General features: G+C 44.4%; 1 protein-coding gene across 1 annotated transcript; it reads right to left on the bottom strand.

Moving 5' to 3' along the window:
- Positions 1-22862: 22862 nt before the first annotated feature.
- Positions 22863-112599, bottom strand: ISM1 (isthmin 1). The gene is made up of 6 exons (XM_032607197.1): positions 112391-112599; positions 52115-52354; positions 42852-43116; positions 34778-34921; positions 30851-30940; positions 22863-25077 (listed from the first exon to the last, which is right to left on the bottom strand). The coding sequence occupies exons 1-6, from the start codon at positions 112520-112522 to the stop codon at positions 24560-24562; spliced, it is 1389 nt and encodes a 462-aa protein (XP_032463088.1). The 5' UTR covers positions 112523-112599; the 3' UTR covers positions 22863-24559.
- Between the last annotated feature and the right edge of the window lie 304 nt (positions 112600-112903).

Here is a 112903-nt window from a genome sequence, read left to right as displayed (position 1 = left end):
GTTGCCTTATGTATTGAGGTGCTCCTATGTTGGGTGCATATATATTTATAATTATTATATCTTCTTCTTGGATTGATCCCTTGATCATTATGTATTCCTTGTCTTTTGTAACATTCTTTATTTTAAAGCTTATTTTATCTGATATGAGTATTGCTCCTCCAGCTTTCTTTTAATTTCCATTTGCATGGAATATCTTTTTCCATCCACTCACTTTCAGTCTGTATGTGTCCCTAGGTCTGAAGTGGGTCTTATGTAGACAGCATATATATGGGTCTTGTTTTTGTATCCATTCAGTGAGCTGTGTCTTTTGGTTGGAGCATTTAATCCATTCACATTTAAGGTAATTATCGATATGTATGTTCCTATGATCATTTTCTTAATTGTTTTGGGTTTGTTTTTGTAGGTCCTTTTCTTCTGTTGTGTTTCCCACTTAGAGAAGTTCCTTTAGCATTTGTTGTAGAGCAGGTTTGGTGGTGCTGAATTATCTTTGCTTTTGCTTGTCTGTAAAGTTTTTGATTTCTCCATTGAATCTGAATGAGATCCTTGCCAGTTAGAGTAATCTTTGTTTGTAGGTTCTTCCTTTTCATCACTTTAAATATATCATGCCACTCCCTTGTGGCTTGTAGCATTTCTGCTGAGAAATCAGCTGTTAACGTTATGGGAATTTCCTTGTATATTATTTGTTGTTTTTCCCTTGTTGGTTTCAATAATTTTTCTCTGTCTGTAATTTTTGCCATTTTGATTACTATGTGCCTCGTTACGTTTTTTCTTTGGTTTATCCTTTTTGGGACTCTCTGTGCTTCCTGGACTTGGATAGCTGTTTCCTTTCCCATGTTAGGGAAGTTTTCAACTATAATCTCTTCAAATATTTTCTCGGGTCCTTTCTCTCTCTCTTTTCCTTCTGGGACCGCTATAATACGAATGTTGTTGCGTTTCATGTTGTCCCAGAGGTCTCTTAGGCTGTCTTCATTTCTTTTCATTCTTTTTTCTTTATTGTGTACCGCAGCAGTGAATTCTACCATTCTGTCTTTCAGGTCACTTATCCCTTCTTCTGCCTCAGTTATTCTGCTATTGATTCTTTCTAGTGTAGTTTTCATTTCAGTTATTGTATTGTTCATGTCTGTTTGTTTCTTCTTTAATTCTTCTGTATCTTTGTTAAACATTTCTTGCACCTTCTCAATATTTGCCTACATTCTTTTTCTGAGGTCCTGGATCATCTTTGCTATCATTATTCTGAGTTCCTTTTCTGGAAGGTTGCCTATCTCCACTTCATTCAGTTGTTCTTCTGGGGTTTTATCTTGTTCCTCTTAGGCTGTCTTCATTTCTTTTCATTCTTTTTTCTTATTCTGTTCAGCAGCAGTGAATTCCACCATTCTGTCTTCCAGGTCACTTATCCATTCTTCTGGCTCAGTTATTCTGCTATTGATTCCTTCTAGTGTAGTTTTCATTTCAGTGATTGTATTGTTCATGTCTGTGTGTTTGTTCTTTAATTCTTCTAGGTCTTTGTTAAACATTTCTTGTATCTTCTCACTCTTTGCCTCCATTCTTTTTCTGCGGTCCTGGATCATCTTCACTATCATTATTCTGCATTCTTTTTCTGGAAGGTTGCCTATCTCCACTTCATTTAGTTGTTTTTCTGGGGTTTTATCTTGTTCCTTCATCTGGTACAGAGTCCTCTGCCTTTTCATTTTGTCTATCTTTCTGTGAATGTGGTTTTCCTTCCACAGGCTGCAGAATTGTAGTTCTTCTTGCTTCTGCTGTCTGCCTTCTGCTGGATTAGTTTATCTAAGAGGCTTGTGCAAGCTTCTTGATGGGAGGGACTGGTGGTGGGTAGAGCTGGCTGTTACTCTGGTGGGCATAGCTCAGTAAAACTTTAATCCACTTGTCTGGTCATTGGTGAGGCTGGTTTCCCTCCCTGCTGGTTGTTTGTCCCGAGGCGACCCAACACTGCATCCTACCTGGCTCTTTGGTGGGGCTAATGGTGGACCCTGAGAGTGCTCACCCCAAGGAGTACTTCCCAGAACTTCTGCCACTAGTGTCCTTGTCCCCATGGTGAGCCATAGCTGCCCCCTGCCTCTGCAGGAGACCCTCCAACACTAGCGGCTAAGTCTGCTTCAGTCTCCTATGGGGTCACTGCTCCTTCCCCTGGGTCCTGATGCTCACACCTCTTTGTGTGCCCTCCAGGAGTGGAGTCTCTCTTTCCCTTTGCCCTGTCAAAGTCCTGCAATCAAATCCCACTAGCTTTCAAAATCTGATTTTCTAGGAATTCCTACTCCCATTGCTGGACCCCCAGGTTGGGAAGCCTGATGTGGGGCTAAGAACCTTCACTCCAGTGGGCGGACTTCTGTGGTATACATGTTCTCCAGCTTGTGAGTCATCCACCCAGCAGTTATGGGAGTTGATTTTATTGTGATTGTGCCCCCGCATCGTCTCATTGTGGCTTCTCCTTTGTCTTTGGATGTGGGGTATCTTTTTTGGTGAGCTCCAGTGTCTTCCTGTCGATGATTGTCCAGCAGTTAGTTGTGGTTCTGGTGCTCTCACAAGAGGGTGTCGAAAAATGAAATCTTATGTGTCCACAAAAAACTTTACATAATTGTTTATAGCAGTTTTTTTCATAATTTCCAAAAACTGAAAATAACTTAAATGTTCTTTAGTGGGTGATGGATAAACTGTGACATATTCATGCAGTGGAATACTACTCAACAATAGAAAAGGATGACACACTCACACACACACATAACCACTTGGGGGAATCTCAAAGCATTATGCCCAATGAAAGAAGCCAGTTGCAAAAGGCAACATGCTTTGTGTTTCTATTTACAAGACACTTCAAAGAGCCAAAACTATAGTGATCAGTGTTTGCCAGGGGCTGGTAGTGTGGGGCTGGAGGAAGTGACCACAACAGGTGGTAAGAGAGTTTTTGTGGGGTTGATGAAACTTTTTTATCCATAAAGAAGCCTCCATTTCGGACTGCTGGGTTTTCTTTGAAGGTGAGTGTTAAATACTTGTCTTTTAAAAACTTCTTTTAATAAGCCACTATATGAATAGCTCATGGCAGGTAGGAGAAAAATCATGCCCAAATTCTCAGTTCATCTAATGAATTATGAATAAATACATATTCACCACATTTCAGTGTTTTGATGCAGATGGGATTCATTGAAGGGCTGATTATTTTGCATCTGGCTTCTGCTGGAGGGAGTTTTGTCCTCTGATGGCAGCAGAGGGGTTTTGACCACTGACATGTCTCTGGGGACAACAAGATGACTACTTCAGGAAACAGCTTGGGGAGCAGTGAGTTCCATTGGAGCCCTCCCACCCCATCCCTTTTCCCATAGCAGACCTGTGAGCCCTCTCATGGCATCTAATCACAGCTCTCTTCTGCCTTGTTTGGGAAACAAAGTGACAGGCTTCTCCCCATTTTATTTATGGAGACAGATATCAGAAGAGCAAGCAAGCAAACAAGAACTCTAAACCTCAAGCACAAGGTTTACATATGTTGCAGATTTGCGTTCTCAGTACAGATGTGCAACTTGCTTTTCAGAAGGGACCTGAGACCTCTAACCCCTCGCTAAGAACAAAAGATAATAGTCTCGGTTGTGGTATCACATGTGTTTCCCATGAGAAGGGAGACTCTCTAGGGTCACCCCCCAGTGGCCGGGCTGTCCTGTACGCACCCCCTGGTGGTCACTTGGATGGAGTGTCTCTCTCTTCCTCGCCTCTAGCCGGTCTCAGGCTGGAACCCTGGTATAAAACAAAGAGAAACATCCCGATTTATTTCTTTGGAGTAGCAAGAAAGAAATAGCTGACCACCAAGAGAAGAAGCAGTGGAAAAAAACAAAGTATCATCTGACCAAATGGTGTTAACTGTGATCATCAGAGCTAGGAGTCCTTGCATTTTCTTCAGCTCCATGAGCAGGACTCTTGGCCACCCCCTGCCCTTGTACTTTAGTTTTCTCATCTGGAAAATAGGAAATTTAAACTAGGTGATTTCTAAGGGTGCTTCTGGCTTTAAATTATCTATTATCTAACATATGTATATATGTGTTTAGGAGGTGTCTTCTGCAGAGGTGTTGGATGCCATTTCCGCCACCTGACTTGGCACCAGCCAAGAGATCAGTGCCTGGAAAATTGAAGAAAATGGAAAGACATCTTGTAGATATCTCTTTGACCTCCAACATCCAGCCCTTTCTACTTGTGGCAGCTCACACTTTCTGATGATTTGAAATAGATGATTGTGATTAGAGCATAACTAAAGCCAATTGAAACTTAGTTTACTTTCTTCCAAAAGGCTCTCATCCAGTCATGATGAAAACACACTAGTCTTCAGAGAGAACTGAGGATGTGAGTCTAAATCCTATGCTCCTGCAAAAAATGTAGACAAGACCCTCTTTTCACACCTTTGGGTCCTGCCCATCATTTTAAGTCTTCATAAGTCCTGAAGTTAGAAGTTATATTTTACAAACATACCTCACATTTACTTACATTTCACAGAGAGCGAGGCAATTGATCCCTACAATGCCCAGCATATTTTTAATCCAGTCAATTAATCGCTCTCACCTTTCATCTCCTTACCTGTGAGTTGGGGCCGTGGAAGTCAGAGATAGCCCATGGGGACATGCTTTGTAAAGTGTTACACAAGCTTTGGGAGTGATTTTAAAGCTGATTTCACAGCCAGATCTTAGAGATGGTGCCTGAAATTTGCACTGTTTTCCTGCAGAACATCAGTCAATTACTTCGCATGTTTCTTAGCTTAAAAGGATAATTCCTCTTCAGTGCAAATTGTTGTCCTTATTAGAAGGAAGAAGCAGAAGACATTGCTTAGAGAAAAACTCATCCTAAAAGTGATGAGCTGACCACATAGAAACCCAGAAAGGCTCACAAGAAATAATGCATTTCTCATCAAGTTGGCCATTAAAAAATAAATTTTGTCCAGAGGAGGGGACAGAAAAAGGTTTTTCCATTCTTTTATGTGGAAGCCTCCATTTCACGCTACTGTGGTTGAAGAACAAGGTTTTCTCTCAAGATGAATGTTAAATTCTCCTCTAAAATATTTATTTTAATAATCAACTTTAGGAGCAGTCCACAGCATGTATAAGAATAATAAGCTCTTTCTACCTTTGTAGTGTGATTCCAACTTTCCTGTCCTGTTTGAGCCACTGTATTTCTGGGAAGTGACCCCATTCCCTTTGGACCAGTCCCCAGTCTGCTCAGCACCTACCTTTTCAGCAGGCAAGTCTTAGTGTGTCTCCTGCTTTATGTGAATACACCTCCCCTCGACCATGCCCATCCCCTCCTCCTTTTGACCAAGGAAGGTTTGGGGACCATAGCTGTGCTTCCCATGTCACAGTTCGATTGCTCCCCCTTAGTGCCTGCTTTTCCTCAGAGTTGTCCTGACACAACACCTGGCAGGTTGGGGAAAATGCTTGTGACAAGTGGCCATGTACCTTTGAGGACTTTGATGGTGGGTGGCAGGGAATCTATGCAGAGAAATGAAATGGTGCTGCCTTTTCCCAGAGTGTACACCTAGTTGTTCCAAGGAGCCAGGAAGGACTGTGGCTTCGCTAAGCGTTTTCTGCCCTGGCTTTATCAAATGTTGTCTCTTCCTACAGTAATCCCTGGGACTCTTTTCATCCCAGGGTTTTATTCCAAATGGAATGTTAAGAGGGTTCAGATGTGGAGAGACAGGTCAGGGCGGTGGGGGTAGGGAGAGGTGTGAGCTTGTCCAGATCTGTGGCTTTGCCAGAACTGTTTTTAAGTTGACACAGGGCTAAATAAAAAGCCCCCTGGCTTTGATCTCAGGGACTTCCTGGGTAGACTGTCTGATTAGATAAAGATCACGTCTCCAGCCCCACCCCCATCATCTTTTAGGCAGTAATCTAAGCTCTGAAGCCATTCCTTGTCCTGGGCTCCTGTCTCTTTCTCAAAGTATGTCTCTCTCTGTCTCAGTGGGTTCCTTCCTGGGTCTTGGGTTTTTCTTTCTGTTTGAGCAGGAAAAGGAGGCTGAGAAAATAGAGCACTTCTTCTCCTTTAATTCCTCTTAAGTTGTCTAGAAACAAAGCAAAAGCTTTGTTCGAGAGCCTCATATGGACCTCGTCTGGTCCTGGGCATCAAAGGGAATTGGTCTCTGTGTGCAACATGGTCAGCTGCTGGGATGCTATGGAGAGAGTGAGTTGGCAGGTGGAGGGTTTGGAGAGAGAAATACCATCAGCCCCTGCACTGGGTTCATCAGCCAAGACAACAGGCTGTGAGGGGTGTGGAGGTGAGTGTCTTCTCTGTGACTGCTTTTTTTGTTGCGGTAAGCGGGCCTCTCACCGTTGCGGCCTCTCCCGTTGCGGCCTCTCCCGTTGCGGAGCACAGGCTCCGGACGCGCATGCTCAGCGGCCATGGGTCACGGGCCCAGCCGCTCCACGGCACGTGGGATCCTCCCGGACCAGGGCACGAACCCGCGTCCCCTGCATCGGCAGGCGGACTCCCAACCACTGTGCCACCAGGGAGGCCCATCTGTGACTCTTTAATCTAGAGCTGGTCACCCAGGAGATGCAACAGATCACCATCTTTGATGATGATGAAGTAAATTGCTCTTAGGAGTCGGGCATTTTAAGAAATGCTTGAACCTAAACCTACCAGGTTGAAAATCTCTAGGCTGGATCACAGCTTTTTAGCTTTGTTCAGAGGAGAATCTCTTTATGACATTAAAAAATGAGACTTTGCACAACGAGGATTTGCACTTTTAATATTTTATTTTACTTAACCATCCGTGCTGATCACTGTTTTAAGTGACACACATACACCACACAGTTTACATAATATAAATATTAACTCATTAAGCCTTCATGGCAACCCAATGAGCATTTGCTATTAGCATTTGCCAACAGTTCCATTTGCTAATCATATTTGATAAACTAGGAAACTAAGGCACAGAGAAGTTAATATCTTACTCAAAGTCAGACGAGAGTGGGGCAGCAGATTAAGGATTCAAACTCAGGCAGGTCAGGTCCAAGAATGGGACTTTGCTGCCTGCTCACAGCTCCCTCCCCCCAACACACACACACTTAGAATTCACTAAGAAAACACACATGGATAAAAAAGTTATGAATTTATGAATTCAAGAATATTTTAAATATTTACATACATATGAAAAATAGTCACATTTTTATGTGGGAGGCAGTTGAATGTAGCGATTATTCATCGGCTTCACAAACATTTCTTTGAGAGCCAACCAGGCCCTGGGCTCGGTGTTGGGGTTTGAATGGGGTTGGGGTTTGAAAGCCAGTGTACCACACACAACTCTGCTAGTGAAGTCTGAACTCTCTTGGGAATTTGGAAAGTAGTTTTGCTCTATCATCCTTTCCAAGGATTTGTCTCCGCTCCTAGAAAAAAGACAACTGTGCTTTCAAGGGCCCCTGAGCCCCTCAGCAGTGTTGTGGGTGAGTGGGGTGAGGGCTCTCACTGCAGGACCGGATTAGTGGGGCTAGTGGTCCAAGTATGGGTCACTTCCCACGGGAAGGGGAGCCCCGGGCCCTTTCCCTGCAGCACCACCTACTGCTACCCCACCAGTCTCTGACTCTGGGGACTTGGGTCACCTCCTCACAGCAGGCTGGGCAGATTTTCTAGCCCCCAATTCTTAGGTGGGGTTTTTAGAACAGCCAGTGCTTTCACTGGAAGAGCCCTGAACCACATCCATGTGAACAATGCTGGTCAGAGAGCCCCTTCTTCTCAGCCGACTCCAGCAAGGCCTGTGCCAGGTGCCCTGCTGGGGCCACAGGCCAGGGGACCACAGGCCTTGATGCCTTTGTGGGCCTCTCCCACATCTGTGTGTGTGTGTGCGCGTGTGCACACGTGCATGTGTGTGGTAGGGAGGGGCTTAACTTGTGGTGATCAGTTTCCTGTAGATAACACTTAACCCCTTCATATCTTCAGGCACTATGGCATGCTTAGAACTCTGAAAACCATCCCTCTTTTTTTTTTTTTCTTTGACAAATAGATGAGCTAGAATGTGGGATGTTTTTTTCAAGGCATGTTTCAACTTTTTTCCCCCTTTAGTTCTCTCTTCTCTACTCTGTGCCTTGTCCATTTCTCCTCTCCCACTCTCCGAGGGACTGTTCCCTGTTAGGATTAAGCGAGGCTCAGTCCTCAACCCTTGGCCTCTGGGAGACCCAGACATGATGTGGACCGGCAGTGCCTGGTATTCCTATAACTTCCAGTTTCTGACTAGAAACAGGAACACCTGCCGTGCGGGGCTCATGTCTGGTTCACCCAGCAGAAGCCAGAAGGTGTCCATAGTCTAGTTCTTACCCTGTTTGCCTTTCTGCAGTTTGATTTTCAGGGGAGCAGCCTGTGGGAGAAATCTGTGGGCAGATTTGAGTGCTGAGGCACGGTGACCTGTGGGATGGGCGGCAGGAAGGACCATGGGGGCCAGGGGCCTCTGCTTGAACTTGAAAGTTGCTCAAATGAGAATCAAATCTCACTGGCTCACACTCAGCCAGAGGTTTGTTCGGTTGCAGGCAGGATGGGGCAGAGATACCATCTCCAAGTTTGAAGCCCAAATGCTGAGAAGAAAGATGGATTTGGAGCCACACACCTAGGTTTAAATATGGATCTACGCGTGAGATTGAGGGTGCATCTCTCCAGGGTCCTCAGGATCCTCACCTGTGACATTTGTAAAAGGTGATGGAGGCGATTTCCCACTCCGGTATCCAACACAAAAGAGATGCTCAGTAACTGGGCGTTTCAGGCTCAGGTGGGAGCCCATGGCTCCAGCGTTGGCGATTTTATTGTCTCCAGGCTCCTCCTGGAGCAGGACAGCAGGGGGAGTGGAAACGGGGGTTTCCTCCCTCCATCCAGAAAATGCTGGATTTGGGACCAGGTTCCCAGTCCAGGGCTCTGTTTAACCCAGAATGCACGGGTGAGAGAGGAAGGGAAAAGTCGGCAGAGGAAGGAAAGTGAGAGCAGGTGAATGCAGCGTCCCAGCCTCAGCATCATTGCCGTCAACCCGCACAGCTGGCCATCTCCTTCTACGTGTGTACACCTACAGATGCCAAGGGATGTTAGAGTCATGAACTTGTAGGAAGTCTTCTAACCTCACCACTTCATTTAGTTTTCCTTCTGAGGTTTTTGCTCCTCTTTAGTAATTTTTTTTCTTTGAATTTTTGAAATTTATTTTATTATGTTTTTATACAGCAGGTTCTTATTAGTTATCCATTTTATACATATTAGTGTATATATGTCAATTCCAATCTCCCAATTCATCCCACCACCAGCACCACCCCGCCACTTTTCCCCCTTGGTGTCCATAGGTTTGTTCTCTACATCTGTGTCTCAATTTCTGCCCTGCAAACGGGTTCATCTGTACCATTTTTCTAGGTTCCACATATATGCATTAGTATACGATATTTGTTTTTCTCTTTCTGACTTACTTCACTCTGTATGACAGTCTCTACATCCATCCGCATCTCTGCAAATGACCCAATTAAGTTTCTTTTTATGGCTGAGTAATATTCCATTGTATATATGTGCCACATCTTCTTTATCCATTCATCTGTCAATGGGCATTTAGGTTTCTTCCATGACTTGGCTATTGTAAATAGCGCTGAAGTGAACATTGGGGTGCATGTGTCTTTTGGAACTATGGTTTTCTTTGGGTATATGCCCAGTAGTAGGATTGCTGGGTCATATGGTAATTCTATTTTTAGTTTTTTAAGAAACCTCCATACTGTTCTCCATAGTGGCTGTATCAATTTACATTCCCACCAACAGGGCAAGAGGGTTCCCTTTTCTCCACACCCTCTCCAGCATTCGTTGTTTGTAGATTTTCTGATGATGTCCATTCTAACTGGTGTGAGGTGATACCTCATTGTAGTTTTGATTTGCATTTCTCTAATAATTAGTGATGTTGAGCAGCTTTTCATGTGCTTCTTGGCCATCTGTATGTCTTCTTTTTTTTTTTTTTTTTTGCAGTACGCAGGCCTCTCACTGTTGTGGCCTCTCCCGTTGCAGAGCACAGGCTCTGGACGCACAGGCTCAGCGGCCATGGCTCACAGGCCCAGCCGCTCCGCGGCATGTGGGATCCTCCCGGACCGGGGCACGAACCCGCGTCCCCCGCATCGGCAGGCGGACTCTCAACCACTGCGCCACCAGGGAAGCCCCTGTATGTCTTCTTTAGAGAAATATCTATTTAAGTCTTCTGCCCATTTTTGGACTGGGTTGTTTGTTTCTTTAATATTGAGCTGCATGAGCTGTTTATATATTTTGGAGATTAATCCTTTGTCTGTTGATTCGTTTGCAAATATTTCCTCCCATTCTGAGGGTTGGCTTCTCAACTTGTTTGTAGTTTCCTTTGCTGTGCAAAAACTTTTAAGTTCATTAGGTCCCATTTGTTTATTTTTGTTTTTATTTGCATTACTCTAGGAGGTGGATCAAAAAAGATCTTGCTGTAATGTATGTCAAAGAGTGTGCTTCCTATGTTTCCTCTAAGACTTTTATAGTGTCTGGTCTTACATTAGGTATCTAATACATTTTGAGTTTATTTTTGTGTATAGTGTTTGGGAGTGTTCTAATTTCATTCTTTTACATGTAGCTGTCCAGTTTTCCCAGCACCACTTATTGAAGAGACTGTCTTTTCTCCATTGTATATCCTTGCCTCTTTCATCATAGATTAGTTGACCATAGGTGCGTGGGTTTATCTCTGGGCTTTCTATCTTGTTCCATTGATCTACATTTCTGTTTTTTGTGCCAGTTCCATATTGTCTTGATTACTGTAGCTTTATAGTATAGTCTGAAGTCAGGGAGTCTGATTCCTCCAGCTCTGGTTTTTCCCCTCAAGACTGCTTTGGCTCTCCGGGGTCTTTTGTGTCTCCATACAAATTTTAAGATTTTTTTGTTCTAGTTCTGTAAAAAATGCCATTGGTAATTTGATAGGGATTGCATTGAATCTGTAGATTCCTTTAGATAGTATAGTCATTTTCACAATATTGATTCTTCTAGTCCAGGTACATGGCATATCTCTCCATCTGTTTATGTCATCTTTAATTTCTTTCATTAGTGTCTTATAGCTTTCTGCATACAGGTCTTTTGTCTCCTTAGGTAGGTTTATTTCTAGGTATTTTATTCTTTTTGTTTCAATGGTAAATGGGAGTGTTTCCTTAATTGCTCTTTCAGATTTCTCATCATTAGTGCATAAGAATGCAAGAGATTTCTGTGCATTAATTTTGTATCTTGCAACTTTACCAAATTCATTGATTAGTTCTAGTAGTTTTCTAGTGGCATCTTTAGGATTCTCTATGTATAGTATCATGACATCTGTAAACAGTGACAGTTTTACTTCTTTTCCAGTTTGTATTCCTTTTATTTCTTTTTCTTCTCTGATTGCCATGGATAGGACTTCCAACACTAGGTTGAATAATAGTGGCAAGAGTGGACATCCTTGTCTTGGTCCTGATCTTAGAGGAAATGGTTCCAGTTTTTCACCATTGAGAATGATGTTTGCTCTGGGTGTATCATATATGGCCTTTGTTATGTTGAGGTAAGTACCCTCTATGCCCACTTTCTGAAGAATTTTTTATCATAAATGGGCGTTGAATTTTGTCATAATCTTTTTCTGCATCTATTGAGATGATCATATGGTTTTTCTTCTTCAACTTGTTAATATGGTGTATCACATTGATTGATTTGCATATATTGAAGAATCCTTGCATCCCTGGGATAAATCCCACTCGATCATGGTCTATGATCCTTTTAATGTGTTGCTGGATTCTGTTTGCTAGCATTTTGTTGAGGATTTTTCCATCTATATTCATCAGTGATATTGGTCAGTAGTTTTCTTTTTTTGTAGTAACTTTGTCTGGTTTTCGTGTCAGGGTGATGGTGGCCTCATTGAATGAGTTTGGGAGTGTTCCTTCCTCTGCAATTTTTGGAAGAGTTTGAGAAGGATGGGTGTTAGCTCTTCTCTAAATATTTGATAGAATTCGCCTGTGAAGCCATCTGGTCATGGACTTTTGTTTGTTGGAAGTTTTTAATCACAGTTTCAATTTCATTACTTGTGATTGGTCTTTTCATATTCACTATTTCTTCCTGGTTCAGTCTTGGAAGGTCATACCTTTCTAAGAATTTGTCCATTTCTTCCAGGTTGTTCATTTTATTGGCATAGAATTGCTTGTAGTAGTCTCTTATTATGCTTTGTGTTTCTGCGGTGTCCATTGTAACTTCTTTTTCATTTGTAATTTTATTGATTTGAGTCCTTTCCCTCTTTTTCTTTATGAGGCTGGCTAAAGGTTTATCCATTTTGTTTGTCTTCTCAGGGAACAAGCTTTTAGTTTTATTGACCTTTACAACTGTTTTCTTTGTTTCTATTTCATTTATTTCTGCTCTGATCTTTATGATTTGTTTCCTTCTACTAACTTTGGGTTTTGTTTGTTCTTCTTTCTCAGGTTCTGTTACATGTAAGGTTAGATTGTTTATTTGAGATTTGTCTTGTTTCTTGAGGTAGGCTTGTATTACTATAAACTTCCCCCTTATAACTGCTTTTGCTGCATCCCGTAGGTTTTGGATCGTCGTGTTTTCATTGTCATTAGTCTCTAGGTATTTTTTGATTTCCTCTTTGATTTCTTCAGTGATCTCTTGTTTATTTAGTAACGTATTGTTTAGCCTCCATCTATTTGTGTTTTTTATGTTTTTTTCCCTGTAATTCATTTCTGGTCTCATAGCGTTGTGGTCAGAAAAGATGTTTGATATGATTTCAATTTTTTAAAATATGCTGAGGTTTGATTTGTGACCCAAGATGTGATCTATCCTGGAGAATGTTCTGTGCGCACTTGAGAAGAAAGTGTAATCTGCTGTTTTTGGATTGAATGTCCTACAAATATCAAGTAAATGTATCTGGTCTATTGTGTCATTTAAAGCTTCTGTTTCCTTATTAATTTTCTGTTTGGATGTTGTGTCCATTGGTGTAAGTGAGGTGTGAAAGTCCCCCACTATGATTGTGTTGCTGTCGATTTCCTCTTTTATAGCTGTTAGCAGTTGCCATATGTATTGAGGTGCTCCTACGTTGGGTGCATATATATTTATAATTGTTATATCTTCTTATTGGGTTGATCCCTTGATCATTATATAGTTTCCTTCCTTGTCTCTTGTAACATTCTTTATTTTAAAGCTTTTTTATCTGATATGAGTATTGCTCCTCCAGCTTTCTTTTGATTTCCATTTGCATGGAATATCTTTTTCCATCCCCTCACTTTCAGTCTGTAGGTGTCCCTAGGTCTAAAGTGGGTCTCTTGTAGTCAGCATATATAGGGGTCTTATTTTTGTATCCATTCTGTGAGCCTGTATGGTTTTTTGGAACATTTAATCCATTCATGTTTAAGGTAATTATCTATATGTATGTTCCTATGACCATTTTCTTAATTGTTTTGGGTTTGTTTTTGTAAGTCCTTTTCTTCTCTTGTGTTTCCCACTTAGAGAAGTTCCCTTAGCATTTGTTGTAGAGCAGGTGCTTGTCTGTAAAGCTTTGGATTTCTCCATTGAATCTGAATGAGATCCTTGCCGGTTAGAGTAATCTTGGTTGTATGTTCTTCCCTTTCATCATTTTAAATATGTCATGCCAGTCCCTCCTGGCTTGTAGAGCTTTTTCTGATAAATCAGCTGTTAAAGTTATGGGAGTTTCATTGTATGTTATTTGTCGTTTTTCCCTTGTTGCTTTCAATAATTTTTCTTTGTCTGTAATTTTTGCCATTTTGATTACTATGTGCCTCATTATGTTTTTTCTTTGGTTTATCCTATATGGGACTCTCTGTGCTTCCTGGACTTGGATAGCTATTTCCTTTCCCATGTTAGGGAGGTTTTCAACTATAATCTCTTGAAATATTTTCTCGAGTCCTTTCTCTCTCCCTTCTCCTTCTGGGACCCCGATAATGCGAACATTGTTGCGTTTCATGTTGTCCCAGAGGTCTCTTAGGCTGTCTTCATTTCTTTTCATTCTTTTTCCTTTATTCTGTTTCGCAGCAGTGAATTCTACCATTCTGTCTTCCAGGTCACTTATCCGTTCTTCTGCCTCAGTTATTCTGCTATTGATTCCTTCTAATGTAGTTTTCATTTCAGTTATTGTATTGTTCATCTATGTTTGTTTGTTCTTTAATTCTTCTAGATCTTTGTTAAACATTTCTTGCATCTTCTCGATCTTTGCCTCCATTCTTTTTCTGAGGTCCTGGATCATCTTCAGTATCATTATTCTGAATTCTTTTTCTGGAAGGTTGCCTATCTCCACTTCATTCAGTTGTTTTTCTGGGGTTTTATCTTGTTCCTTCATCTGGTACAGAGTCCTCTGCCTTTTCATTTTGTCTGTCTTTCTGTGAATGTGTTTTTTGTTCCACAGGCTGCAGGATTGTAGTTCTTCTTGCTTCTGCTGTCTGCCCTCTGGTAGATGAGGCTATCTAAGAGGCTTGTGAAAGTTTTCTGATGGGAGAGACTGGTGGTGGGTAGAGCTGGCTGTTGCTCTTGTGGGCAGAGCTCAGTAAACTTTAATCCACTTGTCTGCTGATGGGTGTGGCTGGGTTCCCTTCCTGTTGGTGTTTGGCCTGAGGCAACCCAACGCTGGACCCTACACGGCTCTTTGGTGGGGCTAATGGCAGGTTCTGGGAGGGCTCACGCCAAGGAGTACTTCCCAGAACTTCTGATGCCCGTGTCCTTGTCTTCACCATGAGACACAGCCACCCCCCAGCTCTGCAGGATACCCTCCAACACTAGCAGGTATGTCTGCTTCAGTCTCCTATGGGGTCACTGCTCCTTCCCCTGGATCCCGAGGCACACACTACTTTGTGTGTGTCCTGCAGGAGTGGAGTCTCTGTTTCCCTCTGTCCTGTCAAAGTCCTGCAATCAAATCCCGCTAGTCTTCAAAGTCTGATTGTCTAGAAATTCCTCCTCCCATTGCCGGAGCCCCAGGTTGGGAAGCCTGATGTGGCTCTCAGAACCTTCACTCCAGTGGGTGGACTTCTGTGGTATAAGTTTTGTCCAATTTGTGAGTCACCTACACAGCAGTTATGGGATTTGATTTTATTGTGATTCTGCCCCCCCCATCATCTCATTGTGACTTCTCCTTTGTCTTTGGATGTGGGGTATCTGTTTTGGTGAGTTCCAGTGTCTTCCTGTCGATGATTGTTCAGCAGTTAGTTGTGATTCCGGTGCTCTCATAAGAGGGAGTGAGAGCACGTCCTTCTACTCCGCCGTCTTGAACCAATCTCAGTAATTAGTTTTAAATATGTCACATATACAGAAAATAATGTAACAGTTGAACTTTACCCAATACTCAGATTTAACCAATATTAACATTTTGCCATATGTACATATACAAGTTTTATGTTATATATATAGTTTTATATTAGGTCTCTTTTTTAAAAAAGAAATAAAATATTATCTGTAAAGTTTCTCTGCTTCCCCACCCACTCACTGTCAGCCATACCCAGAGGTAACTGTTATCTTGAGGTTGGCTGTTAATCCTCCCATGCATAATTAAAACTTTAATTCCCTATGTCAGTGTCCAGTCATAATACGGTATTGTTTTGTGAATTTTTAAATGGTTGAAGACTGTATAATACTTTCATATCCATTTGCAATTTTCTTTTATACACATTATATTTTTGTGACACATCTGTGAGCCTATGCCTAGCTCTAGATCATTTAACAGCTGGATGGTATTCTATCCTATGAATGTAACATGGTGTGTTTGTTCGTTCCTCTGTTGGTGAACAATTTTACTTATTCCTAATTTTTTAAAAAAAATTTATTATTATTTTTGGTTGCATTGGGTCTTCGTTGCTGTGTGAGGGCTTTCGCTAGTTATGGTGAGTGGAGGCTACTCTTCATCGCGGTGCATGGGCTTCTCATTGCTGTGGCTTCTCTTGTTGCAGAGCATGGGCTCTAGGCATGTGGGCTTCAGTAGTTGTGGCACGTGGGCTCAGTAGTTGTGGTTCCTGGGCCCTAGAGCGTAGGCTCAGTAGTTGTGGCACACGGGCTTAGTTGCACCACAGCATGTGGGATCTTCCTGGACCAGGGCTCGAACCCATGTCCCCTGCATTGGCAGGCGGATTCTTAACCACTGTGCCACCAGGGAAGTCCCTCTTATTTTTAATAATAGAAAAAAGACCCTCAGGAGGGAAATTAGTGAATTTTGCTACATTTCAGCTTCAACTCTACTAGGTATAGTCAAATTATTCTCCAGTTTACATCACCACAAGCAGAGGTGATAAAGAGTTTCTGTTTTCACACCCTCTTGCCAACACTTGGTATTATCAGACTTGTTTTCCTAAATAAAATATGGCAACTCTGGCTTGTTAGTTACAATTGCCCTGGTTAATCATGTCCTCATCTGTTCCCATAACACCTCTCACAATGTATTATAGTCATCTGAGTTAGTCACCCCCACGGGACAGGGTTCCTGTCCACCTTTTTTTTGTATATCCAGTAGGTACCCAGCATGTAAATAGTGACTGGCACACACTTACTTAGTGTTCAGTACACATGTGTTGACTTAAATATAAGAATAAAGAGATCAAAGAACAGAACAGTCAGGGAAGACTTAGTGAAAGGGGTAGAACCAGGATTGGTCCAAGAATCAGAACCTTCAAATACTCCTGGATAGAGTGTCAACCAATGTAACCACTTTGGAAAACCTGGGGGCAGTATCTGCTAGACTGAGCATGTCCTCTGACCTACCAATTTCACTTCCAATAGAAATGTTGTGTGTATGAGCCCCAAGGACACACCCTGGACTGTTCATAGCAGCACTATTTGTAAAAGCTCCAAGCCAGCAACCACCCACATGCCCACACATGGTAGAACGGTTAAATAGACATGTGCCATACTTGGCAGCGATGGGCAGGCAGGACCTATAGCTGCAAGGAGCAACGTGGGAAAATCTCACGATATGATGTGGAGCAAAAGGTGACAGATCTCAAGGAGCACATGCTGTGTGCTTCCACTGACTTGAAGTTCAAAATCAGGCAAAATTAATCTAGTGCAGAAGTTGTGATACTTATTACTTTTGGTGGGAAGTGGGTACTGACTGGAAGGGGACAGAGTGCTGGTAATGTTTTACTTATTTACTTCATATTGGGGTAATATTTACATACAATGAAATTCAATTTTCTTTAGTGCACAATTCAGTGAGTTTTGACAAATGCATACGGTTGTGTAGCCATCACCATAGTCAACACTTAGAACATTTCTATCATCCCCGAAAGCCTCTCATGAGCCTTATGCTCCATTTCTTGACTTTTTTCATGGGTGTTGGTTACACGTGGTTGTTCACTTTGTGAAAATTCACTGAGCTGTGCACTTATGATATGTGTGCATTTTTTTCTGAATGCATGCTTAATTGTAATTGTGTTCGAAAAGCATCTTTAACAAAAGATTGGCTACAAAAATGGCAATTGGCTGCAAGATGGTCAACTGGGTGGCAGAGGGGATGGGAGAGGAGCAATCAGGAAGGTGACTGGGCTGTGCAGTATAGAAAAAGCAGTGAAAAGGAAACAGTGAGTCTGCAGTTTTATCTCAAGGTTTAGCTTCTTACCTTTGCTGCTGGTGAGTGGTGAACCAGGCTTTATATTTCTAGCACTGGATCATTGCCCTCCTCCTTTTTTTTTTCTCTTTATAATATACTGTAATAGTAGGAGGGAGCACTCAACAGTGGCTCAGAGGCAGGTTTCTTCCTGACTCAGAGGAGTCCCCAGGAAAGGGGACTTGAAATGTTCCTCTCAGAAAATTCTACCCTCCACAGCCAATCAGCATAGGACACCTTGCTCTCTTTTGACTGGAAGAGTCCTGGTCATGTGACTTTAAGTCATGAGGTCTTTGGAAATCTTTTCCTGGTCTTGTCTGGGCAGGACCCAGCCATCCCTGAGGGGGGATTGGAAGGCTCTGTGGGGTCAGGAGCATCAATGGTGTGGGTCGCTCCAATCTACTGTTTGTGAAGATCCCACCTTTGTTACGTTAATAACAGGGACAGTGAGTTATTTTAGAGGTTCCAAAGAAACTTTCATCCTGGGAGATCCTGGGTTTTGCTCTTCTTTTCTTTTCTCTTGCCTTTCTGCTTCTCCATTTGTTCAGCTCTCCAAAGATTAAAAAAAACCCAAAAACACCCAACCCCCCAAACAAACCAAAAACACAGCCAAGTGGGGTCTAAAGGGGGTTACAGCTAACCAAATAGAAACTCCCTGGCTAATGGTGTAAAATTTTAAAATGGTGCTTTTCAAGATCTGCTACCGTTCCCTGTCACTAAAGAATTAAAAGTTTACTTCACTTAGACTGTTCTCTTCCATGGCAAATAAACCTAACATTTAGCCATGACCTTTGTGAAAAAATAACTTAGGAACTTGCGTAGAAAAGAGAATTCCTCTTTCTTTTTTAAAAGTCAGCCTTGAAATTTTTATATCCTTTGAGTCATATTCTTGAAGCAATTGGCTGATTAGTTCAAGAAATGTTACCTTCCCAATTCAAACATGACATTTTGAAAATCATCCATGAATTACATGCCTCGGGAATGAAAGGCTTTTCTGTGCCATTTAAAAGTTGTTTTTTTTTTTTTTCATTTTAAGGGCAATCATGAATATCTATAAGGGCACATTTATGACTCCCAGAACAGATAGAAAATTAGCAAAGTCATAAACTTTTTACCCAGCTTTGCTATTGCAGCTGTGTCGCAATCCAGTCTCCCACCAATTCCCCTGCCACTAAAATGGTTAAGGATGATGTTACTTTTGCCATTACAGGCAAGGCACTGGTCTTTGTATGTTGGCTTTCTAAATCTCTACATGAAGGTCTGGAAAAAAAAAAAAAGAGTCTGTTCTGGTTCAACAAAAAGTTGCTGGTCCCATAAATTTGTTCCTGAAAAGTCTTACCTTCTGGTCCCGGAAAATGTCCCTCTTCTTCTAATCCCATAGAGTAAACCAATGCTAAACCTCAGAAAATCAACTGGCTGTAAGCTTTCTGCCTTCATTTACACCACTGTATTCAGGATCTGTAGACATGGATGTATGTTTCTGTATATACCCACCCAGTAATTACGGAGGCAAGCCTTTAATTTGTCTGAAACCGTGCAGGCATAATGGTGACAACCCACACATTTTTCCACTGGAAATTGTAAATGGATGACAACGAAAGAAACCAGGCCTCCCCCGCCCCCTTCCTGGGAAGCTTTTTCATGACTCTGTCCATCAGGCCAGAATCAACTCAATGCTCATGGGGTGTTGATCACTGTCGCTCAGGTAATTAGAACAGTGCTACTCAAAGTGTGGTCCTTAGAGCAGGACTGGTCTTTAGTCAGCAAGGAGATGAAGTCAAAAATTAAGAAAAGACGTTCATAAATGTTTAGAGGTATTTGGTGGAATCCTTTTCTCCCTGTTGGACCTAATCATAAAAACTGGGGGTTTATCTTCATTTTGTAAAAACTAAATGGAATTGAAATCTAATAGAGTTTCTATCTCTGGCCAGGCTGAGAGTGAGTTTTCTTTTTTGGAAGGGCTGTCAGCAACACAAGACCTCGTCTCACATGAGCTCGATGGCAATAATATTATGATACACTTATATTTGAATAACGAACTTATTCGAATATTAAAGCAAGAAGTGATGTGTTGGTTTGGGACCACTCAGAAGCAGATCCAGAGAGAAGGACCTGGGCAAGTAGCTTATTTGGGAGACAATTCCAGTGAGCGACAGTAAGGGAGTGGGGAGGAAAGACAGGGAAGGGAAGGAGGCCAGTAATTGGCATGTTAGCAAGCAGGTCCCCACCGAGGGTGGCAGGACCTCAGTCTCACTGGGAGCTCGGGAATGGTATAAAACACGCTTCAGAATTGCCCCACTCGAGGGATGAGAGAGATGGGGTATTCATCCACCAGGGTCCTGTTAAGCCTCCTGGGAGGCACTGTTCACTCTCTGGCACTTCAGCCCCAACTGTGTGAGCTGTGTGGGCCCTGGTTAGAGAAAACCATCAGGTAAGGGCTTGCAGGAGCTGCCAGTTGAAAGCTAAGCTGGTCTAAATGAGATGAAAAGGATCATTCCCTTTGATCACTAACTTTGGGCCCATCCAGAACCCCTTTCACTAGCTTTCTCTCTTGCCTTGTGTAATTAATTAGTTGGTGGTCTACCTATGTGGCAGAGACTGATTGGGTGCTCACACAGCCGATCTCTGCTTCCTGGGCCCCCGACTGTACTCCATTTCCCAGTCTCCCTTGTAGAAGAGTGTGGCATGAAACAGCTGTACTTCCCTGGGCCACCTATGTAAGTCATTGCCCATATTCTCCCTGCTTTTTACTCCTTAAGCCTCCTGGAATAGAGATGACCTGCAGGGCACCCTAGAGAGTCAAGACTTGAAGATGGAAAGTTTGGGTCCTTGGGTCATCACTTAGAGGAGAGCCACTTGACTGGAAACATACCTTTAGAGGTTTTTGTGTTAAGCCATTGTGATTTTAAGGCTTATCTATTACAGCAACTAGCATTACTTTAAATAATGCAACATACACGTGTGATCAAATAATTTATTTTTCTTGATATCACTTACCATTATTTCAGATTATGTACTTATTTATATATCAGCCGTCTCCCCTCCACCAGGAAAACTTGGATTTTTACACTGCTGTATCTCTGGCATCTAGAACAATGCCTGGCAACTAGTATACGCTCAATAAATATTTCTCCAATGACTCAACACCGACGCACATGGTACATGACAGGCCCTATGCTAGGAACTTCATATCTCTTATTTTGTTCTCTGAAAAACTGTATGGGGAAACTGGAATATATGCAGGCTGATTAACTTATCCAGTGGTACCCAGCAGGCAACTGAGGGAGCCAGGATTGGAATCTAGGTAGTCTGACTCAACTCTCAAATTCTTCCGCCCTCTGTACCTTGCCTGATGATATCTGCCAGGTACAGAGCTAGGGGCTGGGGGTGTAGAAAGCATGAGACATGGCACCTGCCCTTCAGGTCGACCCAACAGGCAACAGTTGACATGGGGCTTGAGTGCAGCAGGGAAAACAGACCAGTCTCATTCTTATCTGTGGAGCAGGCTATCTTCTAGAAAGCTAGGCTCTGCTACTCAGCCAACCTGAGCAAGGGCACAGATACAGATTCAAATCCTCTTATGGAATATGAGAGAACTGAGCATATAGAGCTAAAGCCAGATCCACTGTCACCAACGCGAGACACGTAAATGATGATGCAGGGACATTTGGTGGATTTGAACAATTGGAGCAAAGGCAGAGTGAGTCGGAGGCAAAATCCTGATCCTGTGTGTTGGGAAGAGTTAGGAAGACAGTTGAGTAGAGGTTAAGGTTAAGAACACAGTCTTCAACCAGCTTTGCCATGTACAGAGCCTTATGACTTGGGCAGGTTAGAAGACCTTGTTGGGCTTCTTTTGCCTTATCTGTAAAATGGACGTAAACTGCTTGCCTCCCATGGTAAAGTGATTAGCACAGAGGCACAAAGTGTGTGCTCAGGAAGGGTGGCTGGTATCGTACCTATTCTTTGATCCTTGATCCTTGGGGAAATCTACCCCCTGGCCACTGAGCTACAAAGATGGAAAGGCTTGGAGACTAATCATGGTGGATAATAATTGAATGGGGTGAGGAGGTTGCCCAGCTCTTCTGGGGCCCTGCCCTCATCCTTCCCATGTGCGGACACCAGAGGGCCTTGACTTCTCTGTCTGTCACTATTGGCTTGCTCAGACGTGGCACATGAGAGGCCCAGTGGGTCACTAGAAAAAGGGATCTCTTTCCAAGGAGCAGCAAAGGAGCAAAGCATTCGATGAGAGGCGTCTGTAGAGCAGTTGCTGAGGGGTCCAATAAACAGGTGCTGCAGGTGAGGGAGCAGACAGCCTACCCTGTGGTGGGCAAAGTTGGCACTTGTTCACATGATCCCCTTTCCATGAAGGAATTACCCAGGGTTACACTGGGGCTGGCTTGGGGCCCTATAGTAAATGAGATACAACTGCATAGAGGCAGGTTATAGTTCAGCAAATTTCCAGAGGGGTGGCACCATCTGGATGATGGATGGGAAACTAGCGGTGTTCTCAGTAGGCAAAGAGCCCAGGAGCCCTCCCCAGCTCCTAATTCACCCTACCTTCCAACTCTCAGTTCGTTATGTCAGGAAGGTCTGATATAAAGAGGCAAATAGCCCATTGGAAACATGGCTCTCATATCAGTCATTCTCACTGTATTAGGAAACAGCTTTAATTTTCCACGCTAAATCCTTAACAAAAACACCTTAGACACAACTCCATAACTTGCCATTCTTGTCCCTCTGGCTCATCACTGTAAACATCCCAGTTTTCAGAAAACACCAAGCTCTTGCGTAGTTCCTTGCCTTTGCCCATACTGTTTTCTTACTCCAAATGCATCTACTTGCCCCCCCACCCTTCTCCGCTTTGTGAAATACCACTCCTCCATTAGGTCTAGCAGGTACTTCCCTGATTCCTGCCTCTATTTTCCCAGAGTACTTTCCACTTACCCTTTATAGAACACTTATCAGAGGGGGTTATTGCTGTACATTTTTGTCTCGCCTGCTCACTAAAATGAGTTTCTTATGTGATTCCTCTCCAGCTCTGCTTGAATACCTGTCCTGGCAGGGTACTCACCATCCCAAAGGCAATGTATTCCATTGCAACCAATTCTCTTGGCAAAAATGGTTTTCCTATAATTAGGAACCAAATCTGCTTCCCTGATACACGGACCTACTGATTTTCTCCTTCCCAGTTCACTTGCCTAAACTTCCTTCAGGTGTGAATAAGGATTCTCATTCCATAATTAGAAATAGGTCTTAAATATAAATATCCTGAGAGTGGGCAATACATGGATAACTCATTCTAAAGTGTAAATGACTGATAAGAGCTTTTCCATTAAAACAAGATTTTATTATGAGAACCTAAGGGTAGGCTGATATAGTGGATAGAGCACTGGACTAGGAAATGAGTGATAGATCCAACGTGATCTGTTTTTATCTGAGCTTTGGTTTCCTCAACTCGAAATGGAATTATTTGCACAATGAGGAGTTCTACTTATTACGGTAATTGCAGAATTTTGTCTGGAAGCAGTCCCACTCACCTGGGCTGTCTTAAGCCTTTGCTCTGGCTTGGATTTCTTAGCTCTTTCTTAGCTCTGGGTGGGCAAAAAGTTGCACGTGTATCAATGAGCTCTAGCCTCCTCGGGGCAGGGTTGATATTCTTGGTGCCAAAGATGCTATGACTTATACCACCCACCATCACATCAATCAATGAGCCTTTTATTCTACCTGGTTTGAACCTTCCTCTCCCCTGCCTTGAAGCCCTGCTTTACTAGGGCTATTTATGGAATTTGTATCATAAATATTTGCAGGTAACACATTTACTGTAGGTAACACATTTTATTATGATTTTATTATGTAATCTCTTTTCCTGGAGTTTTGCAAGTAAAGATTGCATAAGAACCAACTCTTTATTTGTCCTAAGTTCCACCCTACAGAACCAGGCCATATTACAATTGCTTGATGCACAAGACTCAGTGACTCAATAAATACTTTACAAAAATAATGTATTTTTTTCTTTCTTAAAACATAAAAAAATTAGGGTTTTAGACTTGAGTTCCTCTCTTTGTTTTTACATTTATTTACTGAGAATATATTGTGGAGAAAAAAAATTGTTACGATGGTATTAAAGTAAAATAGATGAAGTTCATGTTCTCCCCCCATGTGTTTTGCATTTTTTCTTTGGAAAAGTGCTACTCCTTGTTTTTATGTCTGACCTTCCTGTAGCCTTCTGAACCTATTAAGGCAGGAGCAGAAATTCTATTCTGGGGTCTTTTAATAGAATCATAGCATTGTGTTAATACTGGCCTTTGTTTTAAAGTCCACTTAAAACCAGGCCTCAGATTTTCTCCTAAAATACCCATTTGCCCCCCACTCCCTACCCAGGCTGAGGCAAGGGCATTTGGAAGCTGAGACTTATCAAGGTACCTCACTGGCTAACTAACACTTGGTTTCAGGTGGGTGTTTTCTTGTTTTGATATCTTTCTGTTGAATTCTTTATTTTTAAAGAAGTCATTACTACAAAATTCCCTCTCTCTTCCATCTCCTTAAGCCCCTTTCTGAACTCTCATGGAAGTGATTAAATAATTTCACGATGACAACTCCAGAGAAAAGGTGACGTATAAGTCACATTCATATTAAATAAGTTATATATAAAAACTGCTTATCACGTTTACAACTTCCTTCTCTTTGCCCCTTTGCTTCTCTCGGAAACGCTGGATCCGGGGTGTGAGTTGAATCCCACCTGCTATGACCTCCAGGTTCTTCTTCCAGCTCCTTTCTCCCCATCCTCCTGAGGACATGCCCCCTAGGAAGAGTTCCAAGGAAGCCGTTGACATGGAAGAGGCAACGGTGGCTTCAGATGGCAGTCACAAGGGCCTGGCACACACCCCTAGTGTAACTTATGACAAATACTCACGTGGTATATGTACATATACATGTATGCGGGTAAGAGGGACTCTGCCAGGTGGCGGATCAGTGCAGTGTGTTTGTGTCACGAACAACAGAGGTGGTGTCTCTTTAATACTCTCTGGCCTCTTGAAACTGCTTGATATAATCTTCGTCCGAGGGGCTCTCTGTGCACTTCTGTCCGTTGTTGGGAGGTCGGGCCTCGTTATACCTGCTCCAGTCGCCCTTGCAGATAATCCAGGGCAGGATGTCCACCTTGTAGTGGAGCTCCGCTGAGAATTCAGTGCTGATGAGATTGGGCGTCCCCGCCCCTTTGCCCCTGGTGATGAGCTGCATGTTGTCGCCATAGCAACAGTGCTGGGCGGCCAGTGTGGTGCTCTCCAGGGACAGCATGGAGCGAATGCAGTACCGGGCCGTGGGCTTGTAGATCTCCAGCTTCTCCTTGGGCCCGCTGGCATCCTTCCAGCGGAAGTCCTTGCGCTTGATGCGGTCGAAGATGTCGGCCGTGCTGTAGGCCACCTCGGTGGGGTAGGAGCAGGGGCAGCTGGGCAGGTCGTTGATCACCTTGTGCATGTACTTCTTTAGGAACTCGCTCTTGCAGCTCATCCAGCGCTCACAGCTGTCCGTGTCTGAAAGGGGCCAGAGAAACCCTCTGATCGCATGCAAAACCGGCTGCTTGATGACTTTAAAGTCCACCTCTCCCTTCCCTGACGGGCAGCCCCTGGAACCCCCAGGCCATGGGTGAACACGGTCATGGCCCTTGAACTTGGGAACTTTGTTCTCGGCCCCACCAACTCCTTACTTTATATTATGAAAACTTTTCACATACATAGAAAAGTGGAGAGAATATACGTATACAATGACTACCCAGATGCCATCACCTAGACTTAATCATTGTATTTCCCTCATTAAAATTTTTTTTGGAAAGATATGATATTATTACCCCTAAGTTTTAGTAGGCATCTACAAAAATAGGAAGATAATTAAACCATATTTTCTATGTTTTCCTAGATAACCATAACCCCATTATCACCCATAACAAAACGAACAATAATTCAGAGGGCCATTTTGAATCTCCTCTCTAAATAAGCGATGAGTGGCGGAGAATGCCTCAAAGGGATATTTGTAGGACTAAGTTTTATTTCTGCCACTCACTGACTGGTTTAAACTAGGCTAGTGGCCTAACCTCTTAACCTTAGGCAGGAAAGAGTTAACAACCGTTACATGCAAATCCCTGTGATAAGAGGTCTCAAAGAGGAAGAGGCTGGTGGTCCCTGCTTTTAGGGAATTTAATATTTAGGCCAGAGGACACTGACCTATAGACTTTGAGCCAGAACCTGCCCCAAGAAGTGTGTAGTGTTTGGCCTTACAGTATTAAAAAATATTGAATTAATTGCCAACGTTTAAGAATTATGTGATTCCACTTATTAATGTAGATTCCTGGTCTCATTTGAAAATCCCAAAGATAGGTTGACGTCAGTCCTGCATTGTCTTGTGAACAGGTAACCAGTGACCACTCCTTGGTCAAGACAGGAGGTCCCCAGTTCCCCACAGTCTCTACCTGATCCCGTCACTCATGGGTGTTTGCTCTTGGTCCCTTAGTCATGAGAGTTCAGGACCTCTGGTTTAGTGAATGTCTCAGTTTGTATTTTCCCAGACCCTGAGACAAAGATGCCAGTGAAAATGGTTCTTTGGGAAGTGATTCTGGGAAACACCAGCAGGGAGCATGGAGGGGGGACAGGGAAGGGAGGGTGGCAATACGGGATGTGGATCAAACAAGCAACCACTGTAGAAACTGCAGCATCTTCCCCTTGGACCTCGGAAACCCACCCAGTGACAGGGTGGAACTTTACCCAAGCCCCGTGATTCTGGGAAACAGCCAAGGTTAAGACTTTCCCCCGCCCTTGTGCATTCTGGAAAACCACTTACTGTAAGAACCCTCTTCCCCACAGGACTTGATAAGACTCACAGCTGCTGCCTTGTTTACCTATGACAAAACCAGACACAGACCCTCCAGATTCCTTTTCTTGGTCGCATAAACGATTAGCTAAACTGCTCATCCTCAATCAGAATAAAACGCATCCCAACTAAACTTTAGTTAATATTCTCCCCTTCTTTCAAGCCCCTGAACTTTTTTTTTTAACTTTTTATTTTGTATTGGAGTATAGCCAATTAACAATGTTGTGACAGTTTCAGGCGCACAGCAAAGGGACCCAGCCATACATATGCATGTCTCCATTCTCCCCCAGACTCCCCTCCCATCCAGGCTGCCACATAACATTGAACAGAGTTCCCTGTGCTGTACAGAAGGTCCCTGCTGGTTGCCCTTTTTAGATATAGCAGTGTGTACATGTCAACCCCAAGCTCCCTAACTATCCCTTTCCTCCACCCTTCCATCCCTGTAACCATAAGTTCATTCTATAAGTCTGTGAGTCCGTTTCTGTTTTGTAAATACGTTCATTTGTATCATTTCTTTTTAGATTCTGCATATAAGTGATATCATATTATATTTCTCAAGCCCCTGAACTTTGACCTACCCTCTGCCTGGGCCAGCATATAGCCTCTCCTTAGGGGTCCCTACCGAAAATAGGCTGGTCTCAGGGCAGAACATTCTCTGATGCCCTATCTGATCTCACCAGCCTTCCATCCCACTGCCTCACGTGGGGTTCTTCTAGCCTTATTTACTCCTCTGTAAAAGAAAACCCTTTCGCCCAACCCTTGAGAGGCTTGCAGGCCTATAGACACAGTGTTTTCTCTATTGCAAATTGGCCCTTTCCCTTTTGCAATAATCCTTTGAATACAGTCTTTGAAGAGAGATGTTGTTTTTTTACTTGGCGGGATCTGGTTATTATCCACTAGTTCCCATCAATCACTGGTAGGGGGCTGCTCCTGGACTTCTGGATGACCGTGGATTCATGGGCTGGTGGCTCTGGGGGCCAGAGCACACCGTCAGGCAAAGAACCACAGGGGCTGCTGGGGTGTAGGGATGTGGTGTGGGCAGTGGCAGGTTTCCTTTCGCGTGTGGCTCAGGAAGCTGCAGCGGGTAAGATGAGCCATATCTAAGGCTGCCCACCGTGGTGGAATGTGGGGTGCGTTAAGGGGGCCAAAGCAAAAAGTCCCACCGGTGCTAAAAAGTGTCATTTCTATCAGTGCAAGTCAGGGGGTTCTTCAAGGAGTGTGCGACACCGGGCTGGCCCAAGCTCCTGGGAGGTGCCCAGCCCTCTTCAGGGCTGCATGGTGGCCACAAGTGTCCTGCTCAGAGCTCCTGCAAGGAAGACTGCTGGGGGCACTTTGCTGCCTGGTGGCCTCCAGCTGTAGCGGCTGTGGATCTGCTGTGGTTTCCACATCCAGGCTGTGCTCCCCTGGGGCTGCTCTCAGTCGATGACTGAGCCTGGTGTGGGTGCTGCCCAACGGGGGACCCCTTTGTCAGGCAGCCTTTGCTGGGGGGTGCCCGTTGGCATGGTCGAGACTTTCTCAAGCTGCTTTGAGGCCCTTGCTTCCCAGTCCTCCTTCCTTCCCTCCCTCCCTTTGCAGGGGTCAGGCCTGCATCTTGGTCTGAAAGCCTTCCCTGCCTACTTCTGCTGCTTCCCCTCTATCCTTCCCGGGCTCTTCCCCAGTGAATCTCTTGAATGTCCAATCCCATCTCAGAAGGCTGGACCTGACTCAGACTACATACAAGAGCAGAGATGGGGCCGGGCGAGGGGAAGGCCATCCAGGTTGGTATTAACTGTGCAAACCACAGTTAAGCAGAAGAAGTCTGGGGGCAGGGTGCATGTTCAGTTTCCCTGGAGCAGAGGATATAGGGAAGGAAGGTTGTTAGTGTCAGGTCATGGGGTCTTCAGTGTGGTTTAGGCTCGTTTCAGAGGGCACTAGGGAACCACTGAAGGTTTCTGAGTGACAGTGAGCTCTTCACTGAGCTACGCAGTAGGAAGAAAGATTCAGTGCTGATGCCAATTTTAAGAGTCCAGGTGAGATACTCTGGGAGGGAACAGCTGGTGAAATCAAGAGTAGTCAGGGAGGTAGGGCTGCCAGGCCTTGGTGGGCTTGGGGGGAAGGGAGGAAGGTATCAGAAGTGACTCTCCAGCTCTGACCCAGGTGCCTGGGAGGCTGGTGGTGTCATGAGTGAAACGATCGGGCTTGCGGGGCAGCTTGCAGGGGTGCTCAGGTTTCTCTTGAGGGATATGAGAAAGAGAGAGCTGGGGCACCTCCCAGGAGCTTGGAAAGGCCTGGTCTAAGATGAAACACCTGGGCTCTTGTGCCAGACTGCCTGGGATCGAATCCCAACTCAAGTATTTAGTGGCTCTGTGACCCTGAGCAAGGTATTCTACCTCACTGTGCTTCAGTTTTCTCATCTCTAAACTGGGTATAAAAATTACACCGATCTCAAAAAGTGCAATGAGGATTAAACCAGAGGGAAAGCAGGGAGTACACAGAACAGGGTTGGGGATGCTGCCTGCGGGGATGGGCTGAGTGCTACGATTCCACCCCTGAGAGTCCCTGACTGAGCAGTTGCATAGAGATTGGAGGGTCCATCCTGGAAAGTATGTGTCTGCAAAGCCAGTGGGGGTCTCCCTCAGAGGGCAGGGTTTTCAGAAACAAAATTCAGCGAGGTCCCAGAAAATAGCTTTGTATTTTTCCTCCAGAGTAGAAGGTCATCATAATTCATGTACAGGACATAGGTCCTTCGACTTATTTTTTATCAAATTTACATGGAGTATTCAGTGTGAATGTTCTCAATGTTTTACAAGCATTAACTCATTTCACTCTAAAATAGGTCTAGGAGGTAGGCACCATTACCTTAGACCATTTTACAGGTCAGAAAACTGAGGCAGAAGTAGGTTAAGAAACTTGACCTTGTGCTAGTCAAGCTTTTCTCATCTCTGCTGGGCATCTTCCGTTTGTCCTTCTACATCCTTATTCCACATTTTTCCTTGCCATGGAAGGCTGCCCTGTATGCACCAGATCTGTGGGCTCCCTGAGCCCTGGTTTCTAATTGGGGTGAGCCAATGGGAGGACCGGGTGAGGGACCAGAGGGAGGGCGGAGCGAAGTCAGGGTATTGCTCCCAAGGCTCCTCCCTCACTGTTACAAGTTGGCTACTTCCTTCTGGGAGCTGGAAGTGCTATCAGGCAGCCCTCTCTACACAGCGGCTCTGGGAACCAATCCTTCCCCTGGTCCCTTCAGGCCAGTGGGAGGTAAGGGCTCCCCACGCTTGCCAGCCCCAGGGTTCTGTACAAGCCCTTCTTGGTTTCCATCTACCTGCTCACACCTTTGCCAAAAGGCCCTCATCAAATGCTCCTCTATTACCTGATCTGCGTGTGAGCCTTGTCTGTTCCTGCCCAGAACCTGCCTGACCCACCATCCCCCCTCATCCCTGTGTGTTCTCAGCTGCCCATTGGGTGCAGCTGGTCCCATTCCCTGTGAAAGGGCAAACAGCTGCCTGCCTGTGGGGTGATATGGGGAGGTCTGAGACGCTCTCTTCCCCAAAAGCCCATCTTGTTTTATCATTTTATGCAAAATTCCCGCATGTAGTCTTTAATTTTTTTTTTTTTTTTTTTTTGGTCAAATGCATTGCGTGTGCAGAAGGCTTCTGCTAACGTTTTGGTTGCATGTGAAGGACTGTGATGGAAACCCCGGGCTACAGAATTTCCAAACTGACTCCAGTGTGGCTGAGGAGGGCAGAGTGAAGAGGTGAGGAAAGGGCTTTGCGGGGGTGGCAAAAAGAAATGGGGCAGAAGGAGTCTTATTGTTCTGTAATATAGAATTACATCCAGAAGCACGTGGAGCTATTTTTATTCAGCAAGCTTTCCCCTTGCTGAACAGACACTTTCAATTTTGTTTGGTCCACGTCCAGTGTACTTGAGCTAGCATTTTCGAGCAGACGAGTAGCAGCGTGTACCAAAGGGTTACGAAAGATTCACATGGCGGGGAGTGAGACGGGGGAGGCATAATGTCGAGAAAGTTCCCATTCTCTTCCTTCCTCCCCCCCGTCCTTCTGCTGGAAAACTGACATCACCATTTTTTGATTTTTCTGGGGACACTGGGTGAGAGTTGGGAGAAGAGATGCCCTGAGGCTAGAGGCCCGAGTGTGGACGGATCCCGAGCTAGGGGCAGGGCGCCCCACCCACGTGCTATGGATGCTGCGTGGCTGGCATGGCAGATACAGCAGGGCTGCTGGGCTCCATCTGGTGCAGGAGGAATGGGGCGGCTGCTCTCTCTTGCTTGGTGTATATTCAGCGAGCAAGAAGTGTGCTGAGAAAATTGGACCCCGTAAGAGGAAAACGAAACATTTAAATGGATCCAAGGATGGCACGGCAAAGGCAGAAGGAATCTCCAAAACGCTAGATCAATATTTGGATGGAAAAGCAAAAAAACCAAAACAAAACAAAAAAACCTTTCCTTACCAACTTCGAACAGTTTGGTGGCATTAAACTCTTCACTTCCCGCAAGCAGACTCACTTCGGTGGCAGCTGTCCTGAAGGTGTCTTCGATACCTAAACACAGACAGGAGCTCATTTTCCCTAGTTAAATGGAAAAAGTCAGCCCTCCACCCCACCCCACCCCCGCCCCACTGGCAAATAAAAAAAAACAAATACACTTGAATAAAGCCTTTTTTGTATTCATTACTACTCATGGGCAGAAACTTGCCAACAGAGGAAACAGTAAAAAGTAGGTATAGAGCGTAAAATATATTAAAACTCCAGATACCATTTGCAGCATGAAATCCGATCCCAAAGTGCCTGAATGTGCCTAAGGACCTCATTCCTTGGGCCTGGGAGTGGGATTTGGGGCGGTGCGGGATACGCGTCAGGATGGCTGTCTATCTAGAGGTGTCAGGATGGCAAACTAAACTAGAGGCTGTAGAGTGTAGTGGTTAACAACTTGTCTCGTGGTCAACACAAGTCTTAAGGCCTGACTCACTGGGTCCAAATCATCACTAGCTGTGTGACCTTGGGCAAGCCCCGGAACATCTGTGTGACTCAGTTTTCACATCCGTAAATGGGGAGGACCAATGACCCACCTCATAGTGCTGAGTGAATGAAATGAGTTATGTGTAAAGAAAGCACATAGAGTACCAAGTGGTACGTGTTGGCTGACATTTTCCCCTTGAACATGTGTCTAGTTCATTTTGAGGATACAGCAGTCCGTAGCTAAAGACCAGATCTCTCATATGCTGGGACTTTTAGCATTGCTGATGATGTTTCAAAAAGAATAAGCTGGGGGAGCGATGAATTGGGATTAGCAAATGCAGACTATTATATATAGAATGGATAAACAGCAAGGTCTTACTGTGTAGCACAGGGAACTCTATTCAATATCCTGTGACAAACCATAATGGAAAAGAATATGAAAAAGAATGTATGTATATGTATAACTGAGTCACTTTGCTGTACAGCAGAAGTTAACACAACATTGTAAATCAACTATACTTGAATGAAATAAATTTTTTTAAAAAACCCAAATTCAACGTTGAAAAAAACAAAGAATAACCTGGGCTTGTTATTACCTGCTCTGAGCAACTGAACCTAGCTTGCCTCAAACTTCCTGGCTCTCTCCCTTCCTCAAATGACCACCCCCACCCAGGCTTCCTTTGCAAACAGGAATCGCCTGCAGATGGGGGCCAGTCAGGAGAGAGAGAAGCAGTGGAACGTGCTATTTGTTGGAGAACCTTGACTGTCTTGCTAAGCATGGGTTGGTTTCCTTTAAGGGGCTCTCTCTGGTTTTATGTGAGGCCCCTAGAACTTGTGTGGTCAGCCTAAGGGACAAACTTTTACAGTGTAATCACTGCCAGGCCAGGGAGACGGCCTGTCCCATGAGTTTTTCCAGTAGAGCTGAGAATCAAGACACCAAAAAAGGAAAGAGATCCTGCAAAAGGAGATCCTTCATGTTCAAGGGAGCCCTGAAAAGCTGGAAGAGTCAAGAACAGAAAGGCAGAAAGGATGGGAGGAGGGCAAGTTCAGATGAGAAGAAAATGTATGAACAGGGCTGCTGGCCACGCTGCTCTCAGTAGTGAGAGAAGACGAGAAGGAAACATTCAAAATGGCGGCAGGGAAGATACCTGCTATCGAGATATCTAGGTCTATTGCTTTAGGTCTGGGTGCCAGCTCTGGGAGAGAAAGCAGCAAGCAAGCCCGCTCAAGCCCTGACATTAAATGCTGTCTGTATTCACGTGTGGCTGAGCCCCATACCCTTCCCATTGACAGAGGTGTAAGAGTCTAATGGTTAAGAACATGGATTCTGGAATCAGACTGCCTGGATTCAAATCTCAGCTGGACCACTTGCTGCCTGTGTGACTAGGCAAGTTAGCCTGTGTGTCCCAGTTTCCACAGCTGCCAAATGAGTACCATCATCAATACCTAGTTCATGAGGTTATTGTGAGGATTAGATGAAGTCACACACGCAAAGACCTTAGAAATTTGCTTGCTACTTAGATACTCAAAAGGTCCTACTCTTCATGAACCTCGTTATCATCTTTTTCCCATCTTCATCTTCCCAATCTTCATCTTTATCTTCACTTTCTTTGGTTTCATCTTATCTTCATCATCATCTTCTTCTTCTCCTCCTCCTTCTCTTCATTTCTTCCTGCCTTCCTCCTCTTCTCCCTTCTCATAATATTATTATTTATTGATTTCTACCCATCCAAATCCCATTCCACCAGACTTCTAACTCAGCTTCATTATGATGAACACGGGAAAGATCAGGACAAGCATCTTGATGGTTGTTCCGCTTTTGGAAATCCACCTGCATGGCTGACGGGGGCTAGAAATGCCTCTTCTCATACCATCAGCCCTGTTTTCTGCACACACCCCTTTGCTATCACACACATCGCCAATCTGATCCTCTCTCTCTGCAGAAATCCCTTTGCTCTTCCACTTTTTTGTTCTAAATCTCAGCCTGAGAGATTTAGAACAGAGTTTCTAGGGGTAGAAAAAGGAAGTCTGGGGTGTGGGGTTCAAACGTTCTGCCTCTGAAATTTCTTTCGGAGGAAGCCATCGGGAGCGTGTGATTTCTTGGATGAGCCCGAGATAGTATTTTAGGCTGGTTTTCTACCTGACCACGGGGAACACATGGTAGATGGAAAACTAGACACCAAGGAGTTGGTAAACTTTTATGTAAAGGGTCAGAAAGTAATTATTTTAGGCTTTGTGGTTCACATATGGTCTTTTGTTATTGAAGTATAGTTGATTCACAATGTTGTGTTAATTTCAGATGTGTAGCAAAGTGATTCAGATATATATATACAGGTATATATATATATATAATTTTCCATTATAGGTTATTACAAGATATTGGATATAATTCCCTGTGCTATACAGTAGGTCCTTGTTGTTTATCTATTTATATATAGTAGTTTGTATCTGTTAATGCCAAATTCCTAATGTATCCCTCCCTGTTGGTAACTGTAAGTTTGCTTTCTATGTCTCTGAGTCTATTTTTGTTTTGTAAATAAGTTCATTTCACATACGGTCTTGGTTGCATATTCTTCCCCTCTTCTCTCTCTTCTTCCTCTTCTTCCTTCTTCATAACCCTTTAAAAATGTGTGGGCCATACTGACGTGGGCCGTGGTTTGATAACTACTGCTATAGACACAATTATTTTTCACCCCAATATGGCCTCTCACCAAGTTTGTAATTAGTTACGTTTTCAAAACACTGACAATGCAGTTTAAAGTGATACTTAACTGCCAAGTTGCCCCAATTTGCTCCCTCTGGAGCCTTCAGCAACTCTCAGGCTAACACATGGTTTTTCTGTAGACGGCCATTAAGCCTCTGGTCCTGGCTTCCTTATTAGACCATGAACACCTGTCTTCATGTGTCTCTTCAAGGTACGACCCACCCCACATCAAAGGCTCAAATTAACCAGAATCCCTCCTTTAAATTAAGTACATGGTGGCATTGTCTTCTAAGTCACAGTTACTGCAATTGTGTAGAAGGCTCAGAAAATCCATCTTTTCATCCACTAAGCTCATTACTCGTCTCTTGTCCCAGTCCAGTCAGAATTCTTAGGAAAATAGTTGCCCTGTAGGAAGTCAATTTCTATAAGTTTTTAAATATAAACTAAAAGCTTCCCCAGACTCACAGATATAGAGAACAAATTAGTGGTTACCAGTGCCGTGGCGGGCAATATAGGGGTTGAGGGGTGGTAGGTACAAACTATTGGGTATAAGCTAAGCTACAGGGATATATTGTATACAACATGCGGAATATAGCTAATATTTTGTAATAACTGTAAATGGAGTGTAACCCTTAAAAATTGTATTAAAAGATAAAACAATAAAATAAAAAAAAAGCTGCCCTTTAATGTGGAGCCACACCCCTGCGTAAACCCACCTGGGCAGTTTGGACGGTCACACGTCCTAGATTCGGTTGCAGTGCACGCATAGCCACAAGACCTGGTCCGTTTCTGGTTGCCGTTCCCACAGGTGACGCTGCAAACAGACCAGAGACTCCAGTCTCCCTCACCGTCTGTGGAATCTGGAACGGAACCAGGGAGGTGGTCACCAGCCTTCGCCAAAGAGTCCCCAAATCTCCCCCATTGAACTGCCAGCCAACTGTCCATTTCTGACGTTCCCACTGTTAGAGGGGGCCAGATGCCAGCTGGAGTCAAAAGCCTATGGCTCCAGGGTTCATTTTAAGGATTAGCTTAGTAATGGCAGGGACTCTGTCTGAGGTTTTGGGCACATGGCCAGGGCCTGCCCCCTAGAAGGTACCCAGTAAGTGCTTGTTGAGAATGTGTACATTCACAGAATATGGAGCCATGGAATAATATGGTAGGGATTTTCCAAAATGACCACCATCAGTTCCTTCACACACAAAGAGGAGTCACATGAAGGGCCCCCAAAACACTACACATGGGAATGAAGCCTTCTTGGACCTTCCAGGCACTTCTCGGTGGACAGCTGATGCCATTGGCAGTAGAAGAGATGCCCAGTGGGGCCCCACCTGAACTCGTAAGCCACAGAATCATGAGAAATAATACACTGCTGATGTTTTAGTCACCAAATTTTGGAATGGTTTGTTATGCAGCAGTAGATAACTGACACACAGTGGTAAAGCTAGAAATGGTCCTTGAGGTCATCGCTCAACATCCATTCAACAAATACTGAGCCCCTATTATGTGCCAGGCACAAATCAGGGTATGTGAGATATATCATTAAATAAAGCTTTCAAAGATCTCTGCCCTGTGGTACTAATATTTTTGTGAGAAGATTCAGACAATAATCAATAAACACAAAAAAATGAGTAAATTATACAATATATCAGAAATCGATGAGTGGTATGGAAAAAGGAGAAGTGGGCCAGACTAGGGGGGCCTGGGAATGTGAGAGCCATGAGAGAGGTTGGTATGTTATCTAGACTAACTTCCTCTTTTTAAAAGTAAGGAAACTAAGTCCTGGAGTGCTTGGGTGACCCATTCAAGGTCATAAGGGTAAGAGGAAGGAAAGCTTGGGCCCTGGTGCTAAATCCTTGATCTCTAAAGCTTGACCTTTTCTGCAGCAACTCCCCTCTGAACTACTTTTTCCCGCTTTATCCAAATCTTCCTCCAGATTTGGGGCCTCTGCCAGGGCCAAGCACAGAGCCCCAGACATGTGCATCGCAGGGAAGGGGTCCGCTCTGCTCAGAACAGGTCGCGGTGATCGTTATTACTTAGGTCTGGCAAGAATGCAGTCCACACATGTTTCTACCTGAAACTTGGGCCCCGTGCCAGGCTCCCAGGCCATCGTTTACAGGGTGATCACTCTGAACGCTGCTCAGGCAAACCCAGGGCCGCTAAGTCTCAGCCCATCATGCAAAGTTGGTGGGGGGACTCCTGGTCCTCTTTCCTAACCCAGAGCCAAGAGTCTGCTCACACCTCATCTGCTCCCAGGGGCCCCATCCGTTTCTCCCCACTTCCCAAAAGGGAGTTTTCCAAACTTTGATTTCTTTCTAAGACATGGTTTTCCAACCACAGGGACAAGCAGATATTTGAAACTACTGCCTCGTGTGAGAGAGGTGGGCCTGCTTGCCCCCATCAGCCGCCTCCGTCTCTCCCATCTCCTCCTGGGCATCAACGTAGTGGAACTGGACAGACCGCTGAGGAGGGGGCCGTGGCTACTCCCTCCCAGACCTCTTGGTAAACTCTCCGAGAACACGAGGGATGTGCCTGGAACAATCACAGGATAGCACTCCTGTCAGCCGGTGTATCCATGTGTAGCGGGTTATACACACATGTGAACACACTCAGAGCCTCCTGTATGAATCACCCGTACCAGATTTTGTCAAAGGGAACAACCACCACACCAAAAAGTCACCAGTAAAGATGGTACTGTTCTTAGACTCATAAGAAGGGGGCAGTGGGTCAGTCGGAAAAAGCTGATTAAATCACACAGGTAGAGTCCCTGTCACCTGTGGGGTGGGTACTGGCCTAAGACATGATCCAATGATGCCAAGAGGTGTCCTGCTTGGCTCAGTAGAAGCAACGGGACCTCAACTATCTAGAAATTTCTGGCGACCTTTCCCCCCGGTGCAATAATTTTGGGAAATATCGTCCCTGAACTTTGAGATTTTAGCATTAAACATACCATTTTGGAATCTCTGCCGGAGGTAATATCTTGTTTTGGTTTCTTGGATCTGAATTACTGAATGCTAATACTGTGTCTGATGATGTGAAAAATGACTTCCATAATTCTTCTCCCTGTATCCACCCCCTTGGTTACTACCTTTTCACACCAGCCCCAGTCTGGGCCACGTGACTTGCTCTGGCCAATGAGAAAATAGCAAGTATAATGCAAACAGAGGCTAGAAAAGTGCTTGTGCATTAGGGCTTGCCTTCTCACTGTAGAGAAGTCTTCCACCACCACATGAAGAGCCTGGACTAGCATCCTGGAGGGTGAGGGACCAGAAGGAGAGAGGCCCAGATATCATCCCAGCACCCCCCGCTGTCCAGCTGGGACCCCAGCATTGTGAATGAAGCCATGCTAAACCGTGCAGCCCCAGCCAAGCCAGCCCTGGGCAGAACAACAGTCCAGACAATCTTCAGACTCTTGAGAGAGAAGGCATTTGTTCTTTTAAGCCACTAAGCTTTAGGGGCGGTTTCTAAAGCAGCAAAAGCTAACTGTCACAAATACACTATAACAACCCTCCTTATGCTATGCTCTCTGGATGGCTAGCAGACCCTGGAACCATGACAGATTTATTACTTCACTAAGTGGCTGCCTCCATGTCTTTATTTTATTTATTTATTAATTTTTTTTCTTTTTAAAGATCCAAATCACATTTAATGAGATTAAAAACTACTAAACCTGAGGTTTATTTATTTATTTTTTAATGGATAGGATTAATGGCAGATTCAACACGGCAAAAAAAAAAAAAAAAAAAAAGATTGGTAAACTTGAAGACATAACGATAGAAACTATCCAAAATGAAACAGGGAGAAAAAGATGGATTAAAATGAACAGAGCATTGATGAATTGTGGAACAACCTAAATCATCCAAATACACATGTAATTATAGTCCCCAAAGTGGGAGGGCAGGGGTGGAAGTGGGGGTAATAGAAAAAATATTTGAAGAAATAATGGCCCCAAATTTCCCAAACATAATGTAAACTGTAGACCCACAGATCCAAAAATGCAACAAACCCCTAGCACAAGAAACATGGAAAAGAGCACACCAAGGCCATGTCTTTATTTTAAATGCTCACAAAGTCATTTATTTTCCAAACATTTTAAAATACTGCTCCCCCAAAGTTAGGCACAGAACATGTATACAGCCACGTGGCTGATCATTTCTATTGGGCTAGCAACGAAGTGAAACAACCTCTTGGGGAAAAGTGGGCACGTCAGCCCTTTCTCTGGAAGTGTCTGTGGCATACAGCCCCCGACAAACACCCCATCCAAGCCCCTTCTCGTGGGGATTTCTATTTGTTTAATGTGTTTGCGGGAGAGAAAGGGAATTTCTGACTGGGGGACAAAGCTTTGAGGGCAGTATTCCTTTCTGCTATAATAAAATAAGCTTGTTCTCATTGGCTCACCTACCAGGGCATCACTCAGAGCAGAAGATGAACTTGAGCAGCAATAGTTACAAAGATGACAACAAAGACAGCAGAAAACAGTCCCTGTGAACATTTCTGTGGTGCTTAGACAGCCCCTATCTGTGACATCAAAGAGCTTGGTGAGGGCAGAGAACAATCCACAGGGCAGTGGGCTGAGGGCTGGGTTACAGGGATGTTGTTTGAAATTTTAAAGTGGTCATTATATACTTTCAGGGCACTAGAGTTCTGTGGGCCAGTTATAGTGTTTGGGCAACTGAAGTGACTTGGGTCTTGGCTCGGCCATTGGAAAGCCTCTACCCTAATCCTAGATGATAGTGGCTGCCAGTTATTGAGGGCCTGTCCATAACCAGCTCCTCTGTCAACACACCCTGATTGAACTCCTATAACAATCCTGCAAGGTAGGTAGAAACACTCTCCATTTATGGATAAGGAAACTGAGGCTCAGAGAGGTTAAGGTACTTGATTAAGGTCACACAGCTCAAACTTGGCAGAGCTGGGAGTAGATCTGAGATCTGCCCACTCTGGCCATATCCTGTTCTATATCCTGATATTCCAGCAACTTTGATTCCGGCCCCAGCAGCCCTTCCTTAAGATACTCACTTATGTGGCCATAATTTAACGTTACAAAGAAAAACCCTTGCAAAAAATCACTGTGGGATCTATTAAAATAAGACCATGACCCGTCAGAGAATTGCAAAGGACTGAGTCCCAGCCCACACTAAGCTGTGTCCATCTGATTTCATTATGCAGGTTCTTCAGAGCAATCTGGGGAATGGTATACTACTATTTGAAAGAAAAATATTTATTTGGACTCTTTCTTTGCCCTGGTGATACCTTAAGTATCTCAAACACATACAGTCCAAAGTTGAGCAGACTCAATCACAAATTCGGTCTATCTTCTGTTGTGTATTTTATAATTTATTCTACAGATGCTGTTATGTTCTACTTATTCATCTAGGATTTTTTGAAATACTCTTTGGCCACAGACATTTACATTCTTATTAAAAATCCTACCTTCAAATATTTGAGATAGACATCTTCCACTAAGGCCAGTTCCTGTGGCAATTGTAGCTGGTCTCAGACGAGGCAGCAAGTCCTCAGGTTCAGTGACGCGTCCTGCTTTGCCACTGCATGGACCTCACCTTCCTGGGCTGTATATTCTCTCCTTGTATCCTCCACAGCACCCAACACAAGGATAAATACTTAGAAATTGCTCTATACTTTCTTGTTGATTGAAATAAAAGAGGACTTAGCTCATCTGATGCTGTAAAGAATTCTGGAAATCACATGTTCCCTGTGAGTCGGACTGACAAGCAGTAATTATTCATCCATGTTGCAAATGCTACTGAGTTACTGTAGCGTGTAAGCTACACACCTATGGTCTCGCTTCTAAAAGTGTGGTCCGAGGGCCAGCAGTGTCAGCTTCACCAGGGCTCCCGGCCCTTTCTGGCATCTACGGCTTCAGAAGCTGCCTTTACCAAGAGCCCCAGGTGATTTGTGTGCACGTAAAAGTCTGAGAAGCACTGCTTTAGAGGTATGATAAGGGACAAGATTTTCTTTATAAAGTAGCAATCCTGATGTCTAGTCTAATGACGGTGACGTTACTAAAAGAGACTCTAAAATCATCAAAGATGGGAGTTTCCCCATGACTCAGGGATGCTGTAAGATCCAGATGCAGGGCACTCACTCCCCAGGTATTATAGATCTAGAAAGTTGGGGTGAAGGTGGCTCTGGTAGCCCCAGTAATTGCCCCAGCAGAAGCAAATTCTACCCTCAAGACTGAAATGGAGGGAGTATTCTTAATGTTCATACATTTGGCAGAATATATTCTGTAAAAGCTTTAGATGAAAAAGTTGTTTCTAAGTAGTGGTCTCCAAACTTTAGTAAGCAGGAGAATCACCTGGTGACCTTGGTTGAAAAAAGAAATAAACAAAGAAGCCTAGAAAGACCCCAGGTCTCACTCCTGCATATTCTGGTTCAGCAGAAGGACAGCAGTGACCCTTGACCTGGACTTCACATTGGAGCCACCCACAGAGCTTTAAAAAACACTGACGCTTGGGCTCCACCCCCAGAGATCCCAAGTTAATTGATCTAGAGAGAAGTCCAGCCATCGGGATTTTTAAAAAATTGCTTAGGTGTGTATGAGCAACCATACTAAGAAACACTGGTGCTTTGGACCCCACTGTTTCAGATCAGAGCCTGCTGGAGGGCTTGTTCAAACAGATTTTTGAGACCCACCCCAGAGAGTCTGATTCAGTAGGCCTGGAGTGGGGTCTGAACATTTGCATTTCTATCACGGTCTTGGGCGATGCTGATCAACTGGCTTGGGAAACACACCTGGAAAACCATTGGTATATAGGGAAGGGGCTGGGGCCCAGGATGGGTGTTAAATTTTAACAGGCAAAGGAGGGATTCTGAGGTCCAGGGTCTGAGCCCCAGTCAGAGAGACCTTGTTCCATGTGGCTTGGGCAGACAGGTTCAGCTTTAGTCCTGAGCCCAGGTTCAGTTCCACCCTGACCTTTTCCTCCCATTCCTATCTTCCAATCTAACTGTCCCATTTCTAAATACACTTTACTGTCCTAAAAGATGTGCTATTTATTTATTTTTCCAGAGAGGCAGAATAACACAGTAGTTAAGAGGACAGACTCTGGACCCAGACTGTCTGAGATGGATCCTAGGTCTTGACCCTTGAGTTCAAAGTTGTTTAACTTCTCCAGGCTTCAGTTTCCCCATCTGTAAAATGGGTCCCTGCCTCAGTGAGCTGATTAAATGAGCTAATCTGTGAGAGCTGCTATGAAGAGGAACTGTGAAAGGCAGGTGCTGTAGAAAGGTTGGCTACTGTTCCCAATCCTTTGTCTTGGAAAATAAATTGGACTTCTTCTGGGAAAGGAGAAGGTTTTACAAGCCTCCTGATTGGGTGGGGTCTGGGAGCTCTCTTTCTGCTCCCCTAGGATTTGATGTATATCTCTGCTGTGGCACCCTTTGCTCTATCAGTTAACTTTTCTCCTTTTGTCCATAGATAGGTGAGATGCTCTTTAGAGAAGGACTGTGTCTTAATCATTTCTGGATTCCCAGAACCTAGCACAGTGATGGGCGTAAGACGTGTTCAATGTCAGTTGAACAACTGAATGATGTGGCTGGGAAAAAAATGGTCTTACTCTTTTGGAAGTTGCCTAGGATCATCTATTAGCAGGTAGAAACAATTCTCCAATATACAACTGGTCTTTCTGCTGAAAAATGGGGGTAAGGGTGAGAATGCAAATGGTGCTAGACAAGTCATCCTCATAGAGTGTTCGTGTAAGTCTGCTGAGGCTGAACCACAAGAACATCACGATGGTGGATGCATTTGTAAGATATCAAATACTCTCATTATAACACAAGGCACACTGCCTGATTCCTCCTGAAGCCTGGCCAGATGCTTTCTGAATCTATTTCCTCTTCATCTAGGACACACAAAAACCATTTCCCAGCCTCCCTTGCATCTACGTGGGGCCATATGATGAGGTCTTGCCGATAGAATTTGAGCAGATGTGATGTGTGTCATCTCCAGGCTGAGGGGGTTAAGAGCGTGTGTGCCTTTTCTAGGCTCTATCTCTCTACCGTCTTCCAGCCAGATGCAGAGCATCCAGTGGATAATTTGCAGGCCCTTACAGTTGGTGGAGCTTCAAGATGGAAGGAGCCTGGGTCCCTGAATGACTGAGTGGAGCAGAATTCCCCCGACCCTGTCTCCCATCCCAGCTTAAGTGAGAAAAGAACTTTCATGATTTTAAGTCATTGAACTTAGAAATTGCTTGTTATCTCAACTATCCTACTCTAAAAGCAGGGGAAACTATAAGTCCCAACTTGGGGTCTTGAAATTTATTGGTGGGGAGGCCTCGCTTTGACAACTCGTGACATACATGTCCATGAGGGTTTCCAAGGGCCACTCCACTGCCTACGATAAACATAACACAGTTGCCTGGTCAAAGGAGACAGCGGGGTACATCTCTTTCACTAAGTTGATTTTTAGTATGAATTTTTACAGTCAAACATATGAGGAAGTGAACTTGGTGATTCTGTCATTTTGGAAAAAAAGAAAAGAAAATTTTGGGGAAAAAGAAGGCAGAACCTCTAAGACCCCTAACTGAGAAAAAAAAATTCTCTCCTAGGATAATTGGTATTATTTTAAAATTATAGTCTTTCCAGAAAAATGTGGCTTTGGGGGCCTCTTGGGGCTTCTGTGGACAGAGCGGACAGAGTCTGTATGAGGTCTGCCTCATTGAAGACCCAAAGCCACACACTGTAAACGGGGTTTTGTTTGACTCCACGTCCACTGGGCCTCATCGTCTCATTTATTCTCTGCACCAATTTTATATTACTGGGTGGTAGACTCACCATATTCTGGCTGCTCTTTGGATTCAAAAGTCCGGTGGCCTGGGGCCGGACGGTCCCACCCCCCAGGGGGGTTGAGGAAGTTGCTGTCGTCTGAGGTACTGTCGTACTTGTAGTCCTGGTCCCCGCCGTTGGCCCTTGCCAAGGACAAGGACCTCTGCCACCAGGCCCGCCAGTCGGGGGATGGGACTGACCAGCTGGGCTTATTCTCCGGATGCTGATCTTTATCTGCTTCAGAGTCAGGACCGTCCACCACCTCTATGGTGACCTGAAGAATTCAGAACAGGCCAGGGTCAATGAGGAGTCAACAGCCTCTAAGCCGGGTGACCCTTGGAAGACAGTCTGAGAGAACGGAGGGAAATGTGCATCCCTCACAAAGGAAATCTGAGGCTGCACGGTGACACAGAATGGAAAACCTCCAGGGACGCCCAAAGGAACGGATGCACACGGGCCTCGGGTTGGGAGGAAGCAATGCATCACTAGGGTCCCTGATTTACTGACAACTGTGTGGCTGGGAAGCCTTTAATTCAAGGAGTAAACATGTACCGTGTATGTTCTTGAAGTGGCACAAGAATATGATAAAACTGAACACTTACTGAGTACTAACTCTGCACCAGGGACTGTTTTAAAGGCTCTACATATATTAATTTATTTAATCCTCAGAACAGCCTTATAAGGTTGGTTCTATTGATTGGCCCTTGTGGCTGCTGATCTCCAAAGATGTCCCCGGCAATTCCTCCCATTCTGGTATGTGTGTGCCACACCTCGCATCAAGAGGTGGAGTTTGTTTCCCCTCCCTTTCAATCTGGGCTGGCCTTGTGACTCACTGCATCCAGTAGAATGTGTTAAGTGTGACAATGTGACAAGCCTTACGAGGTCTTGCAATTTCCATTTTCATTCTCTTGGCGTGTTCCTACCATTACGTACAGAAGCCCAGCCTAGACCGCTGCTCACAGAGCCGCCATGTGAAGAGGCAGGGCACATAGAGGAGAACAAAGAGTCCTCTCAGTCACTGGCCCGCTCTGAGGCCCCGGTCTTGTGTGTGGGGTCATTTTGGATCCTCCAGGCCCAGTTGAGTCACCCTAGCTGATACCACGTGGAACAGAGATGAGCTCTCCTGGCTGAGCCCTGCTCAAACTCCTGACCAACAGGACAGTGAGCAATCCAGTGGTTGTTGCTTTAAGCTATTAAGTTTTGGGATGGTTGCTAGACAGCTTTTTATAGACAGGGAAACTGGCACACAGAGAAGTTAACAACTTGCCTAAGGTCACAGAGCTAGTAACTGGCAGCCATGGGTAGTCTAGCTCCAGAGCCCACGCTCTTACCGACTTTGCTGTACTGCCTCTCAAAAAGTCAGTCACCGAGGTAGTGTCCCCTCCTGTGACCAAGTGAGCAAAGAGGCCACTGATGCTGGTGGGGGCTGGATGCCACAAGTCGTGTAGAGATGTGAGCACAAGGTCCTCAAGGTCCAGGATGTCACAGCTTGAGTTTCACTCATCCCTAGTCCAGACCCAGCACACACTCCTTAACCGACCCTCAGGGTCAGAGCAGATAGTTCCAAGAGTCAAGGTCAGAACTTGCTCTTGGATTTATGGAGCCTAGTTTGGAAGTCACGGGGCTGAAGGAATGCAGCTTCTTGGCTTCGAGAGACAATCAACATAGAGAAACTTGTTTAAAAAACATAATAAAAGACTCCTTGGGTTCCTTTGGCCATCGCAAAGCTCTTGCAACACCCCCTGGATGAGTTGTGTGCAAATGAATCAGAAACATGCGTTCCAAGTAATCAGCGCAAGATGTACTTGGCAGATGCTTTTCCAGTTTTGCCCTAACCGGACATCTGAGAGATTTGCTGACATACTCTGCCACATTGCACCAGGTCGTGCCAATCCCTGAGACAAACAGACCCTTCCTTTTGTCTTAGGAATGGGAAGGTTTGAATTCTACTTGCTTTGACATTTTAAAGAAGTTGCCCAGCTCATGGTGGGCCTGGGCTGTGGCCTTGTGTGGTCCAGACACAAAGTTAAGGGTGTGGCCTTCCATCCCAGATTATACTTGGGCTGTGGCAGGCCGAGTGCATCTCTTCCTCTGGTGTGGGATGCCTAGAAGGGCACCACTGGCTTGCTTCCATGCCACCACCACTAGCCCAGTCTCATAAGCATCCCTTGCATATTTGTAAATAATTATGGGACGTTTAGTAATCCCCGAAAAGGAAAAAAGAAAAGAAAGAATTACATCATTTGCCTTGTATCATTGCTGTTTGCTGAAGGGATGGTTGTTGGAAAGGGACGGGGACCTGGACCCACACGCAACGCTGTAAGGGCAACGCGGAAGAAATACGCCGCTGGGCTGCGCAGACCTGAGCTGGGCAGTGACGCGGTGATGCCGAGCCTTTGAAGACAACCTTTCTCCTCTGTAGTCCAGGCCCCCTGTGCCTGCAGACAGAACAACTGAGCCGCAACAATCGTCTGCAAGGCTATTAAGGGTTTTGGAGGGGAGAAGCTGCCAAGAGTCAGGCAAGCCTGCAATTATGGTAATGAAATCAGGCTCTGGGTAGGAGATAAGGGGGAATGGGCTGGACAGTTTTGGTATTCCATTTGTATCCAGACTGGAGTCAAAGGGATTGCCTAAACAAAACGTGCCCTGCAATTTCTCCAAGCTGGGAATCAAAACAATTTCATGTTTTAAGCTATTACCGTCAATATGATTTTTTTCCCCCCGTAAACTACCGCTCAGATCCAAACAAAATAGATTTGTTGCCTGGCCAGGCAATGAGTAGCAAAATATGAATTTACTCCAAAAACTATATTGATGACTAAATCTCATCTGTTTAGAGGTTTCTTTTTCCCCTTTCATTTTTAGCCACTGCTCCAACTGAATTAGAAAATAAAAAACACACACACACACACACACAAAATAAAAAACACACAAACCTTAGGATCCACCCTTCCCTGCAGTTAAGAATATGGAAACCTCATACAGACATCAAATGAAGAAATGTAATCTTGAGCCTGAAATTTCATAGGCATCCAATTAAAAAGACTTAATGAGCACGATCATGACTTCTCGAATGGTGCGGATTGGTTTTATGTTTCCTGTTGCTCTTACTATATTTACATGTTCTTTAGCATCAAAGAATCTGTTCCTAAAAATGTCTTGAACAATAAGTGTGATGAGCTGAAGGTGTGGTAGTGAGCACAGCAGATTTCCAAGCTGATAGATCTTACCATCTTTTTGCATCCTTAGTACACAGAATTGAAGCATCTCTAGTACATTGGTTTCTTCTGGAGTTTTCTGTACCATGAATCAAGATAGTAAAAGAAAGAGAACTTTTCCAAAAGACCCAACTCCAACTTCTGGCAGAATCTTGTCAGCTCTAAGAAAGAGAGTCTAGAATAGGTGCCAATTTGGAGAATTCCATCCAAAATTAGGAAAGGAGGATAAAATCCTTTGTAATATTACCTGTTTCTTTCTTTCTCTTGAGAGTTTAAACATTTATTAGAAATAAACTCTTTACTCTTGCTCTGAAAAGCACTTTCCACTGGGAAACTAACACAATTCTTAGTTTAACTGATAATAAACTAATGACACTGGGAATACAGAAGCCTTGACTTTCTGAACTCAGGAGAATCTTCTAGAAGCTTCTAACCTGGTCCTCTAAGCCTTGAGAGCTATGGTGACTAGGCAGATTTGGGTTCGTATTTATTTCCCAGAGAGGAAAATGAGGCCTGGGAGGTGAAATGATTCCTCAAAAGCACAGAGCATCCGGGGACAGGACGACAGTCTCCAGCAAAGGGTTAGACCCCCGATTATGTACCCCTTCTTCCTTGACAATTGCCGAAGAAAGAACACAAAGGACTAAGTAGATATATAATCCCTCCCTCTCAGACCCACTGATGCTCTAAAAACAACTTTGGCAGCTCCAGTAAGTGTGGTTAATGCTTTGAGATTTGCAGCGTGCTCCTTCAAACATCATTGCTTGTTCTACACAAGTTAAACCCACATTTCAGGCATAGAAACTGGCCTAGAGAATTCACGTTCCTGAGGTGAACAGCAAGGAAGGTGGAGAGCTGGACTCAAAACTCCTGATTCTTAATTATTTTATACGTTTCCTCTGTCATCTTCACGCTCACTGACATCACCCACCAGCATCCACCAGTCTGGGGAATCTTCCCATATTCCTGTCTCTGTGCTGAGTGCTTCGCGTGGATGATTTCATTTAATCCTCACAACAACCCTACTACTACAGAGTATGTACTGCAGAGGTACTACTCACAGGTTGTGTTATCATTCCCATTGTATAGACAAGGAAATTGAGGCATAGAGAGGTCGAGTAACCTGCATGCAGCCATAGAGGCCAAGCCTGGTCAACAAAACTGTGGTACCAGAGCCCAAGGGCAGGTCGGTGGACTCTAGCTCATGACGGGGACTGCGGGGCCCCCATAAGAATCTGAAAGATACCGGCTTGTCCCCTGGAGTGTGTAGGCCCATCTCTTGGGCACAGAGATTTCTTGGTTCTTACTTGGCCAGGCCTGCCATTCCAAAAGGATTTTAGGAAAAACGGAGGAGGGGAAATCAGAAGTAGAAGCACGTACAACACCTGCAGCCCTGGCCAACTCATCTGATTGTATCAAGAGGTCTACGTCCATGTAAATAAGTCTGTGCGAGGGGAGAAAAAAGGCCTTTAGCTGACTATTTTTGTGTCTCCCTCAATGGAAGAAAAGAAATAAATACATTGGTTGAAATGAATACAGATCTCAGATTGACCCAGAAAAGAGAACTATTTGGTGGTGAATAGCCACTGTGGTCATGAATTGATGCAGTGAGCCTAATAATGTGTTTATTTTAGAGATTTTTGTCTTTGCTATCTGACCATCAGCTGCAGACCAGAAACTTAGCCAAGGATACCGAAGTTCAAGTTGAACTTCTCCTGGGAGATTTACTTTCTTTCCTGAGTGATTTATTTATTTATTTATTCGTTGCCAAAACCCCAACTTCTAGTTTTGTTTTAAATTTAATATGGAGATTGGGTTCAGGAGTTTGAGGCTATTTCTTTCTCTTTTGTGCATTGTTTTTTTTTTTTTTTTTTTTTTTCCCCTCACTCACTTCCACAGCCTGAAGCCAGTCTTAAAATGGAGAGCCCAATCCACTTGGGACAGAGGCCACCTGGCTTCAGGGGTTTAAAAAAAAAAAAAGCTCTAAAAAGCTGGGCTTTTTAAAGGATTTCCCTTCCTAAAAGTCAAGAGGCCCAAGAGCTCAGCATTGTCACTTTGGAAAGGTGTGGGCGGTTTGGCAGGGGGGCACAGCAGACCCCAGCCTTGGAGCGTGGGAAATGCTTGCAGACACAGGGGGGCTGGGAGGAGGTTCAGAGAGATGGGTATCAGATTCCTGGGTAGCTCCCGGCTCCAGTGAGGGCTGCCTAAGTGGGGGTGAGGGGCAGGTTGCCAGGGGATGGGGGGAGACCAGGCCAGGGGCCCTGGCAGCGGAAGCCGACCCACTGATATGCCTTCACCTGTTTTCAGTCCACTCCCCAGGGAGAGACAATGCTTGGACGGCCCGGGGTGACCGGTGGGACTGTCTGCTTTGCTGAATCGGCCCTGTGTCAAACCAGTGGATTTCAACAAAAGACCAGAGCTCTGAGGAAGGGGCGAGGGCTGACAACGTGAAAACCATCACCCCTTTTAGAAAGCACCTCATCTTTTAAAGGACCACCGGGGAGCTGGTTTACTCAAGTGCAGTGGGGCATGAGGCTACAGCGGCCAGTGCTGCGTATGTGTGTGTGTGTGTGCGTGTGTGTGAGTTTGTGTGTATGTACGTGCCCTCACACACACTCACACTCAGACCTAGGGCTGGGGCTCCCAGGGGTAGCAGCTGCGTCAGTCTTTCTTTGAGCATCTTTCTGAGTCACTAACACTCCCCTTTCATAATCTTCCAGAAAGAGAAGGGACAGGAATGCAGTTCAGTGTTCCATCATCAGATCAATAAAACATAGGCTGTCCTACCCCACCCCGCTGACTGCCTGCAGAAGGTTAACAGACACAGGGCTTGTGCAAGGCAGAAACTGGATGAACCAACTGGCCGGCGGGCAACAGGACAGCACTGGCCTGGTCTTTGATCCTGATGGCATCTGGGTTGAAGCCTCATTCATTTCGGGTCCATTTTGCCAGAAACCCTGATATCTGGAGCTACGGGGAAACCTACACTCTTGAGAGGTACAGTGATTTCTTCTGTCCAAAGGGTAACTCAAGAAACATATAGGGACCTCATAGGAGTCGCCTGGTCCCCTTCCCGCCTTGTGCTCCAAAGCATCCCTTTCCGAAGCAGCTCCTGGAGGCAAACTTCTTGTATGTGCTGGGGCGGTGCTGAGACAGAGTGAAGACAAAGTGGGGATTCCTTTGCGCCTGTTAGAAGTCTATACAAACAGGTGACTGTGGGCTCAGAGGGGACAAGGACAAATGATTTCCATTTGTCCCATCTCCGCTGCCATCCTTGTGACGTCACAAGGGGAAGCTGCGTTCTATGAAAGTCCAAGAGGCTTTGTTGGAGAGTCTCAAGTGTGGTGATCTCATAACTCATCCTCCACTTATCCTCTGTTCCTTTGTCTCACTTTATAGTTCTCTCCACACCCATAACTCCAATCACCCTCTCATCCCTCAGGAAGCCCAGCGGAACTGTTCCAAAGCACTCACTTTGCGTCTGGCTAGACAACACAGATTATTCTGATGAAAAATGTATTGCGAGCTCGGGGGTTTTACTGAGCTCAGGCACAAATCCATCGCTTCATGGCTGCCCTTTTCTTTTTATGGAAAAGTCATTTGGGTTCCCCAGATCTGAGGATCCCAACCACTTTTGCCCCACTGTTCTTCCCTGACAGTCAGGTTAATGTTTTAAAAAGGCCCAAGTGGGGTCTGCGGACTTCCTGATAGATGGATTTATCTGGGAGAGAGAAAGGGGATCCTGAGAAATTTTGTTAGAAATTCGGTTCTAGGTGGAGCTCCATGCACTTAGTAAATTTCTAATGAGGGGACTGCAGCCTTCCAGTCCCCTGCATCCAGGTCTTTTCTTGTAAGTTTATATTAGTAACTCTTAAATCGATTATATTAATAGCTCAGTCCTCAGCATTAAGCCCCACAGCGACATTTCCCATCTCTGAAAAAAAAATGCAAGCTACAGCAAACCTAAAATTGTTGTGGGCATGATCTAAGCATCCTTGGGATAAGGGTGGTTTAGTCCTAGAACCATAAAAATCTATCATCAAGGACAAATCACTTCCTGTCAATGAAGGCGTGATGGGGAGCCTCTTTGAGCAACAGTAAGGAGATGTCTGTACCTTTTTTTGCCAATCTGCACCTCCCCCAAGTGGATCCTTTGTTCTTTATCGGAGAGCCATGTGGCCAGTTCCTGGAGAGAGGGCAGTGGATCGAAAGGCCTGTTTTCCCCATTAATCAATTAGAACAGTCCAAGACCTATTGGAAATATTAATTGGTCCATGCAGTGATTTCGGCACATGGGTTGTCAAAGAGTGACCTCCGAAACATCTTTCACTTATGTACCCTCAACGCTGCCCTGCCCTAATCTTCCCAAATATCCCATCTATTCAGGTCTGTCCTCCATGGAACTCAGCGCTTTTTCTGCCTCTGTCTCCACAATCCTTCTGGCACTATCTTGGGCGGTAGCCGGGATCTTTACACCTACGTCATTTCCTGGAGGGAGAACACCTTGCATTTCTTAACTTCCCAGAAGCTAACACGGCATTGAGGTGTATTCTCAGGGACGTTCAGTAGTCATAACAACACTGGTGTTAGGAGCAAAACAACTCTGGCCAAGGAAATCTGATCTAAAAGGGTGTCAGACAGCGTTAGTCTTGCGAGAGAGACCACTAACCTAATTATGGATCAATTGTTCCAAGGTCAGGTTCAGGAACTTTCTGCCATGGAAGCTAATTGGAATTTGATGCAGAGAAAGAATAAGGACAAGCTGCGCTTCATCCAATGAAAAGAGTTGAGGATAAACTTAAAAGTATGGAAGCAGGCACCTGAGGACTCGGGCTGCACAGGGCCAGGCTGCCCAGGGGGATGAGCTGCCCTCGGACGCCATGGGTACCGTCTCTGGGAAGAAACAGTGGGAGGCACAAGCAAAATTCAAAATGAGGAGTTTGTTTTTGAAACATGAAATGGTAGGCGGAGTATTCTTGGGAGGCTGAGAGACTGGATTTGAGCCCCAACTACTGTTTACTAGCTACGTAGCCTTGGGCAAACCAAATGGGAACTTCCTGAGAGTCAGTTGCATTATTGATAATATTGGAGGAATGATGTGGGCTCCATGAGAGTATTGGGAGAGTCAAACCGGATCCACCTTTACTTTGTAAAGTAAACTGTGCTATTTCAGTGCAGGTGAGAGTTCTTATTTTCAGTTCCAGGCACCTCTTTCCTAATCTCCCATTTCCTTTAGCGTCACCCCAGCTCATCTTAGTGATATGTATTCCTCTCTCCCCTAGAAACTTCTGTTATCACCTCCTTTCCTCTTATCAAAAATTTTTTACCAGTCATTTACACTTTGGAGCAACTGAAGTGTTGTCAGTGCCTAAAGGAATTTCTGGTGTCTAAGGCAAGCTAGAGAGGCATTTGAGAGACAGTGTCTTCCTGAGCATCTTAGAAATCACACTATGATCTGCCTCATCTACTCATGTGTCTGATTGGCCTTTCTCTATAGCTAACATATTTCATCAATTTCAGGGCATATTATTTTGTTTTGTTTTCACATTTCTTTTCTTTCTTTCTTTTTTCTTTTTTGACGTGGACCATTTTTAAAGTCCTTATTGAATTTGTTACGGTACCGCTTCTGTTTTATGTTTTGTTTTTTTGGCTGTGAGGCATGTAGGATCTTAGCTCCCCGACCAGGGATCGAACCCGCACCCCCTGCATTGGAAGGCGAAGTCTTAACCACTGGACCTGCAGGGAAGTCCCTGTTTTCACATTTCAACAGCTCTGAAATCAGGATGTATCTTATAATCATCGGTGTGTCATACTCTAATTAGCACTGCTTTCTTTTTTCAGTGGTTGATAAAATAACGATGCATCTCATAATCCAGGGTGTTACACAGATGAAATACAACGCTGCTCTCATAGAGATAACATGCTTGTCGGCAGGATTCATTAAGGGGTCAAGGAGAAAAGTGAGGTAAGGTAGCAGTTGCTTTGGAATCAGATCAGGAAACAAAGACATGGGCCGTTTCATTTTCTTTCACCTTTCAGTTGCTAAAGCATTACCTGGATATTTGGATTCTGCCCATTGATATCAGCTTTGGAAAGATCTGGAAAGTTTGGTAGATCAAGGAGAAAGGATCTGGGGCCATCTCTTTGCAATGAAGGGGGCCCAGCCTCTTGCTGGAATTGCTGTCTGGGGAATGGTTGGTGTGCAGACTGGTGGTCCGAATGCTCCCCTGGTGTTTCTTTGGAGAGAGGAGAGCTGGTTTCCGATGTCGAGGCACTTTCCATGTTGAGGTTATTCTAAAACAAACGAACAAGCAAATGAAAAAATAAATAGGAGAAGCATGATTTAGAAATGCCACCCTTAAAAATTCAGGACAAGGACAATTTCAGGAGCTGGAATTAAGCCAGGATGGTATTCCCAACTTGTTTTCCTTCCATGGATTAGTTTTTCTATCTTCAAAAAGCTAACTCATCAGGAAATTTTCCTAGCCTGCTACTTGGGAATTTTCTGAGGGCTAATGTGGGATGAGATATTAATCAAACCATATCAACAGAAAGTGCTAATTTGAAGGAGACTAGGTGCTCATTTAGAACTGGAATCAAATTATGGTTTCCTTATCACAGCTTCAATTGATTAACCACTCTGGCTTGAGTTATAGCCCCAGTATCCAGTGTTCGTTTCTTTGGTGTGGGTCAGCAGAAGATCTGACCAAACTGGGTAAAATACTTCAGACAAATAAATCATTGATTATTTCTAACCATCCATCCAACCATTTTTTTCATCCATCCACTCACTAGCCTATTTAACTTTCATTCCTCCTTCCTTCAATTCTTTCATTCATCTACTCATCCATCCTTCCATCCATTTATCTGTCCATTCATCCACACAATCAACAAGTGTCAACCACATGCTAGGCACAGGAAAGCCATGAACAAGACAGACACGGGTCCTATTCTCTTAGAGAGTATGTCTAGTTGGGGGGAATAAACAACAAATACACACATAAATAAGATCAGGTCAGAGAATGGTGATTGCTAAGAAGAAAGGGAAGAAGAAAATGAGATAGAGTGGTCAGGGCAACTTTAGATGGGTAGCTGGGGAAGACCTTCCTGCGAAGGTGACATCTGAAGTGAAACCTGAACACCTGTAATTATCTGGGGGAAGAACATTCTAGCAGAGGGAACAGCAAGTAAGACAGTCCTGAGGTAGGGATGGCTTGTCTCATTTGAGAAACACAGAGAAGGCCAGTGAGGCTGGGATGGAGTGAAGGAAGGGAGAACGACCCAAGATGGGGATGAAGAGGTGGAGACAGGTCAAGAAAAAGTGACAGAAAGGCATTCTGAAATTGAATGTCTTTATCCCGGAAAGAAAAGTCCAAGTCTGTTGTTTTTCCAAACTAGCAAAAAATGTCCGTGTTTAGTTGTCACCAGGGGAAATTTTTTCCAGTGACTGAAGAGTGTAGTAGTTGCTGGACTTCTTTCTCAAAGCAGCCCTTCTTCTGCTCTCATTCTTCCTGGACCCTCTTGTTGGATGTTTGCTCCATTCCTTCAGGGGTAGCATTTTCATGTTTACTGGTGGAGGGAGATGTGGAGATAGAATTTCACCAGTGTTTGGGTCAGTGGTTAATGTTCTTGTTATTCTTGGGCATGTTTGGGGGTTTTGGAGTGAATATTCCAGCACATTGCCTCCACACACACTCCCTGCCCCCTCTCACAGCAGCGTCTTTGACCCAGTCAAGGGGTTACACCTGGTATCAAAACACTCCGGACTCTGAGTACCCAAGGTCAAGAATGGCCTGAGGATGAAACACATGCAGTGGGTAATGATCTTATTAGAGAGCTGACCTGAGGGGATGGATTTTTCTCTCTTTGAACAGACATGGGGCTGTGAGGAATAAACTCACTTGTGCAGAGACCATGTGAATGTTCCCAGAGGCCAAGAAGAGGCTGAGCTAGAAAGAAGCACGTCTGCTGTCTCTTCCTTAACATGTGCAGTTACGGCAGGGGAAGCGGGCTGCTCTTCATCATGTCTTTGCTTGCCCTTCTCCTTTGCTCAGGAGATGTGGCCAGGGGCAGTGTCTTTGTTCACCTCTCCTGTCACCTTTCTGCCATGTTTTCATCCCCTGGCACTTCCTCCTAGGGGGAGTTGCCCTGCCATCCCCAGGCATTGCTCAATGCAACAGAGGCCAAATGTATTATGCTGAGATTATATTATCCAGCACATAGAGAGAGAGAGAGACAGAGACAGAGACAGAGACAGAGGCAGAGACAGAGACATGCTAATTCTTTCCTCAATGTAAGACCTCTCTATCATAGCCCAGGGGAAGATAACTGAATGCAACTGTTCCCTTGTTTTTCTCCCTGGATCCTCAACAGTGTTAGTAAGGACAGTTGACTTCTCATGGAGAATTTACTGCACAGGGTTTGGGAATCTAAGTCTCAGAAGGGACCCAGGATTTGCTTGTCCATGGCTTGAGGGATCCCCTGCAAATCCAGCCCTCACTTCATTATAGCAACTGGGACATACTGTTTAACTCTGTTAAAGATGGAGCTCTTTTTACTTTTCCCTGTGATGAAGCACTCTTTCTACTATGAAAACTTATATTTTATTTTATATTTGGTACTTTTGTTTTTTGGCCACACCGCATGGCATGTGGGATCTCAGTTCCCCAACCAGGGATTGAACCCATGCCCCCTGCAGTGGAAGTGAAGAGTCCCAACCACTGGACTGCCAGGGAATTCCAGAAAAACTTGTATTTTAGAAGAAGAGATAGGGAAGGTCTCTGTGCTGCTTATTTGGCATTTCACTTAGACGGCTGAAAAAACAAGGACTGAATATGATGGGTTTCTTGATCTGACTCTGGAATTTTTCCTGAGAGGAGATACACTACCCCAGAGTGATCCTGGCTTAGACAGGGACCAAGAAAACCCCTTAAACTCTCTGTGGCTCAATAATCCTCCACGTAAAACAAAGCAGACGATAAGGAGAATCCCATGCTGTCCCAGCAGGATGGTCAAGAGAACTCAGGGTGGGTTGTGACTATACTTGAAAAGAGAAATGTAGAGTTAGGGCAACTGGGCTGGACGATTCAGGCCTCAAGTGCCTCTGCCGCGAAGACGGGGGCCAAAGTACATTTTGGCTTGAATTATGCACACCGTTGTGGCGTTTCTCCATCTTTCCCCAATCCTCATCCTCCCACCCCTCAAACAACATTTGGAAGATGAGAATGGGAATAATAAAAAATGCTAATCACGATCTCTGAATATCTGAATTATTCTTGCATTTTTACAAAAACATATTTATCTGGAAATCTTGGCTCCCTCGAAACCGTGGCATGCCCCCAGACTGTTCAGAAACTGGAAGCTCTACGGTAGGGGGAGGGTGCCTCACAGTGAATCATATGAAATGAAGCTCCACTTTATTCAATCCATGACAAGATTCAGGGAGGAACCATTATTGTGGTAATCAAGAATTTAAATCTGGGGCAGGAGACAGTAGACAGGGTCTGCTAACAAGGCAGGAAAACACCTCTTCTTCATTCTTTCTCAAAGACCCACTGTACAGCTTCCTTGTAGAGGCCCCACTGGAGGTCATGGTTGATGCACCAAGCTCACTCACCAAGAGATCTACTTAATTATTCTAGCAGAGTAAAGATTCTCAGGAAGGGTGGATCTCAAAATGAAGATTTAAACAGTTTGTATGTTATTCAGAAAAGCAGACATTATTCTCTGAAGACGTGAGCTTTGGACAGTCCAGGGATTGAAGGAGAGAAATATCACCATTCTTTCCAAGGTGCTGCAGGATTCATTTTGTTTAAATTCAAGTGACATGAGGGCATCTGCTCAGTTTGGGAAAATATTTCTTTACCCACAATGTGTCTTTGAGTTGACTTTCAATCTGTGACAATGCTGCAGCTCCAGGAGCAACGTTCTCTCTAATCTGCGAGCTGTGACTACTAACAAAGAGAGAGAGAAGAACTAAAGCTAGTTGGCGGTCTATACGCATGCAGTGTTCCACTGCCAAGGAAGGTGACCTGTGGTGGCCAAACTGTCCAGCTGCTGCTTAATGCTCCCCATCTTTGGGCATAGCTCCTGTCCCTCCATTGTTTTACAACTTATTCTTATTTAAAATAGGAGTAAAGTACTAATATTGTAAAGTGTTAACAATAATAATAAAATTATAAACTAGGCTCCATGCTCATGCAGCCTGCAGTTTTGCTTTAGATGGCAGTATTATTGTGGCAGATATTGTAGTTTCCTCCCCCATATCCATTCCCCACTTTTTTTTTTTTTACTCAGTGTTTATTTCAGGTGGCAACGTGCCTGGCTAAAACTACATGTCCTAGCATCCACTGCAGCTACGGATGACCACGTGACACGGTTCTACCCAATGAGATGTAAGTGGAAGGTGCCTGATGGTACTATTGGACAGAAGGCAGAGTCAGTTTGCCTTTTGCCTCTTTTCCGTCTTCCATTTTCTCCTGGCTGAAGTGTGGATAGTAGTGTTGGAAGTGAAATGATGCCACTGGCAAGAGGTTGAAGATGTACGCTAAAGGTGGCTGAGTGGAAAGATAGAGGAGCTGGGGTCCCCGATAGCATGGCAGAGCCTTCATACTAGTCCTGGAATGATGACCTCTGAACTTCTTGTACCCTTGATACAAACAGTAGTATTGACAATACTGCAGCCCTAGTAGCAATGTTCCCTGTACGATTCTAATTTGAGAGCCATGACTGCCAATAAAAAGGGAAAAGCCCTGTTCAGCAAAGTGACTCAAGATTGGGTACCATCCCCAGCTGTAGGAAGTACCAACAGGGCATATAGTGAACCATCACCGTGACCTTCACAATGGCAGCCAGGTTATGGGTACTCAGCTCTACTGCTAATTTTCATAATATCCTTTTCCAAATCTGCCCTCTACCCCCTTCTCTGTATACGTATAGAATCTTCTATTATTTCAGCATCTATACCTTACATTTCTCAAATCTATCACTCACTGGGTAATGTAATATTTCCTTTAATTTATCCAAAAATACTATCATTAAAGTTCAAGGACTTTGCCCTCAAAGGATCCAGAGATCCTTGGACAAATGGCTGATCCCAGAACTTGGGCAGGGAAGTCAAGGTGAGTTTGGGATATTTTGCTGTGTCAGAAAGCCAGGAAGACTTCAGTGATTAATGGTGTCCTCTTGAAAGAACACAGGAGCCAGATTGAAGGGCCCACCCTGCACCAGGATTAGACAATTTGGGCGTTAAAACACAAAGGTTATCGTTGACTGCCATACATTGCATCGATGACATTCCATGAGCCTATGATGATACTCATAAAAGAGAGGAAGCCAGAAAAACCATCACCCCCGTTCGAGGTAGGGATTATAAAACTCCTTACTTTGAACATTTTTATTAAAAAGAAGTAGAGTTTTGTCTAAGGAAATAAAGTTTGAACTGAGATTGAAAAACACAGGTAAAATGAAGCCCGTGAAGCAGGTGAAGAGGACGGGGCAGAGAGGGAGATGGGCCAGGAAGCACTACGATCCTGGCAAAGGATACGGTGGGTGCAGACTCCCTGAGGCCTCCCAGGGCCTGGCGCAGAGGCCCAAAGGCTATCAGAGCTGGAATGGAGTGGGTGTTAGGCTCAGTGCCAGTCTGCTGTCTTAGTAAGCGATCACTGAGTAAATAATACAAATGCTAGGCCCAAACCCAGACGTCTGGACCCACCAGCCTTCGGTCTGAAAGCTTTCTACCCTACTGTACTGTGAGTTTTCCATTAGGTCCCCACTTCCCCACTGGCATTCTCTGGGTCGTCTGGAGTCTTGCTAAGCTTTATGTGTGGGGATCGCCCCCCTGGCTCTCATCGGCTGGCCCTAGATGCCCCTGGGAAAGCTCTGTGAAGATGTGCTGAGAAGAGAAAACCTCTCATCGGCAGACCAGGTACAGTTTCTAAGATAACAAGCCCAGGCACTTTGTCATTCATGTCCTTTCTCCCCAGGACATCCCTGGCCCAAGACCAAGGATGCCCAGCAAACGCCCTTAGCCCCTGCGGCGTGGACTCGCTCATTTTGGCTGTCCTTGTGACCAAGGTGGATCACCACGGCCACATCAAGGTCAGCATGGTCACGGTGGACAGAGTTGCCAGCTGGTCATTTGACATAGGAGCGAGCGAGAGAGGGAGGGGTTCTTTGGAGAACCAAGTCACAGGGGAAATTAGGGCGATCAGCTCGAGGGGGACAATCAAGGTGTGAAAACGGGCGATGGGTCCACCTTTGGAAGAAGCGTGCTAAGCATCATTGTCCCAAGTCTGCAGCCAGCCACCTGCCCTGTTCCACAAACATCAACCAGAGGCTGGAGTATGAAAAACTGGCTGATGTGACCACTTCCAGAACCTCCAGGAGAGGCACAAGCTAGTACCAAATTGTGGTTGGCTTGGACAGGTTTAGTGCTTTTTTTTTTTTTTAAGGCTGTGGTAACTATTCCCAGATTAACACAACCAGGCAGACTTCTTGGAGGCAGATGGGATGGCAAATTTCTGGAGGGCAAAGAACAGGCCGTATCTACAATCTCAAAACCCACACCCTCCAATTCCACAAGCTCGGGGGGCACCCAATAAGTACTAGTTGATGATAATGATGGCCACGGGCCTAGTTAGATTTTGTTTTAATTAGGCTCAGCCTACAGGCCTCATTACCCCTAATGTGGCTTTTATGTGGGATTCTAAAGAAAAAAAAAAATCCAAGACTCTTATATTGAAGATATTAAAGAAGATATTATTAGCAATGCTTTTGGTCTCATAGACTTTGAACAACAAACAACAAAGATTATAATTAACGTCACTGCAGCCTCTCTCCTTAAAATATATTAACAATATAGCTAATTAGCAATATGTCCTCATTTGGGGCTGGACATCTGCATATTATTATCGACAATGCTTGTTTCCTTTTTCCAGATTAAAGGCAGCCATGCTGCACCCAGGCATATGGCCACACTCCTTCCACATTAAAACACTCCATATTCTTCTCCCCACGATAAACACACTCGGGGCTTTATCTGTGTTGGGCATCGATTTTTGTCTGGAATATTTCCACACGTCTAAAAATAAGTTCAAGAATGCCATGGGTGGTATTTCAAAGGGAAGAGCAAAAATTTCCCTGTTTGGGGAGAAAAAAAGAATAAAAGGGTACTCTGATTATCTTTACACATGACTAGGGAGCAAGCGCTCCCAGGAAGAGAAAACCAGGAGAGTGAACAACGTGAACTGCAGACGGGAAAACCTGCTTTCTCAGGGGGTGCGCTCGTTCTTAGGGCTTGGGAAGATGGCAGAGAGATGGTGATCACAGGAACGGAAGCAGAGGTGGCGGAGGCTTGTTCAGTGCAGTGTCGGAGAGGAGGAACCAGGATCCATGGGGAGGTCCTCGCACTGTTGAACGCACCGATGGTGAGGTCAGCCACCTTCTTTTCTCTCTAGCGGTGTGTGATGGTAATCACACCCCTTCAGGAAGCAGGAACAGAGCGAATAGACGTGGCTCTATTTTATGGCAAGCATGAACATGCAATGCCCCTTTGCAGGAACGTACAAATTCCTGGCCGAGGGAAGTGGCCAGAACTGTGCTTCAATCTTTGCTGTCGGATCCTGAAGACAATCCTGGCAGCTAGTGACATAGGCACATCGTGTTTCAAGAATGCAGGAGTGTTTCATCTTGGTTGGGAATGGAGCCCTCTGTTGAAAGTCTGACTAATAACTGAGGAATCTTCTGTTATGGGGGCAGAATGTATCAGAAGGCTGTTTACTCTAGGGCTTGGGAGTGACCTTGCTTATGATCTCAGGCGATGCTTTGGAAGGAATGAAGAATGGCCGACTCCTTCCACTTGGGCAGGGAGCTGGCTCCACAGGGGAAGGGGCCGCTGGTGTGGGTCTCCCACCCCTGTGTTTCCTTCTTGATCGAAGTCTCTTGGGGCCGGCTGACAAAATGGAAGTCAACGCCCCACTAGCTCGTCTCCGATACTTCTGTAAACAGCTTTGATCTTGAAAATGTGCGGATTATTGGTGATTTTTTAAGTTGTACTTTCTCCACTGCTGGCAAAGAAAACAGAGTGAGAACCACCCGGGCCCCATTTCCTTTATGTCCTGTTAGGCTAAAGAATGAACAGAAACAAGACGCAAATTATTCTTTTAAGTCTAAGAAAACATGTGAGAAGTAGAGTCCAAGGCTGGAAAGCCAATTTGGCTAAAGAAACCTTCAGCCATCATCTAAACCATCTCTGCCAACGGAGGGGGATGGAGAAATGGTATTTTCCGGACTCCTTCTCCGGGCAAATGGTGGAACTGCCTAGAAGGGACGCTTGTATAAGTGCTCTTGGGGTGTGAGACAAACCTGCTCCCCAGTAAGCTGAGGGAAGATTTTGTCTGCTGAGACGGGTATTTGAATTTGAGGGCGGCACTAACTTGCTCAAGGCTATAAAGAACAGGTCAAGTGTGGCCACCAGGGGGCTTCAGCCACGTGGAGCTCAGCCTGCCCTCTAAGTCAAACTTTGAGCAAATATTGAATGAGTGTGGAGTACTGTGGATTTTTCAAATTGTGCTTTATCCATATCTGGGAAGTAAACAGAGCGGTAGCTATCCAGATCCTTTTCTGGAGCCCACTTTGAAGAGGTACCAAATTATTAGCGTGCCTAAATGGCCCAACTATCTAAGTCCTCCCTTGACCAGAGGGAGAGTGTCAAACAGGACAAGGAGACCCCGGAGGTGAATGCCCCCTGCAGTGATTCTGCGCCTCCCCACATGGCCTGGGGGGCGCCCAAGGCCAAGGCAAGGCTGGTGTCTGCTGTCGCAAGGCAGAACCTGGAAGGCAAGTTGAAGGGCAAAGACTGGCAGAGTTCAGACTGGCCTGGATGGGGGATGGTGGCCTTGGGGACCCTTGCCCAGCTTATTGTTTTAATTAAGAGGATGGATTTCTCTCAACACACAAAGCTAAGACCCATCACTAAAACCTACCACAAATCTTTCTGCTCCAAGTACCTCTAAAGTAGGTTTTAAAGGGAACTGGACCTTAACCTTGGAATCCTAGAGAAGGGCTCATGGTGTTGAGGAAGGGTCCTAGGCTAGGAGGTATGAGGCCCGGTCTACGTCTCAGCATTGCCCCTACCTAGCTTTATAAGCTTAGGCAAGTTCCTGTACCTTTGCACCTAGATTGGTAGGGTTTGCAAAAACGTCCTCTTTCTGTAAATATCTATGCATTGGGTAGTTGTCTCCTACATTGCCTTTGCATCTGGTCATGTGACTTACTTTGGCTGTTGGATAAGCAGAGATAAGTGTGTCTTAGAGCTTGCCTTTTTTTTTTTTTTTTTTTTTAATTGCTCTTTGCAATCTCAAGGCCTGGGCTAGCCTGTGGGATGAGGACAGATATGTGGAACAGAGACGATCTACCCCAGACTGAACAGCCTGCCAATGACCAATCACTCAAATGGAGACCATCCTAGACCATCTGGACCCAGCTGAGCCAGTCCAGACTAGGAAAGCCACCCAGCTGACCCATGGAATCGTGAGAAATGATAAACATTGGTGGCTTTAAGCTAATGAATTCAGAGTGGTTTATTACATGGCAAAAGCTAACTGATATCAGTTAGCAAAAGCTAACTGATAACAGGACCTCAGTTATTTCTTCTGTAAAATGGGTGTGGTGACGTAGGATGGGAACTAGAGAAAACCTCTCAATCCATCTAGTTCTGACCTCCTAGGAATGGAAGCCTCAAGAGACACTTGTCCTGGAGAAAGTGTTTTCTAACAATTAAAGAAAAAAACCTGAAACCAAATGCTAAAAACATCAAACTGAGAGTGGGGAAATTAAACAAAAATGTGATGGTTCTAAATGCATGAAGTGCAAATACTATCTTCAATGTCGAGCACGCTTCCTTCTTTCTCCCATCCTTCTACCTGCTGACTCAAAGCTGGGTCAAATCTGTTGGAAAACATCCCTCTGCCTACTGCTTCCATCATTTACATGTGCTGCTCTGTTAACAGCTCCAAGGTCAGTGTTTCAAAGATTCGGAGCTGAGACTTAACAATTCTCCCTCACACTTTCATGATGCACCTGTATGGCTTTGTTGGCTCTCAGAAACTAGTAATGCTCATTTATTAGGGAAACCCTACTGACACTATAAAACAATTATAGAGCCATCATAGAGCAGCTATAGCCTGGGGTGAAGAGAAAGCTGTACACCACCAGGCCCGGTTCCCTTTCCCACCTGTCCGCACAGATTGTTCTTATTTGGACTCCTGTCTGTTCTCCTCCAGGGAAACTGTTTGATCCCTGCTTGGAAAGCTGGCAGCTGATGTGATTGTGGGCCCTGGACTTAGCTAGGCTAATCTTTCTCTATAAATGGATGGAGTTTTGTTCTGTTTATAGATTCACTCAACAAACATTTTCTGGGCATCTATGGCTTGGCCAAAAAGTTCCTTCGGTTTTAAAGTAAAAATAAAAGACACGTTCTTCATTTTCACCAAGGACATTATTGAACAACGTATTCACTGTTTTATTCCACTACCTTCTGCCATTTTTCAGGCAACTTCATAATTCCATCTTCCCAAAACTTTTTATCATTTTGAGCAAAGAACTGTTCCAGTTGCCTTTTACAGTCTTCCAGGGAATTGAAATTTTTCCATTAAAAGAATTTTGTAAAGACCTAAATAAATGTAAACTGAAGGTGCAATGTCTGGTGAATATGGCGGATGAATCAGAACTTCCCAGCCAAGCTGTAACAGTTTTTGCCTGGTCATCAAAGAAACATGAGGTCCTGCGTTATCCTGATGGAAGATTATGTATTTTCTGTTGACTAATTCCGGACGCTTTTCATCAAGTGCTGCTTTCAGTTGGTCTAATTGGAAGCAGTACTTGTTGGAATTAATCGTTTGGTTTTCTGGAAGGAGCTCATAATAGAGGACTTCCTTCCAATCCCACCATATACACAACATCATCTTCTTTGGATGAAGACCAGTCTTTGGTGTGGTTGGTGGCGGTTCATTTCGCTTGCCCCACGATCTCTTCCCTTCCACATTATTGTACAGCATCCACTTTTCATCGCCTGTCACAATTTGTTTTAAAAATGGAACGTTTTCGTTATGTTTCAGTAGAGAATTCCATGAGGAAATATGGTCAAGAAGGTTTTTTTCGCTTAACTTATGTGGAACCCAAACATCAAAGCGATGAACATAACCAAGCTGGTGCAAATGATTTTTAATGCTTGATTTGGATATTTGGAGTATGTCGGCTATCTCCCGCGTGGTGTAACGTTGATTGTTCTCAATTAATGTCTCGATTTGATCTCTACCAACTTCCAACCATGGAGCCTCGTCCAGCGGGAAATCTCTAGCACGAAACTTCGCAAACCACTTTTGACATGTTTGATCAGTCACAGGACCTTCTCCATACACTGCACAAATCTTTTTTTGTGTTTCAGTTGCGTTTTTACCTTTCTTGAAATAATAAAGCATAATATGCCGAAAATGTTGCTTTTTTTCCATCTTCAATATTAAAATGGCTACACAAAAATTCACCACTTTTGATAAGTTTTTTTTAAATGCACGCTAATATGACAGCTGTCATAATACAATCTAACAAAATTGTTTTGAATGAAGTTAAAGACAACTAAACGGTACCAGAGCCATCTTATAGAAAAAACCAAACGGATGTTTTGACCAACACAACACTTTGTGCCAGGTGCCTTGCTGGGATGAGACAGTCAACAGCATATACCTTGTTAAGAGAAATGATCCAAAACTTGGAAATAAAGCAAAAGGATGATTGCAAGTTGATTAGTTCATAGCAGGACATAGTATGACAGGACTGTCCTACTTTTCTAGGAGAATGGACCTTTGTTTCACTTATTATTTACTATTGCTTAGGGCCTAGGGTAAAAGTTACATGCTAACTTGGTGATTTTCACCCTGTAGAAATATAAAATTTTTTTTTGGCCTGGTAGAAAAAATAACTCATTAAAAGTTCTCATCACAAGGGAGAAAAATTGAAAGTATGTGAGGTGATGGATGTTAACTAAACGTACTGTGCTAATCTTTCAAAATATATCATATATCAAATCATTATGTTGTACACCTGGAACTTATGCAATGTTATATATCAATTAAATTTCAATAAAACTGGGAGAAAAAGAAACAATAACTCAAAGCTTACTGTTTAATTGCCCTATAGGACATTAACCAGCTTTGCTTCTAACTTGCAAATTTACTTTGTCATGATTTTCCCCACTAATTTTATAAATATCTGTTCCTCACATGCTCTGAACTAGAATTAGCATGTCCCTAGTTCCCTCACTAATTAGTTAAATAAGGCTTTGACATGTATTCATTTTATATGAGACATTTTTAACATTATGAAAATCATATTTGGAGAAGGTTTTGTCTTGAAGGACTTCAGACTCCAGTGGGGAAGTTAAGAAATGCTTACATATAAAATGCCAGGTAGAAAGTGGGAAATTCTCTAGGAGTGAAAGAGTTCAGCGTCAGGAAGTGAAATTATCCATACTTCTAATTATGATTCCACAACTCACCATCTGTTGAATCTTTAACAATCACCACACATTCTTCTTTCATTTTCTCTAAAAGACCTGTATCTATCAATAGATACGGGTCCAATGTAATAACAAGCTGAAATAAGTATGGAGAAGAACGGTTTGTGAGCAGGACTTTTTGTGGGGTTCTTTTACTGGGGAGGGCAGAAGGCCAAGTGTCAGATGGCAGAGGGCACACCCCCCTCCCCACTTTCAACCATTTTATTACCTCCCTTCCCCCATACAATTTCCTACTCTGACCTTAGAGAAACAAAGCACCTACTAGTTTTTTTCTCAACAAAGATCATTCTTCCACTAGAACTCAGCTGAGCTTCAAGGAAAGAGAAGAGCAAGTTTCTCAGGGGCTTTCTTTTGGGGATGGTCATGAAAGGGGGGGTATGATAGAGCACGTACTTACATGTTACTACTCTCCCCAGGATAAACATCACAGTACTAGGGTGTATCCATCTGAATCTGGGCAGCAAATGGATGGCACTGAGGTATGTATGAGTGACCAAGGGAGCTTAGTGAAGGAACAATTGACAGATGTCTGGACAAAGAGGCTGGGAACCACCAAAGATGCTACAGTATGGCCAGGAAAGCCAGGGAGATCTTACACTCCCAGGCCTGAAGAGGCAAGGAAAGGGAGAGGTTACTGTTCCCCAAACGGAGAGAGAGTTGTGGCTGTGTGTGGGTGTGCATGCACACACACATTGGGGCCTTACTAAATACTGCAACCTCCCTCTCCTCTTCCTCTCCTCTCTTGCCACCTTTACCATTGGCCAAGTCCAAACAGAAGCTCAAGAGCAAGGGAGCCCATTGATGGGACACATTCCGATCACACGTCTGAGGCACAAGTTAGGATGGAGAAGGGTGAAAGGTGGATCTAGAGAGGTGAATGGAAGATACTGAGCACACAGGACATGTCTGGGAGGAACCGCACTATCACCCAGGCCAGGCACTGGAAGTTTAATCTTCACAACATCCCTTTGAAGGAGACATGAGCACCCGTGTTCCAGGGAGAAGGAAATTGAATCCCAGAGGCCCCTGGATGGCAAGTAGGCACGATAGCCCCGTTCCTTCCACTGCACGGTGCTGTCCTAATTTCTCTCCTGGGGGTGTTATTTAGAGTAAAAGGATCTGCAGCCCCCTTGGAGTTCCCATCTTCCCCCAGCTGCAGCCCTCGCCCAGGTAACAGGTCCAAGAGGCCTGGTTCAGGCACACTGGCCTGCAGTGCACTGTTGATTTAATCCTCAACTCTGCTCCCCTACTTTGTTTGGTAGGGGGGTCCTGGCCGCATTTTCTTAGGAAAACTCCTACCTAGATACCAGTCCAGCCCAAAGCTGCTTGGCTTGTGCAGGCTGATGACTTCGCAGGTCCAGTTAGTGCTGGTCAACAAAAATGGTTGGTATAATGAGGCTGAACTACAATAATGGCAGCAAACTCGTGATGGAAGAAGACAGGAATGAAATGGCACATAGCACTTCATGCAAACATTATGGGAGTTATTTCGGTGGGCCAGAGAATGGAGAAAGTAGGTCACAAAGAGCCAGGTTCCAAACTATTGCTTTGGCTATTAGCTTTTGGGGTCATCACATTCCTCCTGAGATTTGCTAAGCATTTGGGGTGAACTTTGAAAGCGACAAGGACCCAAATGGCCATCCACAGTAGAATGTATAAGGAAGGTGTATGCATACAATAGTTACAGAATGAAATATTATCGATGAAGTTCTCAAATGAAATGTTGAACAATCCAGATAAAACATATGATTCTATTTATACAAAGTTCAGAAGCAGGTAAAACTAACCAATGTTGTTAGGAGTCAGGACAGTGGTGACCCTGGGGTGCTGGTGACCAGAGGGGAGCCCGGGGAGGGGGATGTCTGGGAGGAGTAGCCATATTCGGTTTCTTGATCTGGCAGCTGGTTACACGAGGTGTTCGCTTAGGGGAATTTGTTGAGCTGTACACGTATGATCTGTGCTCCTTTCTGTATGCAGGTGACTTATCTACGGAACTTATATAACTACCAAAAACACAAGGCAAAATAAAATAGAAAGGGAATCATAGAGAAATGGCAGTTGGCGAGGTCACAGAGATTTCTTAAAGACACCAAGCTTCTGTTACTGCTATTTTCTGAACAATTAAACGATGCAGGAAAATATGGTATTTGAAACACGAGGGCCTCCACTCCGCCCATTGTTTCCCTACGACCTAGTGTTCTCACCTCTAAAATGAGGAGCATCTCTGTAATAAAAACACTTCTTTTTTCCCCTTTATTATCCCCTCTCCCATTGGTCTTTCCTAGGACTCACTCTTACCTTGTTATCTTTTCTCTTGAATGTTTTCTTCTCAGGCCCAGCTCCCACCTTCCCTAGTCCAAACCTCCACCTGCACCTCCACCTCCACTATCTTTCCCAGTGTTGTCCCATAGTCTTGTCCAAACACTCTTTAAGGATCATCTCAATCAATGTCTCCCGAAGCTCCCCACCAGATGGGTACAATTATCACCCCTATTGTACACATGAGAAAACCAAAGCTGAGAATGTTACCAAAGTCACCAGCTCCTAAAGGGTCCAGTGGGGACTGACCATGACTATGAAATCTGGTTGAAAGGCAGGTGCTGATGGGGTTCATGCTGGACCAGTGGAGACAAGGGAAAGCAGCCTGTGTTGGCTGAAGCCACGGGAAAGAACGTCGATATCTCTTTCAACCACCCCAGTGTCAAGAGTGGCCAGGATACAGAGGGACGACCTAGATGCTGGCCTCTCTCCAAAGAGGCCCGACTTCGGGAAGGATGGGGAGGCCGGTGCATTAGTCTTTTGAATTTTAAAGCCATTTTCATCTCTACAATCCATGCTAAAATACAGCTAGTCCTGAGAATAGTTACACCAGACCTGCCAGGCAGGAGCAGGACACAAGGTGGGTCCCAGGATTCAATGCCCCATCTTTACAGAACATGGTGCGGGGGGTTCGTTGGGCAGGGGCGGCACATGAGAGGGTATCTGGCCTGGCCCCGGGATACAGGGTTCCTGCCTCCCAGCCTGGTGCTCTTCCTATTGAACTGGCTGCTCCGGCTGTCCCATTGCCCTCCACGCTTTCCCAAGATTGAATTACAAAACGTTAGCCTTTCCCTTTAGAATTGCAGTCACACCAAAAAATCTGGACCTCGCTAAATGCTCTCTGAGTGAATGGATGGATGAAAAAACAGAATTTCAAAGCCTGATGGGTGTGGGCACAGCTGACTCCCTGTGGTTTCATTCAGGGCCACCATGCAAGTGGTGTAATCTGTGCATGGAAGAAAAGAGTCTGGTGGGGGGCAAGTAGGGGTTGAAATTGAGACTGGAGGAAGGGGTGCTGTCTGTCCAGACAGAGTGCCTTGCTGTGTAACTCATATAGAGGCTAAGAGGTGCTCATAGATGCCTTTGGGTCAAATCTCTCTGTCTCCTCTAGCTGCAAAGACTTTCTTTCCCTTGGCTACATAGAAAACTCCTATGCATCCTTAAAAACCCTGTTTAGATATTGCCTTCTTTGTGAAGATTCTCTGAGCTTCAGCAGAATTAGTCTCTCCTTGCTCTGCATTACTTTCCATACCTTATACATACTTTTTTTTTTTGGTATTTTTATACGTTATTAGAATTTTTTCATTTTTGTCCAGTTTCTGGCTAATAAAGGCATACAAAAAGTGACTGAACTGCAAACTTAGCTGCACAAGGGGTAAATTATATTAGCCATGTTAGCTTCTTCAAGTCCATTCATCCCTGCTGACAGCACAAAGGGTGTTTTGTCTATTTCTGAAATTCTTCTGCCATCGCCCTAGTCCAGGCTACCATCATCACTTTCTCCTCTGTCTTTCAAATCTCAGCTTAAATATCACCTCCAGAGAGGGAGGACTTCCCCAATCATCTAAGTAGTGTCTCTCCCCCCAGCCAGTTCCCTTCCATCATTCTGCTTATTTCCTTTATAGTATTTGTCATAAGCCAAAACGTTTCCATTTATAGGCTTTCTACTTTGTTGTCGGCTCCCTTCGGAGTGTCACCTCCTTGAAGCAGGGATTGTGTCTGTTCTGTCACTTCCATGTCTTGGCACTTAGCCCAGAGCCCGGCACACACTAGGACCTCACTGCTGCCCTCTGAATGAATGGATGGATGGATGAACAAATGGACAAACAGGATTTCAAAGTCTGATAGGCTAGGCACACTTTACTCACCCTACATGTGTGGAACCACATCTGGGTCCTGGGGTGTGGGAGTGAGGAAGGTCTCCCTGGCTTGGTTCCTGGATTGTTCTGCACTTGCATGGTGACTGCAAGTCCTGGCAAAGTCACTTCCACCCAAGTCATGTCATGAGCAATGCCTGGTGCCTCACTTTGCCCAGAGAGAGAATGTGGAGACTGCGCTGGGGGTACCAATGGTGACAGATGCCTGGGTGGGACCGATTCACCGCTCAACACCCAGCCAGTGCAGCAAGGAGCAGCCCTGGTGGAGCTCAGGGAACAGTGGGATTGGGAAGCAGGGGCCAAAAGGAGACTCTGAAGGAGACGAAGCACAGGGACCCAGGTATTTTGCTCTTTGGAACTCATTTCTGACCCTGAACATTCTCTGAATCTACTTGCTTCTCTTCAATGTCAAATAATTCAAAGACTTTACATAGATGTATATCTATATACATATTTATTTATAAATGCACATTCTTATGTGTACATAAATATCTATTTGTGTATATAACCATGTATATAAGTACATATATGTGTATAAATATACACACATATTTATACATACACATATGGATAGGTGTGCTTTAATTTTAATTTTTAATTTAAAGGTTTCCTAAGTAGCCCATTCTCTCCTAACCAAGCTCAGAGAAAATATGGTAATAATGCAGAATTATCACTTTAACGTAGTTGTTCTCAAAGTGCCATCCTCAGAACAGCAGCATCTGGCCACTTGTTAAAAATGCTGATTCTCAGGACCCACCGTCACCCTGCAGAATCAGAGTCTCTGGGGTAGGGCCCAGTAGCCTGTGTTTTAACAAGTTCTCCCAGTGATTCTGACGCAGGCCAACATCTGAGACCCTCAGCTCAAACCAGGGGAAGACGAGGAACGGGCAGCTGAGCAGTAGTTAGGAGCTATTCTTCTGAGGGTCACTTTGGCAAAGGGAAAGATTTCCAGAAAACGAAGCGCTCTCAAAGGGTTGGTGTACTTTTCTTAGGGGAAACATAAGCAGGGAAACAGCAAATGAGCCCCAAGCACCAAGTCTAGCCTGGGGAGACCCTCTGAGCAGTCAGGGATACCCCCACGATGAGGACACTGTGAGGGGGAGGGCAGAGCCCCTCGCCCTCCAGGGTCCCTGAGTCAAGTGACATTCGACACCAACACAAAAGGTGAAGAGACCTGCGGCGAGCCGCTTCTGACCAGCAGAATGACGAATCACCACACGCTAGATTCTTCTCGCATCACACTTTATTGGAGTACAGCTTGGTTTCGGGCGGATGGAAGGAAGACCCCGTACGCTCGAGCCTGTCTGCTTATATAAGGGCTTAAGGACTCGTGTAAGTCCCTGATTCGTCCGTATGGTTATCGCATTTCGCAAGCCGGACTTTGGATAGGCCACTGCTTCAAAACCTGATTAGCATATTAGGTGCATACGCCCTAGCGGCATACTTAGTGCATGCGTAATGGCTATCCGGCCACGCCCTACATCTCCCCCTTTTTTCTTTTCGACCATTGCAGCGGACATTGACCTGTACCAGTGCTCATACCGGGGTATGTACACGGTGTACCGGTAGTTTCCGCTTGCATTCGCAGACACCCTCCTGCGTGCAATGCTCGCAATCGAACTGCAGGGTGCAAGGGCTGTCTTCACGTGGCATGGGCTCCTCATGGAGGTGCAATGGTAACGAGACCTCTCCGTGCAGAGGCAGCCCCTAGGGCCGATCCCCTATAGAGGTGCAATGGCGGCAAGGCCCCTCTGTGCAAGGGCGATCATATGTTTTTTAGGGTGGAGAGCCAGGCTGCGGGGGACTCGCCTTCACTGATGGCCACAAGCGCCTGAGTGAGCATTATCCTATCTCGCCGGGTTCGAATGCGAATACGACAGACCAACCAGAGACACAACACTATCCCAAACAAACAGCAGGCTGCGAACAGTCCCACACCCACCCATTCCTTAAAAAAGGAAAATGCTCTAGCTAGCCATGCGGTAAATTCTCCAAGAGTCACTGGATCCACTCTGGTTGCATTCAGCTGCAGGATATTCAACTTCTGCTTAAATATCATCTTCTCCGCCTCGCGGGACCAATTTCCCTTTAGGAATTCTCCAATCTGCTTGCTCTTATTCAGAGCATCCAATCTGTGCTTAGTGGCCTAGCACAAGCCGTATTCATCTCACAGCTAGTGGAATACAATACTGGGAGAATGGTACTTTGAGAATGAACGGGGATGGGGACTGGCCAGGTTCGGCTAATTCCCCAAAACGTCTTGATCTCCGCCTTGAGCAGGGGGAAGCTCATCAACAGTATCCAGTCCAGTGTCACTCCTTGAGCGCTCCACATCGTTCTTGGGATTATCTTCCACGACTCTTGTTAACCTTGTCGGGACCCAAATCGGATCTTGATCCTAAACTGGACTACTTAACGGCGGTTCACTCCGTGTGTCGAGTTCTGAATCGGTCCTCCATGCGGGGCGCGCAGGTTCCCGGGTTTCGGCACCACTTGCGGCGAGCCGCTTCTGACCAGCAGAATGACGAATCACCACACGCTAGATTCTTCTCGCATCACACTTTATTGGAGTACAGCTTGGTTTCGGGCTGATGGAAGGAAGACCCCGTACGCTCGAGCCTGTCTGCTTATATAAGGGCTTAAGGACTCATGTAAGTCCCTGATTCGTCCGTATGGTTATCGCATTTCGCAAGCCGGACTTTGGATAGGCCACTGCTTCAAAACCTGATTAGCATATTAGGTGCATACGCCCTAGCGGCATACTTAGTGCATGCGTAATGGCTATCCGGCCGCGCCCTACAGAGACCAAGCCCCGAAGATGGAGGGTGAACCACACAGCTCGACTGGCTTCCCACTTTCCCCGGCATCCGTGCCTTGTGTCTCATCACGCTCGCTTGGGTGGCAAGTGCCCCCCATGGGGCACCAGAGGGTTTCTGGCTGATTTCTCCCTCACTGTGTGTCTGTCTCCGAACAAGCCGCATGGGTCCTTGGGGAAGGACAGGCTCGTGTCCTGATCGGCAACTGGATAAACTTTTCTAGCTCAGGGGGCTGGCAGAGGATTAAACAAGGCCTGGAAGGGGGCCCTCAGGCAGGCCTAAGAGAGAGAAATTATCCATCAGTTTTTGAGACATGTGGAAGAGACATGGTGGGAGATAGAGAGTCGGACAAAGAGTTTCTCCAGGTGTCCCGATGCCAGGTGCCTGTTCCCGTGGTTTGCAGACGGCTCCTTTTTCACCTGAGAGCTCCGTGGTGCCCATCAAGCCCTTCCACCCGCAAACCCATTGGCAAGGATCAATCAGAGACCATCCAACCCCTAACTTGCAGTTTTCTGGGCGACTTAACCAAAGACTCGTGTGAAGTTGAAGAAGCAAAATCTATCTGTCCCCAACACATCCACCTCAGTCACCGTCTAAGCCAAAGGTTCCTTCTTGAAGGGACAGCGTTCAGTCACCAACTTGCACACCTGTTCCTGGTTCTTCAGGGTGATCTTCCGGCAAACAGAAGCCTGATGGACGCCTTCACCCTGGGGGTCTGAAGTCCCTGTAGGCAGTGTCCACTCCTGCCAGGAATCCACCCCTACAAAATGGTCTCTTCAAACAAGTCACACAGGCCCCAACTGGAAAGGCTCATGTAGCGACCAGAGCTTTGCTCTCCGCTAGCAAATTTATCCCTCGTTCATTGACAACGCCATGTGTCTGCTTGAACTCCAAATCTTTCCTATTCACTCTCCACGTCTGCACATAGAAGCACTGGTTTTTAGATAGAGCCAAACCCATTTTTAACCAGAGCCCTGGGTATTCAGTCACTAAAAGCTCCAAACACCCTCCCCAGGGCCTACAGAAAAGGCACGCTGTCGGCAGAAAGTTCTCCACCGTGGCCCATTTCATGAACTTATGAATGGCTTCTTTCAAAATCCTGATTTTGAAAGCAGCCTCCAGAAGGTCAGGAGACAGTTTGTTACAAGTGGATCTGTTCCCTCTCTGACCAAAGGAAATCGTTTCTAGCTTTTCCAAAGAGAAAGGAAGCATCTTTTGCCGGGTCCTGGTTCCCTCCCTCCCTCACACCTTGCTCTCTCTCTGCCGGATCATGATCTCAGGCCTGAAGCCCCAGGAATAGAAGATTCCTGTCCTCGGAATCCTTGCCCTCGCCCCAAGCAGAATTTCGCTCGTTCCAGGTCTTGAAGAAAGATTCCCCGGCACACGTTTGATCTCTTCACGCTCCGTTCTCATTAGTCCTTCACACTCTCCATCACTTGGAAAAATACAAACAGCATGGTTCAGTTTTAAGGTTAAGAACTGACAGTCTCCATAAACATTGTTACAGTAAAAGCCGACTTATCCACTGCCAGCATTCGGTGTCTGTGGGAGGGGGACGTGGAAACCCTGAGGATCAGAACAAGAGAACAAGTGCTGAACGTCCAGCTGCTGGGTGAAGGATGCCCCCATGGTGTGGCTGCCAAAGACCTGTGTGGATCCATCCCTGGAGAGTTAAAGGATTACAGGGAGAGACAGGGAAATTCAAGGAGCAGGGTAGCTCAGGTATAAATTCCTGACCTATGAAAAACACAAAGCCATCAATGGTCCTAAGTTATGAGATCACAAAAATTAAAAGTGGTCCATGAAGAGGTTATACAATCATTCTCAGGATGCTCTAAGTAGGAGGAAGCAGAGGGTGAAATAGATGGAGGCAAGGTAGACCTTGAACTGCAGCCACACTCCACCCTCAACCATGTCAAATATTTATGTGCTGAAATCATCTAATTAGCTGGGATTTACTTTGATGGTGTGTGGGCAGATGAGCATCAGAAACCTTATTCACTTACTCACTTATTCATGCAACATATAATTACTGAGAGCCAATTGCTCTGTTCCAAGTGCTGGGAATACAACAGAGGGGAGACAGGGACAGTCCTTGCCCTCATGGGGTTTACAGTCTCCAGCAGCAGTTCTTAAACTTTGCTCACCTCCTGATGTCCAGGTCACACCCCACGCCATTTAAATCAAGGTGTCTGGGTAGGATCCAGGTACTAGCACTTTTAAAAGATCCCTAGGGGATTCCAATGTGCAGCAAAGTTTGGGGACAACATAGGAGTTTTAACTGTGTTGACACAATTGGCCTGAATGGTGGGCGTGGAAGCCTGGCCCACGGCAGCTCCTCCTCAGCTCTGTGAAATGACACGTGCCGCAAAGACTGCATCCTAACATCTTCAGTGCAAGGACAAAATTCTCTGTAAGCTCAATCCTCTCAGAGCTCTTCCCAGGGAGTTTCCTAACTGAAAGGACTGGCCACATCCTCACACGCTGGTAGAGAAACTTCCTTAATCCAAACCCCAAATCAGGACACATTACCCTGCACCTGATTTGATCATGGTATAAAATATCTGAAACCCAGGCCATCCCAGAAGCCCTAAGTCCCCTGGTTGCTGTATTGACAAGGTCATTTCATGGTATGAATCCTGGGAGCAGACTCCCAGCAGGCTTAAATCACACGATTTCTTTGTTAAGTTTGAAAAAGAGAACTTGCTTCTTAAGCCTTTGCCTTCCGTTCTCTCTGAGCTTTGATATCCTTCAAGTGACCAATGGAAATCCATTATAGACTTTCTTGGACCTACTCCTGGATTTTCATCAATTTAGAAAGGAAATGTTACAATAAGTCTTTTTTTTTTTTTTCTGGAAGTCCCCAGGAATTTTCAAAAATGAGAATAAAGGAAAAGAGAAAGAAAAGAGGAGTCTGCTTTGAAGTTGCAATGATCACGCCAGAAAACAAAATAAAACAGAACAAATATGGATCTTGAGAAAAATGTTTTAGGAGAAGGAGGTCCCCCTGCTTCCCATCGCACCTTCTTAAGGGTGAAGTGGTCTCCACTCAAGCCACCAGAGCTGCCAGTTGGCTAAGTCAGCAACGTTCCACTATAGAGATTAAAACCAACTTTATGATTGTGGTGCAAATAATAAAGAGCCTGGCCGGATTTCCTTCCAAAATGAAAGCTCATTTATTTTCTGAGGTGTATGATTTGGTCGTAAATGTTTCCTTTGGGCTAAAACATCCCAGATTGGGTTTTTGCCTGGAACACATCACTGCTTTGCTGGGGAAGAATGGACTCTGTGTGGTTCCTCCGTGTCCATCCACTTGGGGCATGGAGGGGTTCAAGCAGGCCCACTCTTGCTTCACGTCTGGTCTGGTGGCAGCAGTCTAGGGGACAGAACCAGGGATGGGGAAGCAGGAGGCGCTGCGCCTCAACTGGCTGCACCCACTCCCAAGTCCTGGTCCATCTGTGAAATGGGCTGGTTCACCGCTGGCTCCCACTCAGGCCTGTTCCCATCCCTCTCAGTGGTGGGGAGAGTGGAAGAGCCTTAGGAACCCTGTTCCCTGTGAGACTTGGCTTTTCTTCCAGGTCTTTGCATCCTTATTTTATTCATCTTTTCCAAAAAGATCATCCTAAAAACATCCACCCAGAAATGACTAATATTTGGATAAAGGCAAAGCCAGCTTTTTTCCAGGGCTCATGGGCTTGCCACACGTACTTGGGACCAGAGTTTGGCCCATGGTGTTAAGCCAATCTCACCCAAATATAAATAGCTTTCTCTCCTATACAAGCAGATTAAGAAATAACAAGGTTTGCTACCATTTTCATGTTTATCAACCCTCTCCCTTACATCATATACTTTTAACCTGCCTTCCATTTGCATCGTCACGTCAAATTCAAAGCCAGTGCTATGCTTTGTAGATGAAAATATATTTATTCCACAGTTTTTTTTTTTTCTTTTCCTTCCAAACAGCTGGTAATGCAGAACAGGAAAACATCTTGTGGGATCTAAGGGATGGCATCAAAAGTCATCGTGTGACATCCCGTTAGGATATCAGAAATTTTTCCTCTAGCACTGGGATTGGGTGAAGGAGGGGGAAAGAAGTGGGCTGAAAGGGGAAACAGAATCAGTGCAGTTCACCCAGGGAGCATGAGAAGAACAGTGGTAGAAATTATTAGGGTTACGGGACCTGGCTCAAGAGGTGAAGTTCAACGGTGTCGTGTATCATGAAGTCACCTGCCAGGAAATGATGGAGCATACTTTCGCTAAACCTGAGATCCTCCTGAAACAGACCTCAGCGGTATGTCAGGCAAAAGGTAACATAAAAATAGCTTTCCTATGGCATGTAGATGTCTCACTGCTAAGATGAATGATCCACCCACTTGTCTAAATTATATCTAATTATATCTAATTTGCCAATTGGCCGTGGCCACTCTGAGTCAGTTCATATACCAGCTACACAGTTCACGCTCAGCTTTTTGGATAATCACGTGCTACTGGACATCAGGCCCCTAATTCAAGTGGAGCAATAAGAAATGTTCTTGAAGGAGAATGGAGTGAAGAAACGTTAGAGAATAAAGGTTTCTGACGATTCATGTACAAAAAAAAGATCCTAATATGGACTGGGCAGCCACAGCCTCAGTCTCCGAGTAACCCAGCGACTCTAGATAATTCTTTCAGCCACTGCCATGAGCAACACATCGCCCACCTGCAACTTGGAAAATCAGAATCACACAGTGTTTGGAAACCACAATACTGACACAGGATGAAAAAGTCGTAGAGGAAATTCCGACTTTCCTGAGTGTCAGATGCACAAAAGCAAGGGATTCAAACCACGCCTGCTGCATGAAGGTCAATTTTGCACTGTGGTTACAGGGTTTTATTCTAGGACACACACATCATACTGCAATAAAAGAAAGGCCAAGAGCGACTTCTTTTTGACAACCATAATTCTTTCCTACTTCACTACCTTATGTCAATACATCTGAGCCTCTGGGGCTGTAAGTCACTTCCTGTCGTGGTCAAGTTTCATTTCCTCTAGAAGCTTTCAATCCTTTTCACAGTTCCCAGGTGCAAAGATGACTTGACTGAAAGTCATTTTGAATTCAGAATGTTGCCCGCAGAGTCTGGACAGTGGGGTTTAAGAAATAATTATCCCTGGGCTTCCCTGGTGGCGCAGTGGTTGAGAGTCCGCCTGCCGATGCAGGGGACGCGGGTTCGTGCCCCGGTCCGGGAGGATCCCACGTGCCGCGGATTAGCTGGACCTGTGAGTCATGGCCGCTGAGCCTGCGCATCCGGAGCCTGTGCTCCGCAACGGGAGAGGCCACAACAGTGAGAGGCCCGCGTACCGCAAAAAAAAAAAAAAAAAAAAAAGAACTAATTATCCCTCATGCCTTAGTCCCCCTTTTAAATTATTCTTCCTTCTGTGAACATGCATGCACACGCACACACACACACACACACACACACATCAACAGACACATACAGACACACACACACCGACAGACAGACAGACAGACAGACAGACACACACACACACACCACGTTCCTGACAAAAATGCCTGTGGTTCCTGCCAAGGCATCTGGCAAAGAGATCCTAAGTCACTAGAACGTTCCTGACCTGTGTAGGCTACGAGCTGCATGACACCGTACTTCATCTCATGGTCAGAAGTGAATCAGGGGACAGCAAGAGACATACAAAGTGACATTTTAAAACATGATGTTTCCTGACATTGCTTTTTTGGGTAAGTTGAAATGGTTAATTCACAGAAGAACAAGAATTGCAGATCCAGGCCCTTCTCCTGCCCTGATGGTCTTTTATTTATTTATTGAAAAAAAAATCTCTGTTCTACTCCATCCTCTGCCCTGGAGTGGTGAAAAAAATCAAAGAGTAGCATATTCATTACAGTGTAGGGGCTGGTGAGTGACTGAATTGTTCCATTAAAAAATCAGGTCAAGTTAGGTGGTTTTACATTTAGAAGAAGAAAACAAATATGAACAGAGAAGCCCAAACCAGTCACTTCCTGCTTATAGGCCAGGCCACTGGGAGATTGGGCGATACCTTGGAACTCGGGAATTTCATCAGGGCTCTGTCGCTGTCTGCTGTTAGCAAATAGGTAAACCTTCCAGGTCTCAGTTTCTTCATGTATAAAATGAAAATAACAATATCCACTCCCCAAATGTGGGGAAGACATTTTGGAAAGCCCAACACTAAGTGACATATCTGATTTTACCAAACAGGTGCTATATGCCAGGGGCTACAGTATATGCCGTGGAGTATGAAAGAGAAGTAAGTTACCATCCTGTTCCCTTACTCCATTTTGGCAGGCAGAGTGGGGAGTAGGGATGTTTTGTATCTTTTATATATACACATATATACATATGTATATATGTATGTATATACATATATATGTATATATACAACTATATATACACATATATCTATGATTGCATTGTATAGATATAGATTAGATAGATAACCGTATATAAGGAGGAATGTAACCCTCGCTTAATGGATGTGCAATGCTGTAAGTGTTCAGAAATGAGCCATTTCTACATCAACAGTTCACAGGAAAGTTTCTGTGGCTTGTCCAGAATTTTTGCAGCTGGAAAGAGGGAGAAGTTAGTTGTAGCTTGAGCAGAGGTAACAGAGCATGGGGAGGGCACAAAGTCTAGTAAGAGTCTAATTTGGCTGCAAATACAGCGTATAAAGCAAAGGGCAAGAAAAGTTGATTAATTCCAGATACACAGCTCCTCAATACATGTTTTCAGGCAAGAAATGGGGTGGGGGGAACCACTGGACTTCTTAAGCAGGGAGGGCAACAACTTTTAAGAAGATGAAGCTGAGTATTTGTTATATTTAGATGAGTATGAGAAGAGAGACACTGGAATTGAAAAGGAGATCTGAGAAAGTAAAGACACAGGTCGCCACGCCAGAGAGCGAAGGGGAATTGTCACTATCGGGACAACAGAAATGGGTAGGGACCGATGTCTGTTTGGAGGGGAGTGTGATTCCATCTCCTGGAATTCACACGTTTGTGCAGTTCACTCCCTTTGAGTGTGGGATGGAGCAAGTGACTTGCTTCTAATAAACAGAATGAGGTAAAAGTGATTGGAGGTCACTGAGATTAGGCAGTAGAAATCCATGGATTTCATCTTGCGAGTACTCTCTGGCTCTGATGAAGCCAGCCACCATAGTTGGGCTGCCCCATGGAGAGGCCCACATGGCAAGGAGCTGAGGGTACCCTCTGGCTAACAGCCCTCAAGAAAATGGAGAAAACGGAGTCCTCACCCAGCGAGTGAGCTCGGAAGCCAGTCTTCCACCAGCCACACCTGGACATGACTGCAGCCCCATCTGATACACTGGATCAGCCTGGGAGAGGCCCTGGACCGGGGGTGACCAGCTAAGTTGTGCCCCAATCCACAGAAATTCTAAGTGTCTGTTTTTTAAGCTGCTAAATATTGGAACAAGAGACAACCAATACAGGGAGGAAGATACTTAACTGACCTGGATGTTGAGGAACAGATGCTCTCTGAGATTAGAATCCCAGACTCATGGGCCGAAGTTGTACATACTCTTTCTTCTAGACTTTGTTGATTTTAGAAACTTTTCATAAAAAGAAACCTCTCCACCACCCCTTTCTTTCACTGTTTCCTAGCGCTGATTAAAGAAACATGACTTGATTTTCAATTTCAAGCGACTCAGAGGGGCATTCAATAGAAAAGCGTCAGGAAATTAATGCCATACACACCAGGCAAGGCAGATGCTTCTGAAGCTGACACGTAGGTGAAGCACACCTTTCCTTTGTACACATCTTACACTCTTTTGATTTTACACTGGTATTTGTTTTGGGGGGCCTGGGAAAGGGGGACACATCCTTTCAATATAAAACGACTCATTCCAGAAATGCATGAGTGGCACCAAAATACTTGAATGATAGTTAAAAAAAACTTGGCCAAGGGATTTTAAGAAATCTCATTATCTCTTCATTTATGTTTGAATTATAGACGTATTTAGAAAATATTGTGCCTGTGAACTAAACCTCCATGCTCACCTTTCTATTATGTTTTTTATATGAAGCATAATTAGTTGTAGTTAAATTCTTTTCACCCATTTTTTGCTGTGAGTAAAAGAAATTGAAGAACTGTCTTGCCACATAATTTGTAGAACTTAAAGATATGTAACGTCCAAATAATTAACCACACTCTTTTTATCAGCTAAGGCTGGTTTTGCATGGTAGTGGAAAACAGAGCCTCCGTACTTGAGCTTGACACCTCAGTGAGATTGGTGGTCCTCTCAGTGCTGAGGGACTGTCACTTGCAAACCATTCAGAAGTGAGCTGTTCTGAATCATCTCCTGCTACGTAGACTTTTCAGCCTTTGAAAGGGCGAGTAGATCTTTGCATTTAGTCCAAGACTGAGGCCAATTTTCTCTCTGCCTGAGTTTACCTCCCCTGTCCGTGAGTGAAGGAAAAGAGAAAAGCACCCTGTTTGCACTTGTTCATAAGTGTTACCTTTTAAAACTGGCTAAGGGTGTATCTCTCTTCCTGACCTGTGTGGGTTGAGCACTGCCTCCACTGCAGCTGTGGTAACAGATAAACATTCCCTTCTGCAAACACCTTGAGCTCTGAGGCTTCTGTTCATTCCACTAAAGCAAACCTATTATCTGGATAATTGAGGAAATAAGTCCATCTTTCCTTCAAACACCTGACTAATTCAGGGAAACTGCACCTGCTACTCTAACTGCAGAAATACTGTGAATTTCTAAGTCTTGTACTCCCTATCAAATAGGTTATAACAAGTCCTACCCAAACTGTTTCGCTGATTAGTATCTGGATAAATATTCACAGTGCAAATAGATGCTTACAGGTGATGAATATGGCTTCAAATTCTGGGCATGCTTAATTTCTTCCCTGGGTTTTGGCACTGGGGAAGGACTAGGTTTTCTCTTGACTCAGGCTTTGTTTTCTGAGAAGTGATGGGTTGCATGGCAGGTAATGGTCAGTTATTGGTCATGTGATGAGAGAACCGAGAGGTGAGGCAGGAAGAAGGCAAACAGATGACAGTCCAGGCCCAGGTATGGTACCCAGAAGTATACACACAAAGTCCTGAAAGCACGAGCCACCGTGAGCAATACAGCAGAGAGGGCCAATTGTCCACCAAACATAGGCACTCCTGCTTCAAAGTAGAGGCAGCCCCCTGCCCCATCCCCCAGGGAATGAATTTCCCAGCAACTTTGCCTCAAGTATGATTGATGCGGGCAGAAGTGATGTGTGTCCCTTCTGAGCTGATATGGTTAAGAAGACATCAGAGGCTCTATCAGCTCATTTCCCTAGTTTTCAAACTCAATGAGATCCTCATTCCACTACCATTTTCTCACCATCCTTCAGCTTTCTCTTACTTGTGCTTATACAACACGTTATTTCATTGTAATCATTCTTTTGCAACTGCCCTCAACTCTCCTTGCCCCCTTCTCTCCCTCTGATCTATTCACCAGCAAAACTTCAGTTCTGGTTGAACCCAATTATTCAACTTCTCTAGGTTAGTGGGCAAGTAGATGGGTGATGGGAAAAATAAAATAGCCCAACTTGAAAACCTCGGTCCATTTTGGATTCATGTTCTCAGACCTCAGGTGAGCACTCAGGACTGTTCCAAAGCCCACTGCCCTTTCCTCAGAACCTCGCCTTCTCCAGTATCCAAGATGACGGCTTAGTATCTTCTGTCTCCAAATTTCCTACTCTTCCTCACTGCATATTCATTGAAGGAACAGGAGTCACCCATTGAATGGTAATGCTCACATTCCTGCCACTAGGTCTGCACTCCCAGCGGCATGCTCACCTTCTCCCTCATCCCAGCTGTTACATGGAATGATCATCCCTGCTTCTATCAAAGGCCAATTCCCACACTCACGATCTTGCCTTCTTGAGGAATTTACTCCCCAGTCCTCCTCTCTCTGTATGGCATCATTAATTTCTCCCTTTCTACTGGCTCAGTTTCATCAGCATCAATGATGCCCTGGTGTCTCTGATCTTAAAACAAATGAACCAAAACCCCTTCCTTCAATCCCATGTCCATATGTTTCCCCTTCATAGCAAAACTTTCCTAAGACTTTCCCTTAGATTCTATTTTTACTTCCTCACTTCCCATGTGCTCCTTTACCCAGGAGAGGCTGACATCTCATCCCATAATGCCTCTGAAACCGCTCTCATCAAGGACACCAGCCATGGCCATGTTGCCCACGGACACCTCTCTATCCTCAGCTTCTTTGCTCTGACAACAGCATTCAAAGGGAGGGCTCTTTACTGAAGGCAGTCTCCTCCCTTGGTTTCTGTGACACAACCCTTGGTTTTCCTCCTACCACTTTGGTCATGACATCCCAGTCTCAATTCCTCGTCCATTTGACCCCTTCGCTGCTCATCATCTTCACTTAGACATCCACAAATATCTCAAATGCCATATGTCCCATATAGATCCACTGACATGTACGCCCCTGCCCCCATAAAACTGGAAGTTGTCTGGGACTCTGAAGTCCCGATTCATCATCACATCCTGCCGGCTCTACATCAGAACCGTATCTTGCATCTGTTAGCCATTGACTCCTCTCCACCCTGGTCCATGTCCCTTCCTCTCTTGACTACTGACATGTCTGCATCCTTCCTTCCCTTCTCCACAAAGCAGACAGAGCCGTCACTCAAAATCTCTTGAATGTCTCCTTTCTTGCTGATCTCAAAAGAACGGGCAGATTCTTCACCGTGGCCTACAAGGCCCCACACTCTTCTGCAAGTTCCTAACGCAGTGTTCTTCAGTCTCTTTTCTGTCCATTAGTCAAGCTGAAGTCCCTTCCACCTTAAGGCTTCAGTACCTGTGATTCCACCTGCCTGACCTGCTCTCCCCCTTGTTCTTTGAAGATCTGGCTCTTTCTTATTCCCCAGCTCAGGACTTAGGTGTCACTTTTCAACCAAGTCCTTCCTTGGCCACCCTCTTTTAGTAGGTACCCCCAGGCATTTTCTATCTTTGCTCCCATTTATGTCCTGATAAGCACCTATCACAATCTATAATAATTACTTTATTTATGAATTAATTTTTTTCAATCTCCCCATCTGGAACATAAGCTTGCTCTCTATTAATCTCCAGCGTCTGGTGCAACACCTGCATACAGTAGGCACTCAGTATGTGAGTCCTGAATGAATGAACGGAATTGTGGAATGCTTACTATATGGTTGGGTCGTGTCCTATACTTAAATGTACATTATTTCATTTACTTGACTGCCATCTGGTTGTCTCTGAAATAAGAGACACAATTCATGTTCATTTAATTTCCTTTCAACACCCTTAATAATCAAACAGCAGCTGTAACATGGCAGAGTCTGGGCATCTGAGATGGACATTTCCTCCAATTCCTTTGGCAAAAAAAGACCATGAAAACTCTTACAGATGTTCAGAAATGGGGTTGTGCAGCTTTGTGAAGGAGGAACGGGGTCAGTCACCCTGGAATGAGTATTATGGTCTTGGGCAAGTCCTTTCATTTCTCTGGGTTTTTGATTCCTCGTATATAAGAGATGTCAGGACTCAGTTTTCCAGGGTTTTGCCAACAGCGAAATTCTAGGATTCGGTGAGTGTCTGCAACCTGCCTCCTAAGCAGAGCGCCTCACCGTGGTTGTGGGGCTGGCGTTGAACTTAGAGGAGCCCGTTCAGCCCAGAGAGCAGGGCGCTGAGCATGTGCGCAGCCGTGAGTAGTGAGCCTTGTATACACGAGCACCTGCCATGTGCCCACATATCCTGTCGACACAAAAGGCATCCTAGTCATATTGTAGGACCAAGACAGAAACTTCCAGGGGCACAGCCATAGCCATTCCCTGCCAGCATCCAGCTTTCCTTGGATCTCCAGGGGGAGCCCACAGATGGCCCCCCGGGGTCACTCCAGGCTGAACACGTGGGGTTTTGTGGGTGCTGAAATTTTCTTTTAAAGGGAGTCTGTGTAGTGTTCTGGCAGCTCCCGGCATCCAGGCAGCCCCCACTGCACTGGCAGGTTTCCACGGCGCTTCTTGTATACCCCATCCTAAGTGGCACGAAGAACCCCAACCCAAAGGAACAATGGACACACCCGGGAGCCCTCCGAGCAAAGTAAATTGAGTTAGTGGTTTGAGCAATCTTGGAGCAACCATTCAGAGGCCCAGGGAAAAGATGTATCTCCTTAATTAGAGGGTAGCTCTTTGAAGCTGTGATTCTATCTCCTTGTTTTCCCCTGTGTTCACATCCCCATCTTTCATTCACATGAGGATGATGTGAGTCATGCTCTTCCTGGCCCCGCGGCACACACGTCCCCCCTGACTTGGGGCCACATCATTCTGTAATTGAGTTTACTGGGTCTGAGCAGGCCCACTTCCCTTCTCTTATTCCCCTCCTTCCCCATTTCTGAGCAAGTTTAAGGCCAACGATATTGACGTTCATTTGGGGGTTATTGCAGAGCCTAGCACGGGGCAGAGAATATGCAGTGACAGAAGCCCTGTGGGGCCTGGGGACCACACTGGATGGCGCTTCAGGGTGGCGAGGCCAGCGGGGAGAACCTGGAACAGGAAAGCTGCCTGCACAGGTGCCTTCCAGGGAGCCTGGCTCTCATCACTCCCACCTGAAGTTCAATATCACAGTCACTTTCTTGGGATTCCACGGCCTCTCCAAATACTTCCCATGTCTTCCAGTTGATGCTCATTCTTATTTAAAGGTGAGACTGATCTCATTTCCTAGGTGTCTTTGGAATTGAGTATTTGGCCTCCATCAAAATCTCAGCAGGAAGATTGCTGCCATTCATACGGTTGGTGTGTCTTCCGGAACATACCAGCCAGGGGAGCAGAAAGCAAAGGTTCTGCCCAGTCATTAGCCTTTTTCCAGCAAAGTGTGGCGTGCTGAACTTTTCAAGAGTAATGGATTAAACAGAAGGGGAAGCTCCGAGCCAGGTTGACTTGGCCACTCTTTAAAATGCTGTAACCTCCGAGGACGGATTCGCTGCTGTAATAAGTGATCGTATATTGGAAGGTCCGTTCTGGATGATTCCGCTTGGGCTGGTAATGTTGATTGCAGGTGCCTCAGTCTCCACCACCTGGAGAAAGACTCCAAGTCAAGCCAAAGACATCCTTTAAATTATAAGTCATTTTACTTGTATGCTTGGAGTTATTTTCATCTATATTTCCCTCTTAGGGAATAAGGTGCTTCATTTTCTGAGAGTCGTACAAACAGCTCCATTCCTTCCTCGCCCAGTTCTAGTATGTGTAACTGCTAACAACTCCCTTAGATTTCCGCACCAGGGTGATATAAAGAAATGCTGTCCGTGTAGATACTGGGGGACTGCATAGAACTGATCCAGGAGCTTAGTCTGGCCTCAGTCCTTAAAAAATGTTTACTCCATGAAGGATAACTTCAAATAAGTTAATGAGTAACGGTATATGAACTTTGCCATTTTGCCCAAGTTGGGTGAGGTGGCCCTCTGATTTGATTTGAGGCAGATCCCCTCTCTTGAATGACTTTCCCAAGACCTTGCAGACCCTAGGGAAAGGGTTGGAGCATAAAAATATAACTCAATTAGTCAGAAAAGTCACCATATTGAATAGAAGGCTCTCAGACCAATGGTTAGACTTTGGGGAGTGTTTGGGCACATGTAACCACAGTGATGGAATGCCCATCTTGCAGTGCTCTCAAAGGTATTCTTTTAAAAAAAAATTTAAGTTACTGCCTCGCTTTATTGTACACGGTGTCCTATAAAGAAGATATATGTTCACAACCGAGCTTTGAAAGAGGACCGTGGGGCCAGTTCCATTTAAAGGGAGTGAAGTCAAGCAGTAAATTTGCTGGTCACTCTTTTCATACGGACTGTATCTTGGCCAGCAGTTGGTCTTTGATGTCATAACAATAGCCCTGGGCTACAGAGGCAGAGGAAGATGCCCCCTAACACTGAAACTAGTCCACACTCATTAAAATTTAGAGACCAGTCTGCGGGGTAGCACACATGAGGGAGCACAGGGAGTGAACTCCAGGCTACCGGGTGCCTTTCTCAGTGAAAAATGGCCATCTCTTCTCTACTATCTACCCTGCCTGCTGCATTCTTTGCTGTATTTTTAATTGAAGTATGATATACATACGGAAAAATGCACGTATATAACCATAGAGCTCAATGAGATTTCACAAACTGAACACACCCGTGTAACCAACACTCAGATCAAGAAACAGAACATTACCAGCACCCAGATGGCCCCCTTGTACTCCCTTATAGTTACTTCCTTGGCAAGGAAGCCGGTGTCCTCTCTTCCAATAGCGTAGATTAGCTTTTCCTGGTTATTCAACACAAACAGAATGATCCTGCATGTACTCTTGTGTGGCTGGCTTCTTCCACTCGACGCTACATTTGTGAAGTTGTACGTGTTGTGTGCAGTTGTTTGCTCTTTCCCAGTGTTTACACTTACTGCCTTACTATCCATTCTACTGTTGATTGGCATTTTGGATGTTTCTAGTTTGGGGCTATTTTAACTAGCACTGTTATGAGCATTCTTTTTCCAGTTTTTAAGTCCACAGATGAATACATTTCTATTGGTATATACCCAGGATTGGATTGCTGGGTCAGAGGGTATGTATATATTCTGTCTTAGTAGTTACTCTGGAAAACAATTTTCTAAAGTGTTCATATCAGTTTATATTCACTGTGGGTGCTCCACAGTCTTGCCAACATCTGGTGTCTTCAGTTTTTGTTTTTGTTTTCAATTTGCCATTCTGGTGGGATAATATAGTGATTTCACATTTCTATCAGTCATACGGTATTAAAAGTTATTTTTTCTATTTTAGTGACCTACCCAGTCAGTGCTCAAACCCCTGTGACAATCACAAAATTAATAAGCTATTAAGATCGTTGAAATGAGACTGGTCCCAACTCAACATTTGGGGAGCAAAGGGAGAAGAGAGAGGGTGTTATAGAACATATCCAAAGTACGAGACAAGTTCTGTCAGAACCAAAGCAAAAGAAAGGATAAAATTCACTGGGGGTACAGGGCAGTCAGAGACTTGGGAAGAATGACAGAGAAAGATCTAGAACCACAGTCACCCACAAGCTGATCAGATATTAGCAATGTAATGCCATAACCAAAAAAGGAAATATGATACTCCTCTCAACTATGGGAAACATTAAAAAAACCCTGACCACTTGTTTCTCAGAAGACCTTGAGGAAATAGACTTTGTGACACACCGAGGAAAGGGAAAATCTGATTAGTCACAAGGAAGAGATTCTCCTGGCCAGCAACCATAATTAGAAAGCAGAATATACAGCTCAGAGAGCTTGTGAAACTCCTGTCCCCAGGCACGTCCTGTTTCTCTTGTTATGTCTGGGAAAGGAAGGTAGGGAAGGGTGCCCCTTCACCAGGGAAAGTGGTTGCAGGCTTCGATTGTTAAAGCTCAGTGGGTGATGAATAACATATTTGCGGCCACGGTTCCATCCCTACCATGGAACACACGATTTTTAAGCAGTAACACTGCACAAGAGAAACCATTCAGAAGGAAGATGGAAAGAGAGGGACGTGTGTATCTTTTTTGTTTGTTTGTTTTGTTTGTTTTTGCGGTACGTGGGCCTCTCATTGTTGTGGCCTCTCCCGTTGCCGGAGCACAGGCTCCGGACGCACAGGCTCAGCAGCCATGACTCACGGGCCCAGCCTCTCTGCGGCATGTGGGATCTTCCCAGACCGGGGCACGAACCCCTGTACCCAGCATCGGCAGGCGGACTCTCAACCACTGCACCACCAGGGAAGCCCGATGTGTGTATCTTGACTCAGAGACAACCTTTGGTGGAATCCAGTGCTGACAGAGCAACCCATGGCCTTTCTGGGTCTGATTTCTCAGAGGCAGGGTTCTTTGGGCCCCACCCTTCCCCTCAGCTCGACTCCAGCCCAGAGTCAGGCTAAGCAGCTCCACAACACAGCCTTGGGCAATGGTTGGCTCCCACTGGAGATGTTCACATGTCCATCCGGCATCCGCTTCCCGGGACGTGGACTTGGACGTGGCCACATGGTGGGTGGGGTGGGAAGAGGGGCTGTTTAACCAGGAGACCAGCTCTTTCCCAGTCTCTTCTCCTTAGCTGTCCCTGCTCTTTCCTTTCCTTCTCCCACATGAGAGAAGCAGCCAGGAATAACCTTTTTAGAAGCATCGCTGGTTGCCATGAGGCACAATGTGTGTCAGCACATGGAGCCAGCCTGAACTGCATCCCTTCTGTGATATGTTTCCCCGCATAGGAGGTGCTCAGAACAATCAGACATTAAACCTTGATTTCCTGACATTGCTCTGCCTCAGTTTCTTCAGCTGCAAAATGAAGAGAATCTTCATTGGGCTATAATGAGAATTAAAGGTGCAAATACATTTAAAGTTCTTACAGCAGTGCTTGGCACAGAACAAACGCTCAACGTTAGCTTTTGTATCACCATCACCATCATTATCACCGGGTTTGAAGGTGAAGTTCAAAAATCAGTAGAATTATCCCATTAGGATGTCTCTTTTAATTTTATTTTTTTAGGATGTCTATTTTCAGATAAGGAAAATGAAATGCAAAGAGTTGAAGTGACTTGTCCAACGTTTTACTGCTCTGTAATACCAGCATCCATGAGTTAAACCATTCCTATGCACCAAGGATGGTCCTTACATTATAAACTCCCAGGGATATAACTTTCATTATCTCATTTTTCTGAATAGGACACAGAAGCCCAGAGAAGTGTGAGACTTTTGCCTAAGGGTACACACATAAGAAGCAGATGTTGAGTTGAAACAAATCCAAAGCCCATGCCTTTGGCCACTTTATTGGGCCTTGTGACTAGTTTTGGCTGATGGGATGCTAATAGGTGTGACCCAAGCAAAGGCTGGGGTGTGCTTGTCCATCGGGTTTGCCTCTGCCTTTCTGTGATTTTTCATCACCGTGAGAGAAATGCAGGACAGGTAGCCTGCTGGTTGCAGTAATCTGGGAGATGCGCGGAAGAAACCCAGACCCAAACCTCAGCCTGGAACCCAGCCCGCCTAGATCTACTGAACCCCAGCCACCCATAGACCCACAAGCATGAGAATATGTGTTTCTTGTTACAGGCCACTGAGTTTTGGGATAGTTTGTTGTGAAGCATAATTGGATAATAGCTAAATAATACCTGATCTGTACTGAGCGCTTTCTGGGACTTGTAACTTGCAAGAAAAGCATGCATCTCAACCAGTGCTTCTTAACCTGTGTATATGTTTCATCTGGGACCCTGATTAAATTGCAGGTCCTGATTCAGTCATTCTGGGTGAGGCCTGAGATTCTTATTTTCTGACAAGTTTCCAGGAGATGCTGCCGCTGCTACTCTATGGACCACATCGTGGGCGCAAGTGCGGAGAAGTCACCCCGAGCTTCTCATGTGTACCTGTGGGTCACGACTGGTGAACTCAGGGCAGTGGATGAGCCACCTTAAGTGTAAGGGAAGGACAGTTCTTGCCCTCCAGTGAGAATCCTCTGTGGGTTTCTAATAATCATCTCTCCTCATATCTAGTGTGGTCAGGAGGTCAGCTCATGTTAACATTTCTGCAGCCTGTTTCATGGGCTAAGGATTAGGAACACCTAATGAGGTCTCCCCTTTGTAATTTTTGCCCCTCCTGGAATTTGAAGGTTCCCAGCAATAAACCTGGCTTCCAATTAATTTTGGGCTCATAACCAATACCAGATTTCCAGGTCACAATGTAATTGTGTCTCTAGGCAGGAGAGATACAAAATCTATTTCTGGTTTTCTTAATTTCCAGTCAGGCAGGGCTTGGGACATCAGACAGCAGCTTACAGAGGAAGCCGAGTCTTCTGCTGGGAGACTTTTCCAGCTGGTTCCAAACATAGTCCAGCAACTACGTTTCTTTCCACCATCACCATCACCACCACTAGCACCATGATCACCTGGCGAATTGAGCCCCATGAGACTTTTGTACTTGGAGAATCCTGAAAAGATAGGAGAATTCTTTCCAAGGAAACAGTATCTTCTCCCCGCTTCCTTCAGCGTTTCATAATATATTATAGATTATACACCTATGTATTAGCTGTAGGAAGATATCATCCTGAGACTCAACTTCCAAATTCTCTCAAGTTTTCTAACAGTGTCTTTGGTTGTCGTAGATCCTAAACATGCTATGTGAGTACCTTTAAAAGATTGCCACAATTTTTAATAAGGTAAACATACAAACAGCCATTCTCCTCCTAAGTATTCACACAAAAGAAATGAAAGCATATATTCATGCATGGACTTATACCCGAATGTTGGTAGCATCTTTATTTTAATAGGCCCAAGTTGGAAACAACCTAAATGTGCCTCATTGGGTGAATGGAAAAGTATATTGTATGTGCATACAATGGAACAATAACTGGCAATAAAAGGACCAAACTCTTACGCACCGAACAACATGGATGAATCCCAAAGCTATTATGGTGAGCAAAGGAGCTCACTGTACTGTACATTCTGTATGAGTCTACTTACATAAAACTCTAGGAAATGCAAAAACAGAAGGCAGATCAGTGGTAGAGATTTATGGGAAATGAAGGAGAAATCCCCAAGGAGCACAAGGAAGCTTTTGGAGATGGTAGATTTATTCATCATCTTGATGGTGGTGATGGTTTCACAGGTGTCAACTCCTCAGACTATTCACTTTAAATATGCACAGTTCATTGTATATCAATTACACCTCAGTAAAACTGTATTTTAAAAAATAATAACACATTTTCCCCCTCATTGTCTCTCCATCGCTATCTCTAAGAGGTGGCTGGGAGCCAAGGCATGTGTTTTATTTGTCTCATTGGCTTTGGCACGAATACTCTCTCTGGATGCTGGTGGGAGTAAGGTAACATCTGGGTGGTCTATGACATCATTTCTAGCCTCCCTGTATCCTTCATATAGATTCTAGCCACACCTTGTTATTTTTAAAAATAGAGATGAGGTATCCAGTAGGAAGTAGCCTCTTGAATTCACAGTTGACCTTCCTTTTTCCAGGTCACTTCTGGTGCACATCTGGGGATCAGGGTGTCCCAAACTGTGAGTCTCGCAGCCCAGAGCCCCATACTCGAAGCTGGAATTCTCCTATTCCATTGGCCCTGCAGCACTGTTCCTTTCAGGGGGCCCAGGGGTGTTGCTCTCTAATGGAGGTATGTCAGCCATAGACAATGCTCTCTGTGAGATGACTTGGTATACTAAAATGTGCATGGGTCAGGTCAACAGGAAGAAGGGGTAGTTAACCTACTGTTTTTACTTCTACTCAGTTTACAGAAACAACTTTCCAGTGACACATGCTGGTCTGTGCCTGGGGAGTTGATGCAAAGCTACATTTATCAAAGCACCCTAGCCTCTGCCTTTTTTAGGCGTTAGAAGACAGTCTCACACACCACTGATGACTTCCCATCATCGCTCATCCTCCCACTTAAAATAGCAAACAAGCACGGGACGGACGAGGCTCTCAGGAGAAAAACAACAGTCATCTCTCTAAACACCAGCAATTTTCAGGCTTTCCCTAGGCCTGAACTTTCCCATTCCTACAATTTTGGAATTCCTCTCTTCCCAGCTGCTCTGGGAGAAGATGGCATAACCCGATTCTGTTGCTGCTGCAGCACATCCATTTCTGAGTCTAACAGACTTCAGCTTTGTTAACAGTGACAAGAAGCAGCAGGTGCCTCATGGAAACTCCACCCTGTACCTTTCCTACGTCATCACTACCTAGAGAAATGGCCATGTGCCCACGGCAAATGTTTGAGTAGTGCTTTTTTTCGTTTGGGTTCTCCCAGAATCAAACCCTGGGACAAAGAGGAAGTGGTATACTTGGGAGATGACCCCAGGAAGCTCTGGTAGGAGAAAGGGAAAGAGGGTAGGGAAGGTAAAGAGCCATAAGTTTCTGTTATCAAGTCTGTGACTAGAGTGGGCTGTGAGTGCTTATAAATCCCAAGGGGAACACTGGGCGCTAGCATGTTGACTTCATTTTATTAGCATTGTGCCCCATCCAACCTTTGCACTGATACACCACAGAAAGAAAGAAATTAGGCTTTATATCTTTTATGTTCAGGGCTTCTTATGAAGTTCTTATGGAAGAGGAGTACAGACAAAGTTTAAGCAAAATGCAGAATGAGACTTTTTCAGTAACACACTCCCTTGCTATTTCTTTAACATCGTTGCATACAATCCCAGGAATTAAATGGACAACCCCATTCCCACTCCCTAAATAATCTTCTGTCTTTTGGGGGATGAGTATAGACAGAGGGACACCCTTAGCTGTCACTGAAGAAAGGGGCTTCATCACCATCCTTTTCTTTATAAATCATAAAATCTTGAGCCAAGGATTGCAGAAGAAAGATGTTCTCAGATGAGAGAGAAATAAGAGGACCACAGAAACCATTAAAACGTTGTAAAATAAGATCAGTGAAGACAAATTAAAAAACTGAGATAATTAAATCTGGAGAAGACAGAGGAACTATTAAATAATAATCTTCAAGTCCTGCATGAGATGTTTCTTGAAAAGTGAATGAATAGTGGGAAGAAAAAAAGCAAACATGAAATTAAGATGTATCATAAAAGATTTAAAGGACACATCAGAGAAAAAAATGTTCTGTCATTGAAGGTTGTTAAAAAGTACTTGTACAGGTACTGGCTTGGCCAAAAAGTTTGCTCGGGTTTTTCCGAAATCCCGAATGAACTTTTTGGCCAAATCAGTACAAGTGGGATTCTTTCCTTTGGAGGGTTTAAAACCACAATAGATTCTTCTTTACTGAATGGACAGTTCTCATGACTTCTGAGGGTGTCCCCAGGCCTCAAAAATCAATGCCTTTTAGAACACGGCTGGAAAAGAATGAATGAAGCAGCTGCACAAATAATGGAAATTTCTTCTGGTTTGTATACAGGAAAATAAAAGGAAGGAATAAAATTATAGTGTTTCTGTTCAAGGTGGCAGACTAAGCATTTTTGTTTACTTCTTTTCTTTCTACAAATTCTGCTGGAAAAGGAGATGAAATGTGAAAATAAATCCCCAACAGAAGTGGAAAGCTGAGAGGGGAACATCTACAGAAGAAGGAATGATTTCTGGTAGATATGAAACCAACGGTAACCAATTGAAAGTGAAACATTACAGAGCTGAGAAAGTGAGAGAAAGATCACCAAAAACATGAGTTTCTTTAGAGGAATTCCCATAATAATATAAAGAACTGAGACTGTGTCAGTTTCACTAGCAGGTATTTACTCACAAGAAATAAAAACCTATGTCCACAGAAAGGCTTGTACAAGAAAGTTAACATGATCTTATTTATAATATCCAAACCATTAGAAACAACCCAAATGTCCATCAATGGGGAAATGGATCAATAAATTGTGGCATACTCATACAATGGAATACCACTCAACAATAAAGAAGAGAAATCTGCTGATGTACACAGCACTGTGAATGAATGTCAAAAATACTACATTAAGAAAAAGAAGCCCAGACACACACACATGCACACACATACAAATGCACACAGTATGATTCCATCTACATGAAGATTTAGAAGAGGCAAACTAATCCATGGTGATAGGAGTCAGAGACTGGTTGCCTGTGGGAGGAGTAAATTGCATACAAAAGTGCACTAGAAGACTTTCTGGGATGATAGAGATGTTCTATATTCTAATTTTGATGGTGCTACATAGGTATATATAATTGTGAAAAACTGGAACTGAATCTTTAAGATGCATTCATTTTATTGTATGTAAATTATTCATAATGAAAAAACTTTAAAAATGTAAAGAGAGAAAAAAGAAGAGGAGGAGAGGAGGGGGAGGGGTAAAGGAAGAGAAAAGAAGGGAAGAAAAGAGAAGAAGCTATAGAAGCTGGGTGAAAAGGATGAGGACAGGAAACTGATAAAGAGTGAAAAAGCTAGCACTAGGGTGGCAAAAGCTGGAAGATTAAGGTACGACATAAAACACATTAGAAAAATGCAAAGAGATAAAACTACAAGAGAAAAAAATTGAGACATGGAAGACTGATAGATCTTGAAATCCCAATATTAGTTTCAAAGTCTAACAGGAGTTCCAGAAGGAGAGGACAAGGATATTGGAAATAAGCAAAGAAATTACTGAAGAAATATTCTTAAGCTGAAGACAACCTTGAGGATTCAGATTGAAAGGGTCCACCAAGTGCTGAACAGGACTAACAACTAAAGCCTTAAATCTAAACACAAACAGATAAAATTTCTGAACATTGTGAATAAAGAGAAAAATCCTAAAGTCTTCCACTTAAAAAAAAACCACCTGCAAAGAAATATCATCAGACTTTTCACTGAAACATGAGACGGTGTAAAAAAAAATGCATTATATCTTCAAAATTCTAAGGGGAAACAAGATAGAACATAGCCAACTGCCAAATTAGCATTTAAATGTGAGAAGTAAATAAAGGTGTGCTTAAAAATTTAGGATCTCAGAGAGCTCATCCTTTGATAAAACCTTTCTGAGAGAACTTACTGAGAATGTATTCTAGCAAAATAAAAGATGAGAATATGAGATTCCAGAAGCAGCAGCAGATAAATCAATCAATCAATCAATCAATCAATCTTATAGTTAAGTCTAAATAATTATTGGGAGAATATACTACTGCTAAGAAATTGTTCCTAAGATAGATATAATGAAAAAGAATGAAAGAAAAAAGGAAGAAAAAAAGAAACAAAGAAGGAATGATGTAGCACTAAATGTTCAGATAATGTGATTAAAATTTGAGAGATAGAGATAAGAGAAAGAAAAAGCATGTTGGAATTTTGTTTTGGGGAGGTTTACGTTATAAATACTGACTGGCTCTCAGCATTGATAGAAAAGTGTAAGTTCAAATCTGTTTGTTAAAATGTTAAGAGTTAGAGAAATAGAACAATTTCCAAACTTGAGGGGTTATGAGCAAAGTAAATAATATTTAAATATTTATTAATTGTTTAAGTGCCAAGTTCTAACAGAGCACCTACATGCATTCAGTGTTTTAACCCGTACAACAACACTGGGAAATAGTCTTTGTATACCTATTTTACAGATGAGGAAGTTTAGACATAGGCTAACTCTCTTGCCAAAGTACGAGATAATAAATTGGAAGGTGGGAGGCAAAATGAAGAAAATTGGAAATTTGAAAACACCAAATAAAATTGAAAATACACCTTCAAATCTATTAGTAATCAATAAATATAAATGGGTTATATTCATTGACCTATTACATGGCAAAAGAAAATTTGGCTATTGGTATTAATAAGAGAGATATTCAAACAAAAAAGGCAGAGAAAAGTTGAAAATAAAGGTTGGAAAAAGACACATAATTAATGGCAAGAGAAAAAAAATAAACAGGAGATGCAAAATTACTATCAAACAAAAAATGTGTTCAAGACAAATGTCAATAAAAAGATATATATAAAGGAATTTCACCTTGATAAAAACATAACCATCAAAAAAAGACATTTTATGTCCTAACACCATGGATTCTAAACAAGTAAAGTGAAAATTAAGGGGATAATAAGGAGAAACAAACAAACCCACAATGGTAGTGTCAGAATGCAATTAAGTTTTTTGAGGAATCAGCAGATTAAGCAAACAATAAATAAATCAAGATTTGAAGGGTTTTCATAATATAATTAACCATCTTGATCTGACAGGTATTATAAAGAGATTTAAGACTGTACATCATAAACAATATGCAGACATGAAATAGTTTTAAAATATGCTTGTATTACATACAAACTTTATACTGATAAAGTAAAACTCCAGTAGAATGTATGATTTTCTGAGAAGATATAAATTATCAAAAATGACTAGAGAAAAGTTATAGTATCTGAATAGGCTACTGACCATGAAATAACATGGAACATTAATCAGAGGTCTCAACCAAAGAGGTACCAAGCCCAAGACAGCTAAAATGAGTGAATTCTAACAATCTTATAAGAAACAGATAATTCTTATTATTTAAAGTGCAAAAAGAAGGGTTTTCAATTAATGCCATGGAACTATAATGATATCACTACTGAAATGGAGACTGTTAGTTCTCATGTACACACCAAGAAAAATGTAAGCATATACTGCTAAGTATAGCTTTCCTGGATTCTGGAACTAACAAATTGGAGAATATAACTGAAAATAAAACAGAAAATTCACAATAGCAATCAAACCTAGAAAAGAGCTTGTCAAAAGAAATGTGAAAAGATGAAGAAAATCTAAAACTTTACTCAAGAAATAGATATCTTAACCATGTCCTTAATAAGAGGATTAAATATTATAAAATTCTCAATTCTTCTAAACTTACCCCCCCAATATATATAGCAATTCCTATTAAAAGCTCAATGAATTTTTAAACAAAATAATTCTAAAGTCTGTTTGAAAGAAAACATTTTATAAAAATTTCTAAGAAAAAGAATGTTGAGGGGTGCTGGGACGATGGCGGAAGAGTAAGACACGGAGATCATCTTCCTCCCCACAGATACACCAGAAATACATCTACACGTGGAACAACTCCTACAGAACACCTACTGAATGCTGGCAGAAGACCTCAGACCTCCCAAAAGGCAAGAAACTCCCCACGTAACTGGGTAGGGCAAAAGAAAAAAAGAAAAAACAGAGACAAAAGAATAGGGACGACACCTGCACCAGTGGGAGGGAGCTGTGAAGGAGGAAAGGTTTCCACACACTAGGAAGCCCCTTCGCAGGCTGAGACTGCGGGAGGCGGAGGGGGGAGCTTCGGGGCCGCAGAGGAGAGCACAGCAACAGGGGTGCGGAGGGCAAAGCGGGGAGATTACCGCACAGAGGATCGGTGCTGACCGGCACTCACCAGCCAGAGAGGCTTGTCTGCTCACCTGCCGGGGCGGGCGGGGCTGCGAGCTGAGCCTCGGGCTTCAGTCGGAGCCAGGGAGAGGACTGGGGTTGGCGGCTTAAACACAGCCTGAAGGGGTTAGTAAACCATGGCTAGGCGGGTGGGAGTCCGGGGAAAAGTCTGCACCTGCCGAAGAGGCAAGAGACTTTTTCTTCCCACTTTGTCTCCTGGTGTGCGAGGAGAGGGGTTTTAGAGCGTTGCTTAAAGGAACTCCAGAGATGGGCGCGAGGCGCGGCTAAAAGCGCGAACCCCAGAGACGGGCAGGAGACGCTAAGGCTGCTGCTGCCACCACCAAGGGGCCTGTGTGCGAGCACAGGTCACTATCCACACCCCTCTTCCGGGGAGCCTGTGCAGCCCGCCACTGCCAGGTTCCCGGGATCCAGGGACAACTTCCCCGGGAGAACGCACGTCGGGCCTCAGGCTGGTGCAACGTCACGCCGGCCTCTGCCACCACAGGCTCGCCCCGCACACGCCGTACCCCTCCCTCCCCCTGGCCTGAGTGCCCCAGAGCCCCCGAATCAGCGGCTCCTTTAACCCCGTCCTGTCTGAGCAAAAAACAGACGCCCTCCAGCGACCTACACGCAGAGGTAGGGCCAAATCCAAAGCTGAGCCCCTGTGAGCTGTGAGAACAAAGAAGAGAAAGGGAAATCTCTCCCAGCAGCCTCAGAAGCAGCGGATTAAAGCTCCACAATCAACTTGATGTACCCTGCATCTGTGGAATACATGAATAGACAACGAATCATCCCAAATTGAGGAGGTGGACTTCGAGAGCAAGATTTATTATTTTTTCCCCTTTACCTCTTTTTGTAAGGGTGTATGTGTTTGCTTCTGTAAGATTTTGTCTGTATAGCTTTGCTTCCACCATTTGTCCTAAGGTTCTATCCGTCCCTTCTTTTTTTCCTAAATAATTATTTTTTAATTCAATAACTTTATTATTCTTTATTTTATTTTACTGTATCTTCTTTCTTTCTGTCTTTTTTCCTTCCTTCCCTCCTTCCTTCCTTCCTCCCTCCCTCCCTCCTTTCTTTCCTTCTTGCCTTCTTTCCTTCTTTTCTTCTTACTTTCTTCCTTCCTTCCCTCCTTTCTTTCTTTCTTCCTACTTCTACTAATTCTCTCTACTTTTTCTCCCTTTTATTCTGAGCCATGTGGATGAAAGGCTCTTGGTGCTCCAGCCAGGAGTCAGGGCTCTGCCTCTGAGGTGGGAGAGCCAACTTCAGGACACTGGTCAACAAGAGACCTCCCAGCTCCACATAATATCAAACGGCGAAAATCTCCCAGAGACCTACATCTTAACACCAGCACCCAGCTTCACTCAACAACCAGCAAGCTACAGTGCTGGACAGCCTATGCCAAACAACTAGCAAAACAGGAACACAACCCCACCCATTAGCAGAGAGGCTGCCTAAAATCGTAATAAGTCCACAGACACCCCAAAACACACCACCAGACGTGGACCTGCCCACTAGAGAGACAAGATCCAGCCTCATCCAGCACAACACAGGCACTAGTCCCCTCCACCAGGAAGCCTACACAACCCACTGAACCAACCTTAGCCACTGGTTACAGACACCAAAAAAAACGGAAATACGAACCTGAAGCCTGCAAAAAGGAGACCCCAAACACAGTAAGATAAGCAAAATGAGAAGACAGAAAAAAACACAGCAGATGAAGGAGCAAGATAAAAATGCACCAGACCTAACAAATGAAGAGGAAATAGGCAGTCTACCTGAAAAAGAATTCAGAATAATGATAGTAAAGATGATCCAAAATCTTGGAAATAGAATGGACGAAATGCAAGAAACATTTAACAAGGACCTAGAAGAAATAAAGATGAAACAAGCAATGATGAACAACACAATAAATGAAATTAAAAATACTCTAGATGGGATCAATAGCAGAATAACTGAGGCAGAAGAACGGATAAGTGACCTGGAAGATAAAATAGTGGAAATAACTACTGCAGAGCAGAATAAAGAAAAAAGAATGAAAAGAACTGAGGACAGTCTCAGAGACCTCTGGGACAACATTAAATGCACCAACATTCGAATTATAGGGGTTCCAGAAGAAGAAGAGAAAAAGAAAGGGACTGAGAAAATATTTGAAGAGATTATAGTTGAAAACTTCCCTAATATGGGAAAGGAAATAGTTAATAGAGGCCAGGAAGCACAGAGAGTCCCATACAGGATAAATCCAAGGAGAAATACGCCAAGACACATATTAACCAAACTGTCAAAAATTAAATACAAAGAAAGCATATTAAAAGCAGCAAGGGAAAAACAACAAATACCACACAAGGGAATCCCCATAAGGTTAACAGCTGATCTTTCAGCAGAAGCTCTGCAAGCCAGAAGGGAATGGCAAGACATACTGAAAGCGATGAAGGAGAAAAACCTGCAACCAAGATTACTCTACCCAGCAAGGATCTCATTCAGATTTGATGGAGAAATTAAAAGTTTTACAGACAAGCAAAAGCTGAGAGAGTTCAGCACCACCAAACCAGCTTTACAACAAATGCTAAAGGAGCTTCTCTAGACAAGAAACACAAGAGAAGGAAAAGACCTATAATAATGAACCCAAAACAATTTAGAAAATGGGAATAGGAACATACATATCGATAATTACCTTAAATGTAAATGGATTAAATGCTCCCACCAAAAGACACAGATTGGCTGAATGGATACAAAAACAAGACCCATATATATGCTGTCTACAAGAGACCCACTTCAGACCTAGAGACACATACAGACTGAAAGTAAGGGGATGGAAAAAGATATTCCACACAAACGGAAACCAAAAGAAAGCTGGAGTAGCAATTCTCATATCAGACAAAATAGACTTTAAAATAAAGACTATTAGAAGAGACAAAGAAGGACACTACATAATGATCAACAGATCAATCCAAGAAGAAGATATAACAATTGTAAATATTTATGCACCCAACATAGGAGTACCTCAATACATAAGGCAAATGCTAACAGCCATAAAAGGGGAAATTGACAGTAACACATTCATAGTAGGGGACTTTAACACCCCACTTTCACCAATGGACAGATCCCCCAAAATGGAAGTAAATAAGGAAACACAAGCTTTAAATGATACATTAAACAAGATAGACTTAATTGATATTTATAGGACATTCCATCCAAAAACAACAGAATACACATTTTTCTCTAGTGCTCATGGAACATTCTCCAGGATAGATCACAACTTGGATCAAATCAAGCCTTGGTAAATTTAAGAAAATTGAAATTGTATCGTGTATCTTTTCCGACCACAATGCCATGAGACTAGATATCAATTACAGGAAAAGATCTGTAAAAAATACAAACACATGGAGGCTAAACAATACACTACTTAATAACGAAGTGATCGCTGAAGAAATCAAAGAGGAAATTAAAAAATACCTAGAAACAAATGACAATGGAGACACAACAACCCAAAACCTATGGGATGCAGCAAAAGCAGTTCTAAGAGGGAAGTTTATAGCAATACAAGCCCACCTTAAGAAGCAGGAAACATCTCGAATAAACAACCTAACCTTGCACCTCAAGCAATTAGAGAAAGAAGAACAAAAAAACCCAAAGTTAGCAGAAGGAAAGAAATCACAAAAATCAGATCAGAAATAAGTGAAAAAGAAATGAAGGAAACAATAGCAAAGATAAATAAAACTAAAAGATGGTTCTTTGAGAAGATAAACAAAATAGATAAACCATTAGCCAGACTCATCAAGAAAAAAAGGGAGAAGACTCAAATCAATAGAATTAGAAATGAAAAAGGAGAAGTAACAACTGACACTGCAGAAATAAAAAAGATCATGAGAGAATACTACAAGCAACTCTATGCCAATAAAATGGACAATCTGGAAGAAATGGACAAATTCTTAGAAATGCACAACCTGCCAAGACTGAATCAGGAAGAAATAGAAAATATGAACAGACCAATCACAAGCACTGAAATTGAAACTGTGACTAAAAATCCTCCAACAAACAAAAGCCCAGGACCAGTTGGCTTCACAGGTGAATTCTATCAAACATTTAGAGAAGAGCTAACACCTATCCTTCTCAAACTCTTCCAAAATATAGCAGAGGGAGGAACACTCCCAAATTCCTTCTACGAGGCCACCATCACCTTGATACCAAAACCAGACAAGGATGTCACAAAGAAAAACTACATGTCAATATCACTGATGAACATAGATGCAAAAATCCTCAACAAAATACTAGCAAAGAGAATCCAACAGCACATTAAAAGGATCATACACCATGATCAAGTGGGATTTATTCCAGGAGTGCAAGGATTCTTCAATATACGCAAATCTATCAATGTGATAAACCATATTAACAAATTGAAGGAGAAAAACCATATGATCATCTAAATAGATGCAGAGAAAGCTTTTGACAAAATTCAACATCCATTTATGATAAAAACCCTGCAGAAAGTAGGCATAGAGGGAACTTTCCTCAACATAATAAAGGCCATATATGACAAGCCCACAGCCAACATCATCCTCAATGGTGAAAAACTGAAAGCATTTCCACTAAGATCAGGAAAAAGACAAGGCTGCCCACTGTCACCACTCTTATTCAACATAGTTTTGGAAGTTTTAGCCACAGCAATCAGAGAAGAAAAGGAAATAAAAGGAATCCAAATCGGAAAAGAAGAAGTAAAGCTGTCACTGTTTGCAGATGACATGATACTATACGTAGAGAATCCTAAAGATGCTACCAGAAAACTACTAGAGCTAATCAATGAATTTGGTAAAGTAGCAGGATACAAAATTAATGCACAGAAATCTCTGGCATTCCTGTATACTAATGATGAAAAATTTGAAAGTGAAGTCAAGAAAACACTCCCATTTACCATTGCAACAAAAAGAATAAAATATCTAGGAATAAACCTACCTAAGGAGACAAAAGACCTGTATGCAGAAAATTATAAGACACTGATGAAAGAAATTAAAGATGATACAAATAGATGGAGAGATATACCATGTTCTTGGATTGGAAGAATCAACATTGTGAAAATGACTCTACTACCCAAAGCAACCTATAGATTCAATGCAATCCCTATCAAACTACCAGTGGCATTTTTCACAGAACTAGAACAAAAAATTTCACAATTTGTATGGAAACACAAAAGACCCCGAATAGCCAAAGCAATCTTGAGAACGAAAAATGGAGCTGGAGGAATCAGGCTCCCTGACTTCAGACTATACTACAAAGCTACAGTAACAAGACAGTATGGTACTAGAACAAAAACAGAAAGATCAATGGAACAGGATACAAAGCCCAGAGATAAACCCACGCACATATGGACACCTTATCTTTGATAAAGGTGTCAGGAATGTACAGTGGAGAAAGGACAGCCTCTTCAATAAGTGGTGCTGGGAAAACTGGACAGGTACATGTAAAAGTATGAGATTAGATCACTCCCTAACACCATACACAAAAATAAGCTCAAAATGGATTAAAGACCTAAATGTAAGGCCAGAAACTATCAAACTCTTAGAGGAAAACATAGGCAGAACACTCTAGGACATAAATCACAGCAAGATCCTTTTTGAACTACCTCCTAGAGAAAAGGAAATAAAAACAAAAATACACAAATGGGACCTAATGAAACTTAAAAGCTTTTGCACAGCAAAGGAAACCATAAACAAGACCAAAAGACAACCCTCAGAATGGGAGAAAGTATTTGCAAATGAAGCAACTGACAAAGGATTAATTTCCAAAATTTACAAGCAGCTCATGCAGCTCAATAACAAAAAAACAAACAACCCAATCCAAAAATGGGAAGAAGACCTAAATGGACAATTCTCCAAAGAAGATATACAGACTGCCAACAAACACATGAAAGAATGCTCAACATCATTAATCATTAGAGGAATGCAAATCAAAACTACAATGAGATATCATCTCACACCAGTCAGAATGGCCATCATCAAAAAATCTAGAAACAATAAAAGCTGGAGAGGGTGTAGAGAAAAGGGAACACTCCTGCACTGCTGGTGGGAATGTGAATTGGTTCAGCCACTATGGAGAACAGTATGGAGGTTCCTTAAAAAACTAAAAATAGAACTACCATATGACCCAGCAATCCCACTACTGGGCATATACCCTGAGTAAACCAAAATTCAAAAAGAGTCATGTACCAAAATATTCATTGCAGCTCTATTTACAATAGCCCGGAGATGGAAACAACCTAAATGCCCAACATCGGATGAATGGATAAAGAAGATGTGGCACATATATACAATGGAATATTACTCAGCCATAAAAAGGAACGAAATTGAGCTATTTGTAATGAGGTGGATAGACCTAGAGTCTGTCATACAAAGTGAAGTAAGTCAGAAAGAGAAAGACAAATACCGTATGCTAACACATATGTATGGAATTTAAGGGAAAAAAATGTCATGAAGAACCTAGGAGTAAGACAGGAATAAAGACACAGACCTACTGGAGAACGGACTTGAGGATATGGGGAGGGGGAAGGGTGAGCTGTGACAGGGCGAGAGAGAGGCATGGACATATATACACTAACAAATGTAAAGTAGATAGCTAGTGGGAAGCAGCCGCATGGCACAGGTATATCGGCTCGGTGCTTTGTGACCGCCTGGAGGGGTGGGATAGGGTGGGTGGGAGGGAGGGAGATGCAAGAGGGAAGAGATATGGGAACATATGTATATGTATAACTGATTCACTTTGTTATAAAGCAGAAACTAACACACCATTGTAAAGCAATTATACCCCAATAAAGATGTTAAAAAAAAAAAGAATAAAATTACAAAAAGTGACATTAACAACCATTCTAGAAGAAGCACACAGCCTCTGTAGAAATACAAGTAAATTCGCTCTTTTTCCTTAAAGGAGCATTCAAGTGCATTTTGTTCATTTTTATAGTAATGAAAGAGAGTGCCCTTCAGTCAATTTTCAGGATCTGGTACAAATTATTATATTTTCTCCCTTTAAATGTCAAGGGCAAAATGTGGAGGGCTCCCCCGCCACCCAGAGCCAAGCGCCTGGGCCAGCAGTGGGAGCTGAAGGATCCCCTGTGCTCAGAACACAGGGGTGCCCCGCGAGGCCCTGGGTCCAGGAGGCCCCGGGTCCGCGAGGCCCCGGGTGGGTCCGCGAGGCCCCAAGTGAGTCCGTGAGGCCCCGGCCTAGTGCACGCAGGACCTCGTGCCCAGAGGTTCCGACGCCCCACGAACCGTCCCACACCCTGATGCCAACGGTCGCCTCAGCGCCGTAAGCTTCCTGTCTACAGACTTCGGGGCCGCCCAGAAGCCAAAGCCCGTCGAAGGTCTGACCCCGCTGACCCGCGAGCATGTGCAGCTACCTGAGCATGTACCTGGGCACAGCCAAGGCCACGTAGCCAGCCCACGCCCGGAAGCGCTGGTCCCCATGGTTCCCATGGACCGGGCCCGCCCGCAGCACCTGCCTCCCGATGGGCCGGGACGGGTGCCAAATCCTGTGCTACCGCCGCCGCCACCAGGATCACGGGCTCTGGTTCCGCAGCAGGCGGCCGCTCCCCGCCGCCCTGCGCAGCTGGAAGTACTACCCGGTCCGCGGGTCCTCGGTGCCCCAAGGCTGGAGGCGCCTTCCCAGCAGGCCACCCCTCCGTACCCCCTCAGGGCTGGGGTTTTCCAGCCATGTGGCAACGGTTTCACGATGAGGTCCCAGTGGAACGCCTGCCTCTTCTGCCACACGCAGAGCCTGGTGGACATCCGTACCGCCCCCGTTGAAAGCCTAAGCAGCTTGTCCACGTGTCCGCCCAGCCAGGAGTCCCCGGACCGCTGTGCCAAGGAGACCGCGCTGAGGGCCTTCAGCCGATGCGAGGAAGGACAAAGGCGGCTCGACGGGCCTCTCAGGTCTGAGAGCCCCGAGCCCAGGCTGTCGGCCTTCCGGCCCGTGGTGAGGAATGGAGTGGTCCCTGTCTTTGTGCCCAGGCCGGGGCCTCTGAGAAGAAGCATCTGCTCCGGTTGCAAGCGCCTCCGAGAAGAGGACACTGAGCCCCGACCTGACAGCAGCCCTGCCTGAGCCTTCCCTGTCTGCCGCCCACCCTGCTGTGAGGCCCCCCCAACCCCCCACCCGCCCGGGGCACAGTCACAGAGCCTCGCTGGAGAGATGGGGGCGGATCAGCATTCCCGGGCCTGGGCCTCCTGCAGCCTGACGTCCCCCTTGAGTCCTGAGAGCCAAGGCCACCTCCTCCTGACACTCAAACCCACATTTCTTTTACCCAGCTGACTCCTGCCCTACCCCTGCCTGAGTCACTGGCACGGACCGCCAGGCCAGCTCCCTCCACTCCAGCCAGGAGCTGCCAAGTCCCAGAGCCACCTCTCTTACCTGCAGAGCCCACCCCGAGGAAGCACCGCTGACGTCCAGGCCTGCACTCCCTCCTGCCCACCCCGGCTTGCTGCCTTTGCCCCTGAGAAGACCCTTTTCGGAGGACCCTTCTCAGGAAGGCGTGCTTCTCCCCTATTGCCCACTTCATACGGTTTAAAGGTTGTTCTTATTTTAAATAATACTAAAATAGCTTCATTATCCTAAAAAAAAAAAAGTTTCTCAGAATACTACTTCCATCCAAATCACTGTTCAAGAATACATGTTTTTTAATACTTAAGAAAAAAGAAAAAGAATGTTAATGACAGGGCATTTGCCCTATTAAAAAATACTGTGAAGCTACATGAAATAAAAGTGTGGTGTTTGTACATGAATAGAAAAATGAAGGTAAAGAAATAGACTAACATATATGTGAAAATTTTAACATGTGATAAAACTGGTATTTTGTACCAACAAATATAGAATGGAGTATTTACCAAATACGATAGGAGAAGTGGCTACTCACTTGGACAAAAAACAAAGTTATGGGCTTCCCTGGTGGCGCAGTGGTTGAGAGTCCGCCTGCCGATGCAGGGGACACGGGTTCGTGCCCCGGTACGGGAAGATCCCACATGCCGCGGAGTGGCTGGGCCCGTGAGCCATGGCCGCTGAGCCTGCGCGTCCGGAGCCTGTGCTCCGCAACGGGCGAGGCCACAGCGGTGAGAGGCCTGTGTACCGCAAAAAAAAAAAAAAAACAAAAAAAAACAAAAAAACAAAGTTATATCTTTATCTTAAACCTAAAACCCACAAATAACTTCAAAGTAGATTGTAGTTCTAAACAACAATAAAAACACTATAAAACTGTTAGAACAAAATATATTTAAAGATTTTGACAATCCTTATTTGAGTAACCCTTTCTCAAGTAAGGCAAGAAAACAAAAAGTCATAATGGAAATGATTCAGATTTGATTATATTTAGAGTGGAAAGTTTGTGCATGGCCAAAAGTAGCATAAACAATTAAAAAATGAGTGAAAGATTGGTTCAACATTTGCAAAGTATATGAGATAAAAGGTCAATATGGTAGCTATTTTGCAGACAGCCACAATGACTCCTCCCATCGGTGAATACACACTCTTTTGCAATGTTATTTTGCTGGTCCTCCCATCAAGAGGAGTCTATTTCTGGTCCCCTAGAATCTGAGATGACCAAGTGTTATGTTTGGCCAGTAGAATGTGGCTGAAGTTGTACAAGTTCATCAAGAGACCTTGCAATTTCTGATTTACTCTCTTGCTGCTCTGAGTCCACCATGTAAAGACATGTGGAATAACTTCCTTGAGGATGAAGAGAGAGCATAGGTGACAGCCAGCACCAACCATCAAACATATGAGTGAGGCCCTTTTATTTTTTTAATATCTTTATTGGAGTATAATTGCTTTACAATGGTGAGTTAGTTTCTGCTTTATAACAAAGTGAATCAGCTGTACATATACATATATCCCCATATCTCCTTCCTCTTGCATCTCCCCCTCCCCTCCCTATCCCACCCCTCTAGGTGGTCACAAAGCACCGAGCTGATCTCCCTGTGCTATGTGGCTGCTTCCCACTAGCTATCTATTTTACAATTGGTAGTGTATATATGTCCATGCCACTCTCACTTCGTCCCAGCTTACCCTTCCCCCTCCCCTTGTCCTCAAGTGCATTCTCTACGTCTGTGTCTTTATTCCTGTCCTGCCCCTAGGTTTGTCAGAACCATTTTTTTTTTAGATCCATATATATGTGTTAGCATACGGTATTTGTTTTTCTCTTTCTGACTTACTTCACTCTGTAGGACAGACTCTAGGTCCATCCACTTTACTACAAATAACTCAAGTTCATTCCTTTTTATGGCTGAGTAATATTCCATTGTATATATGTGCCACATCTTCTTTATCCATTCATCTGTCAATGAACACTTAGGTTGATTCCATGTCCTGGCTATTGTAAATAGTGCTGCAATGAACATTGTGGTACATATCTCTTTTTGAGTTATGGTTTTCTCAGAGCATATGCCCAGGTTTGCTGGGTCATATGTTAGTTCTATTTTTAGTTTTTTAAGGAACCTCCATCCTGTTCTCCATAGTGGCTGTGTCAATTTACATTCCCACCAACAGTGCATGAGGATTCCGTTTTCTCCACACCCTCTCCAGCATTTATTGTTTGTAGATTTTTTATGATGGCCATTCTGACTGGTGTGAGATGATATCTCATTGTAGTTTTGATTTGCATTTCTCTAATGATTAGTGGTGTTGAGCATCCTTTCATGTATTTGTTGGCAATCTGTATGTCTTCTTTGGAGAAATGTCTATTTAGGTCTTCTGCCCATTTTTGGATTGGGTTGTTTGGTTTTTTTTGATATTGAGCTGCATGAGCTGCTTGTAAATTTTGAAAATTAATCCTTTGTCAGTTACTTCATTTGCAAATATTTTCTCCCATTCTGAGGGTTGTCTTTTCATCTTGTTTACAGTTTCCTTTGCTGTGCAAAAGCTTTTAAGTTTCATTAGGTCCCATTTGTGTATTTTTGTTTTTATTTCCATTTCTCTAGGAGGTGGTTCAAAAAGGATCTTGCTGTGATTTATGTCCTAGAGTGTTCTGCCTATATTTTCCTCTAAGAGTTTTATAGTGTCTGGAGTGAGGCCCTTTTAGACCATCTAGCCCACGTCAAGCCAACAGAAAGCTATAGCCACATGAATAAACCTAAGCAAGATCAGCAGAAGAACCACCCAGCTGAGCCCAGGGTAAACTGCTAACACATAAAGTCATGAGCAAATAAAATGTGATTGTTTTAAGCCACTGTGCTTTGGGATGGTTTGTTATATAGCAATAGCTAAGTGGGACAGTTACTCATAATTTATAAAGAATACCTGAGATAAAAGCAGACAGCCTGCCTGGAAAATGGGCAAGGCAAGTCATGAAACGAGAAACACAATGGCTGTTGACTTGTATCAGAGCTGGAGGCATCTTGTTGATGAACTGGAACAAGAATTCCTGCCTCGCTGGGTCTGAATCCTGGCCCTGCCAACCTTGGTTGTGTGGCCTTGGGCAAGTTACTCAAATCTCTCCAGGTCTCAATTTCATCATCTGTGAAATGGGTATATAAATACTATCTATCTCATAGGGTCATTGTAAGGAAACTCAGTAGCATTAAGTACAAATAAATGTTGCTTTTGCTTTTACTGTTATTAATATAGCTCAGATCAACTTGTGAGTCTGAAGCAGTGAGTACAAGATGCTGAGCAGTTTTGTTGAAGGCAAGTAGAGGGATGAAGGAGGAATGTACTGATAAAGATGGTAGTTAGGAATTAGAGAACGAAGACATTTAGTTACATTTCAGAGTTTGGTTTGCTTTAATGTTATTGTAAAAATGATCAATGTGATGATTTCTAACACTTCCTTAAATCTCATTGTTTTAATGAGTTCTAGCTTTGCTATGTAAAATCTGTAGAAATTCATGCTTCTGATTCTGAGATTTAGTAGAGAGACACTCATTTGAATTTCAAGTAAAAGGGATACTATTATTATCATTATTCTTACCATTGCCTGTGGTTCTATATTTTGGGATATTCTGTCTTCCAGACTGCTTTTTTAATATATATATATTTGTTTTCTTACTATTATCAATTAAAGACATATGAAAGAACTAAGCTGAGTATCTGATCAACATGACACCAGAGGAGATAAGATTTCATTCAAAAGTGAAAAAAGTTGATTTTTCTGTGCATTTTTATACAGCTGTTGCAGACCACTGTAAAATTTCTTATTAGATGTTTTAAAATACTGAAAACAGTACAAAGACTAACATCATTATTTATTATTTTTATGAGCCACATAACCACTAGAAATAGTGTGTTCAAAGCATTTTACTACCACCTCATAACAGTATACCTAAGAGTACAGGGACAGTCACTTACAGAGTCAAAAAACATATCTCCTACTATGTTGAAACTACCAAAAAAATCATGTTAGATCATGTTTATATATGTGTGTTTATGTATGTATATATAATTTAGATAGATAGATAGATAGATATGCTCATATTTGACACAATAAGACTGTCAAGATGTGTTTGAAAATGTAAATTGTTAGGGACTTCCCTGGTGGTGCAGTGGTTAGAATCCGCCTGCCAACACAGGGGACACGGGTTTGAGGCCTGGTCCGGGAAGATCCCACATGCCACCCAGCAACTAAGCCCGGGCGCCACAACTACTGAGGCTGCGTTCTCGAGCCTGCGAGCCACAACTACTAAAGTCCGCTCACCTAGAGCTCGTGCGCCACAACAAGAGAAGCCACCGCAAATGAGAAGCCCCCACTCGCCGCAACTAGAGAAAGCCCAAGTACAGCAACAAAGATCCAATACAGCCAAAAATAAAAATAAATAAATAAATAAACCCCCCAAAACCTAAGCCCTGAAAAAAAAAAAAGAAAGAAAGAAAATGTAAATTCTTAAAAGACTTTTTCTCTTTTATAGCCAGCAGGATGACTTTCTCAAGAACTTGGAATACAAATATTCTTCAAAGATTTTTAAACTTATAAAATAACAACAAATTAAGCAGCTTCTGGCTCTGCAGCTGTGGGCAAGTTACCCAACCTCAGTTTTTTCATTTGAAACAGGGATAACGATAATGCCTAATTCACGAGATTTTTGTGAGGATTTAAAAAGAAAATATATGAAAAGTGCTAAGAACAGTGTCTGACACATAAAAGGCACTTGACAAATCTTAGCTACTATTGTTATTCTTACTGTTGGGTGCCCTTGATATGCCAGATCTCTAATAAAGGTGCATTCTCTTTTAAATGTTCCCAAATATACTACAATTTGGGAAAAGAAAGCTACCATTGTGTATTTCTGACTCCAACCTCATATTTCAGAATATTTTAAGCAGAGATAACAGCACAAATGATGTAATATAAGGATTGATGAACTTTCCGGTTACAAAGAATGATTTTAGCAGCTTAAGATAACCCAGAGGCAGCAAACTTAAGTTTAAATGTAGTTAGTTAAGATAGGTTATGACTTCCCTGGTGGCGCAGTGGTTAAGAATCCACCTGCCAATGCAGGGGACACGGGTTCAATCCCTGGTCCGGGAAAATCCCACATGTCGCGGAGCAACTAAGCCCGGGTGCCACAACTACTGAGCCTGTGCTCTCGAGCCCGTGGGCCACAACTACTGAGCCTGAGCACCACAACTACTGAAGCCCATGCACCTAGAGCCCACGCTCCACAAGAGAAGCCACCACAATGAGAAGCCTGCGCACCGCAACAAAGACCCAATGAAGCGGAAAAAAAAAAAAAAAAAAAGATAGGTTAAACATGACTGGTAAACAGAAAGAATATGGCACCCACAATTTTGTTTTCAAATACACCTGCTACTAGCTAATTCACATCCTGGGCCCTGAAAATGATAAACTAATAAATGTCTTTTGCAGACCTCCTCACTTGAAGGAATATATTCTCTCCATTTGAATCATAATACGTTTGGAGCGTCAGAGGGCCAAAGAAATAACTTTAGTCAGGAAGAATATAAAACTTTTATAATAACAAATTACAAAAGAGAGTAAAACTATGAACTAAACTGTTAAACTCATCATTCTGCCTGAATAAGTTCATTGAGTGGACAGAATAACCAAACACGATTACAAAACAAGCTGAAAGCTGATGGATTAGCAGCTACTTGGGACCCAAGATACTCCTGGGAGCGTTACTCTTTCTAAATCCCTCATTTCTTCTGCCCTCTTGGGACAGTTCTTCAGCCACACGCTTTTTTGAGAATTTAATCCACTTCCCCTTTGCAGTTGCCACTTCCACCAGCTGCTTCTCTCATCACCTTACCAGTCAAACAGAAAAGGCCAAGCCTAGGTTATTCTAATGATAGCAAACACCTCATAAAGGAATCTGCCAAATTTACTTTTCCATAGAACATCATTTTTACAGCTTTTCATGAGTCCACGAGGAAAGAAAGCATCATGTATAAAATGTGACTTCCAGAAATCTTGAAGATATTAGGAATTGTTCTTACAGTGTTAGAGTGGGTCGGTGTACCACCATCTACAGAATGGGGTGTCTTCAATTTCCCCAAAGGAATCCTGTCAGGCTGTCACTGTACCTGTTTGCCCACAGGAGAAGAGAAGAGGGCCTCATAAAGTTAGGACATTTTCGGAAATGTTCCCAATTTAAAAGAACTTTAGGCTCTGGGGTGCCTACTTTTTCATTCCTGGTTTTGCATTTGTGTGTAAGGATCACCTTGCTTTAGTCTATATAACATCCTGGCAGAGAGAAAACATGGTGTAACTAATCAAGAGTTTGGAATGTGTAAACCTTGCAAGTTTCTTAACCTCTGTACCTCAGTTTTTGCATCTATCAGGGGAGGATATTAACAGCATAGTACATCATTAAATCGGTTAAGTTCTGTAAAGCACTTAAAACTAGCACATGGTGAGCACTGTGGAAGTGTTCAAGTGAATTCCTTCTCTCTACACCAGTAGGGTTTTCAGGCAACAAATTACATAAAGATGTGAGAAATGAACTAATAGGGGCAATGGTCTTAAAGCCCTTTGGGAACAATGAATAATGCTTATCTCGACATAAAGAGTTTTAGAGGGGCTTGTTTGAGGAGGAGATTTTAGGAGAGAATTCCCGCTGCTTCCTGGGAAAATCCCTGCTGACTTCTACCCATGCCCCAAATTGACAGTTGTCACACGTCTGATAGAGCCAAGGAAAGGCGCTTCTTCCCAAGACAATGGCAGGAAATCCCTACCTGGACAATCCTTTATTTGGAAACCAGAGAATTCCTCTTGTGTATGACGCCCACTACCCCTCCCCAGTTGCGACCCCCTCCCCTGCCTTGGAGCTGCACAGACCATCAGAATTCCATTCCTAAGGAGACCTTCAACAGGGGCAGAACGCTGGAAGAAGTCTTTGCTGTAAGTTTAAAAGCCCCAGGTAACGCCGGACCAAAGTACAACCGGTGGCTTGACTCCACGCCCTCCGCCCGGCTGGGGAGGTATAAGGGAGGCATGGGGACCACGTGGGCGAACAGGGGATGTCTGGCCATTCTTTTCGGGGAAATTATTTGCTGATCTTTGCGTAGCTTTCTGAGGGGTCAGATTCACTGGGGTTCTTCCTCCCAAACCCAGTTTGGGGATTTATCCTAAAGTCTCTTTCCGCTCCCCCCTCCTCCCAGAGTAACGTTACTCAGTCTCTAAAGGGTAACCAAAGAGTGGCAGCACCCCAAAGCAAACGCAGACATACTCCACACTTCCTCCGCCCATCTCAAGCTAGCACCCTCAGGTACCTGGTGACAGACGACCTGGAGGAGCGTGCCTGCCAGACCTCCAAAGCGGTCCAGGCTCCAGGCACGTACCCCGCTCCGCCTCAGCCGGAGATCTGTGGCCCCGGCAAAACTGCTGCCAAAACAGATGCTCTTCGGTGGGGCGGGGACCCGCCTCCTCGCTACCGTCAGGTGCTAGCTAGGTCAGCTCCCCGCCACCCGGCTCCCCGCTGCCACGCGCGCCCCTCTCCGGCAGCGCACTCACCTGCAGCTGCGTCCGGCTGGCGTTGGCCGCGGTCGGCCCGTCGGCGGCTCCCGAACCGCGCAGCACCGTGATGTGCAGCGTGAGCAGCAGCAGCCCCAGCAGCAGCAGCAGCTCGGCCGCCAGGCGTACCATCCTCCTGAGGCGCGCGGCTTTAGGACCCGGCGCGGCGGGCGGCGGCGGCGGGGGAGGAGGAGTCGGAGCCCGGGAGCCCGGCGGCGCGGCTCCCGCCTCGGCCCCAGCCGGGGCCCCGCTCCCCGAGCCCGCGGGGCTGGCCCTGGGCGCGGCGGGGCGCGCCGGGCCGGGGGAGCAGGAGCCGCCGCCGCCGCCGCACCACGGCGGAGCCACGGCGGGGCCGGGGGCGTCCAAACTGGCTGCGGAGCAAACCCCGGCGCTCCCCGGCGGCGGCGGCGGCGGCGGCGGCGGCGGGGACGACGGGCCGCCAGGGGCCCGGGCCGGGCCGGGGACCACCCTGCGTGCAGGGGGCAGCGGGGGCGACGGCGGGGCGGGCGCAGC

The sequence above is a fragment of the Phocoena sinus genome, chromosome 15, assembly GCF_008692025.1.
Source record: "Phocoena sinus isolate mPhoSin1 chromosome 15, mPhoSin1.pri, whole genome shotgun sequence".
Lineage (NCBI taxonomy): Eukaryota > Metazoa > Chordata > Mammalia > Artiodactyla > Phocoenidae > Phocoena > Phocoena sinus.
This window is presented reverse-complemented; position numbering and strand designations above follow the sequence as displayed.

Coding starts and splice junctions, on each gene's coding strand:
- ISM1 (XM_032607197.1), bottom strand. CDS start 112,522: ATGGTACGCCTGGCGGCCGAGCTGCTGCTGCTGCTGGGGCTGCTGCTG. Junction 43,117..52,114: donor GGCAGAATCCAAATATCCAG/GTAATGCTTTAG, acceptor TGAATTCTTCAG/GTCACCATAGAGGTGGTGGA. Junction 34,922..42,851: donor CAAAGAGCAGCCAGAATATG/GTGAGTCTACCA, acceptor GTTCCGTTCCAG/ATTCCACAGACGGTGAGGGA.